The sequence below is a fragment of the Rana temporaria genome, assembly GCF_905171775.1.
Source record: "Rana temporaria chromosome 11 unlocalized genomic scaffold, aRanTem1.1 chr11z, whole genome shotgun sequence".
Classification (NCBI taxonomy): Eukaryota; Metazoa; Chordata; class Amphibia; order Anura; family Ranidae; genus Rana; species Rana temporaria.
Window position 1 is genome coordinate 2,896 of NW_024404490.1, and position 143,373 is coordinate 146,268.

The 143,373-nt window shown below is 52.3% G+C and overlaps 2 protein-coding genes and 1 long non-coding RNA gene across 5 annotated transcripts; all 3 read left to right on the plus strand.

Moving 5' to 3' along the window:
• The first annotated feature begins 1,833 nt into the window (after positions 1 to 1,833).
• On the plus strand, positions 1,834 to 80,537 carry PIK3C2A (phosphatidylinositol-4-phosphate 3-kinase catalytic subunit type 2 alpha). 3 transcript variants are annotated; one of them, XM_040334498.1, is made up of 34 exons: positions 1,834 to 1,926; positions 3,994 to 4,041; positions 20,106 to 21,284; positions 31,488 to 31,591; positions 31,801 to 31,958; positions 32,583 to 32,703; positions 32,944 to 33,055; positions 34,266 to 34,345; positions 35,485 to 35,548; positions 35,968 to 36,114; positions 37,374 to 37,419; positions 37,500 to 37,707; positions 40,063 to 40,185; positions 41,078 to 41,245; positions 42,768 to 42,879; positions 43,692 to 43,834; positions 45,510 to 45,698; positions 45,866 to 45,962; positions 49,029 to 49,123; positions 50,170 to 50,350; positions 58,498 to 58,602; positions 60,043 to 60,135; positions 60,213 to 60,342; positions 60,715 to 60,851; positions 62,462 to 62,631; positions 63,248 to 63,404; positions 64,026 to 64,135; positions 66,450 to 66,654; positions 67,579 to 67,703; positions 76,163 to 76,280; positions 76,703 to 76,784; positions 77,036 to 77,145; positions 77,237 to 77,362; positions 78,252 to 80,537. In XM_040334498.1, exons 3-34 carry the CDS (start codon positions 20,208 to 20,210, stop codon positions 78,432 to 78,434), a joined length of 5,076 nt encoding a protein of 1,691 aa, XP_040190432.1. In that variant the 5' UTR covers positions 1,834 to 1,926; positions 3,994 to 4,041; positions 20,106 to 20,207; the 3' UTR covers positions 78,435 to 80,537. The 3 variants fall into 3 exon arrangements, with proteins under 3 accessions (XP_040190432.1, XP_040190434.1, XP_040190433.1); XM_040334500.1 differs by lacking the exon at positions 78,252 to 80,537 and adding an exon at positions 77,601 to 77,721; XM_040334499.1 differs by lacking the exons at positions 1,834 to 1,926; positions 3,994 to 4,041 and adding an exon at positions 11,617 to 11,777.
• Positions 80,538 to 90,067: 9,530 nt separating this feature from the next.
• On the plus strand, positions 90,068 to 96,866 carry RPS13 (ribosomal protein S13). Its single transcript, XM_040334497.1, has 6 exons — positions 90,068 to 90,173; positions 94,054 to 94,102; positions 95,521 to 95,599; positions 96,224 to 96,393; positions 96,603 to 96,703; positions 96,794 to 96,866. Exons 1-6 carry the CDS (start codon positions 90,151 to 90,153, stop codon positions 96,825 to 96,827), a joined length of 456 nt encoding a protein of 151 aa, XP_040190431.1. The 5' UTR covers positions 90,068 to 90,150; the 3' UTR covers positions 96,828 to 96,866.
• A 38,309-nt stretch (positions 96,867 to 135,175) lies between these two features.
• LOC120921980 lies at positions 135,176 to 143,286 on the plus strand. The gene is made up of 3 exons (XR_005745022.1): positions 135,176 to 135,297; positions 135,391 to 135,467; positions 143,210 to 143,286. It is a non-coding gene; the product is annotated as an uncharacterized LOC120921980 (long non-coding RNA).
• Positions 143,287 to 143,373: the final 87 nt, after the last annotated feature.

The following is a 143,373-nucleotide window of genomic DNA, read 5'->3' on the forward strand; positions in this document are numbered from 1 at the left end:
GATCGGTGTTGATCAGTGCAGGGTGTCAGTATTGATCGGTGTTGATCAGTGCAGGGTGTCAGTATTGATCGGTGTTGATCAGTGCAGGGTGTCAGTATTGATCGTGTTGATCAGTGCAGGGTGTCAGTATTGATCGGTGTTGATCAGTGCAGGGTGTCAGTATTGATCGGTGTTGATCAGTGCAGGGTGTCAGTATTGATCAGTGCAGGGTGGATCAGTATTGATCGGTGTTGATCAGTGCAGGGTGGATCAGTATTGATCGGTGTTGATCAGTGCAGGGTAGATCAGTATTGATCAGTGCAGGGTGTCAGTATTGATCGGTGTTGATCAGTGCAGGGTGGATCAGTATTGATCGGTGTTGATCAGTGCAGGGTGGATCAGTATTGATCAGTGCAGGGTGTCAGTATTGATCAGTGTTGATCAGTGCAGGGTGGATCAGTATTGATCGGTGTTGATCAGTGCAGGGTGGATCAGTATTGATCGGTGTTGATCAGTGCAGGGTGTCAGTATTGATTAGTGCAGGGTGTCAGTATTGGTCAGTGCAGGGTGGATCAGTATTGATCAGTGCAGGGTGGATCAGTATTGGTCAGTGCAGGGTGGATCAGTATTGATCAGTGCAGGGTGGATCAGTATTGATCGGTGTTGATCAGTGCAGGGTGTCAGTATTGATTAGTGCAGGGTGTCAGTATTGGTCAGTGCAGGGTGGATCAGTATTGATCGGTGTTGATCAGTGCAGGGTGGATCAGTATTGATCAGTGCAGGGTGGATCACTATTGATCAGTGCAGGGTGGATCAGTATTGATCGGTGTTGATCAGTGCAGGGTGTCAGTATTGATCGGTGTTGATCAGTGCAGGGTGTCAGTATTGATCGGTGTTGATCAGTGCAGGGTGGATCAGTATTGATCGGTGCTGATCAGTGCAGGGTGGATCAGTATTGATCAGTGCAGGGTGTCAGTATTGATCAGTGTTGATCAGTGCAGGGTGGATCAGTATTGATCAGTGTTGATCAGTGCAGGGTGTCAGTATTGATCCGTGTTGATCAGTGCAGGGTGGATCAGTATTGATCAGTGCAGGGTGGATCAGTATTGATCAGTGCAGGGTGGATCAGTATTGATCGGTGTTGGTCAGTGCAGGGTGGATCAGTATTGATCAGTGCAGGGTTGATCAGTATTGATCAGTGCAGGGTGGATCAGTATTGATCGGTGTTGGTCAGTGCAGGGTGGATCAGTATTGATCAGTGCAGGGTTGATCAGTATTGATCAGTGCAGGGTGGATCAGTATTGATCAGTATTGATCAGTGCAGGGTGGATCAGTATTGATCGGTGCAGGGTGGATCAGTATTGATCAGTGCAGGGTGTCAGTATTGATCAGTGCAGGGTGGATCAGTATTGATCAGTGCAGGGTGTCAGTATTGATCAGTGCAGGGTGTCAGTATTGATCAGTGTTGATCAGTGCAGGGTGGATCAGTATTGATCAGTATTGATCAGTGCAGGGTGGATCAGTATTGATCAGTATTGATCAGTGTTGATCAGTGCAGGGTGGATCAGTATTGATCAGTGCAGGGTGGATCAGTATTGATCAGTGCAGGGTGGATCAGTATTGATCAGTTCAGGGTGGATCAGTATTGATTAGTGCAGGGTGTCAGTATTGATCAGTGCAGGGTGGATCAGTAATGATCAGTATTGATCAGTGCAGGGTGGATCAGTATTGATCGGTGTGTAGAAGATCATTGTTGAGTACTGGTGGGTGTAATGCTCTCTATCCTCCAGTGGTGGCAGTATAGGAAAAGCAGAGAGAGGAACAACACGCAGAGCGCATGTGCCGGATCAGCTGACTCTAGAGCGCGCACGCTCTCTACCGCTAAGTGTCGGGAGCGCGCGACGCTGTGTGATCTGAGCAGAGGCACCGGAGAGCCCCGGGAGAGACGTACGTCACCTGATCCGGGGGGAGGGGAGTGTAATAATGGGGCGCTATTACGGTGTTTATATTGGGGGGTGCAGTATAATGATGGGGAGACTCTGGTGTTTATATTGGGGGGAGGGGTGCAGTGTTATGATGGGGACTCTATTGTGGTGTTTATATTGGGGGGTGCAGTATAATGATGGGGAGACTCTGGTGTTTATATGAGGGGAGGGGTGCAGTGTTATGATGGGGACTCTATTGTGGTGTTTATATTGGGGGGGTTCTGATGGGGGGACAACTCTGGTGTTTATATTGGGGGGGTGCAGTGTTATGATGGGGGGACTATTGTGTTTATATTGGGGGAGACTATCATGGTGTTTATTTTGGGGGGGTGCAGTGTTATGGGGGGGACTCTGGTGTTTATATTGGGGGAGGGGTGCAGTGTTATGGGGGGGACTCTGGTGTTTATATTGGGGGGGGTGCAGTGTTATGGGGGGGGTGCAGTGTTATGGGGGGGACTCTGGTGTTTATATTGGGGGGGGTGCAGTGTTATGGGGGGACTCTGGTGTTTATATTGGGGGGGTCCAGTGTTATGGGGGGACTGTGGTGTTTATATTGGGGGGAGGGGTGCAGTGTTATGGGGGGACTCTGTTTTTTATATTGGGGGGAGGGGTGCAGTGTTATGGGGGGACTCTGGTGTTTATATTGGGGGAGGGGTGCAGTGTTATGGGGGGACTCTGGTGTTTATATTGGGGGGGTGCAGTGTTATGGGGGGACTCTGGTTTTTATATTGGGGAGGGGTGAAGTGTTATGGGGGGACTCTGGTGTTTATATTGGGGGGGTGCAGTGTTATGGGGGGGACTCTGGTGTTTATATTGGGGGGAGGGGTGCAGTGTTATGGGGGACTCTGGTGTTTATATTGGGGGGAGGGGTGCAGTGTTATGGGGGGACTCTGGTGTTTATATTGGGGGGAGGGGTGCAGTGTTATGGGGGGACTCTGGTGTTTATATTGGGGGGGTGCAGTGTTATGGGGGGACTCTGGTGTTTATATTTGGGGGGGTGCAGTGTTATGGGGGGACTCTGGTGTTTATATTGGGGGGGGTGCAGTGTTATGGGGGGGACTCTGGTGTTTATATTGGGGGGGTGCAGTGTTATGGGGGGACTCTGGTGTTTATATTGGGGGGTGCAGTGTTATGGGGGACTCTGGTGTTTATATTGGGGGGGGTGCAGTGTTATGGGGGGACTCTGGTGTTTATATTGGGGGGAGGGGTGCAGTGTTATGGGGGGGACTCTGGTGTTTATATTGGGGGGGTGCAGTGTTATGGGGGGGACTCTGGTGTTTATATTGGGGGGGTGCAGTGTTATGGGGGGACTCTGGTGTTTATATTGGGGGGGGGGGTGCAGTGTTTATATTGGGGGGGAGGGGTGCAGTGTTATGGGGGGGACTCTGGTGTTTATATTGGGGGGGAGGGGGGGTGCAGTGTTATGATGGGGGGACACTGATCGTGTTTTTATGGGGGGGGGGCACTATTGTGTTTATGATGGGGGCACTCTGGTGTTTATAGTGGGGGGGGGGGGGGGCAGTCTAATGATATGGGGGCATAATTGTGGTGTTTGGGGGTGCAGTGTACTGATATGGGGGGGTCACTGTGGTGGGGTTATATTTGAGGGGGGGTGTAATATGAGGGGGCACTATTGTGGGGTTTATATGGGGGGTCACTATTGTGGGGTTACATTTGGGGCGCAGTGTAATGATTTGGGGGTGCAGTGTAATGATGGGGGGGTTATATTGGGGGCGCAGTGTAATGATGGGGGGTCACTGTGCTGGGGTTACATTTGGGGGTACGGTGTAATGATGGGGGGGTTTATATTGGGGGCGCAGTGTAATGATGGGGGGGTCACTGTGTTGGGGTTACATTTGGGGGCGCAGTGTAATGATGGGCGGGGTCACTGTGGTGGGGTTACATTTGGGGGCGCAGTGTAATGATGGGCGGGGTCACTGTGGTGGGGTTACATTTGGGGGCGCAGTGTAATGATGGGGGGGGGGTTACATTTGGGGGTACGGTGTAATTTAGTTTCTCTCTCTTTCAGGATGGATGGGAGGCCTGCTTCCCCTCCCCCACATCTCCCTCCAGACAGGTGAGTGAGCGCTCGTCGTCCTCTGGTTCTGTTGATGTGTACTGGTGGGTGGGGGGAGGGGTAATAACGGGCACAGGCGGTATGACCAGTGGAAGTGAAGGGGGGGTGCAGGACAGTCGCTGTGCCCGGATCTCGTTCATTCTGAGGTGATTGCTCCTCCTTGTAGATGTTCTATCTGATCGATGTGTGTAACAATGTAACATCGCACTTCCTGTGGTAGACGAAGGACCCCCTAGATGTCCATTGTTGGGGTTCAGGATAGGAGGGACTCTGGGGGCTCCCAGGTGGAGGCTGTACATTGATAGTGTGCTGGGCCTATTTATGGGGGGGGGGGACCTCAGAGCTGAGAAATGATGAGATCCGGTTTTCGTGTCTTCCCTCAGACTCCTCCAATGGCTTTTTGGTCTGATAATTCCATTGTAGCAATGTTGGGGTTCAGTCCATTATCAGATCCCCCCCCCCCCCCCAAGTGTGCAATCCCTCAGATATTAGTTTCCCTCCCGGTGGGTCGGCGCGGCCCCCTTTTTCCCCTCCCGGTGGGTCGGCGCGGCCCCCTTTTTCCCCTCCCGGTGGGTCGGCGCGGCCCCCTTTTTCCCTCGCGGTGTTTCGGCGCGGCCCCCTTTTTCCCTCGCGGTGTTTCGGCGCGGCCCCCTTTTTCCCTCGCGGTGGGTCGGCGCGGCCCCCTTTTTCCCTCGCGGTGGGTCGGCGCGGCCCCCTTTTTCCCTCGCGGTGGGTCGGCGCGGCCCCCTTTTTCCCTCGCGGTGGGTCGGCGCGGCCCCCTTTTTCCCTCGCGGTGGGTCGGCGCGGCCCCCTTTTTCCCTCGCGGTGGGTCGGCGCGGCCCCCTTTTTCCCTCGCGGTGGGTCGGCGCGGCCCCCTTTTTCCCTCGCGGTGGGTCGGCGCGGCCCCCTTTTTCCCTCGCGGTGGGTCGGCGCGGCCCCCTTTGTACAGAGAGGTCGCTGTGTATTGCGCTGTCCTGGAACGCCGTCCTCTCTCCCCCACCGGGGTCACTTCTATGGAGATAATCAGTAACTTTGTTCCTCGCAGCGTTGGAGGGTGACCGGGGGGGTGGGGGGAGTCGGTGGGCTGGAGAGGGTGGGGGGAGTCGGTGGGCTGGAGAGGGTGGGGGGAGAGGGTGACTGGAGTCCGGATACGGGTGAAGACTGGAGAGGAAAGGTGTTTGATTCCCTGCCAGGTGTCTGTCCTAACCCCTTCATGACCCTGAGCTCCAAACTAACCCCAACATCCAATCCCGATGCAGCTTTGTCCGGTGTGTGTAACTCGGTCCTCATTATTACACTCTGTGTATCCGGGAGGATTTTATACCGACAATTTATCAGGATGGGAAATGGGAATCAATGACTTCTGATTTTATTTTTATTTTTTCTATTAAACTGGAACAACAAAGTTACATAGAAGGTGAAAAAAGACACAAGTCCCCCCCCCTCTGTGTCAGTATTACATGTAGGGTTGTCCCGATACTTGTACTCACACAAATGCTCCCGAGGCAGGGGGAGTCGGTAGGCCGGGGGGAGTGGGGGGAGTCGGTGGGCCGGAGAGGGTGGGGGGAGTGGGTGGGCCGGGGGGAGTGGGGGGAGTCGGTGGGCCGGGGGGGAGTGGGTGGGCCGGAGAGGGTGGGGAGTCGGTGGGCCGGAGAGGGTGGGGGGAGTGGGTGGGCTGGGGGGACTGGGTGGGCCGGAGAGGACGGGGGGAGTCGGTGGGCCGGAGCAGGTGGGGGGAGTCGGTGGGCCGGAGAGGACGGGGGGAGTCAGTGGGCCGGGGGGAGTGGGGGGAGTCGGTGGGCCAGGGGGAGTGGGTAGGCCGGAGCAGGTGGGGGGAGTCGGTGGGCCGGGGGGAGTGGGTGGGCCGGAGAGGGCGGGGGGAGTGGGTGGGCCGGAGAGGGCGGGGGGAGTGGGTGGGCCGGAGAGGACGGGGGGAGTGGGTGGGTCGGTGGGCCGGGGGGAGTGGGTGGGCCGGGGGGAGTGGGTGGGCCGGAGAGGGCGGGGGGAGTGGGTGGGCCGGAGAGGACGGGGGGAGTCAGTGGGCCTGGGGGAGTGGGGGGAGTCGGTGGGCCGGGGGGAGTGGGTGGGCCGGAGAGGGCGGGGGGGTCGGTGGGCCGGAGCAGGTGGGGGGAGTCGGTGGGCCGCAGAGGGTTGGGGGAGTGGGTGGGCCGGAGAGGACGGGGGGAGTCGGTGGGCCGGAGCAGGTGGGGGGAGTCGGTGGGCCGCAGAGGGTTGGGGGAGTGGGTGGGCCGGAGAGGGCGGGGGGGTCGGTGGGCCGGAGCAGGAGGGGGGAGTCGGTGGGCCGCAGAGGGTTGGGGGAGTGGGTGGGCCGGAGAGGACGGGGGGAGTCGGTGGGCCGGAGCAGGTGGGGGGAGTCGGTGGGCCGGAGAGGGTGGGGGGAGAGCGAGTCCTATCAGTGCCCATAAGTGCCGCCTATCAGTATCGGCGAGTATCGGTATTTGTACTCAGTCTTAAAAAAAGTGGTATCGGGACACCCTAGTTACATTGTATATCTCTGTATGTTGTGGTTGTTCAGGTGATAGTTTTTTTGAAACCATCGATGCCCCTCCCCCACTGAGTCCACCGCCTGTGGAAGGGAATTCCACATCCTTGCCGCTCTTACAGTAAAGAACCCTCTACATAGTTTAAGGTTAAACGTCTTTTCTTCTAATAATAATGAGTGGCCGGGTGTCTTGTTGGGGGGGAAAGTTTTCTCCCCATTGTGGGGTCACCAGTCCGGTGTTTCTGAAATCCTCTCCCCTCCCCCGTCTCTTCTCCAGAGAGAATAAGTTCAGAGCTCCTCCCCTTTCCTCATCACTAATAGAGGATCCATTGGCTTTTCTCCAATCAGCTGATTCCATTCTCATTACTAAAATCTTGTAGTAAAAAATAAAAAGAGACGTTTTTATGGCATAACCAGGACCTTCCAATACATAAGCTCCTCCTGATACGCAGATGTGAGCGCCATTTGTTTTCTGTAAGACATGGGGGAGGGGCGTTGGTGGATTTTGTTGGTACCACAGATGGCACATAATGGATAAAAGTGTCCAGAAATCTCTTTATAAATAAAGTTGTATTAAAACCACTTCAAGACCCCACAATACACACATTGGACAATTTATTAGGCCCCCCCTTGCTAGTAGTGGGTTGGACTCAGAAAACACGGGGGGGGGGGGCTATGAAGTAACACCTCCTCAGTTCTCCCCATGCAGGGTGTGCGTGCCCCCTCCTCCTCAGTCGTTCTCCCCATGCAGGGTGTGCGTGCCCCCTCCTCCTCAGTCGTTCTCCCCATGCAGGGTGTGCGTGCCCCCCTCCCTCCTCAGTCGTTCTCCCCATGCAGGGTGTGCGTGCCCCCTCCATCCTCAGTCGTTCTCCCCATGCAGGGTGTGCGTGCCCCCCTCCCTCCTCAGTCGTTCTCCCCATGCAGGGTGTGCGTGCCCCCTCCTCCTCAGTCGTTCTCCCCATGCAGCGTGTGCGTGCCCCCTCCTCCTCAGTCGTTCTCCCCATGCAGCGTGTGCGTGCCCCCTCCCTCCTCAGTCGTTCTCCCCATGCAGGGTGTGCGTGCCCCCTCCTCCTCAGTCGTTCTCCCCATGCAGGGTGTGCGTGCCCCCCCCTCCTCCTCAGTCGTTCTCCCCATGCAGGGTGTGCGTGCCCCCTCCTCCTCAGTCGTTCTCCCCATGCAGGGTGTGCGTGCCCCCTCCTCCTCAGTCATTCTCCCCATGCAGGGTGTGCGTGCCCCCCTCCCTCCTCAGTCGTTCTCCCCATGCAGGGTGTGCGTGCCCCCTCCTCCTCAGTCATTCTCCCCATGCAGGGTGTGCGTGCCCCCCTCCCTCCTCAGTCGTTCTCCCCATGCAGGGTGTGCGTGCCCCCTCCTCCTCAGTCATTCTCCCCATGCAGGGTGTGCGTGCCCCCCTCCTCCTCAGTCGTTCTCCCCATGCAGGGTGTGCGTGCCCCCTCCTCCTCAGTCGTTCTCCCCATGCAGCGTGTGCGTGCCCCCTCCTCCTCAGTCGTTCTCCCCATGCAGCGTGTGCGTGCCCCCTCCTCCTCAGTCGTTCTCCCCATGCAGGGTGTGCGTGCCCCCTCCTCCTCAGTCGTTCTCCCCATGCAGGGTGTGCGTGCCCCCTCCTCCTCAGTCATTCTCCCCATGCAGGGTGTGCGTGCCCCCCCCCCTCCTCAGTCGTTCTCCCCATGCAGGGTGTGCGTGCCCCCTCCTCCTCAGTCATTCTCCCCATGCAGGGTGTGCGTGCCCCCTCCTCCTCAGTCATTCTCCCCATGCAGGGTGTGCGTGCCCCCTCCTCCTCAGTCGTTCTCCCCATGCAGCGTGTGCGTGCCCCCTCCTCCTCAGTCGTTCTCCCCATGCAGGGTGTGCGTGCCCCCTCCTCCTCAGTCGTTCTCCCCATGCAGGGTGTGCGTGCCCCCTCCTCCTCAGCCGTTCTCCCCATGCAGGGTGTGCGTGCCCCCCCTCCTCCTCAGCCGTTCTCCCCATGCAGGGTGTGCGTGCCCCCTCCTCCTCAGTCGTTCTCCCCATGCAGGGTGTGCGTGCCCCCCTCCTCCTCAGTCGTTCTCCCCATGCAGGGTGTGCGTGCCCCCCCTCCTCCTCAGTCGTTCTCCCCATGCAGGGTGTGCGTGCCCCCTCCTCCTCAGTCGTTCTCCCCATGCAGGGTGTGCGTGCCCCCTCCCTCCTCAGTCGTTCTCCCCATGCAGGGTGTGCGTGCCCCCTCCCTCCTCAGTCGTTCTCCCCATGCAGGGTGTGCGTGCCCCCTCCCTCCTCAGTCGTTCTCCCCATGCAGGGTGTGTGTGCCCCCTCCATCCTCAGTCGTTCTCCCCATGCAGGGTGTGCGTGCCCCCCTCCTCCTCAGTCGTTCTCCCCATGCAGGGTGTGCGTGCCTCCTCAGTCGTTCTCCCCATTCAGGGTGTGCGTGCCCCCTCCTCCTCAGTCGTTCTCCCCATGCAGGGTGTGTGTGCCCCCTCCTCCTCAGTCATTCTCCCCATGCAGGGTGTGCGTGCCCCCCTCCCTCCTCAGTCGTTCTCCCCATGCAGGGTGTGCGTGCCCCCTCCTCCTCAGTCGTTCTCCCCATGCAGGGTGTGCGTGCCCCCTCCTCCTCAGTCGTTCTCCCCATGCAGCGTGTGCGTGCCCCCTCCTCCTCAGTCGTTCTCCCCATGCAGGGTGTGCGTGCCCCCTCCTCCTCAGTCGTTCTCCCCATGCAGCGTGTGCGTGCCCCCTCCTCCTCAGCCGTTCTCCCCAAGCAGGGTGTGCGTGCCCCCTCCTCCTCAGCCGTTCTCCCCATGCAGGGTGTGCGTGCCCCCTCCTCCTCAGTCGTTCTCCCCATGCAGGGTGTGCGTGCCCCCTCCTCCTCAGTCATTCTCCCCATGCAGGGTGTGCGTGCCCCCTCCTCCTCAGTCGTTCTCCCCATGCAGCGTGTGCGTGCCCCCTCCTCCTCAGTCGTTCTCCCCATGCAGGGTGTGCGTGCCCCCTCCTCCTCAGCCGTTCTCCCCATGCAGGGTGTGCGTGCCCCCCCTCCTCCTCAGTCGTTCTCCCCATGCAGGGTGTGCGTGCCCCCCTCCTCCTCAGTCGTTCTCCCCATGCAGGGTGTGCGTGCCCCCCCTCCTCCTCAGTCGTTCTCCCCATGCAGGGTGTGCGTGCCCCCTCCTCCTCAGTCGTTCTCCCCATGCAGGGTGTGCGTGCCCCCTCCTCCTCAGTCGTTCTCCCCATGCAGGGTGTGCGTGCCCCCTCCTCCTCAGCCGTTCTCCCCATGCAGGGTGTGCGTGCCCCCTCCTCCTCAGCCGTTCTCCCCATGCAGGGTGTGCGTGCCCCCTCCTCCTCAGCCGTTCTCCCCATGCAGGGTGTGCGTGCCCCCTCCTCCTCAGTCGTTCTCCCCATGCAGGGTGTGCGTGCCCCCTCCTCCTCAGTCGTTCTCCCCATGCAGGGTGTGCGTGCCCCCTCCTCCTCAGTCGTTCTCCCCATGCAGGGTGTGCGTGCCCCCTCCTCCTCAGTCGTTCTCCCCATGCAGGGTGTGCGTGCCCCCTCCCTCCTCAGTCGTTCTCCCCATGCAGGGTGTGCGTGCCCCCTCCCTCCTCAGTCGTTCTCCCCATGCAGGGTGTGCGTGCCCCCTCCCTCCTCAGTCGTTCTCCCCATGCAGGGTGTGCGTGCCCCCTCCCTCCTCAGTCGTTCTCCCCATGCAGGGTGTGCGTGCCCCCTCCTCCTCAGTCATTCTCCCCATGCAGGGTGTGCATCCCCCCCCCTCCTCCTCAGTCGTTCTCCCCATGCAGGGTGTGTGTGCCCCCTCCTCCTCAGTCGTTCTCCCCATGCAGGGTGTGTGTGCCCCCTCCTCCTCAGTCGTTCTCCCCATGCAGGGTGTGCGTGCCCCCTCCTCCTCAGTCATTCTCCCCATGCAGGGTGTGTGTGCCCCCTCCTCCTCAGTCATTCTCCCCATGCAGGGTGTGCGTGCCCCCTCCCTCCTCAGTCATTCTCCCCATGCAGGGTGTGCATCCCCCCCCCCTCCTCCTCAGTCATTCTCCCCATGCAGGAGAGTCGATAGGGAGGTGTATGTAGATCCCCTGTCTGGGGGGGGGGGGAGTCGGTAGGGAGGTGTATGTAGATCTCCTGTCGGGGGGGTAGGGAGGTGTATGTAGAGTGCCTGTCGGGGGGAGTCGGTAGGGAGGTGTATGTAGATCCCCTGTCGGGGGGGGGTAGGGAGGTGTATGTAGATCTCCTGTCGGGGGGGTAGGGAGGTGTATGTAGATCTCCTGTCGGGGGGAGTCGGTAGGGAGGTGTATGTAGAGCGCCTGTCGGGGGGGGGGGGGGAGTGGGTAGGGAGGTGTATGTAGAGCGCCTGTCGGGGGGGGAGTCGGTAGGGAGGTGTATGTAGAGCGCCTGTCGGGGTGGGCGGGGGGTTGTAGGGAGGTGTATGTAGATCTCCTGTCGGGGGGAGGTGTATGTAGATCTCCTGTCGGGGGGGGGGGAGGAAGGTGTATGTAGATCTCCTGTCGGGGGGGAATTTTAGAATTGCAGAGACAGCACTCTGACATTAATCTTTAACATAACGAGCGCAGAGATCGGACTCCCCGCCAGCCACTCGCTAATCATTTCCCCGCCAGCCACTCGCTAATCATTTCCCCGGCCAGCGATCCACATAACAGAGCTGCCAGCTATTAACTCTTCATGGGGCCGCCTTGTTCCTAAAATAGGAAATGTGCCGATCCTTTCCCGGCTGTGCCAAGCGGGGGCTTTGTATGTGGAATGTTCCTGGGAAGCGTCTGTCGGGTTGTATTGTGTTTGGGGGGGTGGGGGGGGGCACTCTGCTGCCAGGAAGACAAGGCTTGTTCTGTGCGCAGAGAGGAAACGTCCCCGGGCACAGGTTCACATGGTAACAATTAGAGCGTGGCTTCTGTCTCTGGCACCCCTCGCTGTGTGCCCCCCACATCTACCAGCCTGGTAATGCCCCCCCCCCCCTCCTGCTGTCACCATTGTTCTTTGTTCCGTTTGATGGAGGCTGAGAGGAGGAAGTGAGCAGGTTGGGGGAGAATTCAGCATTTAATTCTATTTATCTGCTGGGGGTGGGGTTGGTGTGCAGGCCTCTGTGTAACGCTGATATCCTTCCCCCGACTTCCTCTCCGGCATCGGACTCTTTATCAGTCGCATCGCCCGGCGGACGGAGATGATTATGGTGAGGCCTTCCTGTCACCCGCTTCGGGGATGAAACTGCCTGGACTATGGAGACCAATCACATCGTCAGGTGAAAGCCCAACTCCAACCAGATCTTCACTTCATTCAGTAGGCGGGATTAGAACCCCTGGGAGGTATTTATTGCACTCTCTTCACCCATTGGATAGATTCCCCTTGTTTCCGGTCAGGACAGGAAGTGACGGGTAATCTCCCCAGTGGGGACACACCGCTGGAAAAGCCTTGTTATTGTGAGGCTCTGGAAAGGCTTGTGATCTACGCCTATGGACTACTACTCCTGTCATGTACTGGAGGACCATGGGTGACCCTTGGAGGTATAGGACGCATCAGTGCACCAGTGGAATGGATCGGTTGTGGCAAAACAGTTTTTTGGTTAGTAGGCAACACGCCTTGGTGGGATACACCCCCACCGGGCACTTTATTAGGTCCCCCTTGCTAGTAGTGGGTTGGACCCCCTTTATTAGGTCCCCCTTGCTAGTAGTGGGTTGGACCCCCTTGCTAGTAGCGGGTTGGACCCCCTTTTTTAGGTCCCCCTTGCTAGTAGCCGGTTGGATTCTCTTTATTAGGTCCCCCTTGCTAGTAGCGGGTTGGACCCCCTTTATTAGGTCCCCCTTGCTAGTAGTGGGTTGGACCCCCTTGCTAGTAGCGGGTTGGACCCCCTTTTTTAGGTCCCTTTTGCTAGTAGCCGGTTGGACCCCCTTTATTAGGTCACCCTTGCTAGTAGCGGGTTGGACCCCCTTTATTAGGTCCTCCTTGCTAGTAGCGGGTTGGACCCCCTTTATTAGGTCCCCCTTGCTAGTAGGGGGTTGGACCCCCTTTATTAGGCCCCCCTTGCTAGTAGCGGGTTGGACCCCCTTTATTAGGTCCCCCTTGCTAGTAGCGGGTTGGACCCCCTTTATTAGGTCCCCCTTGCTAGTAGCGGGTTGGACCCCCTTTATTAGGTCCCCCTTGCTAGTAGCGGGTTGGACCCCCTTTATTAGGTCCCCCTTGCTAGTAGCGGGTTGGACCCCCTTTATTAGGTCCCCCTTGCTAGTAGCGGGTTGGACCCCCTTTATTAGGTCCCCCTTGCTAGTAGCGGGTTGGACCCCCCTTTATTAGGTCCCCCTTGCTAGTAGCGGGTTGGACCCCCTTTATTAGGTCCCCCTTGCTAGTAGCGGATTGGACCCCCTTATTAGGTCTTCCTTGCTAGTAGCCGGTTGGATTCTCTTTATTAGGTCCCCCTTGCTAGTAGTGGGTTGGACCCCCTTTATTAGGTCCCCCTTGCTAGTAGCGGGTTGGACCCCCTTTATTAGGTCCCCCTTGCTAGTAGCTGGTTGGACCCCCTTTATTAGGTCCTCCTTGCTAGTAGCGGGTTGGACCCCCTTTATTAGGTCCCCCTTGCTAGTAGTGGGTTGGACCCCCTTTATTAGGTCTCCCTTGCTAGTAGCGGGTTGGACCCCCTTTATTAGGTCCCCCTTGCTAGTAGCCGGTTGGACCCCCTTTATTAGGTCCCCCTTGCTAGTAGCGGGTTGGACCCCCTTTATTAGGTCCTCCTTGCTAGTAGCGGGTTGGACCCCCTTTATTAGGTCCTCCTTGCTAGTAGCGGGTTGGACCCCCTTTATTAGGTCCCCCTTGCTAGTAGTGGGTTGGACCCCCTTTATTAGGTCCACCTTGCTAGTAGCGGGTTGGACCCCCTTTATTAGGTCCCCCTTGCTAGTAGTGGGTTGGACCCCCTTTATTAGGTCTCCCTTGCTAGTAGCGGGTTGGACCCCCTTTATTAGGTCCTCCTTGCTAGTAGCGGGTTGGACCCCCTTTATTAGGTCCACCTTGCTAGTAGCGGGTTGGACCCCCTTTATTAGGCCCCCCTTGCTAGTAGCGGGTTGGACCCCCTTTATTAGGTCCCCCTTGCTAGTAGCGGGTTGGACCCCCTTTATTAGGTCCTCCTTGCTAGTAGCGGGTTGGACCCCCTTTATTAGGTCCTCCTTGCTAGTAGCGGGTTGGACCCCCTTTATTAGGTCCTCCTTGCTAGTAGCGGGTTGGACCCCCTTTATTAGGTCCTCCTTGCTAGTAGCGGGTTGGACCCCCTTTATTAGGTCCCCCTTGCTAGTAGTGGGTTGGACCCCCTTTTCTCTGTCAGCGGGGGAGGGGTCAGCGTGGGGGTGCGGCAGTTGGCTATCAGCGATGGGAGGGGGGGTATATCTGTCAGCGGGGGTGCGCTATGCCCACCCATATGCGATTGTGAAGGGGAGGTGCAGTCATTGGCTGTGAAGGGGGGGGTGCAGTCATTGGCTGTCAGGGGGGGGTGCGGTCGTTGGCTGTGAAGGGGGGGGTGCAGTCATTGGCTGTCAGAGGGGGGGGGGGTGCGGTCGTTGGCTGTGAAGGGGGGGTATGGCTGTCATTGTCCCATCTGTGGAGTTTCCATAGCATTTTCCTGCTGGATTGGTGTTTTCATGTTATCACTCACTCTGGGACTTTTTGGGGTGTTTTTTGTTTCTAAGAGAAATCTCCAGATTTGGGAATTTTAGGCCTTGGGGTTGAGGAAATCCCAGGCGGACATCCAGCAACATGTGGTGTTAATCGGAGCACCTCGCTAGCAGCGCGCCGCTGTCACCCACCTCTGTGTGCCGGCCCCCATGCCCCTTCATAGCGGCTCCTCGGAATCTCTGCAGTGGGAGAACCTGTATTGTATTGTTTACATTTTTGTGGTGAGAGCTGCAGACGGATTTAGAAGCCGCTCTGCATTCCATCCTGTGATATGAATCAGCCTGAATGGAAAACAGCGAGACCGACAAAACACTCCACCGAGAGATCGTCTACCAGAGAATGGGGCGAGTGCGGGGCTCACCCCAATGGGACCCACCCATCAAAACCCTTTTGTGACAAGTTTTTACCGCCCCATACACACAGTGGTGCTTCGGCTTTCATTGGTTTTGATCCCTGAATACTTTTTTATAGACAGGTCCTCTTCTGCAGGACCGGAATTCAGGCCGGTTTCGGCAAGGTGACCACATCAGATGATGCAATGAATTATCGGACCATTTCGTGAACAAAATTGAAAGGATCCCCCTCAACCCCCTCAGCAGTCCCCAGCCCAATCACCGCAGGAATCGGGCCCAAGTAACAATGTTTACTCTAAAACCCGTCTCCCTGGATGCCACTAAAAATATTATCTGCACTCTGCGAAATAGCACAGCGCCTAACGATATTATCCCCACCAAACTGCTGAAGGAATGTGCCGATATTTTGGCTCCACCCATCAAGCAGCTGATTAACCAGTCATTTAGGGAAGGCATAGTGCCCTCCCTGTTGAAACAAGGGATAATCAGACCCATCTTAAAGAAACCCACCCTTGACCCCAAAGACCCTGAACATCGTCGTCCCATAACAGGCCTCAACGTCTTTTCCAAGGTAATGGAGAAAGTAGGTGTACAACAGCTGCAACAGCATTTAGACACCCATAATTTGCTCGATCCTTATCGGGTTTCCGTCCAGGGTACGGGACAGAAACGGCACTGCTCAAAATATCGGATGATGCTCTTGAGGCCGCAGACGAAGGAGAACCTTGTCTTCTAGTACTGTTGGACCTTAGCGCAGCTTTTGATACGGTTGACCACAAACTATTGCTTATTCGGCTAGCTGAAGTAGCCAAGATCGCGGAATGTGACTTACCCTGGTTCTCCTCCTTTTTGGAAAACCGATCACAAGTAGTGAAACTGGGACCTTTCCCTTCTGAAAAACGCACGGTGTCATGCGCAGTCCCTCAAGGATCCCCTCTGTCCCCGGTTCTGTTTAATATCTATCTCCGCCCTCTTTTTGAAATCATCAGCAGCCAAAAGCTGCTCTATGATTCCTATGCGGATGACACACAATTGTATTTTCGTATCTGCAACAAAAAGGATCATCATCGCGATCTAGAGAAATGTCTCTTTGATAGAGAACTGGATGACAAAGAGTTATCTTAAACTCAACGGCTCAAAAACAGAACTTCTCCTGTTTCACGCCAATCGGAAGAATCAACTGGCAACAACCTGGACACCTCCGCCCATTCTGGGAAAAATCATCTCCCCTAGCGCCAAAGTCAAAAGTCTCGGGGTTATCTTTGACACCCACATGACAATGGACGCACAAATAGGGTCAGTAGTCAGCGGATCGCACCATCTGCTACGCTTATTACGCAGACTAATCCCATTTATTCCTAAAGAAGACGTAGCAGGCGTGGTGGGAACAATTGTTAACTCCAGATTGGACTATGCTAATGCCCTCTATCTAGGACTCCCCAAATACCAAATCACGCGCCTGCAAGTCGTTCAGAACACAGCCGCGCGTCTGGTGACTGGGAAAAAACCTTGGGAATCAATCTCACCCTCACTGAGATCCCTTCATTGGTTGCCAGTTAAAGACAAAGTCACTTTCAAAGCGCTCTGTCTAACGCATAAATGTATTTGGGGAAATGCCCCCCAATATCTATGCGACAAAATAAAAGCTTACAACCCCAATCGCGCTCTGCGATCCTCCAACCAAAATTTACTCCAAGTCCAAAGGAGAAAGAAGATTTGCTGTCCTGGGCCCTCGACTTTGGAACACTTTGCCAACCTCCATTCGGTTGGAGGAGAACCACTTGGCCTTTAGGAGAAAGATCAAAACCCATCTCTTCTGAGCTCAAGGGAGAAATGGTCAAACGAGCGCCCTGAGGCGATTCAGTTCGCATGTGTAGCGCTATATATATTTTTCACTCACTCATTCCTCAGCAGTCTGTGAGCTTGGTGACCCAGAGAGGGGAGGTCTCTGACCACTATATATATATATCTCCACCATGTGTGATAATTGTCTCCCCAGGCAGGGTGTGGATGTGACCTCTTTGTTCTGGGGAATTCTCTTTTGTTTTGTGGAGACTTTCTCTCACTTCCTGTTGTCTGTGGGACAGGAAGTGAAGGAAAATATCCCAACAGGACAGAGCTGACAAAACAAATGGCCTGACAGTGTTCGTTGTAAACCACCTGAAATGAAAAAATGAACAAAGCACCTCCCTCTAAAGAGGTATACTTGCCTCTATCCTGTGTGCATTCTGTCTGATATCTGTATTCGTCCTTTCCGACAGTTTTGCCGACACCAGACAATCCCAAGAGATGCCTCCCCCAGCAAGTCCTTTACAGCCTCAGCTGTGCATGTAGAGGGGGGTGTTGATTCCCTTCACTCAGTTCTCAGATTACACTCAGCTCCTTGCTCTATGATGTGCAGTGTGTCAAGCCATACCCTCCCCCCCCCTTGAATTTCAGACATTTTGTAGAAATTCTGGACTTAGAAATGATGTAGAAGAGGAAGCGTTATAGATAAACAAGTACAACTTATGTAGGAGGATTTTTGTTTTACATTTTTTGTCTACAAAAACTTTAATCTTTCCTTATCGAGCGAAATAGGAAAGTTAAGTCTATGTATACACGTTATGGGTGCGCAGCGCCAGGGAAATGAAGCCCCAAACTATTCCAGGACTGAGAGGATGACCCATGTGCTCACCCTCTGACCTGCTGATGGGACCACCTGAAGGGTGAAAGGTCACTGCCAGGCCTATAGGTTGTGTCAGGTCTTCATTCATGGGGTACGTGGAGACGTGGGCTGTATATTCCTCAGGATGGGCTTTTGGTCTATTTTTATTAATGATGATAATATTGGAGGATCTGCCTGTACTGATCGGAGGAACGTTCTCATTATAAGACCGCGTCTCTATTGTTGTCCATCTTCATGAGACTTACTGGGGAGGATTTACCAAAACTGGAGAGTGTGGAATCTGGTGCAGCCAATCAGCTTGTTCCGTTAAGCTTTGACAGTAAAACCTGGAAGCGGATTGGTTACACAGCTGCACCAGGTTTTGCACCCTCCAGGTTTAGTAAATCTCCCCCATAGTCTGCGTCCTCTGCAGTGCCCCCGTTGGATCGTCCTTGGATCGTCCTTGTGCATGTGGCTTCCCTGGCTCTGTATGATAAAAGGATAATCCCTGCGGGGATTACGGCTCATTGCTTGTTTATTACCTGATGGAAATTACCTGCAGCGTCACGGTGTGTGTGGGCGTCATTCACTCTTTCCATGGCTTCTACGTACATCCTGAGTCCCTCTATGAAGGGGGTTCTGAGGACCGATGTGACGATGCAGAGAGCTGGGAACCCTTCACAGTGCAGCTGAGCATTCAGTGTGATAACGATCGGTATGATGGAGGCAATCTATCTTTTTATTGGCTATTTTAGGACGTGTTCTATAAATGGTCTGTGACAAATATTTTCTTTTGTTTTGATGGAGGAACAGACTAAGGGGTTCAGAGAGCCGTATGATGGGGGGGAGGGCAGACTGAGGGGTTCAGAGAGCCGTATGATGGGGGGGAGGGCAGACTGAGGGGTTCAGAGAGCCGTATGATGGGGGGGAGGGCAGACTGAGGGGTTCAGAGAGCCGTATGATGGAAGGGCAGACTGAGGGGCTCAGAGGGCCGTATGATGGGGGGCAGACTGAGGGGCTCAGAGAGCCGTATGTTGGTGGGGGCAGGCTGAGGGGTTCAGAGAGCCGTATGATAGGGGGGGAGGGCAGACTGAGGGGTTCAGAGAGCCGTATGATGGGGGGGAGGGCAGACTGAGGGGTTCAGAGAGCCGTATGATGGTGGGCGCAGACTGAGGGGTGTGGTATGATGGAGGGGGCAGACTGAGGGGTGTGGTATGATGGAGGGGGCAGACTGAGGGGTTGGGTAGGATGGCGGGGGCAGACTGAGGGGTTGGGTAGGATGGCGGGGGCAGACTGAGGGGTTGGGTAGGATGGCGGGGGCAGACTGAGGGGTTGGGTAGGATGGCGGGGGCAGACTGAGGGGTTGGGTAGGATGGTGGGGGCAGACTGAGGGGTTGGGTAGGATGGCGGGGGCAGACTGAGGGGTTGGGTAGGATGGCGGGGGCAGACTGAGGGGTTGGGTAGGATGGCGGGGGCAGACTGAGGGGTTGGGTAGGATGGCGGGGGCAGACTGAGGGGTTGGGTAGGATGGCGGGGGCAGACTGAGGGGTTGGGTAGGATGGCGGGGGCAGACTGAGGGGTTGGGTAGGATGGCGGGGGCAGACTGAGGGGTTGGGTAGGATGGCGGGGGCAGACTGAGGGGTTCGGTATGATGGTGGGGACAGACTGAGGGGTTTCGTTATGATGGTGGGGGCAGACTGAGGGGTTCGGTATGATGGTGGGGACAGACTGAGGGGTTTCGTTATGATGGTGGGGGCAGACTGAGGGGTGTGGTATGATGGTGGGGGCAGACTGAGGGGTGTGGTATGATGGTGGGGGCAGACTGAGGGGTGCGGTATGATGGTGGGACAGACTGAGGGGTTCGGTATGATGGTGGGGGCAGACTGAGGGGTTTCGGTATGATGGTGGGGGCAGACTGAGGGGTGCGGTATGATGGTGGGGGCAGACTGAGGGGTTCGGTAGGATGGTGGGGGCAGACTGAGGGGTTCGGTAGGATGGTGGGGGCAGACTGAGGGGTTCGGTAGGATGGTGGGGGCAGACTGAGGGGTTCGGTAGGATGGTGGGGGCAGACTGAGGGGTTCGGTAGGATGGCGGGGTCAGACTGAGGGGTTCGGTAGGATGGCGGGGGCAGACTGAGGGGTTGGGTAGGATGGCGGGGGCAGACTGAGGGGTTGGGTAGGATGGCGGGGGCAGACTGAGGGGTTGGGTAGGATGGCGGGGGCAGACTGAGGGGTTGGGTAGGATGGCGGGGGCAGACTGAGGGGTTGGGTAGGATGGCGGGGGCAGACTGAGGGGTTGGGTAGGATGGCGGGGGCAGACTGAGGGGTTGGGTAGGATGGCGGGGGCAGACTGAGGGGTTGGGTAGGATGGCGGGGGCAGACTGAGGGGTTCGGTAGGATGGCGGGGGCAGACTGAGGGGTTGGGTAGGATGGCGGGGGCAGACTGAGGGGTTGGGTAGGATGGCGGGGGCAGACTGAGGGGTTGGGTAGGATGGCGGGGGCAGACTGAGGGGTTGGGTAGGATGGCGGGGGCAGACTGAGGGGTTGGGTAGGATGGCGGGGGCAGACTGAGGGGTTGGGTAGGATGGCGGGGGCAGACTGAGGGGTTGGGTAGGATGGCGGGGGCAGACTGAGGGGTTGGGTAGGATGGCGGGGGCAGACTGAGGGGTTGGGTAGGATGGCGGGGGCAGACTGAGGGGTTGGGTAGGATGGCGGGGGCAGACTGAGGGGTTCAGGGAGTTCATTGTACCCCAGTAATTGCTGTTGAGCGCTTTTCTATCATTTACTGTCAGATTCTTGGCGTTTGGTGACCTGTGTTCATCATTGTTGGTTATATTTTGTCGTTGTTTCTTCTGTCATTCTTGTAATTTGCATTCTCTGTGTATTCGCTGACATCTCCCATTGTCTTCCCTCTCCAGGACATGAATGGGACGATCGCCTGGCCGGTTTATGTGAATGGGACGATCGCCTGGCCGGTTTATGTGAAGATCTGACCCATCCAGTGGTCTCCCGGGCCCAGTATGGCCCAGATCTCCAGCAGTAATGGCTTCAGACAGTCTTCGGCGGCTCGGCCTCTGGGAACGAAGGATGTGGGGAAGGAGGAAGCCTTGCAGATGGAAGCGGAAGCTTTGGACAAGCTTCACAAAGAGAGGAGACAGCCGTATGCCAGCCGTGGCGCCACGTTCACCAGAGCCCATCCCACGCCCTCGGCCCTGAGCAAGCAGGACCACGATCTGATGGCGTTCCCGGAAGTGGACGCCAGGAGGTGGTCGGGGAAGTCCCTGCAGAGTATAGACCTGGAGAAGGTTCCTATGGCTGAACTAGAGAAGTTTCTCTTGGATGACATGTTTGAAGCCCCCAAAGCAGCAGCTCCCACCCAGCTGCCGGTGTTGAATCCGGTGGTCTCGGCACCATGCTTCACTCCGTCGTTCCCGGGTGGTCAGTGGGCATCTAGATTGCAAGCTCCGGTGCCTTCTTCTTCTTTGCCGCCAACCTTTTCATTTCCAAAATGCGTGGATCCATTTCAGAACGGATTCAGTCCCAACGCGTCTGCAGGGCAGCGCAGGGAGCCGTTGTTTCTCAGTCTTCCGGCACGTCCTGCGTTCATTTCCTACGCCCTACCACCCAGCTCGCCCTTCCACCCCCGAGGAGCTCTGCCCACCTATTCTGCTCCCTTCACCCCAGACATGGCCAAATTATTAGACAAAGTTGCAAAGGCCTCACAATTTCAGAGGAATGGAAAGGCCAATCATGACACTCCTACAACGCAAAGCACAAGCGCAGACTCTCCTGGAGAGAAGGCCAGTAAGACTGATGACATCAGCAAATTTGATTGGCTGGACCTGGACCCTCTCAGCAAACCCAAGGTGGACAGTGTGGACCTCTGCGCCGTCTCTCTGGAGGGTGATGGCGCCTGCAGCGAGATTGTGGCTGAAGATCCTTGGGATGCTGTGTTATTGGAAGAGAAACCTCTGAAGACCACCCAGTCCGAGAGGAAAGCCAACCTGAAATCCCCTTCCGGTGCTACAGTCACTCGCAGTCATTCCTTGAACCTGAGGCCAGCCTACATCTCGCTACCCAGAGGCCAGTCAGTGGAGGTGAGTCCAGCTTTGTATCCCACCTTACCATCAAATAACATGCAAGCCCAAGGGCATCCAAACTGCGTTCTGGGGAGGAAGGGTTGTCAGGGGTGATAAGGGTGTGGGGGAGGTCTCAGCTCAATTGCTGTCCTGGTGTCCAATCAGGAAGTGGGGGGATCACCCTAAATTGGTTGCAGACCACTGGTGTCGTCTTCTCTGGTGTCGTCGTTCCTCCCTCTCCTCTTCTTCTCTGGTGTCGTCGTTCCTCCCTCTCTATTTCTCTGGTGTCGTCGTTCCTCCCTCTCCTCTCTTCTTCTCTGGTGTCGTCGTTCCTCCCTCTCCTCTTCTTCTCTGGTGTCGTCGTTCCTCCCTCTCCTCTTCTTCTCTGGTGTCGTCGTTCCTCCCTCTCCTCTTCTTCTCTGGTGTCGTCGTTCCTCCCTCTCCTCTTCTTCTCTGGTGTCGTCGTTCCTCCCTCTCCTCTTCTTCTCTGGTGTCGTCGTTCCTCCCTCTCTATTTCTCTGGTGTCGTCGTTCCTCCCTCTCCTCTCTTCTTCTCTGGTGTCGTCGTTCCTCCCTCTCCTCTCTTCTTCTCTGGTGTCGTCGTTCCTCCCTCTCCTCTTCTTCTCTGGTGTCGTCGTTCCTCCCTCTCCTCTTCTTCTCTGGTGTCGTCGTTCCTCCCTCTCCTCTTCTTCTCTGGTGTCGTCGTTCCTCCTTCTCTATTTCTCTGGTGTCGTCGTTCCTCCCTCTCCTCTCTTCTTCTCTGGTGTCGTCGTTCCTCCCTCTCCTCTTCTTCTCTGGTGTCGTCGTTCCTCCCTCTCCTCTTCTTCTCTGGTGTCGTCGTTCCTCCCTCTCTATTTCTCTGGTGTCGTCGTTCCTCCCTCTCCTCTCTTCTTCTCTGGTGTCGTCGTTCCTCCCTCTCCTCTCTTCTTCTCTGGTGTCGTCGTTCCTCCCTCTCCTCTTCTTCTCTGGTGTCGTCGTTCCTCCCTCTCCTCTTCTTCTCTGGTGTCGTCGTTCCTCCCTCTCTATTTCTCTGGTGTCGTCGTTCCTCCCTCTCCTCTCTTCTCTGGTGTCGTCGTTCCTCCCTCTCCTCTCTTCTTCTCTGGTGTCGTCGTTCCTCCCTCTCCTCTCTTCTTCTCTGGTGTCGTCGTTCCTCCCTCTCCTCTCTTCTTCTCTGGTGTCGTCGTTCCTCCCTCTCCTCTTCTTCTCTGGTGTCGTCGTTCCTCCCTCTCCTCTTCTTCTCTGGTGTCGTCGTTCCTCCCTCTCCTCTTCTTCTCTGGTGTCGTCGTTCCTCCCTCTCCTCTCTTCTTCTCTGGTGTCGTCGTTCCTCCCTCTCCTCTTCTTCTCTGGTGTCGTCGTTCCTCCCTCTCCTCTTCTTCTCTGGTGTCGTCGTTCCTCCCTCTCCTCTTCTTCTCTGGTGTCGTCGTTCCTCCCTCTCTCCTCTTCTTCTCTGGTGTCGTCGTTCCTCCCTCTCTTCTCTTCTTTTCTGGTGTCGTCGTTCCTCCCTCTCTCCTCTTCTTCTCTGGTGTCGTCGTTCCTCCCTCTCTCCTCTTCTTCTCTGGTGTCGTCTTTCCTCCCTCTCTCCTCTTCTTCTTCTCTGGTGTCGGCGTTCCTCCCTCTCTTCTTCATGCCTGAGAATAGTAGCATGCTTTGGATGAGGTTGGGGTGGTGCAGCAGGACTGTGTGTAAGGAGTGGGGTACATGGGGGTACTGTGATCACACACCCTCTCTCCCTGATAATAAATATACATGTGGAGCCGTGTTTGCGGCAGTAGTAAAGTGAGATTAGGGGGAAGGTGAGTCAGTCGCTCATCATGTATCTGCGGAGGTCATAAAACGCACCGTCTGCATTTCACATCTCGGGAAACTTCCTCAATCCTGTGGTGACATCGGCTGAGAATTCTGTAATCCGTTTCCTGTCATGTGACTCACCCAAGAAATCTCATCTCCGACACAACGCCCCGGAGCTCTGTGTACTCGCTGTGTATATAATCCCGGAGCTCTGTGTACTCGCTGTGTATATAATCCCGGAGCTCTGTGTACTCACTGTATATATAATCCTGGAGCTCTGTGTACTCGCTGTATATATAATCCCGGAGCTCTGTGTACTCACTGTGTATATAATCCCGGAGCTCTGTGTACTCACTGTGTATATAATCCCGGAGCTCTGTGTACTCACTGTGTATATAATCCTGGAGCTCTGTGTACTCGCTGTATATATAATCCCGGAGCTCTGTGTACTCACTGTATATATAATCCCGGAGCTCTGTGTACTCACTGTGTATATAATCCCGGAGCTCTGTGTACTCGCTGTATATAGAATCCCGGAGCTCTGTGTACTCACTGTATATATAATCCCGGAGCTCTGTGTACTCACTGTGTATATAATCCCGGAGCTCTGTGTACTCGCTGTATATAGAATCCCGGAGCTCTGTGTACTCGCTGTGTATATAATCCCGGAGCTCTGTGTACTCGCTGTGTATATAATCCCAGAGCTCTGTGTACTCACTGTATATAATCCCGCAGCTCTGTGTACTCACTGTATATATAATCCCGGAGCTCTGTGTACTCGCTGTGTATATAATCCCGGAGCTCTGTGTACTTTATATATAATCCGGAGCTCTGTGTACTTTATATATAATGCCGGAGCTCTGTGTACTCACTGTATATATAATCCCGGAGCTCTGTGTACTCGCTGTGTATATAATCCCGGAGCTCTGTGTACTCGCTGTATATATAATAATCCCTGAGCTCTGTGTACTCACTGTGTATATAATCCCGCAGCTCTGTGTACTCACTGTGTATATAATCCCGCAGCTCTGTGTACTTTATATATAATCCGGAGCTCTGTGTACTTTATATATAATCCCGGAGCTCTGTGTACTCACTGTGTATATAATCCGGAGCTCTGTGTACTTTATACAGTGATGAAAATAAGTATTTGAACACCCTGCTATTTTGCAAGTTCTCCCACTTGGAAATCATGGAGGGGTGTGAAATTGTCATGGTAGGTGCATGTCCACTGTGAGAGACATAATCCAGAAATCACAATGTATGATAACTATTTATTTGTAGGATACAGCTGCAAATAAGTATTTGAACACCTGAGAAAATCAATGTTAATATTTGGTACAGTCGCCTTTGTTTGCAATTACAGAGGTCAAACGTTTCTTGTAGTTTCTCACCAGCTTTGCACACACTGGAGGAGGGATTTTGGCCCACTCCTCCACACAGATCTTCTCTACATCAGTCAGGTTTCTGGGCTGAGAAACACGGAGTTTGAGCTCCCTCCAAAGATTCTCTATTGGGTTTAGGTCTGGAGACCTTGATATGCTTCTTACAGAGCCACTCCTTGGTTATCCTGGCTGTGTGCTTTGGGTCATTGTCATGTTGGAAGACCCAGCCTCGACCCATCTTCAAAGCTCTAACTGAGGGAAGGAATCTCGCAATACATGGCCCCGGTCATCCTCTCCTTGTCCCATGTGCAGAAAAACACCCCCAAAGCATGATGCTACCACCCCCATGTTTCACAGTAGGGATGGTGTTCTTGGGATGGTACTCATCATTCTTCTTCCTCCAAACACGGTTAGTGGAATTATGACCAAAAAGTTCTATTTTGGTCTCATCTGACCACATGACTTTCTCCCATGACTCCTCTGGATCATCCAAATGGTCATTGGCAAACTTAAGACGGGCCTTGACATGTGCTGGTTTAAGCAGGGGAACCTTCCGTGCCATGCATGATTTCAAACCATGACGTCTTAGTGTATTACCAACAGTAACCTTGGAAACGGTGGTCCCAGCTCTTTTCAGGTCATTGACCAGCTCCTCCCGTGTAGTCCTGGGCTGATTTCTCACCTTTCTTAGGATCATTGAGACTCCATGAGGTGAGATTTTGCATGGAGCCCCAGTCCGAGGGAGATTGACAGTCATGTTTTCTAATGATTGCTCCAACAGTGGACCTTTTTTCACCAATTTCCCCGTAGCCCTTTCCAGCCTTGTGGAGGTGTACAATTTTGTCTCTAGTGTCTTTGGACAGCTCTTTGGTCTTGGCCATGTTAGTAGTTGGATTCTTACTGATTGTATGGGGTGGACAGGTGTCTTTATGCAGCTAATGACCTCAAACAGGTGCATCTCATTTAGGAGAATAAATGGAGTGGAGGTGGACATTTTAAAGGCAGACTAACAGGTCTTTGAGGGTCCGAATTCTAGCTGATAGACAGGTGTTCAAATCAGGGCTGTGGAGTCGGAGTCGGGGGAAATTTTGGGTACCTGTAGTCGGAGTCGGCAAACAATGCACCGACTCCGACTCCTACTAAATTTAGATTGGAATTGGAAAAAAAAAAAAGCAAGTTTAAATGTCCCAATTCACAAAAAGTTATAATTAATGACTTCTCTACTGTAAGAATAAAGACCAATGCATGCAGTTCCTCACGTTAAGTGACCGTGAAGAAGCGCGCTTTTCATGTGCTTCACTATATGGCACGCAGCGCACAATTAGGAGCTGCAATACTTATACTTTCCATAGTGTTGTGTTCTGCTTTTACAGGGAACGCATGTTAGAGCACCAGTAAGTGTCCAAATAAAAAAATTCCAACAGGAGTTTTATAAAGCACTAAAAGAAGTTGTAAAGTATGATCGCTCATCAAAACTTACTGCTGAAGAAGCCATCCTTGTTTATCCAGAGATCGTTAGTGATGTGGCCAGAATAGTTACTGCAATGCCACCCACCCAAGTCAGTGTGGAAAGATTATTTTCAGCCCTAAAAATAATAAAGTCTGACTTAAGAGCCTCTATGAAAGAGGATCTGGCAGAGGCAATTCTCTTCCTTAGAACTCTACATTGCTACATTTGCTAAGCCTAGAACTACATTTCAAGATTAATATAAACCATTTCTAGGTTTTACAGATTTTGTTTTTGGTTCATTATAGATAAGCTTTGTTTTTGTTCTAAAACAACCAAATAATGTGGTTTGTATTTTTGAACTGGTAAAGATCCTGTTCCTGATGTTTATGCCTGCTGCTACTATCCAGTCACTTGATTGTTTTCATTGTGTTTGTCTTTTGCTTAAACTGTGCAATACAGTACACTGTTGGCTTCCCAGCCAGTAGTCCTGTGGTAGGTTGCGTTTCTTTCCCTCAAGGAATCTATAAAATACATTCGCATATTAATACAAAGGAGTCCGAGTCGGAGTCGGAAGTACATAAAACTGAGGAGTCGGAACATTTATCTACCGACTCCACAGCCCTGGTTCAAATACTGATTTGCAGCTGTATCATACAAATAAATAGTTATCATAAATTGTGATTTCTGGAATTTTTTTTTTTGATTATGTCTCTCACAGTGGACATGCACCTACGATGACAATTTCACACCCCTCCATGATTTCCAAGTGGGAGAACTTGCAAAATAGCAGGGTGTTCAAATACTTATTTTCATCACTGTGTATATAATCCCGGAGCTCTGTGTACTCGCTGTATATATAATCCCGGAGCTCTGTGTACTCGCTGTGTATATACATTGTCTGATATTCCTAGAGCTCTGTGTTATCACAGCCGAGTTCTGTAATATGTAGTCTTCCTGTGTGCAGTGGGTTGTAGTCGGTACGTCCACCATGGGAGGTCCTGTGGGCTGTAGTCGGTATGTCCTCCATGGGAAGTCCTGTGTGCAGTGGGTTGTAGTCGGTACTTCCTCCATGGGAAGTCCTGTGGGCAGTGGGTTGTAGTCGGTACGTCCACCATGGGAGGTCCTGTGGGCAGTGGGTTGTAGTCGGTACATCCTCCATGGGAAGTCCTGTGGGCAGTGGGTTGTGGTCGGTACGTCCTCCATGGGAAGTCCTGTGGGCAGTGGGCTGTAGTCGGTACGTCCTCCATGGGAAGTCCTGTGGGCAGTGGGCTGTAGTCGGTACGTCCTCCATGGGAAGTCCTGTGTGCAGTGGGTTGTAGTCGGTACGTCCTCCATGGGAAGTCCTGTGGGCAGTGGGCTGTGGTCGGTACGTCCTCCATGGGAAGTCCTGTGTGCAGTGGGTTGTGGTCGGTACGTCCTCCATGGGAAGTCCTGTGGGCAGTGGGCTGTAGTCGGTACGTCCTCCATGGGAAGTCCTGTGGGCAGTGGGCTGTAGTCGGTACGTCCTCCATGGGAAGTCCTGTGGGCAGTGGGTTGTAGTCGGTACGTCCTCCATGGGAAGTCCTGTGGGCAGTGGGTTGTAGTCGGTACGTCCACCATGGGAGGTCCTGTGGGCAGTGGGTTGTAGTCGGTACATCCTCCATGGGAAGTCCTGTGGGCAGTGGGCTGTAGTCGGTACGTCCTCCATGGGAAGTCCTGTGGGCAGTGGGTTGTGGTCGGTACGTCCTCCATGGGAAGTCCTGTGGGCAGTGGGCTGTAGTCGGTACGTCCTCCATGGGAAGTCCTGTGGGCAGTGGGCTGTAGTCGGTACGTCCTCCATGGGAAGTCCTGTGTGCAGTGGGTTGTAGTCGGTACGTCCTCCATGGGAAGTCCTGTGTGCAGTGGGTTGTGGTCGGTACGTCCTCCATGGGAAGTCCTGTGGGCAGTGGGTTGTGGTCGGTACGTCCTCCATGGGAAGTCCTGTGGGCAGTGGGCTGTAGTCGGTACGTCCTCCATGGGAAGTCCTGTGTGCAGTGGGTTGTAGTCGGTACGTCCTCCATGGGAAGTCCTGTGGGCAGTGGGTTGTAGTCGGTACGTCCACCATGGGAGGTCCTGTGGGCAGTGGGTTGTGGTCGGTACATCCTCCATGGGAAGTCCTGTGGGCTGTAGTCGGTACGTCCTCCATGGGAAGTCCTGTGGGCAGTGGGCTGTAGTCGGTACGTCCTCCATGGGAAGTCCTGTGGGCAGTGGGCTGTAGTCGGTACGTCCTCCATGGGAAGTCCTGTGTGCAGTGGGTTGTAGTCGGTACGTCCTCCATGGGAAGTCCTGTGTGCAGTGGGTTGTGGTCGGTACGTCCTCCATGGGAAGTCCTGTGTGCAGTGGGTTGTGGTCGGTACGTCCTCCATGGGAAGTCCTGTGTGCAGTGGGTTGTGGTCGGTACGTCCTCCATGGGAAGTCCTGTGGGCAGTGGGCTGTAGTCGGTACGTCCTCCATGGGAAGTCCTGTGTGCAGTGGGTTGTAGTCGGTACGTCCTCCATGGGAAGTCCTGTGGGCAGTGGGTTGTAGTCGGTACATCCTCCATGGGAAGTCCTGTGTGGGCAGTGGGTTGTAGTCGGTACGTCCTCCATGGGAAGTCCTGTGTGCAGTGGGTTGTGGTCGATACGTCCTCCATGGGAAGTCCTGTGTGCAGTGGGTTGTGGTCGGTACGTCCTCCATGGGAAGTCCTGTGTGCAGTGGGTTGTGGTCGGTACGTCCTCCATGGGAAGTCCTGTGGGCAGTGGGCTGTGGTCGGTACGTCCTCCATGGGAAGTCCTGTGGGCAGTGGGCTGTGGTCGGTACGTCCTCCATGGGAAGTCCTGTGGGCAGTGGGCTGTAGTCGGTACGTCCTCCATGGGAAGTCCTGTGGGCAGTGGGCTGTGGTCGGTACATCCTCCATGGGAAGTCCTGTGGGCAGTGGGTTGTAGTCGGTACGTCCTCCATGGGAAGTCCTGTGGGTTGTAGTCGGTACGTCCTCCATGGGAAGTCCTGTGGGTTGTAGTCGGTACTTTCTCCATGGGAAGTCCAGTGGGTTGTAGTCGGTACGTCCTTCATGGGAGGTCCTGTGGGTTGTAGTCGGTACATCCGCCATAGGAAGTCCTGTGGGTTGTAGTCGGTACGTCCTCCATGGGAAGTCCTGTGGGTTGTAGTCGGTACGTCCTCCATGGGAAGTCCTGTGGGTTGTAGTCGGTACGTCCTCCATGGGAAGTCCTGTGGGCTGTAGTCGGAATGTCCTCCATGGGAAGTCCTGTGGGCTGTAGTCGGTACGTCCTCCATGGGAAGTCCTGTGTGCAGTGGGTTGTAGTCGGTACGTCCTCCATGGGAAGTCCTGTGGGTTGTAGTCGGTACGTCCTCCATGGGAAGTCCTGTGGGCAGTGGGTTGTAGTCGGTACATCCTCCATGGGAAGTCCTGTGGGCAGTGGGTTGTAGTCGGTACATCCTCCATGGGAAGTCCTGTGGGTTGTAGTCGGTACATCCTCCATGGGAAGTCCTGTGGGTTGTAGTCGGTACGTCCTCCATGGGAAGTCCTGTGGGCAGTGGGCTGTAGTCGGTACGTCCTCCATGGGAAGTCCTGTGGGCAGTGGGTTGTAGTCGGTACGTCCTCCATGGGATGTCCTGTGGGTTGTAGTCGGTACGTCCTCCATGGGAAGTCCTGTGGGTTGTAGTCGGTACGTCCTCCATGGGAAGTCCTGTGGGTTGTAGTCGGTACGTCCTCCATGGGAAGTCCTGTGGGCTGTAGTCGGTATGTCCTCCATGGGAAGTCCTGTGGGCAGTGGGCTGTAGTCGGTACGTCCTCCATGGGAAGTCCTGTGGGCAGTGGGCTGTAGTCGGTACGTCCTCCATGGGAAGTCCTGTGGGTTGTAGTCGGTACATCCTCCATGGGAAGTCCTGTGGGTTGTAGTCGGTACGTCCTCCATGGGAAGTCCTGTGGGCAGTGGGCTGTAGTCGGTACGTCCTCCATGGGAAGTCCTGTGGGCAGTGGGTTGTAGTCGGTACATCCTCCATGGGAAGTCCTGTGGGTTGTAGTCGGTACATCCTCCATGGGAAGTCCTGTGGGTTGTAGTCGGTACGTCCTCCATGGGAAGTCCTGTGGGCAGTGGGCTGTAGTCGGTACGTCCTCCATGGGAAGTCCTGTGGGCAGTGGGTTGTAGTCGGTACATCCTCCATGGGAAGTCCTGTGGGTTGTAGTCGGTACGTCCTCCATGGGAAGTCCTGTGGGTTGTAGTCGGTACGTCCTCCATGGGAAGTCCTGTGGGTTGTAGTCGGTACGTCCTCCATGGGAAGTCCTGTGGGTTGTAGTCGGTACGTCCTCCATGGGAAGTCCTGTGGGCTGTAGTCGGTATGTCCTCCATGGGAAGTCCTGTGGGCAGTGGGCTGTAGTCGGTACGTCCTCCATGGGAAGTCCTGTGGGCAGTGGGCTGTAGTCGGTACGTCCTCCATGGGAAGTCCTGTGGGCAGTGGGTTGTAGTCGGTACGTCCTCCATGGGAAGTCCTGTGGGTTGTAGTCGGTACGTCCTCCATGGGAAGTCCTGTGGGCTGTAGTCGGTACGTCCTCCATGGGAAGTCCTGTGGGCAGTGGGCTGTAGTCGGTACGTCCTCCATGGGAAGTCCTGTGGGCAGTGGGCTGTAGTCGGTACGTCCTCCATGGGAAGTCCTGTGGGCAGTGGGTTGTAGTCGGTACATCCTCCATGGGAAGTCCTGTGGGTTGTAGTCGGTACGTCCTCCATGGGAAGTCCTGTGGGTTGTAGTCGGTACATCCTCCATGGGAAGTCCTGTGGGCAGTGGGCTGTAGTCGGTACGTCCTCCATGGGAAGTCCTGTGTGCAGTGGGCTGTAGTCGGTACGTCCTCCATGGGAAGTCCTGTGGGCAGTGGGCTGTAGTCGGTACGTCCTCCATGGGAAGTCCTGTGGGCAGTGGGTTGTAGTCGGTACGTCCTCCATGGGAAGTCCTGTGGGCAGTGGGTTGTAGTCGGTACGTCCTCCATGGGAAGTCCTGTGGGCAGTGGGTTGTAGTCGGTACGTCCTCCATGGGAAGTCCTGTGGGCAGTGGGTTGTAGTCGGTACGTCCTCCATGGGAAGTCCTGCGGGTTGTAGTCGGTACGTCCTCCATGGGAAGTCCTGTGGGTTGTAGTCGGTACGTCCTCCATGGGAAGTCCTGTGGGTTGTAGTCGGTACGTCCTCCATTGGAAGTCCTGTGTGCAGTGGGTTGTAGTCGGTACGTCCTCCATGGGAAGTCCTGTGGGTTGTAGTCGGTACGTCCTCCATTGGAAGTCCTGTGTGCAGTGGGTTGTAGTCGGTACGTCCTCCATGGGAAGTCCTGTGGGTTGTAGTCGGTACGTCCTCCATGGGAAGTCCAGTGGGTTGTAGTCGGTACGTCCTCCATGGGAAGTCCTGTGGGTTGTAGTCGGTACGTCCTCCATGGGAAGTCCTGTGGGTTGTAGTCGGTACGTCCTCCATGGGAAGTCCTGTGGGCAGTGGGTTGTAGTCGGTACGTCCTCCATGGGAAGTCCTGTGGGTTGTAGTCGGTACGTCCTTCGAATGCCTTTTACACTGTTACATTTATGGAATGTCTCCTCCTCCTGCAGGGTGACAATGAGAGACCGTCACGGATCCCGCCAGGAAATGCGGTTCTGCGGGAACTGGAAGTTCAGGATGAAGAGGCCGCGGCGTTCTGTGAAGAAATTGAGAGGTGAGAGGTCAGACGGTCCGTATTCCGCTATGGAGGGGGAGGGGCCCCGGGATCACACAGAATTCTGTTACAGATCATAGGAAGTGATGAGATTTCTGATACTTTGTATTGAGGAGGAAACGGTAACCCGACAGGAAGTGAGAGGAAATCTCTACAAAGAGATTCATATCCATGTTATTGATTTATATCTTTGTCTATCTCCTGTGCAGGTTGAGGAGGAAATTTCCCACCGATGATTTGGCAACCAATCCCGGCTTTGTGCTGAGCGCCGTCATGTCGCAGCGCAATCTCAGCGCAGACTGCTGCAGCGTGAAGGTTTCCATAGTGATTGACGGCTTCCAGCAGCCCGTCACCTTTACCTGTGACAGTGAGTATGATGTCCAAGGGGATGGGGAGGAAAGGGTGTATCCCCCTGACAGCCAATCGGATGACATTGATCTCCCCTGATCACATAGATGTCACCTTAGGTTAAGGGCACCTGTCACCCAGATAATTGAAACTGAGGAAATGATGACAAAGTGTCGTCTAGGATTATCTCCAATGAGAACCTTCTGACATGATCTTCAATTCCTGACTTTTCATGAGTCGAGCTTGGCTCCGCCCCTTCTCCACTCCACACCCTTTGCAGATGTTTCTTTGATGTGATTGGAGGTTTGGTAGGGGCTTGACTTTTTACAGAAAAGTCGAGATTAGCCTATAACTCGTCTGTAGCTGGATCTCAGGGCTCTGTCTGCGTTTTCCGACTTTCTATAAAAAATAATTCACAGATTTATCAGAACCGCCCCCGAGGATAGGAATACAAAGCCAAGTGACCCCGCTACTCGCAATCGGCAGAGTTCTGAGCAGCGGGGTCACATGGTGTTTAGAAGACATTTGGGGGCCCCATGCAGGATGAAGTTCATAGGAAAGCGGTACAAGCGGGCCCCCAACCCAGCTCCTGTCTGGATAAGGTGCGGAATGTTCCGGTAACTGTTCTCTTCCTCTTATCTAGTAAGCTCTCCGGTCGAGCTGATCATTATGCAGGCGCTGTGCTGGGTCCACGATGACCTGAACCAGGTGGACATGGAGAGCTACATACTGAAGGTGTGCGGCCAGGAGGAGGTCCTGCAAAAGTAAGTCAACCCAGACGTCTTCTACTGTGACATCACTACTCTGTGACATCACCACTCTGAAAGTGAAACTGCAGCTAACTGACAACTTTGTAAAAGCTTTCCTGCAGTAGTTTGTGTCTCTGCCCCTCCCACAGTTGGGGGGAGGTGTGTGTAGTACACAATGTATTGGTTGTATGATTGTAGTGTCCATGGAGCCGGCATTGTGTGTAATGTCTGTATATTCTGGTTTTGTCTCCTCAGTAAGCATTGCCTGGGAAGCCACGAGTACATCCAGACCTGCCGCAAGTGGGACACGGAAATCCGTCTGCAGCTTCTGTGTCACCGGACGGTGTGCCGAGCCATGGCACGCACGGTGAGTGGGCGAAGCTTGCTGTCTCGGAGGATATGGGAGGCGGCCAATCGCTTGGTGCTGCTCAACTATTTCTCATTTCCTCCCCGAGATCCGATTCCAGATCCCCCCCCCCCCCCCCCCCTCAGTGCCCTTGGGATTTTATGTGAGAGACACAAAGTGTCACATGATTGTGAAGTGGGAGGAAAATGATACAAATAAATCTGTGAAAAGTGTGGGGGGGGGGCATTTGTATGGCGCCCCCCGGAGACAATACTTTGTAGAACCCCCTTTCTCTAAAATTACAGCTGCGAGTCTTTTTGGGTTTGTCTTTTACAAGGGGTATGAATACTTTTTCAAGGCACTGTATATTTTTTTTTCTTTTTATCATCTGTAACATTTCTCTGCTATATAATGGTGACTGTTATGTGATACTGACCCCTCCCCAATTATCGTGGCACCGTGATGAGGCACAGAGTGGTGGGGGAGGGGGGCACAGAGCGACGGGTGGCAGTGTGACAAGGCACAGAGTAATAGTGGAGGGCGGGGTGGGGGGGGGCGGCACAGAGCGATGAGGGGTGGCAGTGTGATAAGGCACAGAGTAGTGGTGGGGGGGGGGGGGGGGGGGGGGGGTTGGTGATATCAGCCACAAAGTGACGGGGGGGGGGGGGGTGTTGTAGGGTTGTTGATGATATGAGGCACAGCGTGATAGTGCAGCAGGTAGCAGTGATATGTAGCACAGAGGGACTGGTCGGGGGTGGCAGCGATATGTTGACATGTAGCACAGAGTGACCGTGCGCGCGGGGGGTGGGAGGCGGCGGGCAGCGATATGTTGACATGTAGCACAGAGTGACCGTGCGCGGGGGGGTCGGAGCTTTTATCAGATGGAGTCCCCCGGCCTGTAACAGGAAATGGTTGTCAGGATTCCTGACAATGAGTCGCGCACTCACTTCCTGTTTCCTGTAATACTCTGGCACTGAGCGGACTGCACCCCCCCCCCCCCCCCCCCCCCAATCCTCCATGCACTGTGGGATTCGGGGCCCACCTCCCCTTTCTATAGGAATATTCCATATTATTGGGGGTGGTCTGTATACATCATTGGGACCCCCCCCCCCCCCAAATTTCTTATTACTCTCTCTATTTGTCAATAAAGACGCCCTGGAGACAATCCCGACTTCCTGCTTCTGTGATGGATTTGTTCTCTGATTGTTCTCTGTATTTCCTCTATTTATAGGATGAAGACGATGCAACGCCGATTGACCTTCATAGACATTTGGCCCTGCTGGACAGGCCTTTCCAGGAGCCCCTCACCCGGTATACTGACTGTACAATGTTCTGTGTATGATCTTTGTATGATCCTTGTATGTTCCGTGTATAATGTTCCACATGTGATCCGCACTGACCCTCCCACGTGACGCTCCTCTCTAATCTGCAAAATATACCGAGCCGTCTTCAATGGTGAATCTTGGTGATGATGGAGTTCTGTGAGGAACATCGGATAGACGTGTTTTAGTATAAGACTGAAAGTATCTCCAGGGAAGGGTGCCGGTGATCCTCCATCATACAAATGTATTGTAGACAATTGTGCTCATCCAACCATTTGGTGTGGAGGAACTCCAGTGTCCTGCACAGAGCCCTGACCTCACCCCGCCTGGTCGCCTGACCTCGCCTCCGCCCCGCCTGGTCGCCTGACCTCGCCTCCGCCCCGCCTGGTCGCCTGACCTCGCCTCCGCCCCGCCTGGTCGCCTGACCTCGCCTCCGCCCCGCCTGGTCGCCTGACCTCGCCTCCGCCCCGCCTGGTCGCCTGACCTCGCCTCCGCCCCGCCTGGTCGCCTGACCTCGCCTCCGCCCCGCCTGGTCGCCTGACCTCGCCTCCGCCCCGCCTGGTCGCCTGACCTCGCCTCCGCCCCGACTGGTGGCCTGGCCTCCCGCCCCGACTGGTGGCCTGGCCTCCCGCCCCGACTGGTGGCCTGGCCTCCCGCCCCGACTGGTGGCCTGGCCTCCCGCCCCGACTGGTGGCCTGGCCTCCCGCCCCGACTGGTGGCCTGGCCTCCCGCCCCGACTGGTGGCCTGGCCTCCCGCCCCCCCCCCCCCCGACTGGTGGCCTGGTCGCCCCCCCCCCCCCCCCCCGACTGGTGGCCTGGTCGCCCCCCCCCAGACTGGTGGCCTGGTCGCCCCCCCCCCCCGACTGGTGGCCTGGTCGCCCCCCCCCCCCCGACTGGTGGCCTGGTCGCCCCCCCCCCCCCCGACTGGTGGCCTGGTCGCCCCCCCCCGACTGGTCGCCAAAACGGCATTTTGTATTTCCTTGTGTTGTCTTTTGTGTGATATTGACATTTTTGTTTGTGAGACAAATAGGCAAAAAAAAAACATTTTTTTAGTACGGGGGCAAATACTTTTTCAAAGCACTGTACATGATTGATCACAGTATTGATCAGTGATTTGTGTCTCTGCAGACAAAGCATTGAAGAATTACTGGACACTTATCATGAGCAAGTCAGCGTTTGCCTTAAAAATGAGGTAAGATTTGTTAGCGGGGAACTGTCTGCGCTTCCTCCGTCGTCCAGAGAAAACGCCGAAAACTCAATCGTTAATAAATATGAGGTTTCTGGATCCCTCGTGTCCCCACAGGCTGGTCAGGGAGGCCACAATTCAGTATTTCATCTCTGCCCAGTGTACACATGGTGGGGCGACTGGGAGCGTTGTTGATGGCGGGGGGGGGGCGACTGGGAGTGGCCGTCATGGCGCTTCATACTGTACCAACGTTGTGGAAGAAAAGTTTCTGACTGCAAATGGTCCCCTGCATCACCCGCTCAGGAAGACCTCGGATCTTCTAAAGACTGGAGTTCCCTTTAATTTGTTCATGGTGGGCTTGGAATAAAGATTTCTCTCCCTTCTCTGTGGGGTCACCTAATGGGGTCACCAAATTTCTATTTCAGAGTAATCCATACAGAGCTGCTGACCAAATCATCAAATCGGTGAGAAATATCTGCAAGACTGTAGACAGTGTGGAGACCCCGTCCATAACAGACTGTGTCAAGAAGTTACGGAGGGCTGTGAACTTACCCCGGAGCCGCAGCATAGAGGTATGGAGGGCCTGCAAGCCATATACGTAATGTATTTTGGAGGGTTTGGATCAGCTGTTGTTGCACGGGGCATGGCCTTTGCGGGGGGTCTTTGACTGCATGGGCAGTATGGTCTCTGCACGGGGTCTGTGGCTGCACGGGCCATGGTCTCTGCACGGGGTCTGTGGCTGCACGGGCCATGGTCTCTGCACGGGGTCTGTGGCTGCACGGGCCATGGTCTCTGCACGAGGTCTGTGGCTGCACGGGCCATGGTCTCTGCACGGGGTCTGTGGCTGCACGGCCATGGTCTCTGCACGGGGTCTGTGGCTGCACGGGCCATGGTCTCTGCACGGGGTCTGTGGCTGCACGGGCCATGGTCTCTGCACGGGGTCTGTGGCTGCATTGGGGCATGGTCTCTGCACGGGGTCTGTGGCTGCACGGGCAATGGTCTCTGCACGGGGTCTGTGGCTGCACGGGCCATGGTCTCTGCACGGGGTCTGTGGCTGCACGGCCCATGGTCTCTGCACGGGGTCTGTGGCTGCACGGGCCATGGTCTCTGCACGGGGTCTGTGGCTGCACGGGCCATGGTCTCTGCACGGGGTCTGTGGCTGCATTGGGGCATGGTCTCTGCACGGGGTCTGTGGCTGCATTGGGCCATGGTCTCTGCACGGGGTCTGTGGCTGCATTGGGCCATGGTCTCTGCACGGGGGCTGTGGCTGCACGGGCCATGGTCTCTGCACGGGGTCTGTGGCTGCACGGGCCATGGTCTCTGCACGGGGTCTGTGGCTGCATTGGGGCATGGTCTCTGCACGAGGTCTGTGGCTGCATTGGGGCCATGGTCTCTGCACGGGGTCTGTGGCTGCATTGGGGCATGGTCTCTGTACGGGGTCTGTGGCTGCATTGGGGCCATGGTCTCTGCACGGGGTCTATGGCTGCATTGGGGCCATGGTCTCTGCACGGGGTCTATGGCTGCATTGGGGCCATGGTCTCTGCACGGGGTCTGTGGCTGCATTGGGGCATGGTGTCTGCACGGGGTCTGTGGCTGCACGGGCCATGGTCTCTGCACGGGGTCTGTGGCTGCACGGGCAGTATGGTCTCTGCACGGGGTCTGTGGCTGCACGGGCAGTATGGTCTCTGCACAGGGTCTGTGGCTGCATTGGGGCATGGTCTCTGCACGGGGTCTGTGGCTGCATTGGGGCCTCTTCATGGGGCGCTGAACCTGTGTGTTTCGTCTGTGTATGTGTTGTGTACTGTACATTGAAGCATTGCTGTGATTTCAGGGGCCCTCCAGTCCGGTTGAGGGATGCAAGGACGGTTCATCAGAGGGTGAGTGTCCCCAATATCACACCTGGAAATCTCTGCAGTAAGTGGCCGAGCTTGTACTGACTGTCTATGCTCTGATGCAGGTATTCCCCAGAATGACAGTCCTTTGCAGGAGAGTTTACAGCAATTAACAACGGCGGTTCACAAACTTCTGCAGCTTCACTTCTCTTCCGGGAACACCGACTTGGACCCCAGTAATAGCCGCCCGCTAAAAGAGGCTCGCAGCTCCGCTGACCATCTCCAGTTCACTATATTTGCTGCTCATGGGATTCCCACAGGTTGGGTGTCCAGGTAAGACGGGGGTTGTATCTCCTCAATGTCGTCCTTCACATGGTCTCTATAGAGTGCAGTTTTTGATGATTGCAGTAATGTGTACCGGGGACTGATAGTGACTGGCCTGTCAGACTCCTAAAGTTCTCCACCAGGACCTTCCATGTTCTGCCCCCTAGTGGATGGAGGGATGGTGGCCACTTCCTGCCTCACATATTCTGAATTATTTCCGGTGTCCAGGGGTTGTGTGCAGTGTCCCATACAAGTCTGTAAGAAAGCAAAACGAATAAGAACAAGTGAGAGAGGGCGCCTCCACCTGGTTGTAAACTGTGTGCAGCATAAAATCATAAAAAAGGTAATGCACTCTCAGAATGTAAAGAAGAAGAAATCGGCATATCGGTAGAAGAGTTATCTGGAAGGTGGCAGAGATTGGCAGGTGATCGGATGCGGAGAACGGCTGTATAGATGGAGAGAACCGCTGTAGGAAGGGAGACGGAATGCAAGCCGCCCGGCTTGTGTAGAGGCTTCCGGGTATCAATTGGCGCTGATGTCGCTCCACAAGGGGGCGGGGCTACGTGTTTCGTGGCTCGGCACCTTTGTCAAACCATAGCGCCAGCGGCTGGCGAATGCGGAGATCGGCAGGTGGTTGCAGAGGGCAGCTATGGAGAGGATAACGGCTGTAGGCAGGGAGTGAGAATGCAAGGCGCCCGGCTTGTGTAGAGGCTTCCGGGTATCTTCGACACACGGCTCCAATTGGCGCTGATGTCACTCCACAAGGGGGGCGGGGCTACGTGTTTCAGGGCTCGGCACCTTTGTCAAACCAAAGCGCTTGCGAATGCGGAGATCGGCAGACGGTTGCAGAGAGCAGCTATGGAGAAGATACCGGTGACTTGTCCTTAAGGTTCCCCTAACGTGAAAGTTCCTTCAAGGACTGCGCAGGCGCAAACTTGCTGACAGAAATCTCCAAACCTCGCCCGGCATCCAGGCTCATTCTTTAACATCCCCGTGGATTGGAGGATGTTAAAAAAAGAGAGCCAGGAGGCCGAGCGAGCCTTCCGTGCGAAGCGAGGATGTGAGGCCGACTGGCCACTTTCCTCGAAATCCTCGTCGCCCTGGTTGCCGGCCGAGGTTCGGAGATTTCCGTCGGCAAGTTTGCGCCTGCGCAGTCCTTAAAGGAACTTTCTCGTTAGCCGGAACCATATTGGCAGATCAGATTGCGCCTGCGCAGGAACTTTCACGTTAGCCGGAAACCATATCGGCAGATCACCGGCTGTAGGAATAGGAAGGGAGACGGAATGCAAGCCGCCCGGCTTGTGTAGAGGCTTCCGGGTACCTTCAGCACTCGGCTCCAATTGGCGCTGATGTCGCTCCACACGGGGGCGGAGCTACGTGTTTCGGGGTTCCCCTCCTGTGTCAAACCATTGTGAAGAGGGGAGTCACCGTGCATGCAATAAATTTAAAGGGGAGGTGGGCGGGAATTTACAGAGTGACCACTCCTCTATGGGTTGGACAGTTTGCAGAGGAGGGCCACAGCAGAAAGCATAACTTGCTTGAAGCAGGTCAGATGGAGGTCAGGGGCACCTGTCTGAATTCTGAATGACCTCGGAAGGGCCTCAAACTGGTGCCACCCACACAAGCCCATTGACCCCGGTCCCCATAGGAATGGGATGTGTGTATTGGTGGCCATCAGGCATCAGACGCACCTTCTTCAGGCTTTAGAAGTCCTCCAGATGATACAAGGGGAGCTTTTCTGTCCTCTGAGATCCGGAGACTGGAGAAGGTCGGCTCTATCGGTCACATTTTCCTTGGAAGACGTCCAATTTCTCCGCAGTGTAAACGTATTAATCTAATCACCGGGACCCGGGCTTTATCATAAAACGCCGGCTCTGTTCACCTTCACAAATGTTTGTCTCCTTCTGACGGAAACAAAACATTTTGCTGTGTTGGTCGTTTTTTTGGGGTAGAAAATATAATTTTTTTTGTATTTACAATCAAGTCCATTGAGGGACACAGGAATCCAGGAACAGTCGGGTTATACTGCTGCCTACAGGAGGATGGGACTCTGGTGTACGGAAATGTTGTAAGCCAGTTCCCATATAACCCCCTCCCCCCCTACCCAGCATGCCTCAGTTTTGTGAGAAAGCAATACACAGGACCAGTTAGAACACACATCATAGAAAACGATGAATAAATGGTGTATTCCATGCTGGTCATACTCGTCACTATGAGATTCCTTTTCTGTATTCTGCAGAAGTCCTGGTTGATCCTGCTGCTCTCTATCGCCCCCTTTTGTCCATGTAATTGTAACTGCTGTCATGGGGTGTGACTGTGTGTTTCATGCTGTGTTCTGATTGGCCTCCTCCTTCTCTCTTTCAGCTATGAGAAGTATTATATAATGTGCTCCTTGCTGTATAACGGGAAAGATTTGTTCAAACCGGTTCAGTCCAAGAAAGTGGGAACCTACAAGAGCTTCTTCTATCTGGTGAAATGGGACGAGCTGTAAGTACCGACGCCGGATGGCGGAGTTCCTCCTCAGAGTCCTCTGTCCTGCACCACATAGGTCACTAAATGTACAGCCGAGCCCCGGCTACGAGTTCTGGGTGGAATGGGTCGGGGGTTGGACCCCTGGGTGGAATGGGTCGGGGGTTGGACCCCTGGGTGGAATGGGTCGGGGGTTGGACCCCTTGATAGGCTTTTACTGATATAACCAAAGTAATGTAGATGGCAAGAAATCAATTATTCGTCTTCTCCTTGACGGCGCCAAGGCATGCATTCCTCTCAAATGGAAATCCTCCCGCCGCCACTGGATGATCAGAGCAGGGGACATCACAGCTTTAGTTTCCCCCGCCGTGCGCCGTCACATAAGCCCCTCCTCTTTTTCTGGGACTTTGATAGACAGATCCTATCCTAGGACGGGTGACATGTATCAGGCAGGTCCAATCTTAGGACGCGTGACATGTATCAAAGTTCCCCGGACAAGAGGAGGGGCTTATGTGACGGCGCACGGCGGGTGAACACACGGCTATTGAAATGATGGCTGTGATATTCTCTGCACTGTTGCAGGCTGCATTGATGGGCATGGATAAAGTTGTTTAAATGTTTTACGCAATTAATTTATAAAAATATTAAGTGTAATTTCCTGAGATCATTTATGAGGGTGGATTTAGGGGCAGGGCGGGGCAACTGGTGGCAAGTAACCCTTGAGTACTGGCTAGTAGCTCAGGACCTGAAATTTTGAGCCCTGTATGTGTGTTTTTATTGTTTCTTTATATTATTGTCTCGGTGTGTTTTATTGTTTCTTTATATTATTGTCTCGGTGTGTTTCTCTGACACAAAGTCCTCCTAGACTGGAACTTCCATAACAAAGTCGTGTTTCTTGTCTGTCTTCCAGGATCATTTTCCCCATCCAGATCGCACAGCTGCCATTAGAGTCCATCCTTCAGCTCCGCCTGTACGGGATCCTGAACCCAAACAGCGGGGGTTCCCCGGACTCCAATAAGCAGAGGAAGGGACCAGAGTTGCTGGGACAGGTGTCCTTACCGCTCTTCAGCTTCAGGAGGTAGGTGATTGGGTACACCGTGTAATGTGTGGGATGATATTATTGGACAGGGCAGGAGAATGGCGGCCAATGTTTAATCGCTGCACCAGCCAGTCCTCATTAGCCAGAACCTGGCCATGGCAGCATTGGGTGAACCCGGCGGGGTCTGAAAGGGGAAAAATGCCCCCAGCTTTGGCCGCAGGACTCGTCTGTCTTGGAACGCCGCGTTCTCAGGACCTTCATTCACAATTAACTGGTGGTCAGTTCTGCTCTCTGCGTCCATAAGGACCGCCCAGCCTGGAGAAGATGACTCGGCACCATCACCGGATTCTCAGGTTGGTTTCCTCAACTAGCAGAGGAAAGTTCAGAACTGACCTTTAGAAGTGATTATTACCGGAAGAATAGTAGAGTATGTTTCTGTTCTTCTCTGCACCTCGGGGGACCTCCTGTCCATCACGCCTCCAGTATCCGGACACACATAGAATGTTTCTATTCATCCTGCAAGCTGAATGGGGAAAAAAAACTGATTCCTCTTTTCACGCTCTACAACGCCAATTAACAAAATCTCCCGCTATGGTAATTGCATTTTCACCGCCTGTCCTGCTGATTGGATGCAGTCGCTGTTTAGCCAAAAAAATTGATGCCAGGCTGCTTTTCATTTTCCAAATGAGGGATGTTGGGGGGGATGTTGTTCATTCCACGTTTGACCGGCTTTGTCCCTTCTCACCATGTACCAACCAATGACTGCACCTGGACAGTTGTTAACATTTATTGGATGATGGTGGGTGGAGGCGGAGCTTAAACTGGTTGTAAAGCTTCGTGTTTTTCACCTTAATACATCCTATGCATTAAGCTGAAATAACACCTTGTATTCTCCGGGCCCCCCCGTGCCCCCGTTTTACTTACCTGAGCCCCGAACGTCCGTGGGCTCGTTTACACGTCGCTTTCCAAACGGCCCATCGGCTGTTCTTTGGTTTGATAGCAGCGCAGCCATTGGCTCCCGCTGCTATCGGTGACGTTGCGCTCTGAGGGGCGGGGTCGAGTCATACACTTGGCGGCTATGGCCGTCGAGTGTATCACACAGGAGCATGCCCGCAAGCTAACACCCTTGGGAGAGCGCTTCCCAGAGGGGGTAAGCTCTTGTGGGAAGGAGCTGCGAGAGCCACCGTGGGACCCCAGAAGACGAGGTTCGGGGCCACTCTATGCAAAACGAACTTCACAATGGAGGTAAGTAAAAAAATAACTGAACCCATACAACCCCTTAAGGCATCAGGAGGGCTGACTAAGGGCCCAGGAGAGGATGTTGAGTATCGGAGGGACTTGTGGGCACCTGGTAATATCTTCTCATACACAACGTTTGTCATTGTATGAGATATGTGACCTCTGACATGTTCACTTTATGTGGTCAGAAGATCGAAGTGGGACACCAACTGTTTATAGAATCTAATATGATTGGCCCATACCTCTGTATACAGACGTACTGAGTATTATTAGTATTAAATGATGGTTTCCAGTCCTCAATGTTCTGAGCCCTCTCTTGCAGAACGCTGACATGTGGAACCAAACTTCTAAACCTGTGGACCTCCCTCCTGTCCGGTGCCGGGCCGGTGACTGTGGGCAGGAGGACACTGCCGATGCAGAAGCTGGTCATACAGGTGAGTGAGGGCGGTACAAGTGTGGTCCGTATTCCCGGGGGGGGTTTCCCTGATCCGCAGATCCCAGTAGGGTCATACACTGGAGGGGTGAACAAAGTTATACCTGTGAGATCAGGAGGACACTGCCGATTGCAGAAGCTGGTCATACAGGTGAGTGAGGGCGGTACAAGTGTGGTCAGTATTCCCGGGGGGGGGGGGGGGGGGGGTCCGCTGATCTGCAGATCCCAGTATGGTCATACACTGGAGGGGTGAACAAAGTTATACCTGTGAGATCAGGAGGAGGTTGGAGTCATCCAGGTAAGACCGTCCTATATACAGACATACAGCACACTTTGGGTAAATCTAACTTGTAATAATCTGGGATCATTCAGCTTATTATTGCTGTGTGTTCTCTGTGATAAAGACACATCCCTGTCTGTTCATAGTCTTCATGATCGCGGGACACTGGTGGACATCAAGTCTACGGGTCCTCTGCAAATTAAAGGGGACGTACCTGTACTCCCATTTCCCTGTCCGTGCCATTCTGCCGCCGTAAATGAAAACCCGTCTTCTGTTACAATCCTCTTCTGGCCAATTACGATTATTTCAAGGACTTTAGTAATCTTCATTGCAGACTTTCTGCCCCAGGGAGACTAATTCCTGCTTTCCTGGCTCCTCCTCCACGGTGCTGTGATTGGTGGCACCCCAGTGGTGGGCGGGGAAGGTACGAAGTGTAATATACACACCTGTCCTGTAATCCTTTCCATAATGAATGAATCTGATATTGCTGCATGCGCGGCAGTGCAGAGTGATGACTCGGTGTTCTCCTCCAGGTGGATTTCCCCTCTCCGAATTTCTATATTGTGTACAAAGCTCCAGAGGCGACCAGCAGCGGCTCACCGCAGACCATCGATACTCTGGAGAAGGATACCAAGAACAGACTGCTGACTCTCCTCTCCAAAGAGGCCCTGTCTGGGTAAGTGCTGGGGACGGGTGACAAATGGAAGCTGCCTGCTCACAACACGGACATCTGCTGTATTGTGATGGTGTGTGGGGCTTCCTCTCCCAATTCACTGACAGTTAGTGTGTGTCTGGGCAAAAAATGTTATACAGCTCTGCATTATGTATGGAGAGGAGTGGGGTTATGGGTGATGAGGAGAGGAGTTACAGATTGAGTGATGAGATGCGTTACGGGTGGCGTGGAGAGGAGTTGCGGGTCGAGTAATGAGGAGAGGGGTTACGGGTGGCGTGGACAGGGGTTATAGGTCAAGTGATGAGATGTTACAGGTCGAGTGTTGAGGAGAGGGGTCACAGGTGGCGAGGAGAGGGGTCACAGGTGGCGAGGAGAGGGGTCACAGGTGGCGAGGAGAGGGGTTACAGGTGGCGAGGAGAGGGGTTACAGGTGGCGAGGAGAGGGGTTACAGGTGGCGAGGAGAGGGGTTACAGGTGGCGAGGAGAGGGGTTACAGGTGGCGAGGAGAGGGGTCACAGGTGGCGAGGAGAGGGGTTACAGGAGGAGAGGGGTTACAGGTGGCGAGGAGAGGGGTTACAGGTGGCGAGGAGAGGGGTTACAGGTGGCGAGGAGGGGGGTTACAGGTGGCGAGGAGGGGGGTTACAGGTGGCGAGGAGAGGGGTTACAGGTGGCGAGGAGAGGGGTTACAGGTGGCGAGGAGAGGGGTTACAGGTGGCGAGGGGTCACAGGAGGAGAGGGGTTACAGGTGGCGAGGAGGGGGGTTACAGGTGGCGAGGAGAGGGGTTACAGGTGGCGAGGAGGGGGGTTACAGGTGGCGAGGAGAGGGGTTACAGGTGGCGAGGAGAGGGGTTACAGGTGGCGAGGAGAGGGGTTACAGGTGGCGAGGAGGGGGGTTACAGGTGGCGAGGAGGGGGGTTACAGGTGGCGAGGAGGGGGGTTACAGGTGGCGAGGAGGGGGGTTACAGGTGGCGAGGAGAGGGGTTACAGGTGGCGAGGAGAGGGGTTACAGGTGGCGAGGAGAGGGGTTACAGGTGGCGAGGAGGGGGGTTACAGGTGACGAGGAGAGGGGTTACAGGTGGCGAGGAGAGGGGTTACAGGTGGCGAGGAGAGGGGTTACAGGTGGCGAGGAGGGGGGTTACAGGTGGCGAGGAGGGGGGTTACAGGTGGCGAGGAGAGGGGTTACAGGTGGCGAGGAGAGGGGTTACAGGTGGCGAGGAGAGGGGTTACAGGTGGCGAGGAGAGGGGTTACAGGTGGCGAGGAGAGGGGTTACAGGTGGCGAGGAGGGGGGTTACAGGTGGCGAGGAGGGGGGTTACGGGTTGAGTGGGGAGGGGAGGGTTCACGGGTTGAATTGACGAGGGGAGGGTTCACGGGTTGAGTGACTAGGGGAGGGGTCCCGGGTTGAGTGACTAGGGGAGGGGGTCACGGGTTGAGTGACTAGGGGAGAGGGGTTTGTGGGTGGCATGGAGAGGGGTTGCGGGTTGAGGGATGAGGAGAGGGGGAACAGGTGGCGTAGAGAGGAGATGTGGGTTGAGTGATGAGGAGAAGGGGGTGGCATAGAGAGGGGTTACAAGTCGGTAATGAACCCTTTATACTGTGTACATGCCGGATTCCCTGTGCTGCTCCTCCAGAGATGGAGAATGATTGGCCACCTTGGCTGATGATGTCATCGTATTGCAGGTTATCGAAGGAAGATAAAGTCTTTCTGTGGGAGAAACGTAACTACTGCTACCAGAACAGGAACTGCCTCCCCAAGATCCTGGCCAGCGCCCCCAAATGGGACGTCTCCTATTTGGGCGATATCTATTCCCTGCTGCGCTCCTGGCCGCCCCTCACCCCAGTCTGTGCGCTGGAGCTGCTAGACTCCAGGTGAGCCATATCTCCAACATCAGCTGCTGCGTAGTATGGCGCTTCCTTCTGCCCTGAATGATTTATCTGTGGGCGGGGGTTCTCTGTACGGACCCCTCAGACTGAATGCGATGTTCTCACGCAGTTCTCCGACACACGACTCTAACTGGACAGTTTGCTGGTTTTAGGTTCACAGATCAGGAGGTGCGCTCGGCAGCGGTGAGATGGGTTCAGGACGCCATGAGTGACGATGAGTTGGTGGATCTGCTGCCGCAGTTTGTGCAGGTGGGGCAATACATTGAATTCATAGCTGAATGTTATGGGTAGGGTTGTCCCGATACCACTTTTTTAGGACTGAGTACAAGTACCGATACTTTTTTTCAAGTAGTCGCCGATACCGAATACCGATACTTTATTTTAATGTCATGTGACCGTTTTCAAACCACAATACAGACCAAAGATATTTTCTTTAGAATTATGAAGAACTGGTACATCATGGTGTGGGGCTGTTTTTTAGCATACGGTACTGGAAAACTACATATCATTGAAGGAGTGATCACTGTCAGTGCAGCTCATCGGTGCCAGTGCCCAAAAGTGCAGCTAGCCAGTGCCACCTATCAGTGCAGATCAGTGCCCATTAGTGCATCAGTGCAGGGAGGCAGCTTATTAGTGCATCTCATCAGTGCCACCCAATCAATGCCAGTGCCACCTATCAGTGCCATCCATTTATGAGTGACATTCAATCAATGCCAGTGCCACCTATCAGTGCCATCCAATGGTGCCATCCAATTTGTGTTCGATGTCACAAAAAAAAAAAAAAAAGTATTCTATTTTGGTATCGGGAGTATTTGCGTGAGTACGAGTACTAGCGCAAATACTCGGTATCGGTATCTGGACAACCCTAGTTATGGGATATTTGGGAATGAAAACTTACCTGCTGGGTTAAATGATTCCTATAAAGAAAATCTTCAGAAATTAAAAGCAGAACCATCTGTAAGAAAAATCGGTATATTTTTGCCTGTGAGCTGCACCCCTGATTGAAGCCCAGTTTGTGGGCGTTCATATGGGGGTGACCAAGCACAGCCCAGTAGCTGCTTCTTTCTTTGCTATGGCCAACCGTCCACCCTCGAGGGTTTCCCACTTTTTTATTTTCACCAACCACCTCCTAGTGTCATTCTCTCCCATTCCCTCTATTCAATCCTCTCCTCCCACAGTCATTTCTGTTCCCCCACCTCCAGCTGTGACCTTTACCCCTGTGTGAAGCCCAATTTGTGGGTGTTCCTATGAGGTGCTCCAGCACAGCCCATTAAGTACTGCTTCCTTTGCTAGAGCCAACAATCCACCCCTCCCCCAGTGTTCCCCACCTTCATTCTCACTCCCCCCACCATCTGTTATTTGTTTAGTCTTCCTCCTTCTGTCATTCTCTCCCAGCCCCCTCTATCCACTCCTCACCCCCCCCCCCCCCACAGTCATGTCCGATCCTCTACTTCCCTCTGCTGATCTCGCTCTCCTCCCACCTTCTGCTGTCATTCTCTCCCAGCCCATCTAGTCACTCCTCTCACCCCCCACAGTCATGTCCGATCCTCTACTTCCCTCTGCTGATCTCACTCTCCTTCCACCTCCTTCTGTCATTCTCACCCCCCCCCCCCCCCCCCACAGTCTTGTCCGATCCTCTACTTCCCTCTGCTGATCTCGCTCTCCTCCCACCTTCTGCTGTCATTCTCTCCCAGCCCATCTAGTCACTCCTCTCACCCCCCGCAGTCATGTCCGATCCTCTACTTCCCTCTGCTGATCTCGCTCTCCTCCCACCTTCTGCTGTCATTCTCTCCCAGCCCATCTAGTCACTCCTCTCACCCCCCCGCAGTCATGTCCGATCCGCTTCTTCCCTCTGCTGATCTCACTCTCCTCCCACCTTCCACTGTCATTCTCTCCCAGCCCCTCTATTCATTCCTCTCACCCCCCCCGCAGTCATGTCAGATCCTCTACTTCCCTCTGCTGATCTCGCTCTCCTCCCACCTTCCGCTGTCATTCTCTCCCAGCCCCCTCTATTCACTCCTCTCACCCCCCCGCAGTCATGTCCGATCCTCTACTTCCCTCTGCTGATCTCGCTCTCCTCCCACCTTCTGCTGTCATTCTCTCCCAGCCCATCTAGTCACTCCTCTCACCCCCCACAGTCATGTCTGGCCCCCTACTTCCCTCTGCTGATCTCACTCTCCTCCCACCTTCTGCTGTCATTCTCTCCCAGCCCCCTCTATTCACTCCTCTCACCCCCCGCAGTCATGTCAGATCCTCTACTTCCCTCTGCTGATCTCACTCTCCTCCCACCTTCCACTGTCATTCTCTCCCAGCCCCCTCTATTCACTCCTCTCACCCCCCACAGTCATGTCAGATCCTCTACTTCCCTCTGCTGATCTCGCTCTCCTCCCACCTTCTGCTGTCATTCTCTCCCAGCCCCCTCTATTCACTCCTCTCACCCCCCCGCAGTCATGTCAGATCCTCTACTTCCCTCTGCTGATCTCACTCTCCTCCCACCTTCCACTGTCATTCTCTCCCAGCCCCCTCTATTCACTCCTCTCACCCCCCTGCAGTCATGTCCGATCCTCTACTTCCCTCTGCTGATCTCACTCTCCTTCCGCTGTCATTCTCTCCCAGCCCCCTCTATTCACTCCTCTCACCCCCCGCAGTCATGTCTGATCCTCTACTTCCCTCTGCTGATCTCGCTCTCCTTCTGCTGTCATTTGTGTATGTAAATGTATTTTCTGTATGTGGTTCACTAGTAACACATATACAGGCAGTCTCGCTGACACCCCCCTGCATGGCTGGCGATGGCGCTCGTCTCAAGGGCACACCAGAAGCCAGATATGAGCGCTATCACTTTTTTGTCTCTTGCAGAGCAGCAAGGTTGATTGGGGGGGGGCAGGTGGAGCATTCTGTTGGCGCCTAATCATCCTACACTGCACAGATCAAAACGGGTCCAAAAGCAATGAGTTTCTTCTCCCCTGGAGGAATAGAAGAATCTGGAAATATTGGGACCGGTTCACACTGGAATGCGCGAGTTCCCGCGCAGTCCCTCGCGTTCATTTTTATTTGATTGGGCGGCTAAATGCATGGAAACCACAAAACTACAGAAAGCGTTACTATTCAGGTCGCACGACACCTAACGGCATAGCGCTGCGGTACCATGCGGTTTGGTGGCTGTGTTTGCAAGATGCATTTGGGATGTCATGAACAATGGCACACGTGCTGTGCGGGAAACGTGCACGGAATGCGCCATTCCTGGTGTGAATGGGCCCTTATAGCGGCTCTGTTTACCGGGTTCTATATTACCTCTTTGTTTCTTTCTGTCTGTAGGCCCTAAAACACGAGATTTACCTGGACAATGCGCTGGTGCACTTCCTTCTGTCGCGCTCTCTGGGGAATATCCGCGTCGCACACTATTTATACTGGTAAGTCTTCCTTTCTCCGGTCACCAATGCTGAACCAAGTCTAGTTATTTTATTTTTAGATTGGAGAAATTCAGAACCATTTTTATCTCTCGGCACAGCGAATTTTCCATCCTTAGCCGGCTAAAAATAAACCTTGTGAGTGAATTCTGCAGACGGGTTCGAGAGCGCCAGAAGTGCCTCTTGGGGGGGGGGGGGGGACTCGGGGGTTTGCTGGAAATATTGAAAATTAGTGTAAATAAAGACAGGAGACCGTGTTTGACCAGTCCTATATTCTAAAAAAAATTGTGTCCCCCCCCCCCCCTTATAAACCCATAGACAGTCATGGGGAACACCGACCCACATTAAAAAAGAAAAAAAAATCCACACCCGATGTTGGCTCCTGATGACTGACGGCTCCACTTCACAAATTGGAAGTCTGTGTAGCCATCACCTATGTGGGGTGAGTGTCTGAAGTCCAGTGGTCTCTACAGTATGGAGTCATAATTGAGGTGTATTGGAGGGGTTTAGCCACAGCATGTTTGCACCAGGATAATCTGGGCTGTGGACGCTGTGCCAGAAATAAGGCTGTCTCTTGAGTGGAGGCCGCCATCATGGTAGAGGTGAAGGACTTGGCTTCCTCACGTTGGGGTTGCCTCTCTGATTCCTAGTAATCTGGTGACTGGTGGGGTAGTAATATTAGATGATGAATCTGCAGGAAGAACAGATACACAGAATTAAGAAGCAGGGATGCTCTTGCACTACGGGTGCTCAGGTACGGCTTCCTCTCCAGCAAGGAGAACAGTGAGCATGCTGTGAAATCACCAAATCTGGTGAGACTAGCAGGCAGAGGCAGCAGTGTCTTTGATGATCTCACACTGCAGATATCTGCTCTATGGGGAAATGTAAGAGAAGTGCCAAGGCAGAGGAGGTTCATTGCATTGTTTTTTTTCTTGGTATAGCTTGGGCACAGTTTCTATCCTTCTTCAATGTTCCGTATAAAACGGCAGATATTTCTAAGTTCAGGTCCATATTTCGGTGTAGTCAGTAGCTGTGTCTTTGTGATTTAGGCTTTTGAAGGACTCTCTGAATGATCCGCACTTTGGGAGCCGCTATGAGCAGATTCTGGGCGCTCTTCTCTCCATCGTTGGGAAAGGACTGCGGCAAGAACTGGAGAAACAGACCAGACTCACCCAGCTTCTGGGCGTGGTGGCGGAGAAGGTCCGGCAAGCCAACGGTTCTGCGAGACAAGTAAGATTATCGGTGTCTGAATCCATAGATATCTGTAGGCTGTGGCCTTGTGACCACCTTCTGTTGGTTGTTGCAGCACAGAGGCTCTGGGAAGCTTCCCGTTTTTGTGTCCTGCCTACCATCCCCCTCACCAGCAGCATTTCCCCATCCTGAGAATGAAGATCAATTTGCAGCAGTTTTGCTTCCAGAGAATGATGCCGATGGAATGTCCCCCCCCCCCCCCCAGTACGGCCTGGGTCTGACCCATCAAATTATGTATCATTACTAAAACAAAATGTGAATATCTCATTGGTGTCTAAACTAATAACTAATTCGCAGTCGTATGTGAAAAATATATATGGACAGTGTAAAGTTGTATTAAAGCGGAACTTCAGTCATTTTTTCATCTATTAAATCTCCTTTTGTTTATAACTTTGGAAAGTAAAAAAAAAATGTTTCTGCCAGTAAATCCCTTATACAGCCCACTTCCTGTTTCTTGTCTGGTCATTAGCCCAGGCTTATATGCACAGCTATCTCTCTTACTCTCTGGTGAGATGTTGCCAGGAAGGGAGGGGGGGATAAGAGGGCCAATAGGAGCTGCAGAGCTGGAGGTGTGTCTGTGTTAATCCAGGAAGTAAACAGGCAGCAGCTAAAGCTGCCCACAGTTAAAATGGCTGCAGCCAGACTCGGCGGAGGTTGATTTCTGCAGCATATTTGGCAAATGCAGAATCGCAGTATATATAAAATCAGCAAAGTGGAGGGAAGCTTCAGAATGGCAAAGATGTTTTTCCTCTTCAATAAAGTATCATCAGTGTAAACACTAGAAAAATAAAGTCTGCAAAAAAAAAATATTCAACAAAATGTAAATTTTCACAGTGAAAAATCCAAATATTCATCACAATCCCCCCCCCCCCCCCCCCCGTGTGAGTATTTTGTAAAAGTATCAATGCACCTCAAAATTTACCAAAGCGATCAAGTGAATCCTTCTCTCTTTTTAAAATCGCACTCGTCATCAGACCGCATTGCCCCCCCTTCTCATGAGGCGATTTTGTGTGTGATGAATATTCAGACTTTTCACTGTGAAGATTTACATTGCGATTAATATTTATATTTTTTGCACAGATTTTTTATTGCATGGGCTCTATTTCTTTATCGTACATCACGGGACACAGAGCGGCATTCATTACTATATGGGTTATATGGAGTACCTTCAGGTGTAGACACTGGCAATCTCAAACAGGAAATGCCCCTCCCTATATAACCCCCTCCCATAGGAGGAGTACCTCAGTTTTTACGCCAGTGTCTTAGGTGTTAGTCATGGTTTAGCTTGCCTCCGCATCCTTGGGATTAGGTGAGCTACCGGTTCTGTCCAAAAAAGCCTCAGCGCTAAAGTGGTCAGTAACCGGACCCCAAACCCTTGGGGTATAGCCCATAATGCTTTTCTTTTTAGAGAGCTGGACCCTGGGCCCAGAACTTAGAAACCTTTGGGTACCTAAAGTTTTCTGTTGCCAGGGTGCTATATGGGCCCAGGACAGTGGATCCTTCATAGGAAGCCAGGGCCTGAAGGTCTAGACATCCCCACGGAGATGGGGGAAGATTGGGCCTCTTGCTTGGCAAAGTCCTGCGGCATGGAGCAGGTAAGTGAGGGGAAAACTTGCGGAACTTGGTTCTTAGCAGGTTTTTTTCTGGGGGGTCACAGGGGACATGCCTAAAGTTATGCACTGCATCTGGCAAACTAGTCACATATCATAAAGATAGGATGGCTCTCTATGTATTATTCCCCATAAGATGTGACCTCCCTTGTAGTGTTGGAAAAGCATTGAGTGGGGCCTGTGTTATATAAAAATATATGTGTGTGTCAGAGAGCTTTGCTTACCTGCAGGCCTCCAGGCGATGCTCCATTCAGTCTTCCTCCTCAGAGCCTGCAAGCAGGCAAAACGCTGACCTCCTCATGGTTCCAGGCTGCAGGCTGCAGTTTGCTGGAACAGAGAGGTCCCTTCCTCCCAAAATCCCCCCCCCCCTCCCCCTGTCGGGAGGGGCATTTCCTGTTTGAGGTTGCTGGGGGGGAAGGGCGGGTCAGTGGCTTAAAGGAAGGGGCGGCCCTTCCTTGTTTGTTCCATCAATACTTTGGAACTGAGGAGAAAGACCAGAGCGGCAGCACGGGGCGCCGAGGACACACAGTGGCCAGAAAGGATATTGCAGTCTTCAGAGGACTGTTTTGTCAAGCCTAGAAATAGGCTGTTTCTTTTCCATCTCATAGTTTTTCTTTGCAATACTACTCAGGGGGACAGAATGTTTTTTCTTTCCTGGATTTGAAACAAAAACGAAAAAAAAAAAAAAAAAAAAAAGTCATCTAGGGGAGAGGAAGCATTTTTTTATCCCCCAAACAGGTGTTTGGACAATTAACTTTTATAGTTCCAAATACCAATAGGTAGCAGGTGTACCTCGGTATTGTACCATGGTATGCCGCTGTTTTCCCTACAGGGAGCCTTGGGGCCATCGGGATCTGGGGCTGGAGCTGACGCGGGTCAGTCCAACCCTAAGATGGTCACGGAGGAAGTATTACTCACCTCTTTAAAAGAGATGCAGAAAAGCATGGGAAAAATGATATCCGCAGCTATGCGGGGCAGTAAGCGGAATAGATCTCCGTCGCCCGAGCGCGGACCCTCAGAAGAGGAGGTCCTTTCCTCAGGGGAATTGGACGACCTCTTGGACACGGACCAAGTAGGTTCAGGGATCGAAGACCCGGATACAGAGGAGTCTGGGGCAGTCTCCCTGAGGGAGAGCTGGTGGATTCAAGGATTGTCGGACTTGGTCCATAGGACATTCAACTTGCCAGTACCAGATCTCCAGGTATCGACGGTTTCAGCTTTGGGCTCACTGAGGGCGCCTCAAAGCAATGCTGTGTTTCCGATCCATCCTCTATTAGAGGGAATTTTGTTCCAAGATTGGAACAAGCCAGATAAGATCTTCTTACCACCTAAAAGGTTCTCTGTCCTATATCCTATGGAAGAAAATTTTTCCAAAAGATGGGCTACTCCTGCAGTGGACGCAGCCATCTCATGTGTTAACAGATCGTTAACATGCCCTGTAGAAAACATACAGGTGTTCAAGGATCCAGTTGATAAGCGCTTGGAAGCACTACTTAAGAACTCCTTCACTACTGCAGGGGCAGTAGTACAGCCAGCTGTGGCTGCGATTGGGGTCGCTCAAGCATTATCGGATCAATTTAAGCAGATGCTTAAACTTATTCCGGCCCAGCAGGCAGAAAAATTTTCGGATGTCCCTAAGGCCATATGTTTTACGGTAGACGCAATCAAGGATTCTATCCAGCAAGCGTCACGTTTATCGTTATCCCTTATCCATATGAGAAGACTCTTATGGTTAAAAAGCTGGGAGGCTGAGCCCCCATGCAAGAAGCTCCTGGTAGGGTTCCCCTTCCATGGAGGACGACTCTTCGGAGAAGACCTAGATAAATACATTCAGACCATTTCAAACGGCAAGAGTACTCTCTTGCCAACTAAGAAGAAGGTTCAGGGACCTGCGTTTAAACGACAGTATTCCCCTGGGCAGGGGCCCTCTAATGCCAAGCAGTATCGACGGCCTCCTGCAAAAGCAAACTTCGGCTTCAACAGCAGATCACAAGGACAGGCTGTTAGAGGCAAAAGGCAGTGGTTTCGCAAACCAGCAAAACCAGCCCCCAAGCCAACCTTATGAAGGGGCGCCCCCACCCACGAAGGTGGGGGGAAGGCTGCGACTCTTTTCAGAGATTTGGAAAGCCAGCATTCCCGACGAGTGGGTACGGTCTTCCGTGGCCACAGGCTACAAATTAGATTTCCTAAGGTTTCCTCCTCCTCATTTCCAGAAGTCGAGGATTCCAAACGATCCGGAAAAGGGAGCCGCATTAAGATCGGCATTAGATCATCTACTTTCCCAGGAAGTAATAGTAGAGGTACCAGTCCTGGAACAGGGGCTGGGTTTCTACTCCAACCTATTCATCATCCAAATGGAGATGTCAGGCCAATTTTGGACCTAAAGATGGTAAATGCATATCTAAAGATCCGCTCATTTCGGATGGAATCCGTGCGGTCAGCAGCTGCCACACTCCAGAAGGACGACTTCATGGCGTCCATAGACATAAAGGATGCCTACCTTCATGTTCCAATTTATCAGCCACATCAAAGATATCTACGCTTCATGGTGGCTTCGCGTCACTTCCAATTCGTGGCGCTTCCCTTCGGGTTGGCTACGGCCCCCCGGGTGTTCACGAAGGTCCTAGCTCCAATCCTAGCCAAACTAAGGATCCAAGGGGTCACGATCCTAGCATACCTGGACGACCTCCTAGTCATAGATCACTCGTCTCCCGGCTTGGAGCGAGCAGTGGCCCTCACGGTCCAATACCTCGAGAGGTTCGGCTGGGTCCTAAATCGAGAAAAGTCAGCTTTCCAGCCCACAAAGCAGTTGGAATATCTCGGCATGAGATTAGACACAGAACAACAAGGAGTGTTCCTACCTCTGAGGAAGGTAAAAGCCATCAAGGAATTAATCCTACTGGTTCTAAGCAAGAAAGAACCGACTATTCGCCTATGTATGAGGTTACTAGGCAAGATGGTGGCCACATTCGAGGCGGTACCATACGCCCAGAGCCACACTCGCATCCTACAGGCAGCCATCCTGTCAGCATGGAGCAGAAGGCCACAGGCCTTGGATATCCCGTTGCCGCTCTCATCAAGAGTCCGACAAAGTCTGTGTTGGTGGTTAGACCCTCAGAATCTACTGAAGGGGAGGTCTTTCAGCCCAGTGGCTTGGAAGATAGTGACCACAGACGCCAGCCTGACGGGCTGGGGAGCAATTTTGGATGGTTGCACTCGCCAAGGTACTTGGGCAAAGCCAGAGAAGCAGTTGCCCATCAACATCTTGGAGCTCAGAGCTGCTCGACTAGCCCTCAGGGCTTGGACGTCAAAATTGCAGGGGTTCCCGGTGAGAATTCAATCAGACAATGCCACGGCCGTGGCACACATAAATCACCAAGGGGGAACCAGGAGTCAAGCCGCTCAGAGAGAGGTGAGCTTGATTCTTCTATGGGCAGAGGCTCATGTGCCCTGCATATCGGCAATATTCATTCCAGGAGTGGACAACTTTCAGGCGGACTTCTTAAGCCGCCAGACTCTATGGCCGGGGGAATGGTCTCTGCATCCACTAGTCTTTCAAGCACTCTGCCAAAGATGGGGAGTGCCGGACGTGGATATCATGGCATCGAGACTCAACAAGAAACTAGACAGGTTCATGTCCCGCTCAAGGGATCCGATGGCCTGCGGAACCGATGCGTTGGTTTGCCCTTGGCATCAGTTCAAACTTCTTTATGCGTTTCCCCCGCTCCAGTTACTACCCCGCCTGCTGCGCAGGATCCGGGTGGAGCACATACCAGTCATCCTGGTAGCTCCAGCATGGCCCAGAAGGGCATGGTACTCACTAATCTTAAGGATGGTAGTGGGAGACCCTTGGACTCTTCCTCTACGGCCAGACCTGCTATCGCAAGGTCCGATCCTCCACCCTGCCTTACGGCATCTAAATTTGACGGCCTGGAAGCTGAATCCCTGATTCTCAGGGGTAGAGGTCTGTCTCAGAAAGTAATCTCTACCCTAATCAGAGCCAGGAAACCGGTCTCTAGGGTGATTTATTACAGGGTCTGGAAGGCCTATGTAGGCTGGTGTGAGTCCAAGCGATGGCTTTCTCGCAAATTTACCATCGATAGAGTATTAAGTTTTCTCCAGCTAGGAGTGGATAAAGGATTGGCATTAAGCACAATCAAAGGACAGATTTCTGCTCTGTCAGTGTGGTTTCAGCGGCCGCTGGCCACCCACTCGCTGGTTAAGACCTTCCTTCAAGGGGTCTTACGTATTAGACCTCCAGTTAAATCCCCGCTTTGTCCGTGGGATTTAAATCTTGTTCTGTCAAGTTTACAGAAACAACCGTTTGAGCCGTTGGCTGATATTCCTTTGGTTCTACTGACAAGGAAGTTAGTATTTTTGGTTGCCATAGTTTCCGCAAGAAGAGTTTCGGAGCTGGCAGCCTTATCCTGTAAGGAACCATATCTTGTTTTTCATAAGGACAGGGTCGTTCTCCGCCCTCATCCTTCCTTCCTTCCGAAGGTCATATCCAGTTTTCATTTGAACCAGGATTTGGTATTACCATCCTTCTTCCCTAAACCTACTTCCAGAAAGGAAGGGTTGCTGCATACCTTGGATATTGTCAGGGCCATGAAGGCCTATCTTAAAGCTACAAAGAAGATCCGGAAGACAGATGTGCTGTTCATTCTACCGGATGGGCCCAAGAAGGGGCAGGCAGCTGCAAAGTCCACCATTTCTAGGTGGATTAAGCAATTAATCACTCAGGCCTACGGCTTGAAAGGGTTGCCTCCTCCAGTATCATTAAAGGCTCATTCTACTAGAGCCATGGGCGCCTCCTGGGCAGCACACCACCAGATCTCTATGGCTCAAGTTTGCAAGGCGGCAACCTGGTCTTCTGTCCACACGTTTACAAAATTCTACAAGTTGGACGTAAGAAGGAATACTGATACTGCCTTCGGGCAGGCAGTGCTGCAGGCTGCAGTTTGAGACCCTCGGATTCCGGGGGCTCCTCTTGTTCGAGTTAAATTTAAAAATTTTATTTTTCTCAACTAAGTTGGATTTATTATGATTTGAGTATATCTCTAAATTAAATCCTTTTGTCTTGGAGATGTTCTCCCTCCCCTCATTGTAAGCATTGCTTTGGGACATCCCACATAGTAATGAATGCCGCTCTGTGTCCCGTGATGTACGATAAAGAAAAAGAGATTTTTAATACAGCTTACCTGTAAAATCTTTTTCTTGGAGTACATCACGGGACACAGAGCTCCCACCCCTCTTTTTTGAGGACCATTTTGGGAGGCATACTGCTTGCTACAAAACTGAGGTACTCCTCCTATGGGAGGGGGTTATATAGGGAGGGGCATTTCCTGTTTGAGATTGCCAGTGTCTACACCTGAAGGTACTCCATATAACCCATATAGTAATGAATGCCGCTCTGTGTCCCGTGATGTACTCCAAGAAAAAGATTTTACAGGTAAGCTGTATTAAAAATCTCTTTTTCTCTTCCATTCATGGACGGACACAGCAGCATTGACCTTAGGGTTATATATCCTTCCTTACAGGAGAGACTAGGCAGAAAATACATCACTTCAAGTGTTAAAACACTTCTCTAAGTACAGCACCTCCCAGGGGGCGGGTCCCCCGGGTACATCCCACTCTCTTGCATCATTCCGCCTCAGTTTTTTTCTGCCTAGTGTTAGGAGAAGACGTGGCTCTTCTGGAGCCCATGTGCTCTGGAGGTTTTTTGCAATTTTTTTTTCGCATTTATTTGATTTTTTTTCTGCATTTTTGGATCCTGGGATCTACAATCAACTGCCGACTGGGTCACAGGCTGGATCTTGATCCTTGTAGTCCCCCCATGTTCGGCCATCGAGCGTGTGCCGGCCTTGCACTACTGTGCTTTAGTTATTAGTTTGGACACTGATGATGATTTCACATTTTGTTTCATTCTTGGTATATTGGATCGCGTGATTTAGTGCTTTGAAATCTTTAATAATATTGACCCATTGGCTCACTTTTGTATGTTTTGCACATTAATGTTTATCCTTTTAGGCTCCATTCACACGAGGCAGACTCCGTTCCTACAGAGTCCGCCTGCTCCCGCGGGAGATCAGTCCGCAGATCTCCGCTGAGCCGACGGATGGCAAGCTCCTCTCTGCTCACTGAGCGGGGAGGGGCTTGTCGGGCACCGCTGCCTCCTATGGAGCGATCTGATGAAAACGGACAGCATCAGATCTTACCCGATCCAATCCACATGGACGAATGGGGACGTAGCCCCCCATACGTCTGTTTTTAGCGGATCGGATGTCAGCGGACATGTCTCCACTGACGCCCGACGCTCCATAGGGATGCATGGCCATCGTCAAAACTGACAGGCGGACACACACAAACAGCCCGTCCGTGTGAATGAGGCCTTAATCGGTGTGGAAATGTTTAGGTGGGTTTGTGTTGATCTTCCTGCCCCATAAGGAGCGCACGGGTCCCCTTGTGTAGTGATTTGGGGTGTCACTGATGAGGGGGGGTGTCTTATTCCTGCAGGTTGTCCTTCAGGAGGGGATGGAACGGGTGCAGCTTCTCTTCAGGAAGAATAAGATCCGTTTACCGCTCAGCCCGAGTCTGGAGGCCAAAGAGCTGAATGTGAAGGTCAGTCCTGCAGATAAAGCGTCGGATCTCATCCTCTGTATATGACCCTGGGGGGGGGGGGGGGAGGAGTGAACATGTATCCAAGTCTAGAACATTCCGTGTCACACTGTGTGATACTTTATTGTTCTCAGATGTAATAAATGTATCAGAAACTGACATTGTATACATAACGGCACAGAAATCCCCCATCTCTCCGTCCAGCTAATCGGCACAAAATAACTCCTTAGGACGGAGTTCAATGACTGAGGCCATCTAGTGGCAGAAAATAAATACTGTGGGGGAAATCTCTGGATTGATTTAGAGCAGGGGTCCTCAAACTGCGGCCCTCCAGTTGTGCAGGAACTACAATTCCCATCATGCTTAGTCATGTCTGTGAATGTCAGAGTTTTACAATGCCTCATGGGACTTGTAGTTCCGCAACAGCTGGAGGGCCGTAGTTTGAAGATCCCTGATTTAGAACGATCTGCTACATACCGTATATCTTCTAATGAATACAACTTAAATGTTAGAGAAGTCTTTTTTTTTTTTTTTTTTTTTTTGGCTATTCATACTTCCCTCGGTGGATGGAACATCGGACTGATGCTGCATCTGTCCCCCGGCTTCTCTGCACTGAGAACCGAACACCGCCGATGGCTCGCTTCTCACTCCTCCCCGAGCAGAGCGATGCCGACTGTCAGTCAGCATCTCTTCTGCTCTACTTCTCAGAGCTCATTGAAGCGCTGAGCAATGGAGGAGCGGCTCGCTGAGACTGCCATCAATCAGGGCAGCTGGCGGATCCCGACCTGGAAGTCCGGATGAGGCGTTGCCCCGACTGATGGCAGTGATGTCAGCGGAGGGCGGACTTAAGACCGCTCTCCGCTGAAAACAGGTCACAGGATTGCAAAACAAATTCCACTCCTGTGACCTAGAGGAGAAGCCCAGACTAAAAAGCTCAGGCTGGACTTCTCCTTTTAAACTGCCATTTGCACTAACCAGTCAGACTGCAGAATGTTTGTATTGCCCTGACCACATCTACCTCATTTTCTTTCTCATTGACGGACACAGGGAGTCAGAAATGGTTATACTGCCACCTATAGGAGGCTGTGACACATGCAGAAGAATTGTTGGTTCACCCCATATAACCATCACTGAATTCTTGTGTCCCTCAATCAATGAGAAGGAAATATTTATGAATTGATCTGGGGGGAGGGGCTGCCATTTCTTTTGCCATGCTCTGTCAGGGATATGCAATTGGTGGACCTCCAGCTGTTGCAAAACTACAAGTCCCACCATGCCTCTGGGTGTCATCATTGTGGCTCTGAGTCTTGCTATGCCTCATGGGACTTGTAGTTCTGCAACAGCTGGAGGTCCACTAATGTTGTTGGGTTGCATTGACCTCCTACAGCCTCAGGTTAAGTCCCCTCTATGATGGTGTATGGTGCTCCCCTCTTCTCCCCGCAGGCGTGCTCCTTCTTCAACTCCAATGCAGTTCCCCTGAAAGTAACCATGGTGAGCGCCGACCCGCTGGGGGAGGAAATCAACTCCATGTTTAAGGTGCGTAGTCTGATGACCGAATTACTGGCAGCCATTGATGAGATTTCCTGTCGCTGAGCCCCGTCTTTGTCTTGTAGGTGGGAGAAGATCTGCGGCAGGACATGCTGGCTCTGCAGATGATAAAGATTATGGACAAGCTGTGGTTACAGGAAGGGCTGGACATGCGGATGGTCCTCTTTAAATGTCTTTCCACTGGAAAAGACAGAGGTGAGTGTTCCTGAATGGCGGGGGACCTTCTGTGAGGACTGGAGAGAGGTGTTCCTTAAAGTGGAGCAACACGATAGCCAGACACCCAGTGAGGGATGTAAATGTATGTATGAGGAATGCATTTCAGATACGAGTAACAGGAAGTTCCGCTCCCGTCCATGCCCCCCCGGGTGTCGCCAGGAAGTTCCGCTCCGTCCATGCCCCCCCCCCCCCCCCCGGGTGTCACCAGGAAGTTCAGCCTGCCGTCCCCATTACCCAGCATTTATTGATATTGGGGTGTCCTCATTGTGCGCAATGTGTCTTCTTCTGGTCATGAGAGGAGGAGCTTAAAGGGATTGTTGGTGTGACTGAGCGCCTCACACTTGGTTGCAGGTCTGGTGGAGCTGGTTCTGTCTTCTGATACCCTGAGGAAAATCCAGGTTGAATACGGATTGACGGGTTCCTTCAAGGACAAACCGCTGGCAGAGTGGCTGCGAAAGTATAACCCGTCCGAGGAGGACTATGAGAAGGTAATGTGGAAATGCTGGGAGAAGACCACCGGGTAATATAACACTGATGCCCATCTGCAAATTGACTGTACATAGACACAGCAGTGTGGGGGAGATGGGGGTCCTCACATTGGGGGTATAGTGACACTATAGTGTGGGAGAGATGGGGGTCCTCACATTGGGGGTATAGTGACACTGTAAGGTGGGGGAGATGGGGGTCCTCACATTGGGGGTATAGTGACAGTGAAGTGTGGGGGAGATGGGGGGTCCTCACATTGGGGGTATAGTGACACTATAGTGTGGGAGAGATGGGGGTCCTCACATTGGGGGTATAGTGACAGTGAAGTGTGGGGGAGATGGGGGGTCCTCACATTGGGGGTATAGTGACACTGTAGTGTGGGGGAGATGGGGGTCCTCACATTGGGGGTATAGTGACACTATAGTGTGGGGGAGATGGGGGGTCCTCACATTGGGGGTATAGTGACACTGGAGTGTGGGGGAGATGGGGGTCCTCACATTGGGTGTATAGTGACACTGTAGTTAGGGAGAGATGAGGGGTCCTCACATTTGGGGTATAGTGACACTGTAGTGTGGGGGAGATGGGGGTCCTCACATTGGGTGTATAGTGACACTGTAGTTAGGGAGAGATGAGGGGTCCTCACATTTGGGGTATAGTGACACTGTAGTGTGGGGGAGATGGGGGGTCTTCACATTGGGGGTATAGTGACACTGTAGTGTGGGGGAGATGGGGGTCCTCACATGGGGGGTATAGTGACACTGTAGTGTGGGGGAGATGGGGGGGTCCTCACATTGGGGGTATAGTGACACTGTAGTGTGGGGGAGATGGGGGTCCTCACATTGGGGGTATAGTGACACTGTAGTGTGGGAGAGATGGGTGTCCTCACATTGGGGGTATAGTGACACTGTAGTGTGGGAGAGATGGGTGTCCTCACATTGGGGGTATAGTGACACTGTAGTGTGGGGGAGATGGGGGTCCTGACATTGGTGACACTGTAGTGTGAGGGAGATGGGGGGTCCTCACATTGGGGGTATAGTGACACTGTAGTGTGGGAGAGATGGGGGTCCTCACATTGTAGTGTGGGGGAGATGGGGTCCTCACATTGGGGGTATAGTGACACTGTAGTGTGGGGGAGATGGGGTCCTCACATTGGGGGTATAGTGACACTGTAGTGTGGGGGAGATGGGGGTCCTCACATGGGGGGTATAGTGACACTGTAGTGTGGGGGAGATGGGGGGGTCCTCACATTGGGGGTATAGTGACACTGTAGTGTGGGGGAGATGGGGGTCCTCACATTGGGGGTATAGTGACACTGTAGTGTGGGGGAGATGGGGGGGTCCTCACATTGGGGGTATAGTGACACTGCAGTGTGGGGGAGATGGGGGTCCTCACATTGGGGGGTATAGTGACACTGTAGTGTGGGAGAGATGGGGGTCATCACATTGGGGGTATAGTGACACTGGAGTGTTGGGGGGGTCCTCACATTGGGGGTATAGTGACACTGGAGTGTTGGGGGGTCCTCACATTGGGGGAACTCCAGGGTTAGGGGGGTGATCTGCCCATTGAACGGCTACCTCCCTCTTTCTAACAGACCGGTTCTCTTTATATTTAGGCCTCGGAGAACTTCATCTACTCCTGTGCTGGTTGCTGTGTGGCCACCTATGTGCTGGGGATCTGCGATCGTCACAACGATAACATCATGCTGCGGAGCACCGGTCACATGTTTCACATCGACTTCGGGAAGTTCCTCGGTCACGCCCAGATGTTCGGAAGCTTCAAGAGGTAAGTTCCCGAAATAAGAGATTCATCATTCATGATTGTAGGTAAAGCAGGAATGTCTGGTGCCCGTCTGTTTTCCAGAGGAACCTTGGATTACGAGGATAATCCGTTCCAGGAGAAGCTCGTATTCCAAAGCACTCTCATATCACAGCGAGTTTCTCCATAGAAGTCAATGGAAACTAAAATAATTTGTTCCGCATTGACTTCTATGGCATGGTGGTCGCCAGAGAGCCTTGGAAATGCTCAAGACAGCTCGGCTGAACTCGGGAACGTAGCATTTACAAATACTTGCGAGTATTTCTGAACAGCTCCAGCGCCCCAGCACCTCTGGCCAAATGTGGTACTGCACACCGCTGTGGCTTGAATCCTGCTAATTTTGTGAGACAACACTTGCAAACCGAGTCAGGATTTTTTTTTTAATGCTCATATTGCGAAACGCTCGTTAACCGCGTTACTCGCTATCCGAGGTGTCTGTGTGTATATTAGTGTATATATATATATATGTGTGTGTGTGTGTGTGTGTATATATATATAATTAGTCTGATCACAAAGCCTTTTTCTGTTCTGACGTCATGATACCTGTGTTTATAATATTTGTATTTTTTGTGTCCTCCTGTAGGGATCGCGCTCCCTTCGTCCTGACCTCAGACATGGCGTACGTCATTAACGGAGGAGAGAAACCCACCCGCCGCTTCCAGCTCTTCGTAGATCTTTGCTGCCAGGCCTACAACCTTCTCAGGAAACACACCAACCTCTTCCTGAACCTGCTGTCCCTGGTGAGGATCACTTCCTACAAATCCCATTCACACCACATGCACTCCGACTGCAGAGACAGCCCACAATCCAGGTTATCCTATAGGCAGAGTTCACACTATTGCAGTGTAAGCTGCGAATGTACAGAAGCATTCCCTCATGTAAGAAATACAATGCACCTAAAAGCCCAAAGAAGACAGAAGTGACCTCTAAATAGAGGCTTAGAAAAAATGCACATAAAACGCACATCAAATGCATGTCACTGCCGTGTTTCCCCCGAAAATAAGACCTAGCGTTAGTTTCCAGGAGGGCTGCAATATAATCCTTACCCCCGAAAATAAGCCCTACTTTAAAATGCTTGTAAAATCCTACAATCCCCTCTATTAGAGGAGTATATAATGTACAATGTGTGTTTCTGTAATATAATTGCGGGGAAGAGAGCTCCAGGGGATAACAGGGACACAGTGACAACCCACACAGAGAGCCCAACCCTTCCCTGCTCCATCCCACACTGTATAATATTGCATGCCATTGGTTGTTTCCTTTCTATATCTCTCATATCTATGATCCTTATTTAATATCGTATTGTACCGACATTGATGGGGATTCCTGACTCTGTCATGTGATCACATTTTACTCTTCAGATGATTTCCTCTGGGCTGCCGGAACTTACTGGGGTTCAGGATCTGAAGTATGTCTATGATGCTCTCCAGCCGCAGGCCTCGGACGCCGAGGCCACCATCTTCTTTACCAGGTGAGTGACGACCCGCGCCGCATATCGGTTCATACCAGCGATCACACTTTCTTCCTGTTAGGGGAAATATGAAATCCGATACGGACGGGTTATACTGCCGCCTACAGGAGCACTGGACACCGGCAAACTGAAGAATTGTAAGCCAGCCCCTGTATGACCCCTCCTCCACCCAGCATGCCTCACTTTTCCATCAGTGTCCTAGGAGGAGATTTTTCTTTTTCCAGCTCCGCTAAGAAAAGTCAAACCGATTTGTGTGCTCGCCTTTCCTATTCGTAGATTTTTTCTTCCATTGACTTCAGTCACAAGTCTTCACTATATTGCTGCTTTGGCTGGTCTCCGGTTATCCTGATTGGCCTTTCCCAAGCCTGACTGTGTAGGCCGGACCTTGCTGGAGGTGTGGGGCTTGCCTGGGATGTGACCTTCAGGCACTGGGCTCTGCATTGCTGTGCTGGTAAAGGTTGGCCATGGAGGGCTCTCCAGATCCAGAGCTGCGGCATTGCCTCTGTGTGTGTCCTCAGAAGGCTGGTCAGGCTGAAACGCTTACATCATCCGCTGGGTGGAGAGTTGTGCGCATTCGTCTCCCAGCTGATGCTTTGCTCTGAGCAGCACCACCCTTACCTGAGGTCTGTCACTCTTGCCCACCTACAGTCATCTGATCACCTCTGCCTATCTGACCTTCATCGGCACCAGCGGCTTTGATTTGGGGGTACCTGAGGCCTTGCCCTTGCACCAGGCATGGCTGCATTACCGCTACACGGGTGTAACATGTCTGTACATAGACACAGGAGGGACGGTCCTTCTGCTGTGGGTGACCCCAGCCCATATTTTCCTGATGGTTCTGGTAGCGTCCACTCAATATCCTCTAAATGGAACCAGTGCCTGTAATCTGGAAGTCGGTACTTCTATTGTTATAGGAGCTCCTTCATCAGCCAGGGACCTTCATGTCCAGTCAGGACCCAATGCGCTCAACTTTTCACGCATATTGACTGCAGAGTCTTCCCTTTTGGCCCTTTAGGGATTCAAACTTCCCCCGAACGCCCAGTTTTACAGGTGGACTGAAAGAATGTTGAAGGGTCCTGGGCCCCACCTGAAAGTATTAACAAAATTCCCTGTCACGGAATCGCTTCCCACACTCCGCTTCAGTACTTCCGTCATATATTGCTTCCTCCCAGTCTGAATATGGCCATCAGATATTACAACCAAGAACTAGGCAGTACTCATTTTGGCTGCTGACGGTGAACTGTTGCATTCAGGGCGGGGTAGACTGTCCAGTCAGCAGGGAGAGCTGTTGGAGGAACCCCCCCCCCCACCGGCCTCCTCACAGCAAACACACATACCCATCCCATAGGCAGACAGACACAATGGAATACAGCCACACCCCAAACGACCCAACAGAGAGCACACCATAGTATGAGACAATATACTATTATATATATATATATATATATATATATATATATATATATATATATATATAATATTTTATACAACATTCCAGTGTGGTTGTACGGTGGGTCTGGCTAGTACAGATCAGACTGAGGTTCTCGGTCACCCTATGCCCCTAATAGACAGAGTGACTTGGACATAAGAGGTGCATGGGGAGCTGAAACAAGGGTATCCCAACCTCTCCAAGGGGTTCTGGGTTCCACGGGCCCCCCGCCAAAAGTGACTGCCATCACATTCCCCCCTATATGGCTGCAGCTGTCCCCCGCCAACTCTAAGTCCAAGAACTAAACAATCACATGACTGCTGATCGCTCAGTTCTCTGTCAGCTCTGAGCAGAGAGTTGTACCCGTCAGTCACCACTCTCTGCTGTGCCCCTCCAGCGCTCACTGGAGCCCCGGGGGAGGGAGCTGCTGGCTCCGGTTCTCAGCGGTGAACTTGGAGGCTGGGCCTGCTGCTGATGAGGCATTTGGGTGGATCCCAACATCCATACAGAGATTGGAGCTTCTCAGTGACCGCAGGCTATAGCCCCCTGGTGGCCGATTCTGGGTTGTAGGCTTCTGTGACCCACAAGGGAAGTATATCCAAAAACAAGCGTTTACTTTATTCAAGCTCTGGGTTGGGGTTAAAGTAAAGTCCATCTCTTCATTTCATGCAAAGTTGTGTTTATGTGAAAATTTCCTGGGAGGGGGTCCTTGGCTTTCATCCGATTCTTAAAGGAGTGCGTGAGTCAATGTTTTCTGGTAGACCAATACCTGGACGGTGTCTGAAGTCCTGTGCCCCTCAATGGCCTCCAAGTTGGGGATTTTATGGCAAGTAGAAGATTCCGCTGTTGTTGACTCCTCTCCTCTCCATCTTCTTCTCTCTCCAGGTTAATTGAGTCCAGCTTGGGGAGCGTCGCAACAAAGTTTAATTTCTTCATTCACAACCTGGCCCAGCGCTTCTCAGGGATCCCTGTAAACGACGAAGCCATCCTGTCCTTTTCCCCGAAGGCGTACTCTATGAAGCAGGACGGGCGCATCCGAGAGGCCTCCATCTTCACCTACCACAAGAGATACAACCCCGATAAATACTATGTAAGTGTCCGCATTGTTGTCTTCATGCAGATTAGAAGTTCATTGGCCAAAAACCTAAACTGGTCATTTAGTGTTTTGGGGGTTAACTTGGTTAAAGGATCAGAAGTGACGTTTTAGTTGTAGAATAAGTCTTTAGAGGCCCAAGCCCGCTCCTCTACCTGTAGAATTGGAGCTTTGGTTTCCTTCCAGACATTCTCTTTTGAGCTCAACCCTTTCTCATTCCATAGGCTTATGGGACTCTTCCTGTAGGCCACCGGGATTGTGTGTAAAACTGACAGTCGGACTCCTACCTGTCAGGTGGATGCATTCAGATAACGGTTGCTATACCGCCGTATTGCCTGCACACACTCCTGGTACCGGCGCCCTCCCCTTGCACGTACGCCCCCCACCATGTATTCTGGGCTCTGCTTGCCCATGTGCAGGCCTGGGACTGACATGGGGGGTGCCAGTGGGTGAAAGGGAAGAAGAGCCGGAAATCGATGTTTATGACATCACTTCCTGGTCAGACTTTGTTTCCCCGGCCAGCATAACCAGGAGGGGATGTATTGCAATACATTTAATAAAACCCAGAGGAGACATTAGGGGACCCTGCATGTCTAATTTTAGGGGACAGGTTCTCTTTAATAAATCACGTAGGAGTCTTTTTTTTTTTTTTCCCTATGCCATGAAAAAAAAAAAAAAAAGCAAAAAAACACTTTAGGGTGTCAGGTGATCCGTGTGGGACATGTTTGTATCTAATGGGATTCTATAAACAATGGGAGACTTCTTTATCTGATGAGATGTGTGTGTGCAATCCGGAGGACTCCCTGCGGTCATCGCCTTGTTTCCTGTGTGCGCAATCTGGAAGACTCCCCAAGATCATCGCCTCGTTTGTGTGATATCTGTGCTTGTGCGCCGACTGAGTGGTCTGTGTTTTTCCTCCAGATTTATGTGGTGAGAGTTATACGGGAGGTTCAGGACGATTCTGCCTTCATTTTCCGCACATTCGATGAGTTCCAAGAGCTGCACAACAAGCTGAGCATCCTCTTCCCACTCTGGAAGCTGCCGGGGTGAGTGTCGGCTCTGTCTGGTCTCTCTTAGGGTGGGTGATGGAGGGGTGAGTGTCGGCTCTGTCTGGTCTCTCTTAGGGTTGGTGATGGAGGGGTGAGTGTCGGCTCTGTCTGGTCTCTTAGGGTGGGTGATGGAGGGGTGAGTGTCGGCTCTGTCTGGTCTCTTAGGGTTGGTGATGGAGGGGTGAGTGTCGGCTCTGGTCTCTTAGGGTGGGTGATGGAGGGGTGAGTGTTGGCTCTGTCTGGTCTCTCTTATGGTTGGTGATGGAGGGGTGAGTGTTGGCTCTGTCTGGTCTCTCTTAGGGTTGGTGATGGAGGGGTGAGTGTTGGCTCTGTCTGGTCTCTCTTAGGGTGGGTGATGGAGGGGTGAGTGTCGGCTCTGTCTGGTCTCTTAGGGTTGGTGATGGAGGGGTGAGTGTCGATTCTGTCTGGTCTCTCTTGGGGTGGGTGATGGAGGGGTGAGTGTCGATTCTGTCTGGTCTCTTAGGGTGGGTGATAAAGGGGTGAGTGTCGGCTCTGTCTGGTCTCTCTTAGGGTTGGTGATGGAGGGGTGAGTGTCGGCTCTGGTCTCTTGGGGTCAGTGATGGAGGGATGAGTGTTGGCTTTGTCTGGTCTCTTGGGGTTGGTGATGGAGGGGTGAGTGTCGGCTCTGGTCTCTCTTAGGGTTGGTGATGGAGGGGTGAGTGTCGGCTCTGTCTGGTCTCTTAGGGTGGGTGATGAAGGGGTGAGTGTCGGCTCTGTCTGGTCTCTCTTAGGGTTGGTGATGGAGGGGTGAGTGTCGGCTCTGGTCTCTTGGGGTCAGTGATGGAGGGGTGAGTGTCGGCTCTGTCTGGTCTCACTTGGGGTTGGTTATGGAGGGGTGCGTGTCGGCTCTGGTCTCTTGGGGTCAGTGATGGAGGGGTGAGTGTCGGCTCTGTCTGGTCTCACTTGGGGTTGGTTATGGAGGGGTGAGTGTCGGCTCTGGTCTCTTGGGGTCAGTGATGGAGGGGTGAGTGTCGGCTCTGTCTGGTCTCACTTGGGGTTGGTTATGGAGGGGTGAGTGTCGGCTCTGTCTGGTCTCTTGGGGTTGGTGATGGAGGGGTGAGTGTTGGCTCTGTCTGCTCTCTTAGGGTTGGTGATGGAGGGGTGAGTGTCGGCTCTGTCTGGTCTCTTGGGGTTGGTGATGGAGGGGTGAGTGTCGGTTGTCTGGTCTCTCTTGGGGTTGGTGATGGAGGGGTGAGGTTTGGCTCTGTCTGGTCTCTTAGGGTTGGTGATGGAGGGGTGAGTGTCGGCTCTGTCTGGTCTCTTGGGGTTGGTGATGGAGGGGTGAGTGTCGGCTCTGTCTGGTCTCTTGGGGTCGGTGATGAAGGGGTGAGTGTCGGCTCTGTCTGGTCTCTTGGGATTGGTGATGGAGGGGTGAGTGTCGGCTCTGTCTGGTCTCTCTTGAGGTTGGTGATGGAGGGGTGAGGTTTGGCTCTGTCTGGTCTCTTAGGGTGGGTGATGGAGGGGTGAGTGTCTGCTCTCTTAGGGTTGGTGATGGAGTGGTGAGTGTCGGCTCTGTCTGGTCTCTCTTATTGTTGGTGATGGAGGGGTGAGTGTCTGCTCTCTTAGGGTTGGTGATGGAGGGGTTAGTGTCGGCTCTGTCTGGTCTCTTAGGGTTGGTGATGGAGGGGTGAGTGTCTGCTCTCTTAGGGTTGGTGATGGAGTGGTGAGTGTCGGCTCTGTCTGGTCTCTCTTATTGTTGGTGATGGAGGGGTGAGTGTTGGCTCTGTCTGGTCTCTCTTAGGGTTGGTGATGGAGGGGTGAGTGTCGGCTCTGTCTGGTCTCTTGGGGTTGGTGATGGAGGGGTGAGTGTCGGCTCTGTCTGGTCTCTTAGGGTTGGTGATGGAGGGGTGAGTGTCGGCTCTGTCTGGTCTCTCTTGGGGTTGGTGATGGAGGGGTGTAGGCTCTGGTCTCTTAGGGTTGGTGATGGAGGGGTGGGTGTCGGCTCTGTCTGGTGTCTCTCGGGGTTGGTGATGGAGGGGTGAGTGTTGGCTCTGTCTGGTCTCTTGGGGTTGGTGATGGAGGGGTGAGTGTCGGCTCTGTCTGGTCTCTTAGGGTTGGTGATGGAGGGGTGAGTGTCGGCTCTGTCTGGTCTTTCTTAGGGTTGGTGATGGAGGGGTGAGTGTCGGCTCTGGTGGGCTTGGGGTTGGTGATGAAGGGGTGAGTGTCGGCTCTGTCTGGTCTCTTGGGGTTGGTGATGGAGGGGTGGGTGTCGGCTCTGTCTGGTCTCTCTTAGGGTTGGTGATGGAGGGGTGAGTGTCGGCTCTGTCTGGTCTCTTAGGGTTGGTGATGGAGGGGTGAGTGTTGGCTCTGTCTGGTCTCTTGGGGTTGGTGATGGAGGGGTGAGTGTTGGCTGTCTGGTCTCTCTTAGGGTTGTGTGATACATTTGCCTATATGTCTCAGTTTACTGCTCCCTGCTAGGCAGGTTATTGATGTGCTAATGTCCCCTCACTATTTCTAAAGGTTAATTGATCTATTGTGTTGTGTGAAGGAGAGCTGGGTTTAAGTGGCTTGTGTTAATTATTCTGATTGCTTCATTGTGGTAATTATCTCTCTATATGCGGGGTCGAGCGGTCTGGTTGATGTATTCAGTACAGCTAGTGCTCAGCGTCATTGATGTCATTGTCTAAAGAAAATGTGTTTCAGCATCGGCCCCGTCGTGTCTACCTACTCATCTGTATGGAAGCCCCAGTGTGAGGGGGGCGGAGATTTGTCATTGTAACAGTTTTGGAAATGACATATAAGCTGTGTGTTATAACATTAAAGTCTGTGTTGTTCAAGCAGTAAGCTGGTCTCATGTGTGGCTTTCTGGGCGATTCCAGGGATATCCCTCCTCGTGGAATATTGGGGTGATTTTCGTTATGGGAAGAAGGGAACGTTGACGGGGATATCATACCGATACCGTCACAATTGGTTGGTAGCGGTGGGATTTTTCCCTTCTATTCCCCTTCACACCCGGATTCCAAGCAGACACTGGAAGAACTACTGGAAGTTCGTGGAAGGATTGCTAGCAACAAAACCAAGCGGGTCATCATAGCAGAATCAATGGAGCTAGACCAGGAGGACGGGATTGCAGCAACGCCAGCAGTACAAGAGATGGAGACACCAGTGATTCAGGAGGAGGAATCGCCAGCCAACAAGCTAATGAGAGAGAAGCTAGCATGGTTCGGTCCGAACCCAACGCCAGATGTGGTACTGAAAGTGATGGACCTGTTAGCGAAGGAGGCTAAAGAAATAAGAGACGCGGAGCTACAGAAGGCTAAACAAATAAGGGACGCAGAACTACAGAAGGATAAACAAATAAGGGACGCAGAGCTACAGGAGGCTAAAGAAATAAGAGACGCAGAACTACAGAAGGATAAACAAATAAGGGACGCAGAACTACAGTTAAAACTGGCAGCAGTCCAACAAGCAGCCGCACCTTCTCCGAACAGTGAGTACAGCACAGCAGACGCAAGGAAGATTCCGTTTAGCGCTTTTAAAGCTTTTGATGAAAAGGACTGTGAGATTGATAACTTCCTGGCGGATTTTGAGCGACAATGTAACCTACACCGAATAGCTAGAGGAGACTGGGTTGCAATATTGTCAGGCAAACTGTCAGGCAAAGCTTCTGATGCTTTCCGGACCGTGCCAGATCAGGATATCCATACCTACGCCAGGGTTAAAGAAGTGCTCCTGGCTCGTTATGCAGTAACCCCAGAGTCCCACCGACAGAAGTTCAGGGACTCACGCAAAACCACGAAAGACTCTTATGCGGAATGGGCATGCCAATTGTCCCGGTCGGCCTCTAACTGGGTTAACAGCAGCCAGGCCACCACCGCAGAGGACATTTTGCAACTAATGCTCCTGGAGCAATTTTACAATCACATCCAGACGGACGTCAAAGATTGGGTGAGAGATCGCAGGCCCATGACTCTACCAGAGGCCGCGAAGTTGGCGGATGAATATGCAGATACTCGCAAGACGAACCAGGTCACACCACAGGAACAACCTCCACCACAAACGGTGCCCTCACACCCACCAACCGCTAGATACCAACCTCCTAACAGACCGGTGACATCTAGCCCTCGCTATCATCGCCAGGAGGGCAACGAACAACGCTGCTTCCGGTGCAAACAGCTGGGTCACTTCAAGCAGAATTGCCCCATGAATGACAACACCAGGTCAAATTGGTCTCAACCTGGGTACCGCCCACCAGCAGCAGCCCATTGTGTAGACTCGGCTTGGGATCCAAAGGAGCTGGGTCAGGAAGAACCATTGGGCACCCCTTACGAAGCCCTCATGGTACAATCTGTTATTACGGACAACAGGGAACACCATTGTCAGCTGGTCATGGGCGACAGCCCTGAGCCGGAGGGGCCCTGGAGGGAGCTGGGCAGAAAGAGGCACCGCCGGCCACCCTTCAAGAAGAAGAGGTCCTGGAAGCCGTATAACAAGCTGACCTGGGAGGAGAAGAAGCGACTGGAGGAGAGGGAGTCGCAGCGGGCGTCCCAGATGCGTGCCGAGATGTTCGCCAAGGGCCCACCGGTGGCCCCTTACACCACCACCCAGTTCCTGATGATGAAGGACCATGTGGAGAGCCTGCAGGACATGAGCAAGCAGGAGCTGATCCGTGAGTACATAGAGCTGGAGGAGTGCATAAGCCGCATGGAGGAGGAGAACAACCACCTGAGGTCACAGCAGCATGAACTGGAGATGGAGCTGGAGAAGCTCCAAGAGGAGAACCGGCGGCTGCGGAGGGAGCAGGGGGTGGCTGACCTTATGGGGCTCTGATTTCCCCCCCCCCCCCCCCCCGGACTCTGAGCACCAGTGCTACAGCATTTCAACAAATATAACTTTTTCTTTTTATGAATCTCCTGGGATTGTCACTTCAGAGCCATAACCTGCCCCCTCCCATAGCGGGACACCTAGACGGCGGCGCACAGACCCATTCGCTGTCTTCACACTGACTTCTGGTGACTTTGCAGATCGCACAAAGACTTGGGGACTGACCGGCGTGTGATCTGACGACCCGGTGGCATACCTGAGTCGGAAGCAGTTGCCAAGGGAGGTCAGTCATGCCAAACGGAGTTAACCTCTGACTAATAGCTCTGAACCCGTCAACCCTACTGGACCAGGGAAGGTCCAACCGGGTTTGCCGGAGCAGGGAGCAAAAGGGGGGCCATTGTGATACATTTGCCTATATGTCTCAGTTTACTGCTCCCTGCTAGGCAGGTTATTGATGTGCTAATGTCCCCTCACTATTTCTAAAGGTTAATTGATCTATTGTGTTGTGTGAAGGAGAGCTGGGTTTAAGTGGCTTGTGTTAATTATTCTGATTGCTTCATTGTGGTAATTATCTCTCTATATGCGGGGTCGAGCGGTCTGGTTGATGTATTCAGTACAGCTAGTGCTCAGCGTCATTGATGTCATTGTCTAAAGAAAATGTGTTTCAGCATCGGCCCCGTCGTGTCTACCTAGTCATCTGTATGGAAGCCCCAGTGTGAGGGGGGCGGAGATTTGTCATTGTAACAGTTTTGGAAATGACATATAAGCTGTGTGTTATAACATTAAAGTCTGTGTTGTTCAAGCAGTAAGCTGGTCTCATGTGTGGCTTTCTGGGCGATTCCAGGGATATCCCTCCTCGTGGAATATTGGGGTGATTTTCGTTATGGGAAGAAGGGAACGTTGACGGGGATATCATACCGATACCGTCACAGGTTGGTGATGGAGGGGTGAGTGTCGGCTCTGTCTGGTCTCTTGGGGTTGGTGATGGAGGGGTGAGTGTCGGCTCTGTCTGGTCTCTTAGGGTTGGTGATGGAGGGGTGAGTGTCGGCTCTGGTGGGCTTGGGGTTGGTGATGGAGGGGTGAGTGTCGGCTCTGTCTGGTCTCTTGGGGTTGGTGATGGAGGGGTGAGTGTCGGCTCTGTCTGGTCTCTCTTAGGGTTGGTGATGGAGGGGTGAGTGTCGGCTCTGTCTGGTCTCTCTTAGGGTTGGTGATGAAGGGGTGAGTGTTGGCTCTGTCTGGTCTCTTGGGGTTGGTGATGGAGGGGTGAGTGTTGGCTCTGTCTGGTCTCTCTTAGGGTTGGTGATGGAGGGGTGAGTGTTGGCTCTGTCTGGTCTCTCTTAGGGTTGGTGATGAAGGGGTGAGTGTTGGCTCTGTCTGGTCTCTTGGGGTTGGTGATGGAGAGGTGAGTGTTGGCTCTGTCTGGTCTCTCTTAGGGTTGGTGATGGAGGGGTGAGTGTCGGCTCTGTCTGGTCTCTTGGGGTTGGTGATGGAGGGGTGAGTGTTGGCTCTGTCTGGTCTCTCTTAGGGTTGGTGATGAAGGGGTGAGTGTCGGCTCTGTCTGGTCTCTTGGGGTTGGTGATGGAGGGGTGAGTGTTGGCTCTGTCTGGTCTCTCTTAGGGTTGGTGATGGAGGGGTGAGTGTCGGCTCTGTCTGGTCTCTTGGGGTGGGTGATGGAGGGGTGAGTGTCGGCTCTGTCTGGTCTCTCTTAGGGTTGGTGATGGAGGGGTGAGTGTCGGCTCTGTCTGGTCTCTTGTGGTTGGTGATGGAGGGGTGAGTGTCGGCTCTGTCTGGTCTCTCTTGGGGTTGGTGATGGAGGGATGAGTGTCGGCTCTGTCTGGTCTCTCTTAGGGTTGGTGATGGAGGGGTGAGTGTCGGCTCTGTCTGGTCTCTCTTGGGGTTGGTGATGGAGGGGTGAGTGTCGGCTCTGTCTGGTCTCTTGGGGTGGGTGATGGAGGGGTGAGTGTCGGCTCTGTCTGGTCTCTCTTAGGGTTGGTGATGGAGGGGTGAGTGTTGGCTCTGTCTGGTCTCTTGTGGTTGGTGATGGAGGGGTGAGTGTCGGCTCTGTCTGGTCTCTTGTGGTTGGTGATGGAGGGGTGAGTGTTTGCTCTGTCTGGTCTCTTGGGGTTGGTGATGAAGGGGTGAGTGTCGGCTCTGTCTGGTCTCTTGGGGTTGGTGATGGAGGGATGAGTGTCGGCTCTGTCTGGTCTCTTAGGGTTGGTGATGGAGGGGTGAGTGTTGGCTCTGGTCTCTTAGGGTGGGTGATGTAGCGGCGAGTGTTGGCTCTGGTCTCTTGGGGTGGATGATGGAGGGGTGAGTTTTGGCTCTGTCTGGTCTCTTGGGGTTGGTGATGGAGGGGTGAGTGTCGGCTCTGATGGGCTTGGGGTCGGTGATGGAGGGATGAGTGTTGGCTCTGGTCTCTTTGGCTTGGTATGGAGGGATGAGTGTCGGCTCTGTCTGGTCTCTCTTAGGGTTGGTGATGGAGGGTTAAGTGTCGGCTCTGTCTGGTCTCTCTTGGGGTTGGTGATGGATGGGTGAGTGTCGGCTCGGTCTGGTCTCTTAGGGTGGGTGATGGAGGGGTGAGTGTTGGCTCTGTCTGGTCTCTCTTATGGTTGGTGATGGAGGGGTGAGTGTCGGCTCTGTCTGGTCTCTTGGGGTCGGTGATGAAGGGGTGAGTGTCGGCTCTAGTGGGCTTGGGGTTGGTGATGAAGGGGTGAGTGTTGGCTCTGGTCTCTTTGGCTTGGTATGGAGGGATGAGTGTCGGCTCTGTCTGGGCTCTCTTAGGGTTGGTGATGGAGGGGTAAGTGTTGGCTCTGTCTGGTCTCTCTTGGGGTTGGTGATGGATGGGTGAGTGTCGGCTCGGTCTGGTCTCTTAGGGTGGGTGATGGAGGGGTGAGTGTTGGCTCTGTCTGGTCTCTCTTATGGTTGGTGATGGAGGGGTGAGTGTCGGCTCTGTCTGGTCTCTCTTGGGGTTGGTGATGGATGGGTGAGTGTCGGCTCTGTCTGGTCTCTTGGGGTCGGTGATGAAGGGGTGAGTGTCGGCTCTAGTGGGCTTGGGGTTGGTGATGGATGGGTGAGTGTCGGCTCGGTCTGGTCTCTTAGGGTGGGTGATGGAGGGGTGAGTGTCGGCTCTGTCTGGTCTCTCTTATGGTTGGTGATGGAGGGGTGAGTGTCGGCTCTGTCTGGTCTCTCTTGGGGTTGGTGATGAAGGGGTGAGTGTCGGCTCTGTCTGGTCTCTTGGGGTCGGTGATGAAGGGGTGAGTGTCGGCTCTAGTGGGCTTGGGGTTGGTGATGGAGGGGTGAGTGTCGGCTCTGTCTGGTCTCTTAGGGTTGGTGATGGATGGGTGAGTGTCGGCTCGGTCTGGTCTCTCTTTGGCTTGGTATGGAGGGGTGAGTGTTGACTCTGTCTGGTCTCTTAGGGTTGGTGATGGAGGGGTGAGTGTCGGCTCTGTCTGGTCTCTTGGGGTTGGTGATGGAGGGGCGAGTGTCTGGTCTCTCTTATGGTTGGTATGGAGTGGTAAGTGTTGGCTGTCTGGTCTCTCAGGTTGGGTAATGAGGTCCCCCTCTCAAGTCCTGATGAGGTCGCTCTGATGGACAGTTCTGTGTATCCATGTTGGATGGTTCACCTTTGCATAACATTAGACCAGCCGCTGTTCTGCTCTTCTCTGTATTAGGTTCCCCAGTAAGATGGTCCTTGGAAGAACCCATATAAAAGATGTGGCTGCCAAGCGCAAAGTGGAGCTAAACAGCTACCTCCAGAGTCTGCTGAGCAGCTCCCCCGAGGTGGCCGAGGTGAGTGCGTGACTTGGTGGGCATCTGCAGCTTATTAGTGTGTCTATAGGATGGGTCACCCGTCTGTCCTGCAGCCTATTGGAGGCCCTATAGCAGTGATGGTGAACCTTGGCACCCCTGATGTTTTGGAACTACATTTCCCATGATGCTCAGGCACTCTGCAGTGTAAGTGAGCATCATGGGAAATGTAGTTCCAAAACATCAGGGGTGCCGAGGTTCTCCATCACTGCCCTATGGCATGTATAGTCTGTGTAGCCGCCTATTATCAGACCTATAGAATGGATTACCTGTCTGTCCTGCAGCCTATAGAATGGGTGACTACTCATTACATTGTATTGTGTGTACTCTCCATTGTACATATTTGCACTGTGTGTATTGTGTGCTGTATGTTCCTCTGTAATCTCTCTATTCCTGTATTGTAGTGTGATCTGGTGTACACCTTCTTCCACCCGCTGCCACGAGATGAGAGGGCGGACGGGAGTGACGTCACTGTTCGGGATATTGGTAGGAAGGGATGGCGTGGGGGTTCACCTCAGGATGGTGGGGGGGGTTCACCTCGGGATAGTGGGGGGGTTCACCTTGGGATGGTGTTGGGGGGGGGGGGGGGGGGGGGTTCACCTCGGGATAGTGGGGGGGGGGGGGGTTCACTTCGGCCTGGGGTGGGGGGGGGGGGGGTCACCTCGGGATGGTGTTGGGGGGTCACCTCTGTACATGTCATGGCAGATCCTCTGTATTTATAATCGTATCCTTTTCAGAACATCCCCCGCTGAGCCCCACCTCTGGAAAGATTGAGGGGGAGGTGAAACTGTCCATCTCTTATCGGAACGGGACGCTCTTCATAATGGTGATGCACATTAAAGATCTGGTGAGTCCTCGGCTCCCGGTAGGCCTGATTCTGCCCGCTATCCCTCCCCCTTCAATGTATCTGAAGCCTAATTTCCCGTTGTCCCTGGCAGGTGATTGAGGACAGCACAGACCCCAACCCTTATGTGAAGACCTACCTGCTCCCCGACCCGCACAAAACATCCAAACGCAAAACAAAAATCGCTAGAAAGACCTCCAACCCCACCTTCAATGAAATGGTGAGTTATTCCGGAGATTTACGGCAGATGCGGCGGATTTCATTCTCGTGGGGCAGATCATATAAGAGCAAAAGTGCGGCAAACTGCGACACGTTTTATTATTCATGATTTCTACAATGCCAGGAGTTTGAGCCGCACTTTTACAATATAATAAAATACGAGATGGTCCAATCTGATGGTGGGGGATATACTGTGTAGTAGTGTTGATGACATCCCCCTCTCATGTCTCTCCTCACAGTTGGTGTACAGTGGATATACGGGGGTAGTAGTGTTGATGGTGGTATATATACGGTGTAGTAGTGTTGATGTCTCTCCTCACAGTTGGTGTACAGTGGATATACGGGGGTAGTAGTATTGATGGTGGGGGATATACGGGGGTAGTAGTATTGATGGTGGGGGATATACGGGGGTAGTAGTGTTGATGGTGGGGGATATTTAGGGTAATAGTGTTGATGACATCCCCCCCTCATGTCTCTCCTCACAGTTGGTGTACAGTGGATATACCAGGTAGTAGTAGTATTGATGGTGGTGTATATACGGGGGTAGTAGTGTTGATGGTGGTGGATATACGGGGGTAGTAGTGTTGATGGTGGTGGATATACGGGGGTAGTAGTGTTGATGGTGGTGGATATACGGGGGTAGTAGTGTTGATGGTGGTGGATATACGGGGGTAGTAGTATTGATGGTGGGGGATATACGGTGTAGTAGTGTTGATGACATCCCCCTCTCATGTCTCCCCCTCTTATGTCTCTCCTCACAGTTGGTGTACAGTGGATATACAGGGGTAGTAGTATTGATGGTGGGGGATATACGGGGGTAGTAGTATTGATGGTGGTGTATATACGGTGTAGTAGTGTTGATGTCTCCCCTCTCATGTCTCTCCTCACAGTTGGTGTACAGTGGATACAGTAAGGAGACGTTGCGGCAGAGGGATCTCCAGCTCAGCGTTCTGAGCGCCGAGTCGTTGCGGGAGAATTTCTTTCTGGGCGGAGTCACGCTTCCACTGAAAGACTTTAACTTGAAACAAGAGACAGTCGGCTGGTACAAGCTAACGGAAGTGCCGTACTTCTGAGTGACCGCTCCTTCCTCCCCGACCGCATCGGACTGACCAACCCCATGCTGAGATATCGGAGAGGATCTACCGAGCGATCGATCTGTACTGACTGTTTACTGCAGTTACTTTTTGTGTCATTTACGATGGAACATTTCTTACACGTTTTATGACAAAGTGATCTGTCCTGATAACAGAGAGCACTGCCTGGACCCTGTGGATAGTCCCGCTATCTGTAATGAGGAGATGGGGCTCCCTGCCTGCCCTGCCATGACCACTAAGGAGCGGCGGACTGAATACAGGCGTCTACTTGACCACGGTTCCCGCCATGACCCACTAACACCATAACTTGAACATGTCTTCTTGAGCATTCCAGAACCACTTATAGAGGAAGTATCTAGTGATCACCCTGTAATGTTGGGGCCATCTAGTGATCACCAGGATATGTTGGGGCCATCTAGTGGTCACCATGTAATGTTAGGGCCATCTAGTGATCACCATGAAATGTTGGGGCCATCTAGTGATCACCATGAAATGTTGGGGCCATCTAGTGGTCACCATGAAATGTTAGGGCCATCTAGTGATCACCATGAAATGTTGGGGCCATCTAGTGATCACCATGAAATGTTGAGGCCATCTAGTGATCACCATGAAATGTTGGGGCCATCTAGTGATCACCATGAAATGTTAGGGCCATCTAGTGATCACCATGAAATGTTGGGGCCATCTAGTGATCACCATGAAATGTTAGGGCCATCTAGTGATCACCATGAAATGTTGGGGCCATCTAGTGGTCACCATGAAATGTTAGGGCCATCTAGTGATCGCCATGTAATGTTGGGGCCATCTAGTGATCACCATGAAATGTTGGGGCCATCTAGTGATCACCATGAAATGTTGAGGCCATCTAGTGATCACCATGAAATGTTGGGGCCATCTAGTGATCACCATGTAATGTTGGGGCCATCTAGTGATCACCATGTAATGTTGGGGCCATCTAGTGATCACCATGAAATGTTAGGGCCATCTAGTGATCACCATGAAATGTTAGGGCCACCTAGTGATCACCAGGAAATGTTGGGGCCATCTAGTGATCACCATGAAATGTTGGGGCCATCTAGTGATCACCATGAATTGTTGGGGCCATCTAGTGATCACCAGGAAATGTTGGGGGCATCTAGTGATCGCTGTGAAATGTTAGGGCCACCTAGTGATCACTATGGAGTGTTGGCTCCACCTAGTGATCACCATGAAATATTGGCTCCACCTAGTGATCGCTGCCGTTTCTGCACTTTTCTAGAGCACATGTGGAGTAGACTGTACAGAGCGCTGTTTCCGATTGACATTTGTTGTAAATATTTTATCCTTATGATCTGCTCCTCGGGCATTCACAGAAATGTTTTTAAACTTGGAGAAGAACGACTGTTTGCCGTCAGTCTTTTGTATCCGTCACCCAGCAATAACGGCTCCTCTTCATCTGTATATAGAGACGCGGTGCTCGCCATATAACCAGAGCGCCGCTGGTAGAACACGCTTTTCCTGGGATCCGTCGCTCAGCATGCTGTATAAAGGGAATCTGGGGAAAGATCGACTATTTTATTAATCTAGTGAGCGTAGATTACACCCGAGACCATACAACCAAAGCTCTAGACTTTTCCAAAGGTTTGCTTGTACAATAGATAATTCTATTTTATTACAAATAACTAATTTCACAAATAGAGTTTTGATATAAAGGAAAGAGGATCGTCGCTTTTCCTGGATGTAGCAATATAATCTAGAACTATATAAAATAACATGTATCCATTTTATCAGATGGCAGGCCGGGGCTCTGAGGATTATCCAGTATATAGAGATGAAGCGCGCGCAAAGAGCGCTGCCCTGCCCCCCATCCCCCGTCATCGCATCGTATTGTCTATAAGTGTACATTGTATTTATTGTGTGTCTGTCCTCCACTAACCGCCTTCCTCGTCTTCTTTATTTTTTTGTAACGTGAAGAGAAAATTGTGTCTGGCACATTATTTTAACGCGGATGAATTAGAGATTTCCTGATAAATTCTACTTATCGGCCAAAAGATAATATTTCTCACTTTTTGTTCAAATAAAATTTTGCTAGTTTTGCATTCATATTGGAGTTGTCGTGTGTCTCTGTGAATGGGGGGGGGGGGTGATACTTGTCCCCCCAGATATGTGCGATCTATTAAATGGGGCCAATGCTTGTCCTGGATACAGTGATGATATAAATAAATACCCCCTCCCCCTTTTTTTTTTTTTTAAATCACATTCTGTTGCTTTGCGGCCTGAAATGAAGACGGGCACAGTTTTTGTTTTATCCAGCTGTATTCACTCAGTGCAACTTACAAAATCCAAGTGCAAGATAGAACCTCAACATGTCAGAAAAAAAAAACAGAATCACTGAGTTGGAAAAAGGACCCCCCCCCCCCCTTGTGTCAGTAATTTGTTGGGCCACCTTTTTCTGTAATGTCAGCCTTTAGTATGCTGGGATTTGACTCGGGTAACTTTGCACATCTAGACTTTGCAATATTTGCAGAGCAGCTCGGGTTCTGTTACATTTCATGGTGACCGTTTGTGGACTGCAGTCTTCAATAATTCCACAGATTTTCAATTGGGTTTAAGTCTGGGCTCTAAATAGGCCATTCAAGGATATCCCCCCCCCTTCTCCTCCAACTACTGCGTGCTCATTGGTGGACATTCCCCGCCTTCTCCAACCCACTGTGTGCTCATTGGTGGACATTCCCTGCCTTTTCCAACTACTGTGTGCTCATTGGTGGACATTCCCCGCCTTCTCCAACCGCTCTGTGCTCATTGGTGGACATTCCCCGCCTTCTCCAACCACTGTGTGCTCATTGGTGGATGTAACGGTCACCACCGTTTACGACCTTCCATCCCATCCAAGACAGCTTATCGACACTCCACAATCAGGCAAGCGAACACGACCCATAAGAATTCCCCCCAGACACGAGACACACAGCTCTGTGCTTCTGGTTTCAAATGTAATACAACTTTAATGGTAACTTTCAGTCTTATATACAGTACAAGGCATGAAAGGAACAATCAACTCCCCACCCACACATCACACCGTGGGGAAGCTTCAATCACATTCTTTGAGCTAATTACTAAACATTCTAGACATGTCGGCGCCGGCCTATAATTATTATAAAATCACTGCACATTCCTTCATTAACAACATAACAAACAAAACACCATCACACACAATGATCTCTTCTTAATCCACATCCCTAGACAGACGTTCTGTCTTCACATACAGCTTGACCAAAAGGTATTCACACCTCTGAGCATCAATAGGCTTAAAGCAGTGTTATCACACAATGAAAGGTCTACCAGGAGCCTGACTCAATTAGCATGTCACTAGTCAGGGCTAATCATAGAATGAGTCACTATTGACTGGTTGGGTCACAATTAACCAACATTTTGCAGTATCTCAAAATCCTGCAATATGAGCTATCAGTGATGTCCCCTGTCCTGTAATTTAGGATATCATTTCTCAGTCACCCTATGGCCCTATCGGACATAAGGTGACCCTAGACATAAGACTCCTTGGTGACGCCGGTATAGGAGTACCCCTCATCCTTACAAAGTCTCTGGGTTTTACCGGGTCATTCCGTTACAGTGGACATTCCCCGCCTTCTCCACCAACCACTGTGTGCTCATTGGTGGACATTCCCGCCTTCTCCTCCAACCACTGTGTGCTCATTGGTGGACATTCCCGCCTTCTCCTCCAACCACTGTGTGCTCATTGGTGGACATTCCCCGCCTTCTCCTCCAACCACTTTGTGCTCATTGGTGGACATTCCAGCCTTCTCCAACAGACTGTGCTCATTGGTGGACATTCCCGCCTTCTCCTCCAACCCACTGTGTGCTCATTAGTGGACATTCCCGCCTTCTCCTCCAACCCACTGTGTGCTCATTGGTGGACATTCCCCGCCTTCTCCTCCAACCCACTGTGTGCTCATTGGTGGACATTCCCCGCCTTCTCCTCCAACCCACTGTGTGCTCATTGGTGGACATTCCCCGCCTTCTCCTCCAACCCACTGTGTGCTCATTGGTGGACATTCCCCGCCTTCTCCTCCAACCCACTGTGTGCTCATTGGTGGACATTCCCCATGGATGTGGTAAACCCTATACATGAGGGGGAGAAGAAATGTCATTGTCTAGATGTAAGGAGATGCCTCCTCACGTATTTACAGAGGGTTAAAGACTTTAGGAGATCCAAGCATCTCCTTATCTGCTTCTCTGGTCCAAGAAAGGGACTTTGGGCCTCAAAACCTTCAGTCTCCAGATGGATAAGGCAAGCTGTTGCCTAAGAAGAGAGTGCAGGTATCCCGTCAAAGTGATACAGGCAGTGGCCCCACCCTAATGTAGGCCCGCGGATTACTTGATTATCCTCTCATGTGATGCCATCCTGGAAGGCGAGATGAGAAAACCGACGGTAACAGTGTTTCTATGAACCTTCCAGGACAGCCTGCCTACTTCCCGCCCTGTTAAGGCCCCCTTTTTTTTTTTATCCATTAGTTTTCGGATGAAAAACGGACTTGCATGTATCCCTATGGTATGGCGGATAAACAGCCGATGACGTCAGTCTCCGCAATGCTCCGAAACTGATGACGGAGGAAAACCCTATTTTTCCATCTGTCATTGGATTGGATGAAAACAACAGATGGTCCGTTTTCATCCGATTTCCCCGTAGAGGAGAGCGGAGATCTGACCGGTCCGTTTCTGCACAGTGTGCGGAGATGAACTAGTCATCGGCCGGCTCAGCGAGGATCAACGGGAGCGTCCCCCGCTGAGCAAGCGGATGTCCAAAAATGGATCCTCCCGGGAATCCACGCATCTGAAAGGGGTCTTCGGGGGGAGAAAAATTTAAACAGTAGGTGGTCAGTGCCGAAGTGATTAAAGACCCCTTGTGAGTCGGTTGGGAGAATTACTTTACGACAACTGAGGGACAAGGGGAAAGGGGGGACTTTTAACAGCTGTGAACTGATTGCGTTTCCTGTAGGGAGGAGCCTCTCATCTCTCGCCATCCTGGAAGGTTCGTAAAGACCCAGTTGGTAGTAAGTCTAACCGTCCGTTTTCCATGTGGTCTCAGAATCTTCAAGGTGCGTTTTTGGCAAAGCTCAGTGGAGACGGCATGTGGCCTTTCTTGAGGAGTGGCTTTTTTCTTGCACCCCTTCAAGCCACATTTGTGGGGAATGTGTGATATTGGTACTACAAACTCCGGATGGATCCTCTGCCACACCCTTCCCAGCAGACTATGCAATGAAAAAACAGGGATATTTACTTCACATATATTGCAATACATGTTTAAGCTGACCAACTGTGTCAAAGGTGGGGGGGGGGGGGGTTCTGACATGTTGGTCTTCTTTTACTTGAGTAAATACAGCTGAATAAAACAAACACTGTGTCTGTCTTCATTTCCGGCTCTAACGCAACAAAATGTGATTATTAAAAAAAAAAGGGGGGGGCATTATTTTCTAAACCCACTGTGTGTAATCTATTCCTGTAAATAGGGCAGACAATGTGAAAACTGCATATTACTACAAGGAGTAGATGAGGGGAGGTGCAGGAAAATTAATTTACATTAGATGCTAATCCAGACTTTCTGTTCACCTGTCCCTGGAACCTCCCAACTCACCCCAATAGAATCTTTATCTTTAACATATGTAGGGACATATAAACTTGTACAGAAAACACACTGATGCCTCGTACACATGACCAGTTTTCCCGTCGGGAAAACTGCCATGACCGCTTTTGGACGGGAAAACTGTCCGTGTGTACGTTCCATGGCAGTTTTCCCGACATGTTCTCTAATTTCCTGCTGTGATTCCCGGCAGTCTTTTTCCCGGCAGTTTCCCTATGGGAAACACTGCGGTGGAGCATACACACGGCCGGGATTCTTGGCCAAATTTCTCACTGCAGGTTTCCTGACGGGAAAACCTCTGGTGAAAGTTACCAAGCAGGTTCTTGGTTTTCCCCCCGAGATTCCCGGCAGACTTTTTACCGCCGGGAATCCTGGTCGTTTGTAGGGGGCGAAAAGGATATTATATGATTTGGCTATGGAGCAATCGACAAATAGGGGTAAATGCTAGTCAGAGAGGGCACTGTACAAAGGTCTATGAAAATTAAATTTCAAGCAAAGGCAGTACTGGCCCTACAGAAATAGCTGAAAAATTAACACGACCCTGCGGACCTAGCTGGACCACTTCGGAGAGAAGCGCCTCCATCAAACCTTCTCCCACAGCATCCCAAGCCGAGGACCCGTGGGATCAATCGGCTGACAAACGTAGGGACCGGGTCTAGCCTGGCGAAAACCCTCAGCCTTGATCAGTGAAACAGACCTCAAACCCAAAGAGGGGACCTTGTCTCTGAATGTGATGGGCGGCCTCAGTTTAAATCGTCTTCACCTGTGACGGGTCCACACTGAGGATTTCTTTGCTCCCCCGCTCACCTATCTATAGATGTCAGTTGGGGATGTTCTGTAGGTTTGCATTAGAAGATGGAACTAAAAGTCTGCAGCAAAGTATCTCCTATAATAATTCACTTTCATGGCAGCCTCTTCCTGAACTCCATCCATATCTTTGAACTATTTGGCCTCTAAAGGAGGTCTTGGGAAATTCCCATTCAGCCGGTCTTTCCTATTCACCAACATCTTCTCTGCAGCATTCACTCTCACACTTTTCTCATCACCTCTCCTGCTGAAAAACAGACTAGAGAAGATCTAATAGGTGAGAGTTCTCCTGCCATGTTAGAGGAACATGTGCATAGTTTTCTCCTCCTGTAGCCCTGCCAGAAAAGAAAGTTCCGGAAGGTGGTCTGGGTCGGGAGGCCACCCTTTAGAATAGAGAGGAACATTCCAAGTCTTGTCACCAAGACACCTCAGGATCCAGGATTCATCACACACGGATTTGTGCTGCTCACCAACTTTTTGAGATGGGAACGAGGGACACCTATTAACAAAAGTATGTAGGCATAGGACACCCCCACCTTCCACACCCCCTTAAAGGAGAATTGTACACAAAAATAAAAATAGTTCAACCCACAAGTGATTTTTTTTTTACCACTACTATGCCTTATATTGGATCTCGAACTTTACAAATGCAGCAATTTAGAAATCGGATGAAAGGTTTAGCACTGAGAAACACTTTTTGAAAGAGAAAAAGTGCATTTTAGCTACAACTATATAGATCAGCCCATAATGAAGGACAAATGAGGGACAGAGGGACATTGTTCCATATCAGGGACAGTTGGGAGCTCTGGTGCTGGACTTGTAGACAATGTTCACTTCCTATTAAACACAAACCTCTCCAGATCATTATTGTATCAGTAGAGGCACTCCAGAAGAGCACATGATCTCCTCCGGTCTTCTAGATCCCTCCCGTCACCTCCACATACAAGAAGGTCTTCAGAAATGTCTGATTCTTCATTGAGGCAGATCCCTACAGTCCAGTTGCTTTCTTAGGGCTTTGGCACAGTTGAGTTCATCAGTGGTCGCTTTGCTCGGATGTCAAGGCCTTGAGGGTGTTCCATGGTCGGGATAGGGTCTGGGGTGTGGTGATAGATTGTGGACCAAAGGATCCTGAGGCGCTGACCAGGGGTCTCTGGTAAAGCTCGGAATGTCCACTAAAAGAAAAGACAAGGAGAGACGGAAGAGCCCGTATAGTGTAGTAGATTCATTCAGAAATAAGGATAAAATGCTTCAACCATAAAAGGAAAATGGACCTACAACTGGTGAGGCTGCAGTCACCCTGCAAGTGGTGGAACACGCGGCCCTCCCAGTGCAAGGGTGGCGATAAGCCCGTCTCTATGCAGGGTCAGTGTGGTCACTCCCTATGCCTTGGGCGCTCTGTGGGGTTCTTAGGTGGGTCAACCACTAGGTAAGAAGTCATGGCAAAAAGAAAGCCCACCAGTAGTTCAGTTGGCAGAGGAGCCCGATGTGGTTATTCCAAGGATAGGCACAAGTCTGTGGCAATGATGTCATCTAGTTGGATCACATGTAGCAGGTGCCATGTGATCCACCTACATGATGACATCATTGCCACAAACTCTCAGGTGACTATCCTCGGAATAACCACATCGGACGTCTTGCCAATTAAAATTTTTATATATTTTTTGCACCAACGCTTCTTACTGTACTCAGGATGCATTTTCTGGGCCTAAGATCCTAAATCAGTGTAGATCCCGGACTGACGATCAAATGACCAAAAGAAGCTGCAATAAGCGGCCTGTTCTGTTCCTTTCATCCATTCTCAGCGCCTCAAAAATATAGAAACCTTTTCTTCCCCAATTGTGAAGACGACTGATTGGAGCCTGAGACACGGCTAAAACCAATGAAATGGAGGCAGCCCCATTCAATAGAACAAGATCTCCCCCTGGCCCTGCTAGGACCTTCTTCTGAGGGAAGAACCTCGGGAACCTCAGCATTGACCATGACTGGTCCTTGAATCACATTGTCCTTTGAGGACAGCCTCTGTAATGACCATGGTGACCTATGACCCCACTGCCTCAGGTCAGGAGAACACCAGCAATGACTGGGGCCAGCCCTTGGGTCCCAGTGATCTCTCACCCCATCCTCTAAAGTCAGAAGAACTTTAGGAACTTCTGTATTGACCAGAGCTGGTTGTCTGATCACAGTGACCTCTGACCCCATCCTCTGAGGTCAGAAAAATATTGACAACCTCATTATTGACCATGGCTCGTCCTTGGATCATGGTGACCTCTGACCCCATTCTATGAGGTCAGGAGAACAAAGGCAACCCCAGCAATAACTATGGCTGATCATTTGATCACACTGATCTCTGACCCCATCCTCTGAGGTCAAGAAAACATCAAGAACGTTACCAATGGCCATGGGTCGGCCTTGGAACGCAGTGATCTCTGAGGTCAGAAGGTCAAAGGGAACCCCAGTAATGACTATGGCTGGTCACTGGATCACAAGGACCTCTGACTCCATCCTCTGAGGTCAGAAGAACTTTAGGAACCTCTGTAATGACCACGGCCAGGCCTTGGTTCACAGTGACCTCTAAGTCCATCCTTTGAGGTCACCTCCCCCATGGAAGGATACATCGGGGGAAGGGGGGATATTATAATAATAATTGTGATCTGCTGTTTCCCATAGCAACCAATCAGCTTCTGTCCCTCATTTATTCCACACAATGCAGGAAATGAAATGTAATCACTGATTGGCCAGATAAAGTTTGTCTCCGACGTTTTATTAAAGAGGAGCTGCAGTCCGCTCACATAATCTGTAATAATCTTTGCCATTCTGAAGCTTCCCTCCAACCACTTTGCATATTTTTATATATACTGTGATTCTGTACTTGCAGAAATCTCCCTCCACTGAGTCTGGCTGCAACCATTTTAAACTGTGGGCAGCTGAAGCTGCTGCCTGTTCACTTCTTGGATTTACAGAGGCTACACCTCCAGCTCTGCAGCTCTCATTGGCTCTCTTATGACTCATCCCCCCTCCCTTCCTGGCAAACTCTCCCAAGAGTGTGAGTAAGAGAGCTGTGCATGATGTCATAATTCTAGGCTAATGACCAGACAAGAACACACCTCCCATCATTGTGACACCAACTAACAAACGTATGTAGACACGCCCCCTGCCACACCCCCTTAAAGGAGAATTAACCAAAAAAAGGTTAATTAAACGCACAAGGACTTTTTACAACTACTATTCCTTTATATTGGCTTTTAAAATGTACACATGCAGCAATTAAAATGGTTGTAAACCCTTAAAAAAACCTGCAAGACAAAGGCATAATGAGCTAGTATGCATAGCATACTAGCTCATTATGTAGTACTTACCTGAGATCAAAGCCCCCGCAGCGATCCTCGACCCCCCCCCCCCCTCCGGCCGTGGACATCTCTCCCAGAGCTTGCTTCCGGGTATCACGGCTACCGCGCTGTGATTGGCTGGAGCCGTGATGATGTCGCGGGAGCCGCAGGTAACGGCACAGCTAACTGAAGCAGCGGCGCGACGTGCCATTCCTTCAGTGCGCATGCGCCGATCACTACGGCACATGCAGACACAGGGTAGATATCTCACTGTACAGGCTTAGGAGATATCCAGGCTAGCTACAGGCACACCTCCCAACTTTCTGAGATGGGAATGAGGGACACCTATCAGCAAACGTATGCAGGCATAGGACACGCCCCTTGTCACTGGTCCCGAGAGAGAGAAAAGGCGCCACTCCACCAGTCCGAGCGAAACGTCACATCCTCCTGGAGGGCAAAGCATTGTGGGAAATGTAGTCCGCTTCTCCGAGGAGTCCATGGAGTCCGTGTCTCCTGCTACCAGTAGTCCCGCAATGCACAGCCTCCCAACAATGTCCAACATATTTACAATTTAAAATAAAAGTCTAGCGGGGATCACCCGCCATGAAGCGCTGACAGGACAACCCCGCTACACAAGAAACAGGAAGTAAGGGAAGGGAAGGGAAGGAAAAAAATGTTTTACTATCCAAAGTTATAACAACAAGAAGGGGAGAAGATTTCAAGTGGTAGTAAACTCTGTACTACTAATTTTACCTACAGGTGAGTCTATAATAAGGCCTATAATAAGACTCACCTGTAGGCATAAAGAATATCTCCTAAGAATGTACAGTTTAGGAGATTTTCCCCTCGCAATGCGCCGCTGACTGCAGCGGAGCATGCGCAGTGGGGATCCTCGGCTAAAGGCCCGGCAGCCGCTGGACCTTACCGGAAAGAAGTCTCCCGCACTAGGGTTGCCACCTGTCCAGGATTCACCCGGACAGTTCGGGTTTGGGATCTTGTGTCCGGGTTTCAGTCTGCCTGTAACCCGGACACATTATTTAGACTGGGCCGTGGCTCCCCAAGTAACTGAGGTAGTCACACAAAAATCTGTTGCCATTCAGGAGATGCGGGCCGCTGTCTGGGGGCAGGTTTGGCATCACTGAGGGGGAGCCACGATGTCAGCAAGAGCAGTTTGGCCACACCCACTGTTTGCCGCAGCGCGCTGCAATACCACTCTCCTCGAGGGACACAAAGGTTCCCCAGGTCTTTTATTATCCGATTGTGTATACTACGGAAAAAAACGTGCCCTGTGCCGCTAAAGTGTTCGGGTTTGGCTCGAAGAAAAGGTGGCAACCCTATCCTGCTCGCGGGAGTTACAACATCGCCGCTCCAGCCACTCAGGTAAGTTTTCTTCACCTCGTCCCAAGGTAAGTATTTCATAATGAGCTAGTATGCGGTGCATACTAGCTCATTATAGCTTTTGCTTTTCAGGTATGAAAAAAGAAATAAACAGGAGCGGGTTTACTAGCGCTTTAATGAATGGAAAGATGAAAAAATTACTTAAGATTCACTTTAATTCATCACTAAATAAAATTTATGAAATCTGCAATTTGATTGGCTGGAGGGAGAGCACGGACCTTCTACTTCCGTTACATGTGTTCCCCTCCGGCTGCGCGCCGGAAAATATCTTCCCCGCAGTGCCGGAGTAACAAAGGTTCCGGAGTCCACAGTGACCGCTCACGGCTCCTCCCCCTCGCTGTTCTTGTCACGGTGGCCCGTTATGCCATTGGTCAAGCGCCAGACTCCGCCTTCTACTCTACAGCAGGGGGCGTGGCGGAGAAGCTGGCGGCGGGTATATTGGGCGGAGGAAAAGTGACGCACTTCCTTCTCTGAGCGGTGATCAGCGCATGCGCATCTCCGGATCGCTCTTTTCTCTCCAGCCGCCATCATGGGTCGCATGCACGCTCCTGGGTAAGAGAGGGGCCCGGGGCCCCGAGGGGGGAGAGGGAGGCCAGGGGGACCCCTTCTGTACCCACCGAGGGAGAGGGGAGACCGGGGACCGAGGATGGGGGGTGAGGCGGGAGGAGAGGCCCGGGAGACCGGAGAGGCTTCACACCATCCCCCACCTTCTATATACCTATCTGTATACCTCATATATGCTGACATAACCACCCCCACCCCTCTATATACCTATCTATATACCTCATATATACTGACATCCCCGTATAGAAACTTCCCCACCCCTCTATATACCTTTCTGTATACCTCATATATACTGACATTACCATCCCCCACCTTCTATATACCTATCTGTATACCTCCTATATACTGACATAACCCCCCTCTATTATATCTCTATACCTATCTATATACTGACATCCCCCTTTATTATTTATATCACACTATATACACTTCCCACCACCAACCCCCCTTATATACCTATCTATATACTGACATAGCCCCCCCCCCATAATATAGAATATCGCACACTATATATATATATATATAGACACTTCCCATCTCCTCTCTATACCCCTATATACCTCCTGTATACTGATAGCCCCTCCGTGTGTGTGTATATAATGTATATATCGCACACTGTATATAGAAACTTCCCACCCCTCTATATACCTCTTGTATACTGACATCCCCATATAGAACCCCCTGTATACATACCTATATACCCCCTGTATACTGACAACCCCCCCATAATATATATATTTATCTCCATCTCCTGTATACTTGCATACCCCCATTATATCTATATACCTCCTGTATACTGACATCCCCTTTATTTATATCACACACTGTATATATACACTTTCCACCATCCCCTCTCTATATACCTCCTGTATACTGACATCCCCATATAGAAACTCCCCACCCCCCCCCCATAATATATAATATCACACACTATATATAAACACTTCCCATCCCCTCTATACATGTATACCTCCTGTATACTGATAGCCCCTCTGTGTGTGTATATATCACGCACTGTATATAGAAACTTCCCATCCCCCCCCCTCTGTATATATGTCTCTAGATACCTCCTGTGAACCGATATCACCTCCCCATGTGTGTGTATATATATCTCCTGTATAATAATAGAACACCCCCATATATATATATATTTCTCACATTGTATATAGAAACTTCCCACTACCCCTCTGTATATATACATAGTTATATACCTCCTGTATAATAATATAACAATATTTTATAGACGCGACAATTGGGAATTTTTTGAAAAAAAATATGTAGCAGAAAAAATATTGGGCTAAATTGAAGAAATTTAATTTTAGTTTTTTTTTTTTTTTTTTTTCTGCTTCTCCCCCCCCCCCCCCCCCCCCCCCACTCCAAAACCCCCCAAACTAAAATGTTCTGAGAAGTTTTTCACCTGAGAAACACTTGAATGTGAAACGCAGATGAACGCTCCAATGCAGCTCACTGGTGATTTTTGATCCCGTTGATTTAAAAAAAAGAGAAATAACGCTGCTAATCTCTATTGCAATAAACGCTGAAAAACTCGCTGCCGCTATATTTATAACATTGTAACCTCCCGTGTGAGACCTAAAAGACGTGATCCCCGCCACCAATCATAGAACGTCGTCCTGCACTGGTGACGCCATGTGGGATAGAATTCAGGCTTCTTTCACACTGGAAGCGCCCGAGAGTCAATGGCTATTTTTAGTGGCGCTTTACCGTCTTTTTTTTCTTCCGCTAGCAGCCCAAAAAAAGGGTTAAAAGCGCAGCGACGACCGTTTGACTGCCCATTCCCTTCAATGGACCGGGGCACTTTAGGAGGGCCTAATGCGCTGACGTCCTGCCAGCGAAGCACTACAGGGCTTCCACATTGTAGTCAAATGAGCGCCTCTTTCAGGGCGCCTTTTTTGGGGCTAAAGCACCCCAATGTGAAAGGGGTCTAAAACTTAAAATAACTCGCCATGCCTTTAGGTCGGGTGCACACCTACAGTACAGAGCAAAAGTTTGGACACCCCTTCTCATTCAAAGAGTTCTTTATTTTCATGACTATGAAGATTGTAGAGTCACACTGAAGGCAGGAGAACTATGAATGAACACATGTGGAATTATACAGAACAAAAAAGTGTGACACAACTGAGAATATATTTCATATTCTAGGTTCTTCAGAGTCACCACCTTTTGCTTTGATTACCGCTTGGCATGCTCTTGGCACACTCTTGGCATTCTCTTGGCACACTCTTGGCATTCTCTTGATGAGCTTCAAGAGGTAGTCACCTGGCGCAGCCCCCCATCACTCTCCTTCTTGGTCAAATAGCCCTTCCCCCGCCTGGAGGTGGGTTTGGGGTCGTTGTCCTGATGGATGGAATAGCACGCCGCTGCAAGATGCTGTGGTAGCCATGCTGGTTCAGTATAAATCCCCAACAGTGTCACCAGCAAAGCCCCCCCCACACCACCCCCCCTCCTCCGCCATGCTTCACGGTGGGAACCAGGCATGTAGAGTCCATCTGTTCACCTTTTCTGCGTCGCACAAAGACACGGGGGTTGGAACCAAAGATCTCAAGTTTGGACTCATCAGACCAAAGCACAGATTTCCACTGGTCTAATGTCCATCCCTTGTGTTCTTTATCCTAAACAAGTCTCTTGTGCTTGTTGCCTTTCTTTAGCAGTGGTTTCCTAGCAGATATTCTACCATGAAGGCCTGATTCACACAGTCTCCTCTTACCAGTTCTAGAGATGTGTCTGCTGCAAAAGGTGGAAGAGCCGAGAATATGAAATATATTTTCAGTTGTGTCACACGTTATTGTTATGTATAATTCCACAAGTGTTCATTCATAGTTTTGATGCCTTCAGTGTGACTCTACAATTGTCATCAAAATAAAGAAAACTCTTTGGATGAGAAGGGGTGTCCAAACTTTTGGTCTGTATGGGATGAGGGTTTCCTCAGAATGTGATTGGCTCTCTATAAAGCCGTTTCATATCTCTGCAGCGGGTCGATGCGATCTGCTGAAAAAGTGACTTTTTTGGTCCGTTTCGGGGGACGCATCACCCCCCCCCCACCCCCCCCCCCCCCCCCCGCTGTGCAACAGATCTGCCGATGGTGTGAACCCAGCCTTGGTGAACAACGGTCTACTTTAAAAAAAAAAGGGGTGTTCTCCACTGGGGGGGGGGGGGATTTGTACTGTCCTGACATTTTCAGGCTTCGAGAAATGAGATCGGCGTTGGAAACATCCGGATTGGTGGATCGATCATCGGATATCCGTCTCATAGGTTGTGGTCTCTGTAACTTTCCTACCGATAAATAATAATCACGAATTTTCACCAAAGAAATGGCGCCAAATATTTTCTGGCCTAAATTTTATGAAGACATTTTATTGGATACATTTTATAACAAAGTAGAATTTTTTTTATTTTTTTTTCCAAAATAAAGATCAAATGCCACCAATAGAAAACTTTCTCTGAAATAAATGATATAAATGTATTTTGAGTGCAGTGTGTGTGACCACACGGTGCTGAATAACATAAAGTGGCCTGGTCATGGGTGGGGGGGGGGTTAATCTTCTGGAGGGGGGGGGGTTAATAGCATAAAGTGGCCTGGTCATGGGGGGGGGGGGTTAATCTTCTGGAGGGGGGGGGGTTAAAGTGAGAACTGCCTTGTGTCCCTCTATCAGGAATGGACGGGTTGGAGGCGGAGAATTGTACAGAAAACACATTGGGGCCGTTATGAATTCCCCTGAGCGTTCTCGCACCCGCCTGTCCCGTTGTGGGCGGACACTGTCTCCTGATGGCCGGCGCTCTTGGTTCTGTGTTGTGATTGGTTGATAGGGGTTGTGTCACCATCTCACTGTTTTTTTCTTTTTCTTTGCAGAAAGGGTTTGTCCCAGTCGGCGCTCCCATACAGACGCAGCGTCCCCACTGTAAGTACCGCCATCGAGTGTTTGGTGTAATCTGCTGTCTGATCTTCACATACACAGCAGAGATTCTGTCCAATCGTCTTAGTTCTAGATTAGAACCCCCCCCCCCCTATTGGTGACCAGAAAGGGGCGCCCTTCTCGCAGCCTCAGATCAGCCAGGCTGCCCCCCCCCCCCCCATCCTACTTCACATGGGTGTGAAACGATCCCTCCAGGGAAGACTAATTTGGAGGCTCTCAGTTTGACAAAAGTTTTGGTAGGATTGAGGGAGGGGGGGGGGGTTTGGTAGGAGGCTCTTAATATGGGGGGTGTTTTATAGGAGGATATTGATTGGGGGTGGCAGTAGGTTTGCTAGGAGGCTCTCAATGTGGGGGGGGGGGGGTTTGCTAGGAGGCTCTCAATGTGGGGGGGTTTGCTAGGAGGCTCTCAATGTGGGGGGGGTTTGCTAGGAGGCTCTCAATGTGGGGGGGGTTTGCTAGGAGGCTCTCAATAGGGGTGCAACGCATCGGATTGATCCTCGGATCAGTCACGGATCGGATCATTTTTCGGATCAGCAAAAAAATAAGACAAATTTTGTTACACCCAACAGTTTTCCATTTCAGTTATTTTCAACACAAAACTGAGCTTATATGCTTGTTTGGTAGATTGCTCTGTGTGTGGGGGGGGGGTGTTTGGTTGTCCTGTGTGGGGGGTGGGTGTTTGGTAGGGATGTGGAGAGGGCTTGGTAGGAGGCTCTCAGTGGGGGGAGGTTTGGTAGGAGGCTTGCAATGTAGGGCGGGGGGGGGGGTTGGTAGATTGTCCTGTGTGGGGGCTTGGTAGATTGTCCTGTGTGGGGGGGGGGGGGGTGTTTGGTAGGGATGTGGAGGGGGGTTGGTAGATTGTCCTGTGTGGGGGGGGGGGGGGGTGTTTGGTTGTCCTGTGTGGGGGGTGGGTGTTTGGTAGGGATGTGGAGAGGGCTTGGTAGGAGGCTCTCAGTGGGGGGAGGTTTGGTAGGAGGCTTGCAATGTAGGGCGGGGGGGGGGGGGGTGGGAGATTGTCCTGTGTGGGGGCTTGGTAGATTGTCCTGTGTGGGGGGGGGGGGGGGTGTTTGGTAGGGATGTGGAGGGGGGTTGGTAGATTGTCCTGTGTGGGGGGGGGGGGGTGTTTGGTTGTCCTGTGTCGGGGGGGGGGGGGGTGTTTGGTAGGGATGTGGAGGGGGGTTGGTAGGAGGCTCTTAATGTGGGGTGTGATTGGTGTGAGGACGAAGTTCTGTGTTAGGATAGGGGCGTAGGAGGAGGACCCTTTAGAATGAGTCAGTCTGGTATTGGTTAATGACTATATGGGGCGTGTCTGACAATTACTGGTACATATGTGAGATGTCACATGATCCTCATCTCATACTGGACTCTGATTTTGTTTTTCTCTGCATTTTTGTTCCCCTCAGTGGTTGAAATTGACATCTGATGATGTGAAAGAACAGATTTTCAAACTGGCCAAGAAGGGCCTCACCCCGTCCCAAATTGGTGAGTGTGGGGGGAAGGGTGGTCTGATGTCATGTCTCTAGGCTTGGTGGGATGGGCAGAGCCGTTGGATGTGGTGGCTCCAAACTTGGTGAGAGTTATGAGACATGGTGGTTCCAGGCTTGGTGAGAAAGGGGGAGCCATTATACATGGTGGGATGGGAAGGTTCGCATGTGCTGGTTCCAGGCTTGGTGGGAGTCATAGTAAATGGTGGATCCAGGCATGGTGAGATAGGAGTCGTACCCTGACTTCAGGTTTGGTGGGATGGGAGGAGTCATTGTACAGGGCTCCAGGCTGGGTGGGATGGGAGAAGTTGTAAGATGTGGTGGCCCCTGGGGTGGGGGAAGTTGGTGGCCCTGGGGTGGGGGGAGTTGTTGGAAGTGGTGGCTCCATGCTGGGTGGGATGGGAGGAGTTGTAGGATGTGGTGGCCCCCGGGATGGGAGGAGTTGTAGGATGTGGTGGCCCCATGCTGGGTGGGATGGGAGGAGTTGGTGGCCCCCGGGATGGGAGGAGTTGTAGGATGTGGTGGCCCCCGGGGTGGGAGGAGTTGGTGGCCCCCGGGATGGGAGGAGTTGTAGGACGCAGTGGCTCCAGACCTGGTGTAACCTCTAGTTTTCCTCCTCCAGGTGTTATCCTCAGGGACTCTCATGGTGTTGCTCAGGTTCGCTTTGTAACTGGTAACAAGATCTTGCGTATCCTGAAATCCAAGGGACTGGCCCCCGACCTGCCCGAGGACCTCTACCACCTGATCAAGAAGGCTGTGGCTGTGCGCAAACATCTGGAGAGGAACAGGAAGGTAACCTATGCAGTCACGTAGTACATGTCAGTGTGATGGAGTCTCCATGTCTCTGGTCCCCTTTCCATGATTCCCGGGGTCATCCCCCGGTGTCCTCTCCAGGTAGGAGGAGCCTCTGGGGACGGGGCATCTTCTCCGCATGGAAAGGGATCTGGCCAGGTATTGGGGTCCTGACATGACTGGATCTGATTGGACGTTCTCTTCCTCAGGATAAAGATGCCAAATTCCGTTTGATTCTTATTGAAAGCAGAATCCACCGATTGGCTCGTTACTACAAGACCAGGAGAGTCCTCCCACCCACCTGGAAGTAGTAAGTGTCACCTGGGTATTGGGGGCGGGGGAAGTTTGAAGGGTACCGCCCCTTCCTGTGATCTAATGATGGGTTTTCTTTCTCTTTCAGCGAGTCCTCCACAGCCTCCGCCCTCGTCGCATAAATGTTGCTGAAACTTTAATAAATTTCACAATTTATTCCATTCTGTGTTCTGTGACTTTAATTTAGAGATCTCCTCTGGGGGGGAAGGGGGGGTTTGCTGACCAAGATATCTGAGACACATATACTATAATCTGGCCCGCTTCTCCAGGGTTGTAGGCCGGGTATTCCAAGTATGAATTCCTTTCTGGTCAGGGTTGGAAATGTATAGGGGGAGGGGGGGTGCAAGGAGCTCCCGGTGATGTCCCTCCCTATCTAAATCACTGTAAAAAAAAATGAACTGATTTTGTTCTCCCGCTGCGTCAGTCTTAACGCCTGCTGTAACAAAGCCCCGCCTCCTCGTCCATGATAGAGGGAACACCCATTGAGTTCAATGTTCCGTCTATCGCAGAGGAGGTGGGACTTTGTTACAGAGGACGGTACGGACTTCCAATAATGTCTGTAATCCTGTATACAGCCCTGCTGAGAATCCTCTGAGTCTGGGGTGGAGCAAGATGGCGGCGACTAAACGTCACTTCCTGACGAGACAGCCGACGCCGTGTGTACCAAGATGGCCACCGCTCTGGAGCTAGGCTGAAGCCGGGGACTTTCCTATGGCTGAGGCTGCGGAATGCTCCGCGTGGTGTGCCGATCTGAACAGGGTGACCCGTTCGGGTAATGGATCGGTGACGATCGTTGCATCAATACTAGGCTTATACTCGAGTATGTGTTTTCCTTGTGGTAAGATTAGGGGGGGTCGGCTTATACGTGTGTGTGTATATTTGGGCAAGTCCAGAAGATGTGTGAAATCCCCCCCCCCCCCCCCCCCCCAACAGCTCCACCGCGCCAACACTCAGATGAGCGCGCAGGATTTGTCTTTTGAAGTCTGTGAGGTGTAATATATGCTCTATGTACCAATTTAAATTGAATCAGACGGTCTCTCAAGGATACCAGAGACCTCAGAGGGAAATCCCACACTCTTCCAGTCTCTGGAATGTCTCGCATCCACCTCGCTCCAAGTCCCTCCAATGGCAGGAAGGAAATGAAAGTTAAATGAGAATTTAATCTGGAGGTGGACCTCTCCAAACATTCAGACCCAAGGCCGCCGGGTTCACACTTGTCCGACAAACGCTCTGACTTTGGGAGCTCATGTCACATGTCGTGTGAAAATCAATGTTTCCCTATGAGAGCGTCTTAACTGGTCCGACTTTGAAAATGCTCCCTGGACTACATTGCCCTGACTTCCATGATATTCAATGGGCTGAAGTAGGATCAATGTTGGACCAAAGTAGGACCCTTGTCCTTACCATCTGACATGTGATTACAGCAGTAAAAGGAATTTATCTCACTCTGGGATTGTTTTGATTGGTCAAAGGACAAGTCAGACATCACAAAGTCGTATCCTGTTCACGAAAGTCGGATGGCTGTAGGACAGATGTAAAGTAGGATGAAAGTCGTACTGCTGTCATGTGAACGCAGCCTAAGTACAGATTCTGGAGTGGGTTGGCTAATCTTGTGGAAACCGGGCAGGAAGGGTACGAGAAAACTGAATTTAGCTAAATAAATGAGAACCAGGCAAGTTAAAAGTTGAAGGAAGTGTATAAAAGGTAGACAATTTCCGACCACCTGAGAAAGTAATTTGATATTCTACTTGGTCCATGCAATGGGCTCAGGTAGTTTATAAATTAGAGAAAGGGGCGGATTAAACCATAACGGCGCATTTTATGAGATCGCATCCTTGAGATAATATTCATATCTAAGGCCATAGAAAGGATGATTTAATTTTGTAAAAAAGACGGGAAGCCACTGAGGGGGGAGTCTAAAAAGGTACATCCATTTTGGGAGATGAATGCGTCCCAATAAGGATTAGACTTCCACATTTTCAACTTTAACACAATATCTCTAAAGGCCCATACACACGATCGGACTTTTTGCGCCAGATTCACATAGGTTACGCGGATCTTTAGATTACGCAGATCTATGTGATTTAAGATCTGCCGCCGCAAGTTTTTGAGGTAAGTGGGTAATTCACAAAGCGCTTACCTCAAAACTTGCGGCGGCGTATCGTAAATCCCCCGGCGGAATTCAAATTCTGCGGCTAGGGGGAGTGTACTATTCAAATCGGGCACGTCCCCGCGCCGATCGAATGGCGCATGCTCCATCCAAATTTACCCAGCGTGCATTGCGCAAAATGACATCGCAAGGACGTCATTGGTTTCGACGTGAACGTAAATGGCGTCCAGCCCCCATTCACGGACGAGTTACGCAAACGATGTCAATTTTTTTAAATTGCAACGCGGGAATGACGGCCATACCTAACATTGACTGCGCCTCATAGACCCAGGGGTAACTATCTGCCGAACACAAACGACGTAAAAAAAAAAAGCGCCAGGCGGTCGTGTGTTTCTGAATCGGTGTATCTCCTCATTTGCATAATCGTCGCGTAAATAAACCGAAACGCCACCTAGCGGCCGGCCTGGAATTGCAGTCTAAGATCTGACGGTGTAACACTGTCAGATCTTAGGCATATCTAGGCGTAACCTGATTCTATGAATCAGTCGCATAGGTACGACTGACGAAACAGAGATACGACGGGGGATCAGGAGATACACTGTTGTATCTCTATCTGAATCTGGCCCTTTGACTACAAATGTCCGACAGACCTGTTTGATCAGACAATCCACAACTGTGTGTATACTCCATCGGACAAACTTTTTGTGTCTTTTCATCGGACAAATGTTCGCTGTGCAAACAGACAAACTTTCCGGCAACAATTGTCTAAAAATGTATAATCCGATCGTGTGTACACAAGTCCATCGGACTAAAGTACAAACGCGCATGCTCAGAACCAATGCTAAAGATCACACAACAATGGCAGAAGTTGCCCACAGGGTGGCGGTAAAGAGCTGGAAATCCACGTGATTTGGTGAAGGTTGGCTGAAAAAGTCCTGCCGTGTGTATGCGGAACAAGTTCACAGGCCAACGCCCCTTCAGAGCAAAATCCACAGAAAAGTCCCATGGAAGTCCGATTGTGTGTACGAGGCTTTAGGATCGGAGTCTAATTTATGGAGATAAACTCCCTGTGACGCTGGCACAGTACCCCCCGCCCCCCCCCCCATCCTTCAAAAGTCTCTGGGTGTCACAGCTCATTCCGTTAGTCAGGTAACCCACTAGGCAAATATTTATTATGTCCGCTGATAGATCCAAAATAACAGAAGCGAGATCTAGACGAGAAGCAGTCTTATAAGAAGTTGAAAAATAGGAATATGATCTAGTAAATGGGTTTTTCCATTGCGAAGCTTCGACCATCGAAGCCCAAGTAGAGCGCTCTCCAGAGAAATATTTAGGGGGGATTGGTCCAAAACGGGGTCAAGTATAGCGTTCAAGTCTCCCATTATCGGTAGTTTAGCTGGACTTTTCTAAGAGTCTATATAAAACACTCCCTGCAAAAGGAGGCCGTACATAAACACTAACAACGATGTATCTCTGGCCCCTCAGGAGAAACACAACCCTGGGGGTCCGAGAATACCTCCTTCCCCCATACATGGGAAAGATTTAAACAACATTGACTCCCCTCGAGAGAACGTAGAAAACGGTAACACAAAAGTGGAAGTTCTGCTTTAAGTCCTCCTCGCCCCCTGACGAGCCACATTTGGCATGTCATTTTTTTGGGGGGGTTGTATAACATCTTTTTAGTGGGACTTCCTGTCCCACTTCCTATCTTTGGCCGCCTAGGCAACTTCTTATCTCTCCCTGGGTGGCCCCTCCGTGCCAGCGATTTTCTGGGACACGGCTCAGGTCCCAGAAGATTGGCTGGCCAATAGGAGAGCGCGACTCGCGCATGTGCAGTGCGCGCCCAGCTGTGAAGCCGTAAGCTGTCGCGGTCAGGTGCCCACAGTTATGATGACGGCGCCGAGGAGAGGAGCGAGCCTCTAGGCGGCCGCATCGCTGGACCGCGAGTGAGTGAAAAACGTATATAGCGCAACACATGCTAACTGAATCGCCTCTGGGCGCTGTATCCATTCCGTGAGTGAAACCCTTTGACCTCAGAAGAGATGGGTTCAGGTAAGTGTCTGTGGGACAGGTAAGTGTCTGTTTTATTTAATGTCAGCAGCTACACTTTTTGTAGCTGCTGACTTTTAATAAACGCAAACATGGGTGGAGCTCCGCTTTGAGAGTTAGAAGCTTGCTACCCATAAGATGGGTTACTTGGAGTAAGAACTCGATGTGGTACCACCATTGAAGAAAGATGGCGCGCAGACATACCCGAGCTGACGGAGGAGATCTGGGGAGAGATTCTTCCCTGCAGGTCATCTCCTCAAGGAACAAGGTGATCCAGACCAAACAACCAATAAAGATATAATAAAGTTACCGTATATACACTCTATATACCGTATATACTATATACACTCTCTATATATACTCAAGTATAAGCTGAGTTTTTCAGCATATTTTTTTGTGCTGAAAATGCCCCCCTCGGCTTATACTCGAGTCACCTTTTTGCGCCTCATCTCCCGGACTTTGGGGACGCAATACAAGCCAAACACGTGTAGCCGCTCTCTTCCTCTACCAGTGTGCAAAGTTTGTTGTCTGGGGGACCTAAGGCCAGGGAGCACCGATTTTTCAAAGGCGGGCACCCCTTCCATAGACTCCAATGTTAAATGGTAATGCCCGGTCATGCTCCTCTGGACCCAGAACTTGGCACACATGTCGCCCCATTTCTCCTCTACAAGTGTGTGAAGTTTGTTGTCTGGAAGACCTACAGCCGGGGAGCACCGATTTTTCAAAGGCGGGCACCTCTTCCATAGACTCCCATGTTAAACGTCATTCTAGTCATGGGCACGGTGAGGCATGGACACCATAGGCGTGCGCACAGGGTGTGCCAGGTGTGCCCAGGCACACCCTAATCACCCTGTGCAGAACAGATTCCCCCTTCTGACCTGGCACCCTCCTTCCCCCCACAGCACTGCCGACTTCCCTCCTCTCCCACCGGTTGTTACTTTGGATGTTTTAGGATGAGTGGGGGAAGGGGCCAGTAAATAGGCCATTTACTGGCCCCTTCCCTTTCTGAATGAACATCGTGAGTGATCGGTAGAGTGTGTTTGGGGTGCACACCCTAATGCCAAAGGCTGCGCACACCTATGATGGACACGGTGAGGCATGCAGATGGGCACCCTAGGCAATACCCTTTCCCAGATTTTTGTGGCAAAATTTGATGCCTCGGCAGATTGTTCCTTTTGCTTCATTGAAGACAAGGACACGTTGGGTCTTCTTCTCACTCCCCTTTTATTGTGTTGATAAGGAACTCTCCACCCTATCAGGTGAGTCGGGAACCTGCCACCTGAATTGACCAACGTTATCGGTCATCAGAACCCCGCCAATTGCGTTTTTATTGCGATTTCTTCTGCCCAATAAACCTTGATTTTGGGGCAATGCCAGAAAATGTGTGAAAAAATAAAATCACCTGGAGAGGCCCCTCCCCCGCCAACATTCTGAGGAGAGATCTGGATTCATGGGGGGGGGGTGAAGGGTGCCCCGTGTTCTGTTGTAAATTGTACAAGACGTATTGAGGCCAAGAATCGGAAAGGGAAATCCCAATCATCGGCCAACGCAGGAATGTCACGCTGCCAACGAACACGGTGCTTCTTTAAAGGAGAACTCCGAATCAGATAAAAAGTTCCAGTAAATGGAAAACTTTTTTCTTTTTTTCGGACCTGCAGCAGTGAAATCCCTTCACAGCATCTAAAGGTGGTTTCCTCTAAATAAATGGAGATGATTGGGGGGAGGGGTTGTGTTTGATTAATCTGCACTGTGTGTAATGGCCGGTCTGATGTTCTGATTGGATGAGTTCCCCCTGAGAAGAGCAACGTGTGTGCGTTCTGCATTGTGGAGTCGCTCCGCCATCTACTGATTCACCAGCAGAGGGCAGCAGAGCTCAGGACAATTTTCTATAATCTCCCAGAAATCATCATTATACAGAGAGAGGCGTCCTCACCTGTCCCCAATACAGAGAGAGGTGTCCTCACTTGTCCCCAATACAGAGAGAGGTATCCTCACCTGTCCCCAATACAGAGAGAGGTGTCCTCACCTGTCCCCAATACAGAGAGAGGTGTCCTCACCTGTCCCAATACACAGAGAGAGATGTACTCACCTGTCCCCAATACAGAGAGAGATGTCCTCACCTGTCCCCAATACAGAGAGAGGCGTCCTCACCTGTCCCCAATACAGAGAGAGGCGTCCTCACCTGTCCCAATACAGAGAGAGGTGTCCTCACCTTTCCCCAATACAGAGAGAGACGTCCTCACCTGTCCCCAATACAGAGAGAGATGTACTCACCTGTCCCCAATACAGAGAGAGATGTCCTCACCTGTCCCCAATACAGAGAGAGGCGTCCTCACCTGTCCCCAATACAGAGAGAGGCGTCCTCACCTGTCCCAATACAGAGAGGTGTCCTCACCTTTCCCCAATACAGAGAGAGACGTCCTCACCTGTCCCTAATACAGAGAGAGACGTCCTCACCTGTCCCCAATACAGAGAGAGGTATCCTCACCTGTCCCCAATACAGAGAGAGACGTCCTCACCTGTCCCCAATACAGAGAGAGGCGTCCTCACCTGTCCCCAATACAGAGAGAGGCGTCCTCACCTGTCCCCAATACAGAGAGAGGCGTCCTCACCTGTCCCCAATACAGAGAGAGATGTCCTCACCTGTCCCTAATACAGAGGGAGGCGTCCTCACCTGTCCCCAATACAGAGAGAGATGTACTCACCTGTCCCCAATACAGGGAGAGGCGTCCTCACCTGTCCCCAATACAGAGAGAGGCGTCCTCACTTGTCCCCAATACAGAGAGAGGTGTCCTCACCTGTCCCCAATACAGAGAGAGGTGTCCTCACCTGTCCCAATACACAGAGAGAGATGTCCTCACCTGTCCCCAATACAGAGAGAGGTGTCCTCACCTGTCCCCAATACAGAGGGAGGCGTCCTCACCTGTCCCCAATACAGAGAGAGGCGTCCTCACCTGTACTCAATACAGAGACAGGCGTCCTCACCTGTCCCCAATACAGAGAGAGGCGTCCTCACCTGTCCCCAATACAGAGAGAGACGTCCTCACCTGACCCCAATACAGAGAGAGATGTCCTCACCTGTCCCAATACACAGAGAGAGATGTCCTCACCTGTCCCCAATACAGAGAGAGGTATCCTCACCTGTCCCCAATACAGAGAGAGGTATCCTCACCTGTCCCCAATACAGAGAGAGGCATCCTCACCTGTCCCCAATACAGAGAGAGGCGTCCTCACCTGTCCCCAATACAGAGAGAGACGTCCTCACCTGACCCCAATACAGAGAGAGATGTCCTCACCTGTCCCAATACACAGAGAGAGATGTCCTCACCTGTCCCCAATACAGAGAGAGGTATCCTCACCTGTCCCCAATACAGAGAGAGGCGTCCTCACTTGTCCCCAATACAGAGAGAGGTGTCCTCACCTGTCCCCAATACAGAGAGAGGTGTCCTCACCTGTCCCAATACACAGAGAGAGATGTCCTCACCTGTCCCCAATACAGAGAGAGGTGTCCTCACCTGTCCCCAATACAGAGGGAGGCGTCCTCACCTGTCCCCAATACAGAGAGAGGCGTCCTCACCTGTCCCCAATACAGAGAGAGGCGTCCTCACCTGTCCCCAATACAGAGAGAGGCGTCCTCACCTGTCCCCAATACAGAGAGAGGTATCCTCACCTTTCCCCAATACAGAGAGAGGCGTCCTCACCTGTCCCCAATACAGAGAGAGGCGTCCTCACCTGTCCCCAATACAGAGGGATGTCCTCACCTGTCCCTAATACAGAGAGAAGCGTCCTCACCTGTCCCCAATACAGAGAGAGGCGTCCTTACCTGTCCCCAATACAGAGAGAGGCGTCCTCACCTGTACTCAATACAGAGACAGGCGTTCTCACCTGTCCCCAATACAGAGAGAGGCGTCCTCACCTGTCCCCAATACAGAGAGAGACGTCCTCACCTGTCCCCAATACAGAGAGAGACGTCCTCACCTGTCCCCAATACAGAGAGAGATGTCCTCACCTGTCCCCAATACAGAGAGGGATGTCCTCACCTGTCCCAATACACAGAGAGAGATGTCCTCACCTGTCCCCAATACAGAGAGAGGTATCCTCACCTGTCCCCAATACAGAGAGAGGCATCCTCACCTGTCCCCAATACAGAGAGAGGCATCCTCACCTGTCCCCAATACAGAGAGAGGCGTCCTCACCTGTACTCAATACAGAGACAGGCGTCCTCACCTGTCCCCAATACAGAGAGAGATGTCCTCACCTGTCCCCAATACAGAGAGAGATGTCCTCACCTGTCCCCAATACAGAGAGAGATGTCCTCACCTGTCCCCAATACAGAGAGAGACGTCCTCACCTGTCCCCAATACAGAGAGAGGCGTCCTCACCTGTCCCCAATACAGAGAGAGATGTCCTCACCTGTCCCCAATACAGAGAGAGATGTCCTCACCTGTCCCCAATACAGAGAGAGACGTCCCCACCTGTCCCAATACAGAGAGAGATGTCCTTACCTGTCCCCAATACAGAGAGAGATGTCCTCACCTGTCCCCAATACAGAGAGAGACGTCCTCACCTGTCCCCAATACAGAGAGAGGTGTCCTCACCTGTCCCCAATACAGAGAGAGATGTCCTCACCTGTCCCCAATACAGAGAGAGATGTCCTCACCTGTCCCCAATACAGAGAGAGGCGTCCTCACCTGTCCCCAATACAGAGAGAGATGTCCTCACCTGTCCCCAATACAGAGAGAGATGTCCTCACCTGTCCCCAATACAGAGAGAGGTGTCCTCACCTGTCCCCAATACAGAGAGAGGTGTCCTCACCTGTCCCCAATACAGAGAGAGATGTCCTCACCTGTCCCCAATACAGAGAGAGGTGTCCTCACCTGTCCCCAATACAGAGAGAGATGTCCTCACCTGTCCCCAATACAGAGAGAGATGTCCTCACCTGTCCCCAATACAGAGAGAGGCGTCCTCACCTGTCCCCAATACAGAGAGAGATGTCCTCACCTGTCCCCAATACAGAGAGAGACGTCCTCACCTGTCCCCAATACAGAGAGAGGTGTCCTCACCTGTCCCCAATACAGAGAGAGATGTCCTCACCTGTCCCCAATACAGAGAGAGGCGTCCTCACCTGTCCCCAATACAGAAAGAGATGTCCTCACCTGTCCCCAATACAGAGAGAGGCGTCCTCACCTGTCCCCAATACAGAGAGAGATGTCCTCACCTGTCCCCAATACAGAGAGATGTACTCACCTGTCCCCAATACAGAGAGAGATGTCCTCACCTGTCCCCAATACAGAGAGAGGTGTCCTCACCTGTCCCCAATACAGAGAGAGATGTCCTCACCTGTTCCCAATACAGAGAGAGGTGTCCTCACCTGTCCCCAATACAGAGAGAGATGTCCTCACCTGTCCCCAATACAGAGAGAGGCGTCCTCACCTGTCCCAAATACAGAGAGAGGCGTCCTCACCTGTCCCCAATACAGAAAGAGGCGTCCTCACCTGTCCCCAATACAGAGAGAGATGTCCTCACCTGTCCCCAATACAGAGAGAGGTGTACTCACCTGTCCCCAATACAGAGAGAGGCGTCCTCACCTGTCCCCAATACAGAGAGAGATGTCCTCACCTGTCCCCAATACAGAGAGGCGTCCTCACCTGTCCCCAATACAGAGAGAGATGTCCTCACCTGTCCCCAATACAGAGAGAGATGTCCTCACCTGTCCCCAATACAGAGAGAGACGTCCTCACCTGTCCCCAATACAGAGAGAGGTGTCCTCACCTGTCCCCAATACAGAGAGAGATGTCCTCACCTGTCCCCAATACAGAGAGAGACGTCCTCACCTGTCCCCAATACAGAGAGAGATGTACTCACCTGTCCCCAATACAGAGAGAGGCGTCCTCACCTGTCCCCAATACAGAGAGGTATCCTCACCTGTCCCCAATACAGAGAGAGGTGTCCTCACCTGTCCCAATACACAGAGAGAGATGTCCTCACTTGTCCCCAATACAGAGAGAGGTATCCTCACCTGTCCCCAATACAGAGAGAGGTATCCTCACCTGTCCCCAATACAGAGAGAGGCATCCTCACCTGTCCCCAATACAGAGAGAGGCGTCCTCACCTGTACTCAATACAGAGACAGGCGTCCTCACCTGTCCCCAATACAGAGAGAGGCGTCCTTACCTGTCCCCAATACAGAGAGAGATGTCCTCACCTGTCCCCTATACAGAGAGAGACGTCCTCACCTGTCCCCAATACAGAGAGAGGTGTCCTCACCTGTCCCCAATACAGAGAGAGATGTCCTCACCTGTCCCCAATACAGAGAGAGGTGTACTCACCTGTCCCCAATACAGAGAGAGGCGTCCTCACCTGTCCTCAATACAGACAGAGATGTCCTCACCTGTCCCGAATACAGAGAGATGTCCTCACCTGTCCCCAATACAGAGAGAGACGTCCTCACCTGTCCCCAATACAGAGAGAGGTGTCCTCACCTGTCCCAATACACAGAGAGAGATGTCCTCACCTGTCCCCAATACAGAGAGAGGTGTCCTCACCTGTCCCCAATACAGAGAGAGGCGTCCTCACCTGTCCCCAATACAGAGAGAGGTGTCCTCACCTGTCCCCAATACAGAGAGAGATGTCCTCACCTGTCCCCAATACAGAGAGAGGCGTCCTCACCTGTCCCCAATACAGAGAGGGATGTCCTCACCTGTCCCCAATACAGAGGGATGTCCTCACCTGTCCCTAATACAGAGAGAAGCGTCCTCACCTGTCCCCAATACAGAGGGATGTCCTCACCTGTCCCTAATACAGAGAGAAGCGTCCTCACCTGTCCCCAATACAGAGGGATGTCCTCACCTGTCCCCAATACAGAGAGAGGTGTCCTCACCTGTCCCCAATACAGAGCGAGGTGTCCCCACCTGTCCCCAATACAGAGAGAGGCGTCCTCACCTGTCCCCAATACAGAGAGAGGCGTCCTCACCTGTCCCCAATACAGAGAGAGGCGTCCTCACCTGTCCCCAATACAGAGAGGCGTCCTCACCTGTCCCCAATACAGAGAGAGGCGTCCTCACCTGTCCCCAATACAGAGAGAGGCGTCCTCACCTGTCCCCAATACAGAGAGAGACGTCCTCACCTGTCCCCAATACAGAGAGAGGTGTCCTCACCTGTCCCCAATACAGAGAGAGGTGTCCTCACCTGTCCCCAATACAGAGAGAGGCGTCCTCACCTGTCCCCAATACAGACAAAGATGTCCTCACCTGTCCCTAATACAGAGAGAGGCGTCCTCACCTGTCCCCAAAACAGAGAGAGATGTCCTCACCTGTCCCCAATACAGAGAGAGGCATCCTCACCTGTCCCCAATACAGAGAGAGGCGTCCTCACCTGTCCCCAATACAGAGAGAGGTGTCCTCACCTGTCCCCAATACAGAGAGAGACATCCTCACCTGTCCCCAATACAGAGGGATGTCCTCACCTGTCCCCAATACAGAGAGAGATGTCCTCACCTGTCCCCAATACAGAGAGAGGTGTCCTCACCTGTCCCCAATACAGAGAGAGATGTCCTCACCTGTCCCCAATACAGAGAGAGAGATGTCCTCACCTGTCCCCAATACAGAGAGAGGTGTACTCACCTGTCCCCAATACACAGAGAGGCGTCCTCACCTGTCCCAATACACAGAGAGAGATGTCTTCACCTGTCCCCAATACAGAGAGAGGTGTACTCACCTGTCCCCAATACAGAGAGAGATGTCCTCACCTGTCCCCAGTACAGAGAGATGTCCTCACCTGTCCCCAATACAGAGAGAGACGTCCTCACCTGTCCCCAATACAGAGAGAGGTGTCCTCACCTGTCCCCAATACAGAGAGAGACATCCTCACCTGTCCCCAATACAGAGAGAGGTGTCCTCACCTGTCCCCAATACAGAGGGATGTCCTCACCTGTCCCCAATACAGAGAGAGGTGTCCCCACCTGTCCCCAATACAGAGAGACACGCCCCCTTCTGTCTGTAGAGCCAGGTGTCATTCCTGATTTATCTCCAGTCCTTCCCCAACATCAGTGATCTCATATCATCTCCTGTATACATTGTACCCAAATTATATGTCAGGATAGGTGGGTTGGGTGTATATACAGGTATACAGGGAAGGTGTGTTGGGTGTATATACAGGGAAGGTGGGTTGGATGTATATACAGGTATACAGGGAAGGTGTGTTGGGTGTATATACAGGTATACAGGGAAGGTGGGTTGGGTGTATATACAGGTATACAGGGAAGGTGGGTTGGGTGTATATACAGGTATACAGGGAAGGTGGGTTGGGTGTATATACAGGTATACAGGGAAGGTGTGTTGGATGTATATACAGGTATACAGGGAAGGTGTGTTGGATGTATATACAGGTATACAGGGAAGGTGTGTTGGGTGTATATACAGGTATACAGGGAAGGTGTGTTGGATGTATATACAGGTATACAGGGAAGGTGGGTTGGGTGTATATACAGGTATACAGGGAAGGTGGGTTGGGTGTATATACAGGTATACAGGGAAGGTGGGTTGGGTGTATATACAGGTATACAGGGAAGGTGGGTTGGGTGTATATACAGGTATACAGGGAAGGTGGGTTGGGTGTATATACAGATATTCAGGGAAGGTGTGTTGGGTGTATATACAGGGAAGGTGGGTTGGATGTATATACAGGTATACAGGGAAGGTGTGTTGGGTGTATATACAGGTATACAGGGAAGGTGGGTTGGGTGTATATACAGGTATACAGGGAAGGTGGGTTGGGTGTATATACAGGTATACAGGGAAGGTGTGTTGGGTGTATATACAGGTATACAGGGAAGGTGTGTTGGATGTATATACAGGTATACAGGGAAGGTGGGTTGGGTGTATATACAGGTATACAGGGAAGGTGGGTTGGGTGTATATACAGGTATACAGGGAAGGTGGGTTGGGTGTATATACAGGTATACAGGGAAGGTGGGTTGGGTGTATGTGAAGGATATGTCAGTGTAAATCTCCCTGCTAGCCATATGGGTAGAGGTAGAAAGGAATTTCATGTGTGATTCATTCCTCTGACAGGTTATTGACGTGCTAATGTCCCCTCACTATTCTAAACGTTAATTGATCTATTGTGTTGTGTGAAGAAGATCTGTGTTTACCCTTAAAAGATGTGTATTGTATCATCAGGCTAAATGATTAGAGAAGTAGTATGTTAATTATTCTGATTGCTTCAGTGTAGTAATTAACTCCACTGATGTCTTTATCTAAAGAAACGTGTCTGCATGGTCGGCTCCGACTTGTCTCCTATAATCTGTATGGGAAACCCCACTGTGTGAGGGGGGGGGCGTTCCTAACAGGCTGTAACCACATATAAGCTGAGGTTTTGTGTCATTAAAGTCTGTGTTGTTCTAGCAGTAAGCTTGGCATGTGTGGCTTTCTGGGCGATTCCAGGGATATCCCTCCTCGTGGAAGATTGGGGTGATTTTCGTTATGGGAAGAAGGGAACGTTGACGGGGATATCATACTGATACCGTCACAGTGTATATACAGGTATACAGGGAAGGTGGGTTGGGTGTATATACAGGGAAGGTGTGTTGGGTGTATATACAGGTATACAGGGAAGGTGTGTTGGGTGTATATACAGGTATACAGGGAAGGTGTGTTGGGTGTATATACAGGGAAGGTGGGTTGGGTGTATATACAGGGAAGGTGGGTTGGGTGTATATACAGGGAAGGTGTGTTGGGTGTATATACAGGGAAGGTGTGTTGGATGTATATACAGGTATACAGGGAAGGTGGGTTGGGTGTATATACAGGGAAGGTGTGTTGGGTGTATATACAGGTATACAGGGAAGGTGTGTTGGGTGTATATACAGGTATACAGGGAAGGTGTGTTGGGTGTATATACAGGGAAGGTGGGTTGGGTGTATATACAGGGAAGGTGGGTTGGGTGTATATACAGGGAAGGTGTGTTGGGTGTATATACAGGGAAGGTGTGTTGGGTGTATATACAGGTATACAGGGAAGGTGTGTTGGGTGTATATACAGGTATACAGGGAAGGTGTGTTGGGTGTATATACAGGGAAGGTGGGTTGGGTGTATATACAGGGAAGGTGGGTTGGGTGTATATACAGGGAAGGTGTGTTGGGTGTATATACAGGGAAGGTGTGTTGGATGTATATACAGGTATACAGGGAAGGTCATTCGGTGGATTTCTGGGTGAAGGTGATTTATGGCGCTGGGTGCGTCTCTCCGGCAATTACAATATTTAACATTCTTGTTTTTATGCGAAGGTCTCTCTTAGGACAGAATGTCCATATAAGAGCAGACAGTCCCCCGTCCAATGAGAGGAGAGCTCAGCACAGGTGTCACCGGGACCCCGCCCATTACATTGTTCTGCCCCCAATAATCAGAAGATCGGGATTGAGACACAAAAGATCTGCAGAACCTCCACAGACAGACAGATCTATACAATGTGTGAGGAGTTCTACCCGGGAAAATGTGACTCTGCCCGGCCAGTCGTGTGATCCCCCCCATACTCCCTCCGTGGTGACCCCACTATTCTGCAACCCACATCTTCCTGTGTTGTCCATTAGAGACCACTATAGACCAGTATAGATAATTATAGACCAGTATAGACCTTTATAGATCATTGTAGACCACTATAGACTTTTATTGGCCATTTTAAACCTTGGCAGATCATTGGAGAGCTTATCGGCTTCCATTGGTCAGTCGGGACTCCTCCTATTATTCTTGTGATGACATCAGATGACAGATTCAGGGAATTGGATTGTCGGTTTGATGATCTCCTTTTAGTTGATGAATAATCAGGAATGGGGCGTGGCCTATCACAGGGCTGACATGCCGGGACACTCCCTCCAAATCAAAAACACTCCCTCCAAATCCAGGACACTCCCTGCAAATCAGGGACACTCCCTCCAAATCAGGGACACTCCCTCCAAATCAGAGACACTCCCTCCAAATCAGAGACACTCCCTCCAAATCAGAGACACTCCCTCCAAATCAGGGACACTCCCTCCAAATCAGAGACACTCCCTCCAAATCCAGGACACTCCCTCCAAATCCAGGACACTCCCTCCAAATCCAGGACACTCCCTCCAAATCCAGGACACTCCCTCCAGATCAGAGACACTCCCTCCAAATCAGAGACACTCCCTCCAAATCAGAGACACTCCCTCCAAATCAGAGACACTCCCTCCAAATCAGAGACACTCCCTCCAAATCAGAGACACTCCCTCCAAATCAGGGACACTCCCTCCAAATCAGGGACACTCCCTCCAAATCAGAGACACTCCCTCCAAATCCGGGACACTCCCTCCAAATCCGGGACACTCCCTCCAAATCCGGGAAACACGCCCTCCAAATCCAGGACACTCCCTCCAAATCAGGGACACTCCCTCCAAATCAGAGACACTCCCTCCAAATCAGGGACAGGTAGCGGCCCAGCGCCATGAAATGACGGCCAATCTGAGCGCAGCCGGTACTGGTAGGGGCCCGGCCCGGTTCGGTGACACGTCTGGCGATTGTATGAAAATGACCCCACACGGGCAGACAACGGGAACCATCCTCCATCTTCATACTGACGCAGCTTTCCTGAGGGAACCTCGCCGGATTATAAACGCGAAGGATCGGATCTTCCGAGGACACAGATTGTACAATGAGATCTCCCTGTGTATGGGACTCGGATCTGACACAATGGCAGCAGGTTGCCAGGTGCGGTCACGTGACCTGCGCCGTGTCGCTGGAGGAACAGAACACATCATTGCGCTCGGTGGCCCCCCGCCAGGAATGTGGAATGCCAAGGTCAGTCATGTGACTCCCAGCCAGTCACACCTGGAGGCAGACAGGTGAGGATAACCCCTCCCCCACCAGAGGGCTCTGAGCCGACACCTGGATCCTCAGAGGTTTGAATACGGAGGATGCTGACCTCTAATTCTGGGAATGCCAACTGCCTGGCTGTCATGCTGATCCTACATAGTGCAGCCTCCGTACATAGTGCTCCACCCAGCCAGCCTCCTTACATAGTGCTCCACCCAACCAGCCTCCATACATAGTGCTCCACCCAACCAGCCTCCGTACATAGTGCTCCACCCAACCAGCCTCCATACATAGTGCTCCACCCAACCAGCCTCCGTACATAGTGCTCCACCCAACCAGCCTCCATACATAGTGCTCCACCCAGCCAGCCTCCGTACATAGTGCTCCACCCAACCAGCCTCCATACATAGTGCTCCACCCAGCCAGCCTCCGTACATAGTGCTCCAGCCTCCGTACATAGTGCTCCACCCAACCAGCCTCCGTACATAGTGCTCCACCCAACCAGCCTCCATACATAGTGCTCCACCCAACCAGCCTCCGTACATAGTGCTCCACCCAACCAGCCTCCGTACATAGTGCTCCACCCAACCAGCCTCCGTACATAGTGCTCCACCCAACCAGCCTCCATACATAGTGCTCCACCCAACCAGCCTCCGTACATAGTGCTCCACCCAACCAGCCTCCGTACATAGTGCTCCACCCAACCAGCCTCCGTACATAGTGCTCCACCCAACCAGCCTCCGTACATAGTGCTCCACCCAACCAGCCTCCGTACATAGTGCTCCACCCAACCAGCCTCCTTACATAGTGCTCCACCCAACCAGCCTCCATACATAGTGCTCCACCCAACCAGCCTCCATACATAGTGCTCCACCCAACCAGCCTCCATACATAGTGCTCCACCCAACCAGCCTCCATACATAGTGCTCCACCCAACCAGCCTCCGTACATAGTGCTCCACCCAACCAGCCTCCGTACATAGTGCTCCACCCAACCAGCCTCCATACATAGTGCTCCACCCAACCAGCCTCCATACATAGTGCTCCACCCAACCAGCCTCCGTACATAGTGCTCCACCCAACCAGCCTCCATACATAGTGCTCCACCCAACCAGCCTCCGTACATAGTGCTCCACCCAACCAGCCTCCGTACATAGTGCTCCACCCAACCAGCCTCCGTACATAGTGCTCCACCCAACCAGCCTCCGTACATAGTGCTCCACCCAACCAGCCTCCGTACATAGTGCTCCACCCAACCAGCCTCCATACATAGTGCTCCACCCAACCAGCCTCCATACATAGTGCTCCACCCAACCAGCCTCCATACATAGTGCTCCACCCAACCAGCCTCCATACATAGTGCTCCACCCAACCAGCCTCTGTACATAGTGCTCCACCCAACCAGCCTCCGTACATAGTGCTCCACCCAACCAGCCTCCATACATAGTGCTCCACCCAACCAGCCTCCGTACATAGTGCTCCCCCCAACCAGCCTCCATACATAGTGCTCCACCCAACCAGCCTCCGTACATAGTGCTCCAGCCTCCGTACATAGTGCTCCACCCAACCAGCCTCCGTACATAGTGCTCCACCCAACCAGCCTCCATACATAGTGCTCCACCCAACCAGCCTCCGTACATAGTGCTCCACCCAACCAGCCTCCGTACATAGTGCTCCACCCAACCAGCCTCCGTACATAGTGCTCCACCCAACCAGCCTCCGTACATAGTGCTCCACCCAACCAGCCTCCGTACATAGTGCTCCAGCCTCCGTACATAGTGCTCCACCCAACCAGCCTCCGTACATAGTGCTCCACCCAACCAGCCTCCATACATAGTGCTCCACCCAACCAGCCTCCGTACATAGTGCTCCACCCAACCAGCCTCCGTACATAGTGCTCCACCCAACCAGCCTCCGTACATAGTGCTCCACCCAACCAGCCTCCGTACATAGTGCTCCACCCAACCAGCCTCCGTACATAGTGCTCCACCCAACCAGCCTCCATACATAGTGCTCCACCCAGCCAGCCTCCGTACATAGTGCTCCCCCAACCAGCCTCCGTACATAGTGCTCCACCCAACCAGCCTCCGTACATAGTGCTCCACCCAGCCAGCCTCCGTACATAGTGCTCCACCCAACCAGCCTCCATACATAGTGCTCCACCCAGCCAGCCTCCATACATAGTGCTCCACCCAACCAGCCTCCATACATAGTGCTCCACCCAACCAGCCTCCGTACATAGTGCTCCACCCAACCAGCCTCCGTACATAGTGCTCCACCCAACCAGCCTCCGTACATAGTGCTCCACCCAACCAGCCTCCATACATAGTGCTCCACCCAACCAGCCTCCATACATAGTGCTCCACCCAACCAGCCTCCATACATAGTGCTCCACCCAACCAGCCTCCATACATAGTGCTCCATCCAACCAGCCTCTGTACATAGTGCTCCACCCAACCAGCCTCTGTACATAGTGCTCCACCCAACCAGCCTCCGTACATAGTGCTCCACCCAACCAGCCTCCGTACATAGTGCTCCACCCAACCAGCCTCCGTACATAGTGCTCCACCCAACCAGCCTCCGTACATAGTGCTCCACCCAACCAGCCTCCGTACATAGTGCTCCACCCAACCAGCCTCCGTACATAGTGCTCCACCCAACCAGCCTCCATACATAGTGCTCCACCCAACCAGCCTCCATACATAGTGCTCCATCCAACCAGTCTCCATACATAGTGCTCCACCCAACCAGCCTCCATACATAGTGCTCCACCCAGCCAGCCTCCATACATAGTGCTCCACCCAGCCAGCCTCCATACATAGTGCTCCACCCAACCAGCCTCCGTACATAGTGCTCCACCCAACCAGCCTCCATACATAGTGCCCCACCCAACCAGCCTCCGTACATAGTGCTCCACCCAACCAGCCTCCGTACATAGTGCTCCACCCAACCAGCCTCCGTACATAGTGCTCCACCCAACCAGCCTCCATACATAGTGCTCCCACCCAACCAGCCTCCGTACATAGTGCTCCACCCAACCAGCCTCCGTACATAGTGCTCCACCCAACCAGCCTCCGTACATAGTGCTCCACCCAACCAGCCTCCGTACATAGTGCTCCACCCAACCAGCCTCCGTACATAGTGCTCCACCCAACCAGCCTCCGTACATAGTGCTCCACCCAACCAGCCTCCATACATAGTGCTCCACCCAACCAGCCTCCATACATAGTGCTCCACCCAACCAGCCTCCGTACATAGTGCTCCACCCAACCAGCCTCCATACATAGTGCTCCACCCAGCCAGCCTCCGTACATAGTGCTCCACCCAGCCAGCCTCCATACATAGTGCTCCACCCAACCAGCCTCCATACATAGTGCTCCACCCAACCAGCCTCCGTACATAGTGCTCCACCCAACCAGCCTCCGTACATAGTGCTCCACCCAACCAGCCTCCGTACATAGTGCTCCACCCAACCAGCCTCCGTACATAGTGCTCCACCCAACCAGCCTCCGTACATAGTGCTCCACCCAACCAGCCTCCGTACATAGTGCTCCACCCAACCAGCCTCCGTACATAGTGCTCCACCCAACCAGCCTCCATACATAGTGCTCCACCCAACCAGCCTCCATACATAGTGCTCCACCCAACCAGCCTCCGTACATAGTGCTCCACCCAACCAGCCTCCGTACATAGTGCTCCACCCAACCAGCCTCCGTACATAGTGCTCCACCCAACCAGCCTCCATACATAGTGCTCCACCCAACCAGCCTCCGTACATAGTGCTCCACCCAACCAGCCTCCGTACATAGTGCTCCACCCAACCAGCCTCCGTACATAGTGCTCCACCCAACCAGCCTCCGTACATAGTGCTCCACCCAACCAGCCTCCGTACATAGTGCTCCACCCAACCAGCCTCCGTACATAGTGCTCCACCCAACCAGCCTCCGTACATAGTGCTCCACCCAACCAGCCTCCATACATAGTGCTCCACCCAACCAGCCTCCGTACATAGTGCTCCAGCCTCCGTACATAGTGCTCCACCCAACCAGCCTCCGTACATAGTGCTCCACCCAACCAGCCTCCATACATAGTGCTCCACCCAACCAGCCTCCGTACATAGTGCTCCACCCAACCAGCCTCCGTACATAGTGCTCCACCCAACCAGCCTCCGTACATAGTGCTCCACCCAACCAGCCTCCGTACATAGTGCTCCACCCAACCAGCCTCCGTACATAGTGCTCCAGCCTCCGTACATAGTGCTCCACCCAACCAGCCTCCGTACATAGTGCTCCACCCAACCAGCCTCCATACATAGTGCTCCACCCAACCAGCCTCCGTACATAGTGCTCCACCCAACCAGCCTCCGTACATAGTGCTCCACCCAACCAGCCTCCGTACATAGTGCTCCACCCAACCAGCCTCCGTACATAGTGCTCCACCCAACCAGCCTCCGTACATAGTGCTCCACCCAACCAGCCTCCATACATAGTGCTCCACCCAGCCAGCCTCCGTACATAGTGCTCCCCCCAACCAGCCTCCGTACATAGTGCTCCACCCAACCAGCCTCCGTACATAGTGCTCCACCCAGCCAGCCTCCGTACATAGTGCTCCACCCAACCAGCCTCCATACATAGTGCTCCACCCAGCCAGCCTCCATACATAGTGCTCCACCCAACCAGCCTCCATACATAGTGCTCCACCCAACCAGCCTCCGTACATAGTGCTCCACCCAACCAGCCTCCGTACATAGTGCTCCACCCAACCAGCCTCCGTACATAGTGCTCCACCCAACCAGCCTCCATACATAGTGCTCCACCCAACCAGCCTCCATACATAGTGCTCCACCCAACCAGCCTCCATACATAGTGCTCCACCCAACCAGCCTCCATACATAGTGCTCCATCCAACCAGCCTCTGTACATAGTGCTCCACCCAACCAGCCTCTGTACATAGTGCTCCACCCAACCAGCCTCCGTACATAGTGCTCCACCCAACCAGCCTCCGTACATAGTGCTCCACCCAACCAGCCTCCGTACATAGTGCTCCACCCAACCAGCCTCCGTACATAGTGCTCCACCCAACCAGCCTCCGTACATAGTGCTCCACCCAACCAGCCTCCGTACATAGTGCTCCACCCAACCAGCCTCCATACATAGTGCTCCACCCAACCAGCCTCCATACATAGTGCTCCATCCAACCAGTCTCCATACATAGTGCTCCACCCAACCAGCCTCCATACATAGTGCTCCACCCAGCCAGCCTCCATACATAGTGCTCCACCCAGCCAGCCTCCATACATAGTGCTCCACCCAACCAGCCTCCGTACATAGTGCTCCACCCAACCAGCCTCCATACATAGTGCCCCACCCAACCAGCCTCCGTACATAGTGCTCCACCCAACCAGCCTCCGTACATAGTGCTCCACCCAACCAGCCTCCGAACATAGTGCTCCACCCAACCAGCCTCCATACATAGTGCCCCACCCAACCAGCCTCCGTACATAGTGCTCCACCCAACCAGCCTCCGTACATAGTGCTCCACCCAACCAGCCTCCGTACATAGTGCTCCACCCAACCAGCCTCCGTACATAGTGCTCCACCCAACCAGCCTCCGTACATAGTGCTCCACCCAACCAGCCTCCGTACATAGTGCTCCACCCAACCAGCCTCCATACATAGTGCTCCACCCAACCAGCCTCCATACATAGTGCTCCACCCAACCAGCCTCCGTACATAGTGCTCCACCCAACCAGCCTCCATACATAGTGCTCCACCCAGCCAGCCTCCGTACATAGTGCTCCACCCAGCCAGCCTCCATACATAGTGCTCCACCCAACCAGCCTCCATACATAGTGCTCCACCCAACCAGCCTCCGTACATAGTGCTCCACCCAACCAGCCTCCGTACATAGTGCTCCACCCAACCAGCCTCCGTACATAGTGCTCCACCCAACCAGCCTCCGTACATAGTGCTCCACCCAACCAGCCTCCGTACATAGTGCTCCACCCAACCAGCCTCCGTACATAGTGCTCCACCCAACCAGCCTCCGTACATAGTGCTCCACCCAACCAGCCTCCGAACATAGTGCTCCACCCAACCAGCCTCCGTACATAATGCTCCACCCAACCAGCCTCCGTACATAGTGCTCCACCCAACCAGCCTCCATACATAGTGCTCCACCCAACCAGCCTCCATACATAGTGCTCCACCCAACCAGCCTCCGTACATAGTGCTCCACCCAACCAGCCTCCGTACATAGTGCTCCACCCAACCAGCCTCCGTACATAGTGCTCCACCCAACCAGCCTCCGAACATAGGAGGATGGATGAGGAGAAAGGAGGATGGAGGAGGGAAGAGGAGGAGGATAAGAGAGGATGGAGGATGGAGGGAGGAGGATGGAGGAGGATGGAGGAGGGGTTTAGACAGATCCCAATCCTGATTCATGTATGGCACACTGTATACCATATATGGGATCTGTCCCAGGATCTGGTATACAGGGATGTATATCATACACAGATCGGGATGGGATCTCACTCTCTCGGGATCTGGTATACAGGGATGTATATCATACACAGATCGGGATGGGATCTCACTCTCTTGGGATCTGGTATACAGGGATGTATATCATACACAGATCGGGATGGGATCTCACTCTCTCGGGATCTGGTATACAGGGATGTATATCATACACAGATCGGGATGGGATCTCACTCTCTCGGGATCTGGTATACAGGGATGTATATCATACACAGATCGGGATGGGATCTCACTCTCTCGGGATCTGGTATACAGGGATGTATATCATACACGGATCGGGATGGGATCTCACTCTCTCGGGATCTGGTATAGAGGGATGTATATCATACACGGATCGGGATGGGATCTCACTCTCTCGGGATCTGGTATAGAGGGATGTATATCATACACGGATCGGGATGGGATCTCACTCTCTCGGGATCTGGTATAGAGGGATGTATATCATACACGGGTCGGGATGGGATCTCACTCTCTCGGGATCTGGTATAGAGGGATGTATATCATACACAGATCGGGATGGGATCTCACTCTCTCGGGATCTGGTATACAGGGATGTATATCATACACGGATCGGGATGGGATCTCACTCTCTCGGGATCTGGTATACAGGGATGTATATCATACACAGATCGGGATGGGATCTCACTCTCTCGGGATCTGGTATACAGGGATGTATATCATACACGGATCGGGATGGGATCTCACTCTCTCGGGATCTGGTATACAGGGATGTATATCATACACAGATCGGGATGGGATCTCACTCTCTCAGGATCTGGTATACAGGGATGTATATCATACACGGATCGGGATGGGATCTCACTCTCTCGGGATCTGGTATACAGGGATGTATATCATACACAGATCGGGATGGGATCTCACTCTCTCGGGATCTGGTATACAGGGATGTATATCATACACAGATCGGGATGGGATCTCACTCTCTCGGGATCTGGTATACAGGGATGTATATCATACACGGATCGGGATGGGATCTCACTCTCTCGGGATCTGGTATACAGGGATGTATATCATACACAGATCGGGATGGGATCTCACTCTCTCGGGATCTGGTATACAGGGATGTATATCATACACGGATCGGGATGGGATCTCACTCTCTCGGGATCTGGTATACAGGGATGTATATCATACACAGATCGGGATGGGATCTCACTCTCTCGGGATCTGGTATACAGGGATGTATATCATACACGGATCGGGATGGGATCTCACTCTCTCGGGATCTGGTATACAGGGATGTATATCATACACAGATCGGGATGGGATCTCACTCTCTCGGGATCTGGTATACAGGGATGTATATCATACACAGATCGGGATGGGATCTCACTCTCTCGGGATCTGGTATACAGGGATGTATATCATACACGGATCGGGATGGGATCTCACTCTCTCGGGATCTGGTATACAGGGATGTATATCATACACGGATCGGGATGGGATCTCACTCTCTCGGGATCTGGTATACAGGGATGTATATCATACACAGATCGGGATGGGATCTCACTCTCTCGGGATCTGGTATAGAGGGATGTATATCATACACGGATCGGGATGGGATCTCACTCTCTCGGGATCTGGTATAGAGGGATGTATATCATACACGGATCGGGATGGGATCTCACTCTCTCGGGATCTGGTATAGAGGGATGTATATCATACACGGATCGGGATGGGATCTCACTCTCTCGGGATCTGGTATAGAGGGATGTATATCATACACAGATCGGGATGGGATCTCACTCTCTCGGGATCTGGTATACAGGGATGTATATCATACACGGATCGGGATGGGATCTCACTCTCTCGGGATCTGGTATACAGGGATGTATATCATACACAGATCGGGATGGGATCTCACTCTCTCAGGATCTGGTATACAGGGATGTATATCATACACAGATCGGGATGGGATCTCACTCTCTCGGGATCTGGTATACAGGGATGTATATCATACACAGATCGGGATGGGATCTCACTCTCTCGGGATCTGGTATACAGGGATGTATATCATACACAGATCGGGATGGGATCTCACTCTCTTGGGATCTGGTATACAGGGATGTATATCATACACAGATCGGGATGGGATCTCACTCTCTCGGGATCTGGTATACAGGGATGTATATCATACACAGATCGGGATGGGATCTCACTCTCTCGGGATCTGGTATACAGGGATGTATATCATACACAGATCGGGATGGGATCTCACTCTCTCGGGATCTGGTATACAGGGATGTATATCATACACGGATCGGGATGGGATCTCACTCTCTCGGGATCTGGTATAGAGGGATGTATATCATACACGGATCGGGATGGGATCTCACTCTCTCGGGATCTGGTATAGAGGGATGTATATCATACACGGGTCGGGATGGGATCTCACTCTCTCGGGATCTGGTATAGAGGGATGTATATCATACACAGATCGGGATGGGATCTCACTCTCTCGGGATCTGGTATACAGGGATGTATATCATACACGGATCGGGATGGGATCTCACTCTCTCGGGATCTGGTATACAGGGATGTATATCATACACAGATCGGGATGGGATCTCACTCTCTCGGGATCTGGTATACAGGGATGTATATCATACACGGATCGGGATGGGATCTCACTCTCTCGGGATCTGGTATACAGGGATGTATATCATACACGGATCGGGATGGGATCTCACTCTCTCAGGATCTGGTATACAGGGATGTATATCATACACGGATCGGGATGGGATCTCACTCTCTCGGGATCTGGTATACAGGGATGTATATCATACACGGATCGGGATGGGATCTCACTCTCTCGGGATCTGGTATACAGGGATGTATATCATACACGGATCGGGATGGGATCTCACTCTCTCGGGATCTGGTATACAGGGATGTATATCATACACAGATCGGGATGGGATCTCACTCTCTCGGGATCTGGTATACAGGGATGTATATCATACACGGATCGGGATGGGATCTCACTCTCTCGGGATCTGGTATACAGGGATGTATATCATACACAGATCGGGATGGGATCTCACTCTCTCGGGATCTGGTATACAGGGATGTATATCATACACGGATCGGGATGGGATCTCACTCTCTCGGGATCTGGTATACAGGGATGTATATCATACACGGATCGGGATGGGATCTCACTCTCTCGGGATCTGGTATACAGGGATGTATATCATACACAGATCGGGATGGGATCTCACTCTCTCGGGATCTGGTATAGAGGGATGTATATCATACACGGATCGGGATGGGATCTCACTCTCTCGGGATCTGGTATAGAGGGATGTATATCATACACGGATCGGGATGGGATCTCACTCTCTCGGGATCTGGTATAGAGGGATGTATATCATACACGGGTCGGGATGGGATCTCACTCTCTCGGGATCTGGTATAGAGGGATGTATATCATACACAGATCGGGATGGGATCTCACTCTCTCGGGATCTGGTATACAGGGATGTATATCATACACGGATCGGGATGGGATCTCACTCTCTCGGGATCTGGTATACAGGGATGTATATCATACACAGATCGGGATGGGATCTCACTCTCTCAGGATCTGGTATACAGGGATGTATATCATACACAGATCGGGATGGGATCTCACTCTCTCGGGATCTGGTATACAGGGATGTATATCATACACAGATCGGGATGGGATCTCACTCTCTCGGGATCTGGTATACAGGGATGTATATCATACACAGATCGGGATGGGATCTCACTCTCTTGGGATCTGGTATACAGGGATGTATATCATACACAGATCGGGATGGGATCTCACTCTCTCGGGATCTGGTATACAGGGATGTATATCATACACAGATCGGGATGGGATCTCACTCTCTCGGGATCTGGTATACAGGGATGTATATCATACACAGATCGGGATGGGATCTCACTCTCTCGGGATCTGGTATACAGGGATGTATATCATACACGGATCGGGATGGGATCTCACTCTCTCGGGATCTGGTATAGAGGGATGTATATCATACACGGATCGGGATGGGATCTCACTCTCTCGGGATCTGGTATAGAGGGATGTATATCATACACGGGTCGGGATGGGATCTCACTCTCTCGGGATCTGGTATAGAGGGATGTATATCATACACAGATCGGGATGGGATCTCACTCTCTCGGGATCTGGTATACAGGGATGTATATCATACACGGATCGGGATGGGATCTCACTCTCTCGGGATCTGGTATAGAGGGATGTATATCATACACAGATCGGGATGGGATCTCACTCTCTCGGGATCTGGTATACAGGGATGTATATCATACACGGATCGGGATGGGATCTCACTCTCTCGGGATCTGGTATACAGGGATGTATATCATACACAGATCGGGATGGGATCTCACTCTCTCAGGATCTGGTATACAGGGATGTATATCATACACGGATCGGGATGGGATCTCACTCTCTCGGGATCTGGTATACAGGGATGTATATCATACACAGATCGGGATGGGATCTCACTCTCTCGGGATCTGGTATACAGGGATGTATATCATACACGGATCGGGATGGGATCTCACTCTCTCGGGATCTGGTATACAGGGATGTATATCATACACAGATCGGGATGGGATCTCACTCTCTCAGGATCTGGTATACAGGGATGTATATCATACACGGATCGGGATGGGATCTCACTCTCTCGGGATCTGGTATACAGGGATGTATATCATACACAGATCGGGATGGGATCTCACTCTCTCGGGATCTGGTATACAGGGATGTATATCATACACAGATCGGGATGGGATCTCACTCTCTCGGGATCTGGTATACAGGGATGTATATCATACACGGATCGGGATGGGATCTCACTCTCTCGGGATCTGGTATACAGGGATCTATATCATACACGGATCGGGATGGGATCTCACTCTCTCGGGATCTGGTATACAGGGATGTATATCATACACAGATCGGGATGGGATCTCACTCTCTCGGGATCTGGTATACAGGGATGTATATCATACACAGATCGGGATGGGATCTCACTCTCTCGGGATCTGGTATACAGGGATGTATATCATACACGGATCGGGATGGGATCTCACTCTCTCGGGATCTGGTATACAGGGATGTATATCATACACGGATCGGGATGGGATCTCACTCTCTCGGGATCTGGTATACAGGGATGTATATCATACACAGATCGGGATGGGATCTCACTCTCTCGGGATCTGGTATACAGGGATGTATATCATACACGGATCGGGATGGGATCTCACTCTCTCGGGATCTGGTATACAGGGATGTATATCATACACAGATCGGATGGGATCTCACTCTCTCGGGATCTGGTATACAGGGATGTATATCATACACAGATCGGGATGGGATCTCACTCTCTCGGGATCTGGTATAGAGGGATGTATATCATACACGGATCGGGATGGGATCTCACTCTCTCGGGATCTGGTATACAGGGATGTATATCATACACGGATCGGGATGGGATCTCACTCTCTCGGGATCTGGTATACAGGGATGTATATCATACACAGATCGGGATGGGATCTCACTCTCTCGGGATCTGGTATACAGGGATGTATATCATACACGGATCGGGATGGGATCTCACTCTCTCGGGATCTGGTATAGAGGGATGTATATCATACACAGATCGGGATGGGATCTCACTCTCTCGGGATCTGGTATAGAGGGATGTATATCATACACGGATCGGGATGGGATCTCACTCTCTCGGGATCTGGTATAGAGGGATGTATATCATACACAGATCGGGATGGGATCTCACTCTCTCGGGATCTGGTATACAGGGATGTATATCATACACGGATCGGGATGGGATCTCACTCTCTCGGGATCTGGTATACAGGGATGTATATCATACACAGATCGGGATGGGATCTCACTCTCTCAGGATCTGGTATACAGGGATGTATATCATACACAGATCGGGATGGGATCTCACTCTCTCGGGATCTGGTATACAGGGATGTATATCATACACAGATCGGGATGGGATCTCACTCTCTCAGGATCTGGTATACAGGGATGTATATCATACACAGATCGGGATGGGATCTCACTCTCTCGGGATCTGGTATACAGGGATGTATATCATACACGGATCGGGATGGGATCTCACTCTCTCGGGATCTGGTATAGAGGGATGTATATCATACACGGGTCGGGATGGGATCTCACTCTCTCGGGATCTGGTATACAGGGATGTATATCATACACAGATCGGGATGGGATCTCACTCTCTCGGGATCTGGTATACAGGGATGTATATCATACACGGATCGGGATGGGATCTCACTCTCTCGGGATCTGGTATACAGGGATGTATATCATACACAGATCGGGATGGGATCTCACTCTCTCGGGATCTGGTATACAGGGATGTATATCATACACGGATCGGGATGGGATCTCACTCTCTCGGGATCTGGTATAGAGGGATGTATATCATACACGGATCGGGATGGGATCTCACTCTCTCGGGATCTGGTATACAGGGATCTATATCATACACAGATCGGGATGGGATCTCACTCTCTCGGGATCTGGTATACAGGGATGTATATCATACACGGATCGGGATGGGATCTCACTCTCTCGGGATCTGGTATACAGGGATGTATATCATACACGGATCGGGATGGGATCTCACTCTCTCGGGATCTGGTATACAGGGATGTATATCATACACGGATCGGGATGGGATCTCACTCTCTCGGGATCTGGTATACAGGGATGTATATCATACACGGATCGGGATGGGATCTCACTCTCTCGGGATCTGGTATACAGGGATGTATATCATACACAGATCGGGATGGGATCTCACTCTCTCGGGATCTGGTATACAGGGATGTATATCATACACGGATCGGGATGGGATCTCACTCTCTCGGGATCTGGTATACAGGGATGTATATCATACACGGATCGGGATGGGATCTCACTCTCTCGGGATCTGGTATACAGGGATGTATATCATACACGGATCGGGATGGGATCTCACTCTCTCGGGATCTGGTATACAGGGATCTATATCATACACGGGTCGGGATGGGATCTCACTCTCTCGGGATCTGGTATACAGGGATCTATATCATACACAGATCGGGATGGGATCTCACTCTCTCGGGATCTGGTATACAGGGATGTATATCATACACGGATCGGGATGGGATCTCACTCTCTCGGGATCTGGTATACAGGGATCTATATCATACACGGATCGGGATGGGATCTCACTCTCTCGGGATCTGGTATACAGGGATCTATATCATACACGGGTCGGGATGGGATCTCACTCTCTCGGGATCTGGTATACAGGGATGTATATCATACACGGGTCGGGATGGGATCTCACTCTCTCGGGATCTGGTATACAGGGATGTATATCATACACGGGTCGGGATGGGATCTCACTCTCTCGGGATCTGGTATACAGGGATGTATATCATACACGGATCGGGATGGGATCTCACTCTCTCGGGATCTGGTATACAGGGATGTATATCATACACGGATCGGGATGGGATCTCACTCTCTCAGGATCTGGTATACAGGGATGTATATCATACACGGATCGGGATGGGATCTCACTCTCTCGGGATCTGGTATAGAGGGATGTATATCATACACGGGTCGGGATGGGATCTCACTCTCTCGGGATCTGGTATACAGGGATGTATATCATACACGGATCGGGATGGGATCTCACTCTCTCGGGATCTGGTATACAGGGATCTATATCATACACAGATCGGGATGGGATCTCACTCTCTCGGGATCTGGTATACAGGGATCTATATCATACACGGGTCGGGATGGGATCTCACTCTCTCGGGATCTGGTATACAGGGATCTATATCATACACAGATCGGGATGGGATCTCACTCTCTCGGGATCTGGTATACAGGGATGTATATCATACACGGATCGGGATGGGATCTCACTCTCTCGGGATCTGGTATACAGGGATCTATATCATACACGGGTCGGGATGGGATCTCACTCTCTCGGGATCTGGTATACAGGGATGTATATCATACACGGATCGGGATGGGATCTCACTCTCTCGGGATCTGGTATACAGGGATCTATATCATACACGGGTCGGGATGGGATCTCACTCTCTCGGGATCTGGTATACAGGGATCTATATCATACACAGATCGGGATGGGATCTCACTCTCTCGGGATCTGGTATACAGGGATCTATATCATACACAGATCGGGATGGGATCTCACTCTCTCGGGATCTGGTATACAGGGATCTATATCATACACGGATCGGGATGGGATCTCACTCTCTCGGGATCTGGTATAGAGGGATGTATATCATACACGGATCGGGATGGGATCTCACTCTCTCGGGATCTGGTATAGAGGGATGTATATCATACACGGGTCGGGATGGGATCTCACTCTCTCGGGATCTGGTATAGAGGGATGTATATCATGCACGGGTCGGGATGGGATCTCACTCTCTCGGGATCTGGTATAGAGGGATGTATATCATACACAGATCGGGATGGGATCTCACTCTCTGCAGAGTGAAGATTGGCGGGGTTGTTTTCTGCTCGGCTGGCAGATGTGGCGGGTTGTGGTGCGGTGTAGGGGGTGGAGGAGACGCGGCGGTCCCGCGGAGCGAGTAATGCGCACAGACGCGGAATGTTCGCCTCGGGATCCTCGCCTTTATAACGGATAATTAACATTAAGCGGAGAATTTATTTCCAGGAAGAGATTTGGGAACGAGGAGCGGGGAGAACAGCTGCGTGTTAACTCTCTGCGCAGCGCCGTGCAGAACCGCCGCGCTCCGGAATACGACTTTCTACGGGACGTCCGCGTTCATCTTTTTGGGGGGACGGCGGAATTCTATCGGGGACCCTTTCATCATACGGAATGCAATTCACTGCAGGAGGACCCCCCCCTCCCCCCACAGATCCTCACGTGAATGAGCGAATTTTGTGCGACGCGTTTCGGGCAGGCTATTGATTTCAATGAGCACAACAAACTCACCAATGACGTTCCTGCGATTCTTTGAGCTTCATGCGTTTTGCCATGTACAAAAACGCACATCTGCTATAATAATAATCTGCTGACCGCGTTTGGGGTGCCATTAACAATAACTAGCACCACAAATGCGACGTGCGTTTTCTATGCGTTACGTGAATGGACGCATCTTCTTGCGCACGTTGGTGGAACGCTCAGGTGTGAACAGAAAGTGAACTTTTCCCTGTTCTCTTTGCTGCCACCTACAGGTCATGTCTGGGATCTGCTCCTAGCATCCCAGTTACTGCACTGGTTCCATAGACTGTTATACTCTGTTCTATACGGATTGCACACCGCTCTCCCATTCTATCTGCGCTGTCAATGTACACGGCGCTCTTCAATAAACGCCAAGTTCCAGATCACTGACTGATAGCGTTAGATGACACACCCACACTTGGTGGTATTACCCCCCCCCTGATGCACTGCATGGCCTGCGTTGAGGGCGCTGTGGTAAATAAAAGGGCGCGGTGTGATTTTCGGAGCGTATAATAATAATAAAGGTCACACGCGGGCCGTTGTCTGTGACCTGTCTGCGTTCCTACAAGGAGAGCGCAGGACGCCGGCCGCGGTGTAATCTGATTACTCTCCATATGTCGCTCCAGATTCTCCCAGTCCGGGATTAATCCGGCTCACGGGGGCGCCTGGCAGATGGAGGGTTAAGTCACCCGGGAATGGCGGCGCGGAACACGACCTCCGGATCATAAATAGACCGGATCAGACAATCCAGAACCCAAATTCTGCCACGATCTGGGTCACCAAACGTGTGCGGGTCTGTGGATGACATCATTGCTCTGTAGATGGGAGTGATGACATCATTGATCTGTAGATAGGAGTGATGACATCATTGCTCTGTAGATGGGAGTGATGACATCATTGCTCTGTAGATGGGAGTGATGACATCATTGATCTGTAGATGGGAGTGATGACATCATTGATCTGTAGATAGGAGTGATGACATCATTGATCTGTAGATGGGAGAGATGACATCATTGATCTGTAGAGGGGAGTGATGACATCATTGATCTGTAGATGGGAGCGATGACATCATTGCTCTGTAGAGGAGAGTGATGACATCATTGATCTGTAGAGGGGAGTGATGACATCACTGATCTGTAGAGGGGAGTGATGACATCACTGATCTGTAGAGGGGAGTGATGACATCATTGATCTGTAGAGGGGAGTGATGACATCATTGATCTGTAGAGGGGAGTGATGACATCATTGATCTGTAGAGGGGAGTGATGACATCATTGATCTGTAGGTTGGAGTGATGACATCATTGCTCTGTAGATGGGAGTGATGACATCATTGCTCTGTAGATGGGAGTGATGACATCATTGATCTGTAGATGGGAGTGATGACATCATTGATCTGTAGATGGGAGTGATGACATCATTGCTCTGTAGATGGGAGTGATGACATCATTGATCTGTAGAGGAGAGTGATGACATCATTGATCTGTAGAGGGGAGTGATGACATCATTGCTCTGTAGATGGGAGTGATGACATCATTGATCTGTAGAGGGGAGTGATGACATCATTGATCTGTAGATGGGAGTGATGACATCATTGCTCTGTAGATGGGAGTGATGACATCATTGATCTGTAGAGGGGAGTGATGACATCATTGCTCTGTAGATGGGAGTGATGACATCATTGATCTGTAGATGGGAGTGATGACATCATTGCTCTGTAGAGGAGAGTGATGACATCATTGATCTGTAGATGGGAGTGATGACATCATTGATCTGTAGATGGGAGTGATGACATCATTGCTCTGTAGAGGGGAGTGATGACATCATTGCTCTGTAGATGGGAGTGATGACATCATTGATCTGTAGAGGGGAGTGATGACATCATTGCTCTGTAGATGGGAGTGATGACATCATTGCTCTGTAGAGGAGAGTGATGACATCATTGCTCTGTAGAGGAGAGTGATGACATCATTGATCTGTAGATGGGAGTGATGACATCATTGATCTGTAGATGGGAGTGATGACATCATTGCTCTGTAGAGGGGAGTGATGACATCATTGCTCTGTAGATGGGAGTGATGACATCATTGATCTGTAGATGGGAGTGATGACATCATTGCTCTGTAGAGGAGAGTGATGACATCATTGATCTGTAGATGGGAGTGATGACATCATTGCTCTGTAGATGGGAGTGATGACATCATTGCTCTGTAGAGGGGAGTGATGACATCATTGCTCTGTAGAGGAGAGTGATGACATCATTGATCTGTAGATGGGAGTGATGACATCATTGCTCTGTAGAGGGGAGTGATGACATCATTGATCTGTAGATGGGAGTGATGACATCATTGCTCTGTAGAGGGGAGTGATGACATCATTGCTCTGTAGAGGGGAGTGATGACATCATTGCTCTGTAGAGGGGAGTGATGACATCATTGCTCTGTAGAGGAGAGTGATGACATCATTGATCTGTAGATGGGAGTGATGACATCATTGCTCTGTAGAGGGGAGTGATGACATCATTGCTCTGTAGAGGGGAGTGATGACATCATTGCTCTGTAGAGGGGAGTGGTGACATCATTGATCTGTAGAGGGGAGTGATGACATCATTGCTCTGTAGAGGGGAGTGATGACATCATTGCTCTGTAGAGGGGAGTGGTGACATCATTGCTCTGTAGAGGAGAGTGATGACATCATTGATCTGTAGATGGGAGTGATGACATCATTGATCTGTAGATGGGAGTGATGACATCATTGATCTGTAGATGGGAGTGATGACATCATTGCTCTGTAGATGGGAGTGATGACATCATTGATCTGTAGAGCGGAGCGATGACATCACTGATCTGTAGATGGGAGTGATGACATCATTGCTCTGTAGAGGGGAGTGATGACATCATTGCTCTGTAGATGGGAGTGATGACATCATTGCTCTGTAGATGGGAGTGATGACATCATTGATCTGTAGAGCGGAGCGATGACATCATTGCTCTGTAGATGGGAGTGATGACATCATTGATCTGTAGAGCGGAGCGATGACATCATTGATCTGTAGATGGGAGTGATGACATCATTGATCTGTAGATGGGAGTGATGACATCATTGCTCTGTAGAGGGGAGTGATGACATCATTGCTCTGTAGAGCGGAGCGATGACATCATTGATCTGTAGATGGGAGTGATGACATAATTGCTCTACAGATCAATGATGTCATCACTCCCAAGAGTGACGCTGTGGGCGGCGGTAACCCATAGCAACCGGACTCGCCCCCGTCGCCGGACCAGAGAGGATTTCTTGGTGTCGCTCTTCCAGGAGTTGAAGGGGTTAAAGGCAGCGCCCCCCTCCCCCCACCTTCTGAATATTCAATGTCTGCCTTCCCGCTGCGCTCGGCGTTGTCTCCTCTCGGCAGGTACAGAGCGCGGCCCGGATCCATGCCAGGGAGGACAAACAAAACTCTGCGTACGAACACAGCGCGCCATTCATAGCGCCCCTCCCCCCCTTTGCATCGGGACACAAACAATGAGAGTAAATAGCGCGCTCCTTCCCTGACGTCCTGTAACCGATCATGTCAGCGAGGACGATCGTATAGACACCGCGTCCTGACAGATCACTATCACCATCCTGCAAGTTTAATGAGCGGAAAAAGGGGCGGGGAGAAAAGAACCAACCGGTGTCCAGAGAATGCTGCGACCCCGAGCAACGCGTCACTCACCTTCCTCCCTGCGTCTCCCCCCCCCCCCCGAGCCTCAGCGCTCTCCTCTCGGCCAATCAGTAGTCCTGGAATACGGCAAATGGGGTCTTAGGATCCGTTTCCTGATTGGCCGAGAGGAGAAACAGGAAAACATCAGTGAATTTTTATTGCTATTGTCACACAAGTGGGTGGGCTCAGGGCGTAGTGCTCTGCCCCCCGAGCCCGCCCCCTTATGAAGCCAATTAGAGGCTCAGGCTCTAATCACGTGCTTTCAAAAAAATAATAAAACCCATTGGAATGAATGCGTCCGGCGCCCGCATGTAGATTGGTAGGGGCCATAGGTGTGCGCACAGGGTGTGCCAGGTGTGCCCAGGCACACCCTAATGATCCTTTACAGCACAGATTCCCCCCCGATTCCCTGGCTCCCACCTCCCCCTGCAGGGCGACCAGCTTCCCTCCTCTCCCGCCAGCTGTTGCTGCAAGGATGTGTTAGGATGAGTGGAGGAAGGTGCCGGTAAATATGTAATTGACCTTCCCCTTCCCTTTCTGAATGAACATGGTGAGTGATCCGTAGCGTGTGTTTGAGATTTGTAGTGCACACCCCAATCCAATAGACTGCGCACACCTATGGTAGGGGCGGCGCCCTTCATGAGCGCCCCCACTGCTCCTCGTATTACATTGTTTTGGTAAATCTGATTGTAGAAAGTAGACACGTGCGATTCGTATCATTACTAAATCTATCGGATAAAATTCCCGTTATTCGGAGATTCAGATCCGAATCTCAATAGAAACAAATCCCAAATCAAATCTAAGGAAACAATGAAATGCGTTTCTTCCACTCAGATCAGAAACAATGTAACGGCCATTCGGATCCATAATGATATTCTATATATTCTATACATTTATAGATCAAATAATATTATTGATGATTATAAACGGCTGCGGATGAAACGGGAACATGGATCCGGGAAATCGGACGATTCCTATTTATTGCGTTCGGATCGGATGGAGGCGGAGCCATTGGAATCTCCCAATCCATAATGTTCCATTTGTTATTGCTGTGATTCTGATGGATCCGCCTCCATCCGACCCGAACCGAGGGCAAAGGTCATCTCCTGAAATAACAAATATAGAAAATAACTTCCGAAATACGAATTGAAAATGACAGGTCAGGCTCTAGAAGTACCTACCTTCTCCTTATATAGTGTCACCATAGAGGTCAGGCTCTAGAAGTACCTACCTTCTCATTATATAGTGTCACCATAGAGGTCAGGCTCTAGAAGTACCTACCTGCTCCTTATAGGGTCACCATAGAAGTCAGGCTCTAGAAGTACCTACCTGCTCCTTATAGTGTCACCATAGAGGTCAGGCTCTAGAAGTACCTACCTGCTCCTTATATAGTGTCACCATAGAGGTCAGGCTCTAGAAGTACCTACCTTCTCCTTATTGGGTCACCATAGAGGTCAGGCTCTAGAAGTACCTACCTGCTCCTTATAGGGTCACCATAGAAGTCAGGCTCTAGAAGTACCTACCTGCTCCTTATAGTGTCACCATAGAGGTCAGGCTCTAGAAGTACCTACCTGCTCCTTATATAGTGTCACCATAGAGGTCAGGCTCTAGAAGTACCTACCTTCTCCTTATTGGGTCACCATAGAGGTCAGGCTCTAGAAGTACCTACCTGCTCCTTATAGGGTCACCATAGAAGTCAGGCTCTAGAAGTACCTACCTGCTCCTTATAGTGTCACCATAGAGGTCAGGCTCTAGAAGTACCTACCTGCTCCTTATATAGTGTCACCATAGAGGTCAGGCTCTAGAAGTACCTACCTTCTCCTTATTGGGTCACCATAGAGGTCAGGCTCTAGAAGTACCTACCTGCTCCTTATAGTGTCACCATAGAGGTCAGGCTCTAGAAGTACCTACCTGCTCCTTATAGGGTCACCATAGAGGTCAGGCTCTAGAAGTACCTACCTGCTCCTTATAGGGTCACCATAGAGGTCAGGCTCTAGAAGTACCTACCTGCTCCTAACAATGTTAAAACTTGAATCTGCTTCTACCAGCAATGTTGAGCCTGGCAGGGCATGCTGGGAGTTGTAGTTCCTCGGGGGGGGAGGAGACAGCTGGTTACCTGGGTCAGGTGCAATCCAGGAAGTGCAGAAAGGAATTCCAGCGTCCAATCACAGCGCGGCGTCACCGGCCACACAGGTCAAAGTCCATTAACCCCGGAGAGGCCGGATGTGTCTGATGTGCAGAGAGAGCGGAACAACCCCCGATAACAGGTCAGCCTGATGACATCACGTGATGTCATACCTCCATACAGATAGAGGGGGGAGGGGGGATTCCTTCTCCGTGTATAGACACCCGGGGGAGGGGAGCACTGCCCCGCCCATCAACTCCTTATTGGACTGTCAGATATGGGGGAGGGATTCTCAGGTGGAGATGATAGTTGCCCCTCTGTGGGGGGGAGGAGCCTGTAGTTGCCCCCTGTGGGGTGGGATCTCTCAGGTGGAGTTGATAGTTTCCCCCTGTGGGGGGAGGAGCCTGCAGTTGCCCCCTGTGGGGGGAGGAGCCTGTAGTTGCCCCTCTGTGGGGTGGAATCTCTCAGGTGGAGTTGATAGTTGCTCCTCTGTGGGGGAGGAGCCTGCAGTTGCCCCCTGTGGGGGGAGGAGCCTGTAGTTGCCCCCTGTGGGGTGGAATCTCTCAGGTGGAGTTGATAGTTGCTCCTCTGTGGGGGAGGAGCCTGCAGTTGCCCCCTGTGGGGGGAGGAGCCTGTAGTTGCCCCCTGTGGGGTGGAATCTCTCAGGTGGAGTTGATAGTTGCCCTCTGTGGGGGAGGAGCCTGTAGTTGCCCCCTGTGGGGGAGGAGCCTGTAGTTGCCCCCTGTGGGGTGGAATCTCTCAGGTGGAGTTGATAGTTGCTCCTCTGTGGGGGAGGAGCCTGTAGTTGCCCCCCTGTGGGGGAGGAGCCTGTAGTTGCCCCCTGTGGGGTGGAATCTCTCAGGTGGAGTTGATAGTTGCCCCTCTGTGGGGGAGGAGCCTCTAGTTGCCCCCTGTGGGGCGGTCTCCTCGTAGTGCGGGGGAGGGGAGGGGGGAGGTCACGTGGTAGCGGATGATACTTTGTTACCTCGGAGTGTCGGGAGCGCGCTCTGTATTCTCCGGCCAGGCGGGGGCGCGCGGTGTCTCCGGGCCCCGGGCGGGCGGAGGAGGAAGATGGCGGCGGCGGCGGAGAGTTTACCGGAACTCTGGTCCTATGGGGTGTGCGGGGACGGACGGGTGTTCTTCATCGAGTAAGGAGGGGGCGGGGCTCCGGGGAGGGGATACAATGTATATACAATGTCTCCATACATCGTCCGATCTCATCTCTTCTCTCCCCCCCGCAGTGATCGGAGCCCGAGCACAACCTGGCTGCACCCCCGGACAGGGGAGCCCGTCAACTCCGGACACATGATCCGATCAGGTAACCGACCTACCCACCTACCTGACTACCTACCGACCTATACACCCGACTACCTGCAGAACCACCTACCTACTGCACACCTCACATACCTACCGACCTGACTACCTACCTACCGACCTATACACCCAACTACCTGACTACACACCTACCTACTGCACACCTCACATACCGACCTACCACACCACAATACTTACCTGACAACTCCGGACACATGATCCGATCAGGTAACGCGCCTACCGACCGACCTGCAGAACCACCTACCTACTGCACACCTCACATACCTACTACAGCACACTACTTACCTGACAACTCCAGGCACATGATCCGATCAGGTAACGCGACTACCGACCTGACTACACACCCAACTACTTGCAGAACCACCCACCTACTGCACACCTCACATACCTACCGACCTGACTACATACCTACCACACCACAATACTTACCTGACACATGATCCGATCAGGTAACACACCTACCTACTACACCTCACATACTTACCTGACACCTTCACACAGAAGTTCAGGTAACCACACTGATCACCTACCTGACTTCCACCCAACTTCTTACTGTACATTAATTACCTGACAGCTGCCATGACTACCCAGCTACCTACCTGACGCCTCACCAGAAATCTCTGGACACATCATCCAATCGGGTAACACAACTACCTACCTCACCACCCACCAGACACAACTTACCTGACAACCTCACACATGATCAGCTCAGGTAACCAGCCCGCCCACCCAATACTACTTACCTGACACTGACAACTCCCCTGACTGTACACAGACTATCCTTACCTGCTGCAGCCAGAGGAGTGAGACTGTCAGTACCCCCCCCCCCTATATAGGGTCACCCTGTATGAATTTGGAAATGTTGTAGAACTACAAGTCCCAGAAATCTCCTCCAGGTGGTGGATTGATGGGGGTTGTAGTCCGGCTGTGTCTGAGCTCTCCACTCATCATACGCTGAAGTACTGGGATTCGTGGCTGGGGAAGGTGTCTGTTGTTTTGTGGTCAGGGAAGGTGTCTGTGGCTACAGATGGGGTCTGTGGGGTCATGGTTGGGAAGGGTGCCCGTGGCTGTGTATTGGGTATGTGGTTTGTTCTTTGGGAAGCTGCCCGTGGCTGGGGAAGGTGTCTGTTGTTTTGTGGTCAGGGAGGGTGCCGTGGCTGTGTATTGGGTCTGTGTTTTTTTTTTCTACCGTTGGGGAGGGTGCCCGTAGCTGGGTATGGGGTCTGTGTTTTTTTCTACCGTTGGGAAGGTGCCCGTGGCTGGGTATGGGGTCTGTGGTTTGTCGTTGGGGAAGGTGCCCGTGGATGGTGTCTGTGGTTTGTTGTTGGGGAGGGTGTCCGTGGCTGGGGATGGTGTCTGTGGTTTGGCGTTGGGGAAGGTGCCCGTGGCTGGGGTCTGTGGTTTGTTGTTGGGGAAGGTGCCCGTGGCTGGGGATGGTGTCTGTGGTTTGGCGTTGGGGAGGGTACCTTTGGCTGGGTATGGTGTCTGTGGTTTCATGGTTGGGGAGGGTGTCCGTGGCTGGGTATGGTGTCTGTGGTCGGGGAGGGTACCCATTGCTGGGGATGGTGTCTGTGGTCGGGGAGGGTACCCGTTGCTGGAGATGGTGTCTGTGGTCAGGAGGGTACCCGTTGCTGGAGATGGTGTCTGTGGTTTGTCTTTGGGGATGGTGTCTGTGGTCGGGGAGGATACCCGTTGCGGGGGATGGTGTCTGGTTTTGTGGTCGGGGAGGGTACCCGTTGCTGGAGATGGTGTCTGTGGTCGGGGAGGGTACCCGTTGCGGGGGATGGTGTCTGTGGTTTCATGGTCAGGGAGGGTGCTTGTGGCTGGTTTCCTGGTTAGGGTGTACCCGTGGATTAGAAGGGTGTTTGTTGTCAGGGAGGGTGCCTGGGGATGGTGTCTGTGGTTTTATGGTTGGGGAGGTTGCCCGTGGCTAGAAATGGTGTTTGTGGTTGGGGAGGGTTCCTTTGGCTAGAGATGGCTGGGGGGAGGGTGGTTGGTCCGTGGCTGGGGGGAGGGTGGTTGGTCCGTGGCTGGGGGGAGGGTGGTTGGTCCGTGGCTGGGGGAGGGTGGTTGGTCCGTGGCTGGGGGGAGGGTGGTTGGTCCGTGGCTGGGGGGAGGGTGGTTGGTCTGTGGCTGGGGGAGGGTGGTTGGTCTGTGGCAGGGGGAGGGTGCCTGGTCTGTGGCTGGGGGAGGGTGTGGTTGGTCTGTGGCTGGGGGAGGGGGCCTGGTCTGTGGCTGGGGGAGGGGGTGGTTGGTCTGTGGCTGGGGAGGGGGCCTGGTCTGTGGCTGGGGAAGGGTGGTTGGTCTGTGGCTGGGGGAGGGTGTTTGGTCCGTGGCTGGGGGAGGGTGTTTGGTCCGTGGCAGGGGGAGGGTGTTTGGTCCGTGGCAGGGGGAGGGTGGTTGGTCCGTGGCAGGGGGAGGGTGGTTGGTCCGTGGCAGGGGGAGGGTGGTTGGTCCGTGGCAGGGGGAGGGTGGTTGGTCTGTGGCAGGGGGAGGGTGGTTGGTCTGTGGCTGGGGGAGGGTGCCTGGTCTGTGACTGGGGAAGGGTGGGTGGTCTGTGGCTGGGGGAGGTTGGGTGGTCTGTGGCAGAGGGAGGGTGGTTGGTCTGTGGCTGGGGGAGGGGGCCTGGTCTGTGGCTGGGGGAGGGGGTGGGTTGGTCTGTGGCTGGGGGAGGGTGGTTGGTCTGTGGCTGGGGGAGGGTGGCTGGGGGAGGGTGGTTGGTCTGTGGCAGGGGGAGGGTGGTTGGTCTGTGGCTGGGGGGGGGGGGGTTGGTCTGTGGCAGGGGGGAGGGTGGTTGGTCTGTGGCTGGGGGAGGGTGCCTGGTCCGTGGCTGGGGGAGGGGGTGTTTGGTCTGTGGCTGGGGGGGGCCTCATCTGTGGCTGGGGGAGGGTGAAGACTGTGATTGCTAGCAGCTGCTAGTGATAACTGAAGGTAAAAGCAGGCATGCTGGTTGTACCCAAGCTGACCGATGGATCTGGTACATTCAGCCTGCCCATACACTGCTGACCCGTGGCGTGGCGTGGCCTGCATGGTCCCGGTATTGTCGGCTCCTCACTTGTACCACGTCGGCCATTTTTCTGGAATGTTGGGAGTTCGGTGGATCTATTTATAATATAAGATCCGGATCCCTCTGATCATCCTTCGGGGGTCATACAATGCAGAGGGGGGATCTCTGGAAATCTATAATACCCCCACCTAGCCAATGAAGGGGGTCACTCCTGCACAGCCCCCCTCCATCTCCAGGTACAAGGGGGGGGGGTATAGTGATGACATTTATGTACCCGGCAGTTACCAATCTTTGTCCTCGGCCAATGTGAGACTTCGGGGAATCCTCCCGGGTCATGTGATGTCACAGTGCGGGGGATGACGTGTCCCGGCGGGTGATTGGTCAGGGTTCCTCCATGTCGGGGGGGGGGGGGGGGGGGGGGGCAGTGTGTTTGTTTCGGGGAGATAAGTCTGGTTGGTAAATCCGGCATTGATGGCGATTCCCCTCCTGACCCATCCGTCTCATTAATCCTCACCGCCCGGCGCTCACATTTAATTACCGTCCGTCTGGCGAGTCTCTAATCTGCAGAATGTCGCCCCTCGCCACCGTCTGTCCGCCACCGTCTGTCCGCATCCTCACTAAATGAACAATGTGCCCGGCGTTAACCCTCTCCCTGCCGGGCACCCAACCAGCGTTAACCCTCTCCCTGCCGGGCACCCAACCAGCGTTAACCCTCTCCCTGCCGGGCACCCAACCAGCGTTAACCCTCTCCCTGCCGGGCACCCAACCAGCGTTAACCCTCTCCCTGCCGGGCACCCAACCAGCGTTAACCCTCTCCCTGCCGGGCACCCAACCAGCGTTAACCCCCTCCCTGCCGGGCACCCAACCAGCGTTAACCCCCTCCCTGCCGGGCACCCAACCAGCGTTAACCCTCTCCCTGCCGGGCACCCAACCAGCGTTAACCCTCTCCCTGCCGGGCACCCAACCAGCGTTAACCCCCTCCCTGCCGGGCACCCAACCAGCGTTAACCCTCTTCCTGCCGGGCACCCAACCAGCGTTAACCCTCTCCCTGCCGGGCACCCAACCAGCGTTAACCCTCTTCCTGCCGGGCACCCAACCAGCGTTAACCCTCTTCCTGCCGGGCACCCAACCAGCGTTAACCCTCTTCCTGCCGGGCACCCAACCAGCGTTAACCCCCTCCCTGCCGGGCACCCAACCAGCGTTAACCCTCTCCCTGCCGGGCACCCAACCAGCGTTAACCCTCTCCCTGCCGGGCACCCAACCAGCGTTAACCCTCTCCCTGCCGGGCACCCAACCAGCGTTAACCCCCTCCCTGCCGGGCACCCAACCAGCGTTAACCCCCTCCCTGCCGGGCACCCTACCAGCGTTAACCCTCTCCCTGCCGGGCACCCAACTAGATCCATGCCAAATCTCTTCACCTGTGTGCACAATGTGACAGATCTGGTACCCCGGAATGTGGTCGGGATCACCTGTATACCGGCAGATCTGGTACCCCGGAATGTGGTCGGGGTCTCCTGTATACCGGCAGATCTGGTACCCTGGAATGTGGTCGGGGTCTCCTGTATACCGGCAGATCTGGTACCCCGGAATGGGGTCGGGGTCTCCTGTATACCGGCAGATCTGGTACCCTGGAATGTGGTCGGGGTCTCCTGTATACCGGCAGATCTGGTACCCCGGAATGTGGTCGGGATCACCTGTATACCGGCAGATCTGGTACCCCGGAATGTGGTCGGGGTCTCCTGTATACCGGCAGATCTGGTACCCCGGAATGTGGTCGGGGTCTCCTGTATACCGGCAGATCTGGTACCCTGGAATGTGGTCGGGGTCTCCTGTATACCGGCAGATCTGGTACCCCGGAATGTGGTCGGGGTCTCCTGTATACCGGCAGATCTGGTCCCCCCGGAATGTGGTCGGGGTCTCCTGTATACCGGCAGATCTGGTACCCCGGAATGTGGTCGGGGTCTCCTGTATACCGGCAGATCTGGTACCCCGGAATGTGGTCGGGGTCTCCTGTATACCGGCAGATCTGGTACCCCGGAATGTGGTCGGGGTCTCCTGTATACCGGCAGATCTGGTACCCTGGAATGTGGTCGGGGTCTCCTGTATACCGGCAGATCTGGTACCCCGGGAATGTGGTCGGGGTCTCCTGTATACCGGCAGATCTGGTACCCCGGAATGTGGTCGGGGTCTCCTGTATACCGGCAGATCTGGTACCCCCGGAATGTGGTCGGGGTCTCCTGTATACCGGTAGATCTGGTCCCCCCGGAATGTGGTCGGGGTCTCCTGTATACCGGCAGATCTGGTACCCCGGAATGTGGTCGGGGTCTCCTGTATACCGGCTGATCTGGTACCCCGGAATGTGGTCGGGGTCTCCTGTCTACCGGCAGATCTGGTACCCTGGAATGTGGTCGGGGTCTCCTGTATACCGGCAGATCTGGTACCCCGGAATGTGGTCGGGTCTCCTGTATACCGGCAGATCTGGTACCCCGGAATGTGGTCGGGGTCTCCTGTATACCGGCAGATCTGGTCCCCCCGGAATGTGGTCGGGGTCTCCTGTATACCGGCAGATCTGGTACCCTGGAATGTGGTCGGGGTCTCCTGTATACCGGCAGATCTGGTACCCCGGAATGTGGTCGGGGTCTCCTGTATACCGGTAGATCTGGTCCCCCCGGAATGTGGTCGGGGTCTCCTGTCTACCGGCAGATCTGGTACCCTGGAATGTGGTCGGGGTCTCCTGTCTACCGGCAGATCTGGTACCCCGGAATGTGGTCGGGTCTCCTGTATACCGGCAGATCTGGTACCCCGGAATGTGGTCGGGGTCTCCTGTATACCGGCAGATCTGGTCCCCCCGGAATGTGGTCGGGGTCTCCTGTATACCGGCAGATCTGGTACCCTGGAATGTGGTCGGGGTCTCCTGTATACCGGCAGATCTGGTACCCCGGAATGTGGTCGGGGTCTCCTGTATACCGGCAGATCTGGTACCCCGGAATGTGGTCGGGGTCTCCTGTATACCGGCAGATCTGGTACCCCGGAATGTGGTCGGGGTCTCCTGTATACCGGCAGATCTGGTACCCCGGAATGTGGTCGGGGTCTCCTGTATACCGGCAGATCTGGTACCCCGGAATGTGGTCGGTGTCTCCTGTATACCGGCAGATCTGGTACCCCGGAATGTGGTCGGGGTCTCCTGTATACCGGTAGATCTGGTCCCCCCGGAATGTGGTCGGGGTCTCCTGTATACCGGCAGATCTGGTGCCCCGGAATGTGGTCGGGGTCTCCTGTATACCGGCAGATCTGGTAACCCGGAATGTGGTCGGGGTCTCCTGTATACCGGCAGATCTGGTACCCTGGAATGTGGCCGGGGTCTCCTGTATACCGGCAGATCTGGTACCCCGGAATGTGGTTGGGGTCTCCTGTATACTGGCAGATCTGGTACCCCGGAATGTGGTCGGGGTCTCCTGTATACCGGCAGATCTGGTACCCCGGAATGTGGTCGGGGTCTCCTGTATACTGGCAGATCTGGTACCCCGGAATGTGGTCGGGGTCTCCTGTATACCGGCAGATCTGGTACCCCCGGAATGTGGTCGGGGTCTCCTGTATACCGGCAGATCTGGTACCCCGGAATGTGGTCGGGGTCTCCTGTATATCGGTAGATCTGGTACCCCCGGAATGTGGTCGGGGTCTCCTGTATTCCGGCAGATCTGGTACCCCGGAATGTGGTCGGGGTCTCCTGTATTCCGGCAGATCTGGTACCCCGGAATGTGGTCGGGGTCTCCTGTATACCGGCAGATCTGGTACCCTGGAATGTGGTTGGGGTCTCCTGTATACTGGCAGATCTGGTACCCCGGAATGTGGTCGGGGTCTCCTGTATACCGGCAGATCTGGTACCCCGGAATGTGGTCGGGGTCTCCTGTATACCGGCAGATCTGGTACCCTGGAATGTGGTCGGGGTCTCCCGTATACCGGCAGATCTGGTACCCCGGAATGTGGTCGGGGTCTCCCGTATACCGGCAGATCTGGTACCCTGGAATGTGGTCGGGGTCTCCCGTATACCGGCAGATCTGGTACCCCGGAATGTGGCCGGGGTCTCCTGTATACCGGTAGATCTGGTCCCCCCGGAATGTGGCCGGGGTCTCCTGTATACCGGCAGATCTGGTACCCTGGAATGTGGTCGGGGTCTCCTGTATACCGGCAGATCTGGTACCCCGGAATGTGGTCGGGACACTTTTTAATATTGTAGGTCTGTGAAATAATGAAGTTTGATTATATACTGTGCTTAGTTCTACTTTTCCTGTACAGGCTCTTGAAGTATCTGCTTTCCCTGATGGGATCTGGTCTGCTCCTCTGTGGGGAGATTTAGTAACTCTTCCTTTTGGATACACTGACACTTCCAGAGCCTGTACAAGGATCCTTTTTACACTTGTGTTTTCAGTGGCCCTCAACGTGGATCTGAGGGCCACAAATGTACACTGTGAGACCACACCCCCAATAACAAGTGCGGTCTGATTGAATAGATAAGTCCCGTACATGGAGGGTGAGCGCTGATCGATCGGTAATCGTGATGTGTGAATGTGGCCCCAAGGAGCCCCCCCGTGTCCCTTCCCCCGTCCTTATTCCACATGAGTCCTCCCTGGTCTTGTAGCGGATTGGTCCTCCCGATGTCGTATTTTGTACTTCTCTATGGTACTTGTATGTGATATCTTCCTGTTTTCTCTCCTCAGATCTCCCCCGCGGTTGGGAAGAAGGGTTCACGGAGGAAGGGGCCAGCTTCTTCATAGAGTGAGTACATTTCCGTGGCGTCGCCCTGTGTGGGGGGGCTGGGCGGTTCTCTGATAATTGATGAGATCTGCAGTATGTGTGCGATGCTCTGCAGGGACTTCCATAA

What these genes read in the sequence shown, in the direction of transcription:
- PIK3C2A (XM_040334498.1), top strand. Translation starts at nt 20,208, where the DNA reads ATGGCCCAGATCTCCAGCAGTAATGGCTTCAGACAGTCTTCGGCGGCT. An exon ending in TTCCAGGAGCCCCTCACCCG is followed by an intron (nt 34,346 to 35,484) that starts GTATACTGACTG and finishes GTGTCTCTGCAG; the next exon opens with ACAAAGCATTGAAGAATTAC. An exon ending in CCAACGGTTCTGCGAGACAA is followed by an intron (nt 50,351 to 58,497) that starts GTAAGATTATCG and finishes TTATTCCTGCAG; the next exon opens with GTTGTCCTTCAGGAGGGGAT.
- RPS13 (XM_040334497.1), top strand. Translation starts at nt 90,151, where the DNA reads ATGGGTCGCATGCACGCTCCTGG. An exon ending in GGTCGCATGCACGCTCCTGG is followed by an intron (nt 90,174 to 94,053) that starts GTAAGAGAGGGG and finishes TTTTCTTTGCAG; the next exon opens with AAAGGGTTTGTCCCAGTCGG. An exon ending in ATCTGGAGAGGAACAGGAAG is followed by an intron (nt 96,394 to 96,602) that starts GTAACCTATGCA and finishes TCTCTTCCTCAG; the next exon opens with GATAAAGATGCCAAATTCCG.